Raw genomic sequence first — 143,045 nt, forward strand, 5'->3', positions numbered from 1 at the left:
AACGATGTTACGCTGTGTTCAGCTATGTTTTACGTTTATAAAATATATTTACATTATACTACGACATACAGCCTAACCCAGTGCGCTGAAAAGCTTACCCCAATGTGTGACAGCAAAGGCGGAGGGTTTAAAACCGCAAGTATTAGCTAGGTGGAAATCATGATACGGAGACCCCTGTCTTACAATAATCATAACAACATTTTGCCTAACTTGGCAAACTATATCCCAGACCACAGCTTAATTTAAGCAAAGGGTAAAATCGCCCAGTCCATCTATATTCCATTTGCCAAGCAGTCGAACAAGACGCATTTAAATGGATTTGAGGCAGAACAAACACTCCCGTGTAACAAGCTCAGGCATATCCACGTACGTATTTTAGCGCTTAAAGCAGCGGCACACGCACGGGGAGGGCTGAGGACCTCAGTGCTCACACTGCCGTTCTCCTCTGAAGGCAACGCAAAGTCCTTGCTCAGGCTTTGAGTGAACTGACTTGGATGATGACCTCGGGTGTGTAACTCCAAGTGCACTTTTCCCACCCCTCCTCTGCCCATGGGTAATTTACCCAACCCCAGGGAAAGCTTCCTGCCGTTGCTCCAAAAGTCTTTTAAAAGCTGCCCAGGTTTTTCACCCAAAATGTTCTTGATAAAATTTGAATTTTTGCTCTAGGAGTTACCTCGATCTGCCTGCTCCTCCCTTTGCTCCAACAAACCATACCCAGCCCAGTCCTGGCACTTGCCAGCTGCCATCATCATGGCAGGCCTCAGGGCCGAGAGGCAGGGTAGGATGATGATGAGGAGGAGATGACCAGCATCGGATGAGGATCAAGTCAGGGATCTCAAGGGAACTCAGCCCGTAGTTGTCCATGGGACCTGACGGGCTGCATCCAAGGCTGCCCACGGCACTGGCTGCTGCTCTTGTAAGGACACTCTGTCACCTTTGAAGGGTCTTGGGGAGCAGGTGAGGTCCCCAAGAACTGGAAGAAGGCAAATCTTGCATCTGTTTTCAGAAAAGGCCAGAAGCATCACCTGGAGAACACAAATCACTTAGCCTAATTTTGGTCCCTGGAAAAATCATGGAGTGAGTCCTCCAGGAACACTTTTCTTCAATGGATAATACTTACTTCAACTTTAGCAAGGCTTTTGACACTGTCTCCTGAAATATTCTTGCATCCAAGTGAGGACGTTATGGTCTGGATGGATGGACAACTGGTGTATAAAAACTGCTTGGGTGGTTGGCCCCAGAGGGCAGCAGTAAATGGACCATCCTCTGCCTGGAGGCCAGTGGCAAGTGGAGTATGGCTCTGCTGAGATGGACCTGGGAATGTTGGTGGACACAAGCCGGGCATGAGTCAGCAGCGCACTCTGGCAGCAAAGGTGGCCAAGAGCCACCAGGAGTGTGGCCAGGAGATCAAGGGAGTAACTAAACCCCTTTACTCAGCAGTAGTGAGATGACGTCCACAATCCTGTGTCCAGTTTTGCCCCTCTCAAACAGAAGAGGGTGATGAGTTGGGGTGCATTCAGCAGAGGGTCCCCTGGCTGGCTGGGGTCTGGAGCACATCCCTGTGAGGACAAGCTGAGGAAACTGGACTTGTCCAGCCTGGAGAAGAGATGGCTTTGGAGGCACCTGACAGCAGCCCCTCAGCATCTACAGGGAGGTCATCGAGGATGCAGGTCTTCACTGATGGAGATGTGTGGTAGGAGAATGAGCGACAACAGATGATGAAACAAGAGAAAGGTTCAGACAGGATGTATGGAAAAAGGGTTTCCTCAGGAACACAATCAGACAGTGGGACAGCTGCCCTGAGAGGCTGTGCAGTCACCATCCCTGGGGGGTTTCAAGGAACAACTCTATAAAGTCCTGAGAAGCCTGGTCTGACCTCAGAGCTGGCCCTGCTCTGAGCAGAGGTTGGACTAGAAAGCTCCTGAGGTTTCTTCCCACCTGAATCATCCTGTGATCACACGAGTCTGTGGTAACGGAGCCTTGTTTATAGACTCCATAAACAAGGAGCCTGGTTGTAGGCAGTGTCACTGAGAATAAGAAATGCGACTTTGATTATTATTTTTTTTTTTTGCCTTCCCTATATTTAAATTCTCATTAAAAATGATGGATTATTTCAGGGTTGGTGGTTTCTTTTTGTGGGTTTTTTTTTTTTGTTGGTTTGTTTTTTTTTTTACACCACCCAGATCTATTCATACACGCTCACCTCCGTATATATAGAAACAAGAGAGCGTCTCTGCGTTTCCCTCTGTCTGTTTATCCACTAACTGCATGTTTTTCTAATCCTCAGTGTTTTGCTAGGCTACAGGGTAATCTGCGGCATTCGGTAGTTACTCTTTTGCTCGGGAAACGCACAAGAGTCACAGGCGCTCCGCGGCTCGGTTGCTGGGTAAACTGTAGCTCATTTGTATTCAGGACCCTGCCTAAAAGTGATAAGGAGCCAAATACTCCTAGGAAACAGCACAAATGAAATACAGCACGCAGGAGGCGAAGTATTTATAGAAACAAAATATCAGCATTTTCCACACATTTACACAAAGCAATTTCAGTCTTTTCATAGGAAAAAAAAAAAAAAAAAGAACATCTCTGGCACTCATTTACTCATTTCCCTGCAGTCATATATTTTGGCCAAAAAGCACTGACTACATAGAAAACCTTCAGGTCACAGCAAATTAAAGATCAATGACAACCTAAAATAGATGCTGTCATATTTTCACTCCTAACATGTCTTTGTAATAAGAGCATTGTTTTAGTAAGTAAATAACGTGACATTTCTGCTTGAATGGGATTTTAGCCTCGCGGCTGAACCCTGCCCGCAGATCCCCAGCCTGCTGTGAGAGAAAGAATTAACGCCTGCCTTTAACTCCTTGGGCCCTCTGGGTTGATTAGCTGAAGCTCGTTAAGTGCAAGGCAGAGGCTTGATGAGCAGAGAAGCAGCTGACCACATCTTCCTTTGTGTGTGCGTATCAGGATGGTGAAGCCTTGCTGCCTTCAGGTGAGATGGCCACCCGCAACCCTGGGGACAAGTCCCCTGCCCTGCTAACAGCCACCAGACCTGCCCCAGCCAAAGGTGCTCCAGGGCAATTTGGCCCAAATCCTAGAACCATAGAACGGTTAGAGTTGGAAGGGACCTTAAAGATCATGGAGTTCCAACCCCCCTGCCATGGGCAGGGACACCTCCCACCAGACCAGGTTGCTCAAAGCCCCATCCAGCCTGGCCTTGAACCCCTCCAGGGATGGGGCAGCCACAGCTTCTCTGGGCAACCTGTTCCAGTGTTTCACTACCCTCACAGGAAAGAATTTCTTCCTGATATCTCATCTAAATCTCCCCTCTTTCAGTTTAAAACTGTTACCTCTCGTCCTATCAGGACTACATCCTTCAACCTTGCCCAAGGCAAGCGAGGAGAGGACTGTGACAGCTTTTTAAAGGACGAAACCTTTGCATACCGCTGACGTCAAACACCGGCGGAGGGAGAAGAAGGTCAGGCCAAGCCCCATCACCTGCCCATCTCGCACTCGCCCACCCGTCCCCTCCCCGTGGGTGCCAGGGCCACCGGGCACAGCAGCCGAGCCACTGCCCTGGTCACCCGGCTGAGGGAGCAGCCTGCCCTCTGTCTTTGGAGGAACAGGCAGGAAGAGAGAACTGCTTTTAAAATGTAGGTGGTTGATTTTTATGTCCAAGAGCGTACATTTTTAGACTCTGATTTCGTTATGTGTACTCAGCCCTCCTTGCGCGTGTGGCTCATATAGCCTTATGAGTAGCATTAAGCCTATGCAATAACACTAATAATCTATGGACTAGAGCAAAAATTCATCATTCCACAGTAAAGTAATAGAATATAGAACAATTTTTGCAGGAAGCTCAGAAAATAAGCACCTATTCTGCTAATTCCAAATATTATTCCCATTTGGTTCTCGATGTGAGTAACGGTTGGGTGACACCATCAGCTGTACCTTCTGCTGTGATCCCTTGGCTGGAACAATTGTTTCCTATTTGTGGATTTTGGGGGCAGGGATTTGGGAATGCGTGAAAAATACATGATAAAATCCCCAGCTAAAGTGTGAATTTATCTTCTACTGCTGGAGTTTTTATTAGGAACGCTGAGAAACACAGGAAAAACAAGAGACAATGTTGGAACCATCTAATACCAATTAAAGAAATAAAAGAAAGCATCTGAGCTGGGAAACAGCAGAAAGACATAAAAATGTCTTTTTTTTTGCTGCCATAGCCTACGCCGAGTCGAAAATATTTTAGACAGAAATTGTCTTATCTATTAGTAGAAACGACATTAAATTTAATGGCACTATGTAGTCTTTTGCACACCTCTATTTTAACCTTCGTTCTCTTCAATCTCTGTCAAGGTTAAATAAGTGACTGAACACGCAGTCACGTAAATCACGAGCCAGTGATTTACAAACAGCACAAAAAAAAGGGCTGGGGCAGCACTGGCGACCCTGCAGTGGGAGCCACGAGGTGTTCTTGGTTGTAGGTAGTTCCATGAGGTTGTTTTCTTGAACCCGTTTTCTGTCTGTGTCTACATACACTGTGTGTGCGGGTAAAGCAGAGACATTTTAAAAAAAAACATCGTTATTCCAGCAGCACAGGTTTCTTGCTCAACAGGACGGCAACCTGCAAAGCTGCAAATCTGTTCCCCTGGCAGAGGAGTGACGACGTGTACCAAGCCTGATAAAATGGAATAAACTGGACGGGGGAGTGGAAAAAAAAAAAAAAAATAGATGCAGTTGTAAAATATTTAAAAACCTGATCCTAAAGCAGCTGCAAAACAGCAAATCCAAGACTCTTTCTGGCCAAAAAAGCGGAGGCCAGAGGAGGCCGTGCAAGTTACTCTGCTCAGGAGAAATTGATGCAATGCTGTTTCTTCCAAAATTTCTGAGCCCTGTTCCTTCGGGCATTGGGGGGATTAAGCAAACAAAGACAGTTTCTGTGCTTCTGCTGAGTCTCCTCCAGACAGCCTGTTCCAAACCTGCCTCTCTGGGCTTTTTCTTGGGGTCACGCTTATTTCAGGTAAATCTGACTTTCTGCTTGATCCTGTGTTTTTCTCTTCCCTTGCACGTGTAGTCGAGGATCAGAAAAGTCCCTCTTCCCAGATGATTCTGTTTCTTCAGTGAATTTACATGTATCTTTTACCGTGCCTGGTGCTGATGCTAAGTGAAAGATGGTTGCTTCACCAGCTTCCATAACACAGCTAGATTAGTATAAAACCTATGAGAGACAAAGATGCATATTCAAGCTCAGGACATCTGTTGCACCCTTCAAGACACTTACTGATTTACCGAGGTCTTTAAAATTAATGCAGACGCTCCATTATGTTTTGGATCATATGGTTAAACCTGATCCGGTTTCTCCAGAGCCGTAACGAGGAGGTCAGTGTTTCCAATTTGTGTACCGGAACGGCTTCTCTTTTCCTCATATCAGATTTCTGTTTCCCTTGCTAGGATCCCTGACTACATTTCAACATTCATAAATCATACCGACGACGACAAAATGATTTCTTTTGTGGTGAAGTCTCTTACGGGGTCGGCAAGATCTTATCTAGAGCAACGCACACGTGTTAGAAGCTGCACTTTAGGGGTTGGACCTCTCAGTTAAAGAAAAAAAAGGCTGGGAAGGTAAGTGAGTAGCTCTCTGTACAAGGTCTGGGCGCAGAACACTTGAAACCTCAGCAAAGTATCAGATGGACCTTGAAGGCCACATGAGGGAGGGCACAAGACTCTTCCCTCCCTCAGGCAGGAGGATGGATCAGTAACAACAGCTAACTCGGGGTAGGCTGGAAGGAAAAAAAAAGAAAGCCTGATGTAGAGGTGCTCGATGAAATGATTGAGGCATCCCTTCTCATGGCTTGACCTTTCAGAGAAGAATGACAACGTCTGAAGTCAAGCAAGCTGCACAGTTGGGGAATTTGAGGATCACCTACAGAACATGGGTTTCAGTAGTGAGGTGGCCACCTCTCGAACAGCTTGGTTGTTGCCTAACTCTTGTGGGTCCCAAATTCAAAAGGCATCCGTGCCCAAAACTGCCTAAGATTTAAGGGTCCCGATCAGGCATACTTAAATTCAAAGAAGATGCAGAAATGGGACACTTCTTTGTCTCTGTCCCCACAAAACGGTTGAGCCACCACGTTTTCTTAAAGCATCTTAACACACTGTAGGATCAAGGCCTTCATGAAATGCAGTTCCAGCCACCACTTTTCAAATATCATTATAAGCACCATCTTCCACCTTCCATCAACAGATTTCTGATCATCATTCGTCAAGAAAATGACAAATCTATTCTCAGTCTTGCCCCAGGGGATTCTCCAAGCCGAGAGGGAAGAGTCTTAGCCTGAGGCTTAGAGCCTCCTCTGGAGGAGGAGGAAGGATGAACTTCATCCTTCCAGGGGTGCCAAGGAGGGGAAAAAAATCCCCTTAGCATTCATTACAGTGAGCAGAAGGAACAAAAACCTGTGGCCTCATGACCCAGGAAGGAAGGGACAGTGCTCTGAGGATGCCACCACTCTTCAAGTGAGTGGTGTAGATGCCCAGGCTGAGGCCCACCTGGGGAGATCTTGTGGCTGCCCGCACCTCCGAGTGAGGCCCTCTGGTCCTTCAGACATGTCCTAGGGCTCAGAGTGTCTATATTTTTTAGGTAAAAAGGTCAAAAAAGGCAGCTTCTTTATAAACACTCTGGGAGCTGTGGATGCCATCAAAGGGGTTAGGGAGTGCAGCATCGCGTTTGAGGAACCCGTGTCTTTGTTTCTGACCACTAGGAAATGAGCCTCTGGGGAGGCAGTCTCTGACCAAAAGTGTCCTGGCCTGGATGTACCCTCTAGCAGGAATCAAGAGGGAGCTGAGGGATGTGGACTGACCATACTGTACTGCAGGGGCACCGGAGATGGCAGCTTTCCTCCTCTTATAGGTTGTGCCCCACTCCAGACCCGGGCTCGCAGACACAACCCCAAAGTCCTCAGTGTTGAATCTATTGCTTTTTATAGACACCGCTGGAAAAGAGAGGCTCAGCAAAGCCACTACAAAGGCAAAGAGGTACCCTGAGTACCAGCTACAGAAGGAGGTATGTGGCTCTCCAGGGTGGAGGCTTGGCTCACACAGCGCCCCTCTGGCCCAGTGGCCACCGGCACGTCTCCGCTCCTGTGCAGGACTCAAGATAATGTAACCTGCAACGCTGAATAGCCACGAGCCTGGTTCTCCCCATCAACGCCAGTGTAAGGCCATGGCTGCATCAGGAGAATCGGTATGTGGCAGCTCAATATATAACCAGACGGTCACTGAAAACAGAAAACACCTATCAGTTTGAATCCTGAATCAATGAGCTTAAAGAACATCCCTGCTTAAGACAGAAGACTGAAGTCACCAGAACTACTCTATACCATCCAACCACCTTCGCTTTATATTTATACGACCTTTTCCTTTCTTTAAGTTTTTCCCTTTTGCTTTCAAAAGCAGAAGTTTAAAAAAAGTTGTTTTAAAGATGAGTTTGAGCGAAAACAATTTATTTGTTTTGGAGCAATGTTAAGACCCATTTCCATAAAAAATGGAAAAATAGAGTCAGGATCAAAGAACTTTGAACAAAGACAAAGGTAAGCTCTTTGGGAGAGCAGCCAAAGCTCTGGGTGGGGGAATCACATTCCCAGAAGCTCCTGTTTGACAGTTGGCTGCAACCAGCTGGAGCACGGGGAAAACCCAAAGACCAGCCCGCGAGAGCAACTAAAGGTCATAGCAGCAAAGAAGGAATAGGAAAAGAGGAGATTAATCTGCTGGGAATTGCGTATTTATCAAGAACGGGCTTTGAGGAAGATCTGCCAGGAAGATGAGCCAAGCAGGAGAACTTGCTTGAGGAACAAACGGGAAGAACCTTGTATTGAATTTGGAAATAGTTAGCACCACCTATTGGCGACCATTCTAGATGGGAAAATGCTGGCATATTCCCAAGGACGCTTACACAGATGAAAAAGAAAAGTCATTGCTAATATGATGTTTGTTTTTATAACAGACACTTAAAATATTTATAAAGATGAGATTCTTAGTTGTGCTTCTCGTGACATACTTCAGGTTGATTCTCCATGTTGCCCCAAGTACTTGGAAAATATATACGTTTGAGCTTAACAAGATATGATTAGGCCAGCATTATATCTGACCTCATTTCAATTAAAATAAGAGAAAATCCACCGAAAAGCCCTTCCCATGTCTCTCTCACTTATTAGTATTTAAAAATACATGCAAAAAAACTCCACATGCACTAACAAGCAGCAGGGTGGAAAAGACTACAAGATAAATATCTGTAATAAAGAACTTGGTGCCTTCTCTCCAAAGCCCGTCTAATCAATCAAAATGTATTTTGCTCTGCACATTTGCCTATTATATTTGCTGACCTGTGTGAGCAAAGCTTACAAATATTGGCAGTCTTGTGCTTTTCGGGAAAGGGGATTTCAAGTAAGGCGCCATCCATCATCGCATCGGCGCTCTTAGGAGTTGTTTAGAAATAAGCCAGGACCTCTTGGGTTGTTCTGGGGGCTTTTAGTCAGCGCTTGTCATTGTTAGAGGAATAGTTACTGAGCGGTTACCGACACAGAAGGAGTTTCTATAACGGCACACGTAGCTTGGATACAGAGCAATAGAGTTGCTGCCCTAGAAAGCCTAGAGTTTAAAGGCATTAATTTGTCTATTCCCTACACCCATCTTCCTTTAATTGCCTTTTTTTGGTTGGTTGGTTGGTTTTTCCTTTTATATATTTATTTTCTTTTATTTATTTATTTTTTATTTTTTCTAGCCTGTTCTCCAGAAACCTCCGCTCGGAGGAATCAGGCCGGTCTGCAGTTCAGGCAGGTTGAACATTAGTGGGAAAAGCCTAAGTGGGGAGAGACTTGATGAAGGTCCACCAGGAGCTGTTGGTCGTTGCCCAGCCCCAGGGAGAGCCTCAGCTTTCCCTGAAAGTTCATTTGCTGGTTTGTCAACAGCCGGTAGGCTCAGGCCCTGTTCCTGCCAGCCCTATTAACATCTAATTGGATTTGTTCAAAGCCCTTCCCAAACAGCAGTGTTTTATCTCCTGCCTGGGTTATCTTCCTTGCATTTAGCAGTCGGTTAAATAAAGGGCACGGGCAAGAGCGATCAATCCTGCTGAGACCTGCCCATGCTTGGCCCAGCCCGTGGTAGCGATCAATAGCCCTCCGATGGTCCAGCCCCAGCCTCTTGGTGCCGATCGATAGCGATCAATAACCCACCGATGGTCCAGCCCTCGCACAAACGCAACCTGGCCTGAAACCCAGACCCTGCACAGCTGACGTCTCTCTCTACCGCACGTGTTTATCACTTAATTCCTGAATGCCTGACACGTCTGAAGGCAGTTGTTATTTCCATTAGCTATTAAAAATATCAGGATTTCACAAAAAAAAACCCAAAACCTTGGGAAGGTGTTTGGGTACCGAGAGCATTAGTATAAAATGTGAAATCTTAAGGGAAATTTTGTGTAGGTATGGGTTAAGTGTGGCTTACGTGATCAGGATTTACAGCACCGATTTTTTACTAAGAGAACAGTTTAAATTCAACCCGAACCATGCTATGATTCTATGATAAATTAAACTATGAGGACTTTTTAAAAACCTGTCTCAGAAATGACTGGGTTTGTTAATTTTTGCCTTTAATTTTAGGTATTTTTGCATGTCTTCTGCTTATTTTATTGTTGAGGCTTTGCAGGAAAATTGAAACCAGAGCTCGGCAACGCCCTAAATTTGGATGGAAATTATAACCCCATCGGAAAACAACCCCAGTCTCTGTGTATAGATGCAGCATGGGCTGCTGCTGTTCTGCTCGCTCTCTCTGTTAAAAATCAAAGGAGTGGGCTGATCAGAGCCACCGGCCTGGAAAACGGGAGCTGCTGATTTTACCCCCCGGTATCCGCCGTAACGTGGTGTTTGGTCTCGTGAATCCTACAGCAAACCGCACTCAGGCAAAAATGTATTTATCCTTGCCTAAGTAGAAAACAGTTAAAAATGGAAGAGCTGAAGCAATCTGCACCTTAAAGAGAGAGATGCGAGGACAGAGACAGCCTTCTAGTACCTAAAGGGGGCTACAGGAGAGATGGGGAGGGACTCTTGATCAGGGAGTGGAGCCATAGGATGAGGGGTAACAGTATTAAACTGAAAGAGAGGAGAGATTTAGATGAGATATCAGGAAGAAATTCTTTCCTGTGAGGGTGGTGAGACACTGGAACAGGTTGCCCAGAGAAGCTGTGGCTGCCCCATCCCTGGAGGTGCTCAAGGCCAGGCTGGATGGGGCTTTGAGCAACCTGGTCTGGTGGGAGGTGTCCCTGCCCATGGCAGGGGGGTTGGAACTAGATGATCTTTTAAGGTCCCTTCCAACTCTAACCATTCTGTGATTCTATGTCTCCTGAGATACCTCGGGCATCAGGCTTTTACCTGCTACTTTGGGCTCTCTGAGATGGAACCAAAGGGCAGGACCAGCACCGACCAGCACGGCTACACCAAAGGCAACTGGCACTGGGAGGCAATCCCTCCGTCTTTACTTTCTTACTGATAAAACGGGAAGGATCCTTATTTGGCTCCATCTCACAGAATGACGGAGAAATCCCTGCTTTCCATTTCAGGCTTTGCAGACCCCAGGCAAAATTAAAAAAAACACATGCAAGTGTTGTACAACCAATATCATAAAATAAAGTATGAAATTGATTTTTTTTTTTTAAATTAAAAGATTTAGGGGGCTTTTGTTTTTTTTTTTAAACATGTAAAGGTTTCTTTGAGATCAGCTTTTCCCTGTTTAATGCAAGCTGCTGGTTTCTACCGGTCTTTTTGGAAGGCCTTGAAGCAAGTCCCTCATGACGTACCTGCTCGTAGTCCGGACCAGTGACACGATCCATCTTCTGAGACACCGTCATCCCCTGCACTTTCATGACACAATGCTGACACTGCCGTTATTTTACTGGGGAAACGGGGTCACCCGAGGCTCGCAGGCTCCTAAACACAAAAGTCTGTTGCTGTAGAGCAAGGCGGAAAAACAGGAGCGACCTCAGCCCCAGCGTGACTGGAGAGCAGAGCAGCCTCGACAGCCCCGTCACGCTGGACGTACCGCTGGGATGCACTTGTGCACGGAGCCACGGAGCAAGTCCCGTAGCACAGGGTTTCTGCCAAGGATCTCTACATCCAACACAGGGGTGAGGAAGAGAGAGAAGAGCTTCAGGACCGCCCCGTAAATGCAAATAATATCAGCACTGCTGTGGTGGAGCAACAAAACTGGAGCAAAGAGTGGGGAGGGAGAAGCTGGAGCCACCTTATCATCTAATAAATTCAAACCTGATCAATAAAGATGCAAAAGCAAAAATAAACCCCCCGGAGTCCTCCCTGCGCGAAGGACTTGGGTAAGGCTTGAATCAGGCCTAGCCCCTTTGGAGAAACTCTGGAGTTACAGCTCCACGCTTAATTTCAGACCCATTTAGGCCTTTTCCGAGCAATTCCGATGACCATTCCGATGAGACACCAGCTGTGGCACTGCCTGAGAGGCAGCACCCCCTGCGTCTCCTCCATGGATGAGCCCCACCTCAACCAAAGGCGGGATGCAGCAGAGGGTGGGATGCAGCAGAGGGTGGGATGCAGCAGAGGGTGGGATGCAGCCACAGAAACACAAAGCAGCAGCACACAGAAAACCAACCCCCTGAGGAAAAAGGCAGGAGGAGAACACCCAGCCATCATAAGGAAAAAAAAAAGGCAGGGGGTGACAGCAACCTGGTAAACTAACAAAGGAGGAAGGAGGGACGGTTAAGCAGGGCAAGATTTATCATTAAAAAAACCACCCTGCTCGTCCCGACGTGTTTATTTTGGGAAGATGCTCACTGTGCCCAGGCAGCTTATCTCTGTGGCTCAGAGAAGAGTATAGATCAGCTCTCCGCTGTCACCGCCGCTGACAGACAGCCGCTGCGGCAGCAGAGTGACAGCTGAAAAGCCACGCCATTGATTCCCATCCCCGTCTTGCTCCACTGCAGCTAACGAGAGGCCCGCGTTCATTCCGCTTTTATGGAAGTGATTTCTTCTAATTGCCTATTTAACGCCTTAAAAAATGCTGGGAGATACAGGTCAGCGCTCCGGTAAGCTGATGTTTGGGCAATGGTTCCCAGGCACAAATGAAGATTTGCTTACGCTCAACACAAAGGCTGGAGAGGAGAAAAAAAAAAAAAAAAAAAAAAAGGGAAAAAAAAAAAAGAATTAATGATCTTATCAGGTAAAGCAGGTGTTGTGGTCACACCACCAAGGTCACCAGCATTAACAAAACCACTCTGAAAACAGAACCATGGCATGTTCCCAGCAAGGTGCTGGAGGGTTGTAGAGATAATGTGCTCAGCCTCCAGGGGAGGAAAAAAAAAAAACGTAAATAAATATGATGCGCGCTAACACTCACCAACAGCTGTTAATGGCAGAGTGTTGTTGTTGTTGGGGGGGGGGGAAGGATGTTTGACCTGTCAGTCCTTTGGAGGAAGATGCAAACAACTGGCTGGATTCCCCCGCTGCCTTGCCCCTGCTACGGCTTTCCCTGCTGGTGCCAAAGCAAACGCAGCCTTGGTATGCCAAACGCTGCCACACCAAAAGAGCCGAGCCCCACCACCCCTCGCCCGGGTGTCAAAACCCACAGGAAAGAAAGCGCGAGGCAGGGGAAGGTCAGGGGGAAGGGGGGCTTACGCAAGAGCGAAGTGAACGGAGGCTCAGAAATGCAGTTATACAGCGACTAAATGAAAACAGCATCTTTTTAACGCCGCTAAATGGCGCCCCGGGAGCCTCGTGAGTCACAGCTACTTGCTTCCATGACAAAAATACATGGTTATTGCCTCTTCTTCCCGAGCCATTGCATCCAGAGGAGAGAAAACACAACTCCCTTCTGGACCAGAGGGCCAAAGGACCCCAGGCCAGAGAGGATGGTGCTGGTCTCTTCACACAGGTAACTAATGACAGAACAAGAGGGAACGGCTTCAAGCTCCAGCAGGGTAGGTTTAGACTGAACATTAGGAAAGAATTTTTCACAGAAAGAGTGGTTGGGCATTGGAATAGGCTGCCCAGGGAGGTGGTGGAATCACCGTCCCTGGATGTGTTTAAGAGCCGTTTAGATGTGGTGTTGGGGGATATGGTGTAGGGGAGAACTTTGTAGTGTAGGGTAGATGGTTGGACTCGATGATCCCAAGGGTCTCTTCCAACCTGGATGATTCTATGATTCTATGGTTCACTCCTGGCCAGCTTACACCCTCCTGAGGGCCACCACAGCCCCTGCCTCGCATTTACCAATTATAAACCCTTCGAAAGGCAGCGGCACGTGCTCTGGCACCGGCTGCCTCCGCGTGGTCCAGCTGACTTCTTGCACTGAGGTTCTGCATTGGTGGGGACGGCCACGCATCGGCAGGCGTCCTTTTCCCCTCCCCGTCCTTTGCCTGAGGTACTCGTACGGCAGAGCCCGCTAAAAAAAAAAAAAAACAAACCCCAGCCAAAATTACCCAGCGGGGCGAGGGTAGAACAAAGCGCTAGAAATTAATACTGCGAGAGGGCAGGCGAGCTGTATTTTGCCAGTATTCTCTGGTGCAGCAGGTCAAGGCTTCATTACGCATGCTCGGGTCTCGCTGGAGACCTCCTCGGCTGCACAGCCTCTCAGGCTATTTCTATTTTTATAAAATTCCCTGGCGCTTTCCTCACCTTTCCTTTAAAAATGTATCTTTAACCGTATCCCAAGCCCCTCCGCCTACAAAGCTATTTGCAATTCCTCTACCCCCATTGAAATAGATGGGGTATAATATCGGGAGCCAGAACCTGCATCATCGCTGCCTTACAGAGAGGACCTGACAGACCAAACTAAGCCCTCTTTCCACCTGCAGTGCCTCCAGGAAGACTAGTTATAGGATTAACTAACTGCTCAACAGCACTTGTGTCTGCAAACTAGCTCTGCTCGTCACATCTGCTTGTGACAAGCATGACACCGAAGCAGGAACGCCTTCCCCTCCTGGGGCAGGGAATTCTCCTCCTGGAGCAGCACATCCCGGGACTTTGGTGTCACTGCACCAAATCCAGTCCAGAAACGGTTCAGGTAAGGAATGAGAATGGCTGCAAACATTTTTTTTCAAGAGTTTACATAGCGATATGTACCACAAAAAAAGACACTGAGGTGCTGGAGCGGGTCCAGAGAAGGGCAACGGAGCTGGTGAGGGGTCTGGAGAACAAGTCTTGTGAGGAGAGGCTGAGGGAGCTGGGGGTGTTCAGCCTGGAGAAAAGGAGGCTGAATGGAGACCTTATTGCTCTCTAAAACTCCCTGAAAGGAGGGTGTAGAGGGAGGGGTGTCAATCTCTTCTCCCAAGTTACAGGCGATAGGACAAGAGGAAATGGCCTCAAGTTGCGCCAGGGGAGGTTCAGATTGGATATTAGGAAAAATTTCCACGCTGAAAGGGTTATCAAGCATTGGAATGGGCTGCCCAGGGAAGTGGTTGAGGCACCACACCTGGAGGTATTTAAAAGACAGGTAGACGTGGTGCTTAGAGACATGGTTTATTGATGGTTTTTTTTTTTTATCAGAGTTAGGTTGATGGTTGGACTAGATGATCTTAAAGGTCCCTTCCAACATGGGTGATTCTATGATTCTAATATGAGCTTTATACATAGGGAAAAGCCAAATGCATATAACCAATCCACAAACCTTTCAAGATGTTGGGCCACCTCGTTCTTTCTCCATGTGCTCCTCTGGCACCCTTCCATCACAGGAAATGCACCCGAGAAATGGCTTTTGGAGAGAACGGATCAGTAGAAACACTTCATGCTTGCCTTGAATTCCCAGTGAAGTGGCATATTCCTACTTGAGATGTCTCGAGAAAGATTAGTAATGCACACACCTCCATTGCTGTCATGTTATTTGTATAGAATCATAGAATTGCTTGGGTTAGAAGGGACCTTTCAGATCATCGAGTCCAACCATCCACCTAACACTGACAAAAACCACCACTAAACCTTATCTCTAAGCTCCACGTCTGCCCAGCTTTTGAATACCTCCAGGGATGGTGCCTCAAACACTTCCCTGGGCAGCCCACCATTCCAATGCTTGATAACCCTTTCAGTGTAAAAATTTTTCCTAATATCCAATCTGTACCTCCCCTGGCCCAGCTCGTACAAGACCCAATTCCACCAACCAGCAGTAAGACGGCAGCTTCATGTTTGCAGCTCTTTGAGAACCAGTAATAGCCAAGGTAACACCCAGCCAAAACCACTGTATTTTTTACTATTTGCTTTCGGTTAAAATAAAGCAGTTGTAATTTTGCTACAGCTGACTCAGCCTGCATGCGCATCCGGCGTCTAACGGCAAATTAAATTTCACCATCCACGTTAAGAAAGAGATGCAGCTTTTGAACGGGATCGGCTTTGATACCACACTAAAGAATGCAGCTGAAATGCGGTATGATGTAAGACTCCAGTTCAGCAGCAGATATAATTATCACACCGAGTTTAATTAGATCATGAACTTGACTTTAGGATCCCCCAAAGGAGTATTGAAAGCTCGGTCCGGTTACACTGAACTCGGTCCAGAAGACTGAAGCTTATCCATCAAGATAAATACATTACTAGGTTCTTTGATATGACAGTGACAAAGCGAATGCCTTTTTAACTGTGATTTTTAAAAAGAATTATTAAACTGCACTAAATTCTATGCTGTTATCTTTGAGGGAGGAAAAAAAAGCATAATACATGAAAAACAATTATTACAGAGCACACAGAGAACAATTTTTCAAGCGCTGTTTTCAGAATTAAAAGCATTTGAACAAAGGTTCTCTTTGTGGAGAGTCACTTTGTAACCAATTCAAGCCTTTAAATAGCTATTGTTTAAAAAAATTGTCAGCTACAGAAATTGTTTTTCCTTCAGATTCCAAATCTTGTCAGGCCAGGTTGATTAAAATGTTGCATTAAAAAAAAAAAAAAAAGGGGGAAAAAAAGGCAATCTAATCACCCCTTATAAAAGTGAAAAGAGCAACTCAATTTTTAAAGCCTCATGAACAAAAGGCTGTAGCCCATCTATCATTCACATATGGATTCATGTAATGATTCTTCAATTAGAATTATTATCTATACAGCAGCTGAAGACGGAGAACTGCTGATACACTGCAGATGAGAACATTTGCTAGTCTCTGGGCTCCAGCCTTTCTTAAAAAATGATGATGGCACAATATAGATTGCTGGGTTTATACGTGTATTAAGCTGCAATGCCAGCATTTACATTTGCAACATCACAGTTTTGCTTTTCTTAGGCTCCAGAGAATTCGCTGCATCTGGTAGATTTTATTTGCTTTGTATCTTTTAGGCAATCGTTAGGAACAAAGTGTGAATAGCCAGCGTTATTGCTCAAACAGTCCTTCGTTTTGTTTATTATCCCGGATACTACAAAAGAAGTAAACCCAGAGTGGGTTTGCTGTGAGATGGGTCATTTGGAGTCAGTTCACTCGCGCTGTACTACCCCACTGCTATTTTTATAAGGCACATCCATCTGCTCCTTCATTTCTTTCACCTATATAGATCCAGACAGCTTAAGATGTAACATCAGAGGGGAAGAAAAGCACCTTGCAGAACAGTTACAGGCACCGTAAGGGAGGAAAGTCGCTTTGGTGACTCAGACCGCAGCAATCTGAGGGGTCCCTGCCTTCCTATGCATCCCACTCTGTTGCCAGAGGTTTCCGTCGTTGGGAAGCAAGTATCCCTAGAATATACATTCTGCAGAAGCAGAGTGGGCAATGTGCTGGATCTACAGCCTCTGCTTCTCATCCCTGCAATGCTCAAACAACCCCCTGGCTCAGTGTTTGTTAATGAACTGTGGTAGTGGCCAAGCAGACACTGATCACTTCACCACCTCTGCTACCGGGCAGTCACCTGGAGCAGCAGAGCAGGCAGCGACAAGGGGAACATAAACTTCTCTGCCTCAATCCTCAGCTCTTCTGGAGTATTTCAAGTGCTTGCCCGTTCCTATTTCATGGCTGGTACCCACACGCTGTGCCCTAGAAGACGATGGTGATAGGTAGCTACATAAATGGTAGCTGAGAGAGAGGCTCAATAAATGGGCATCTGTTCTTGCTCTTTCTACTAAGGTTTCTTGCTGTTTGAGCCCCAGGTGCATTCTGAAGCCCAGGCAGCCTTCCTACATGTCCCACCAGTAACGTGGATGCTGGAGGTGGCTCTTCCAGGTTTTTGAAGTACACAGAAGCCTTTAGTGACATCTGCTTCTGTAGAGAATAGGAAAAGGGCTGCACAGTTAATTAAATTAAGAAGCTTCTTACTTACTTAGAAACATAGAATTGCCCAGATTGGAAGGGACCTTTCAGATGATCGAGTCCAACCATCAACCTAACACTGACAAAAACCATCACCAAACCATACCTCCCATAGAAGCCAAACACTGTTAATACATTTGTTTTACTCTGCACAGTTTGACAAACCCATGCCCATGCTATTACCATCTTTCACAGTATTACTGTTACTGGGTGAGACCTGCCACAGCCATGAAATCTCTCCGTATCTGTCATACAAAGGAAATGAAAACTCTGATCATGGGTGTATGTTCCAATATTATTTCACTACTTTATTACAGACGTTAGTGAATAGACAATAAGTGATTTATACTCTTTCTTGAAAAATATTTTTTATCTACTGAATCTCCTAAATAACCAAATATTCTCCATTTACTTGAAATTATATTGCCTTTCGAATTACTTAAAATTTCATTTTATTTATAGTGACATTATAGAATGCTTTCATCTCTAAAAATTTAATATTAACTGAAGACATTTAAGGGGACAAAATGAGCAAACAAAATGGAAAACTGGTACAGCAGCTTACCAAAGTAACATAACACAAACATTTCGTTCAAAAGTTTATACATCATGACAGGACAGATTTCTCAAAATAGTTTTAATTTCCTGACTTCGGGTGGCGTCACTGAGATTTGCAAAGAGATGTAACGACACATGAATTAAAAATGTGAGGTTTTTTTTCCAATTAAAGCCATCATCTCAAACTGTTTAAAAAAAAGTTTAAAAGGTCAAAAATCAAACCAAACTTGTTTATAGAGATTTGTTGAAATTTCCAGCTTTCACTTCAAATGGGAAGCATTTCGAAGACAGCAAAAACACTACCTGAGAAAGCAGTTCAATTTATAGTAGAAGTGAGTGAATTAGTTGCAGCAGACAATTTGTTAGGAGAACATAAAAGGTAGAGGTTTCTTCCTCTCAGAGAATGCAACCGCTGTTTTCCTTATTCAGTTTCAGGGTGTTATTCATCAAATGCTTATTTTAGCTGCCACCACGCACCTCCCTAAACTCTCGTGACAATAGCTCTAATGTCTGCATTCTGTGACTTAGTCATCTAAATCAATAATTTATACTCGTCCAGGCACAGCACAGCAGGATCGAGAACCAGGAAGAAAGGTATCACTAAGGCATTGTGGTTTTCACCGGCTCCTCCAATATACTGAATTCTGGGGCAGAGTTTTGACTCCCAACCTTGTGGAGGAGATTTATTGACTGGAAAAACTGAGGCACAGCATGTTCTCAATTAAAAAAAAATAAATCTCCTTATAGCCACAATGACTCAGTGGTCAAATTATATTACATTTCTCCTCGGATGTGTTTGTACAAGTATTTCCTGACATTTAGAACTCATTAATTGTGGCACCCCAAGAATGACTACATTACAAACAGACAAAGAACTTGTCTTTGAGCATTAAGCTCACTTTGAACAGCAAATGACATAAAAACTACATACAACGTAGTCACTGCATTTAAGAATAATTAACTGGAAGTTTTGCAACCTACAGCACTGTCATTCTGGCGATATGGAAGCTTTGTTTCAGGAATGGACTCTGAATCTCCCGGTTGCTTAATGAATTCAAATCAGCAACAGCCACAGGAGCAAAAGCGCCAATGGCAGGAGACGCTTCAGAAAGGCAAGTCTATGAATTTTAAAAAACAATGGACTAAAAATGCTAAAGTACCCTCAGGTCTCACTGGCTCTTGAAACCGCTGCATTAATCCCACAAGGCGTTCCTTCTTTTCAGTGGCACTCTGACCTGATCACCCGATCAAAGAAAAGATGAAACAGAAAAAAGAAAGAAAGAAAGAAGAAAAAAAAGACAACTGTACCTCTCCGCTCCACAACCCCTTGCTCTCATCATTAAAATAAATTCCTTCGGGTTGCTGAACTACGCGAATGTTTCCAAGAGCTGACAGGACATGAGGTATTCTAGGTTTTCCTTTGCCACTGAGGGCGGCTTTGTTCTAGAGAGTCCTTGAGAGGTGAGAACACCTGCAAACACTAGTGTTCCAACTCTACCATTTTCTTATGCAGCTTTAACACTGTATTTAGTAAGGCCTACCCCAACACTTACATAAATCTTTGAAAATTAAATGAAAATTGGCAAGCATGCTGATGAGAAACAGATATTTTGATAGCAGTGAACCATTTCTTGCTGGATGGCCTATAGCTGGGAAGGAATTCAATCACTGCCACAGAAAATCTTGTTAATCAAGAATATGTGAATAAGCATTCTGTGATTTGCTGAACACCAGGTTCCAAATAAGTCACCCACAGACTGAAAGGCCAGCTCAAGGTCTTTATGAATGCAGAGCTTTACTTTGGCAGATATTAAGTGCATTTATGCACTGCAATAAAATTGCGCCTGGCCCTCTGTCTTGGAGGGAATATCACCTACTTTCTTTAAAGCTGAATTTCACCCAAGTATTTTTTGGTATTTTCACCCAAGTATTTTTTCAGATCAGGAATAGATTTTCTCCGCTGCAGATTCACAGTGCTAACCCGATACAAACCTGACACACGTCGAACAAAAGCGCATCTTCCCATGTTACTAAATCTGTATCTTCTGGTCTTCAAGTTGTTCTGTGCCCGCATTAGAATTACTTATTTCATTTACACCTTTTTCTTTCTTTGATTCTTTTCTAGAAGCCTTCAAACACTTGTCGAGTCTTTTTAGGAACACATCTACATCTTGCTTTTTAATTCCGATTGCTGAGGCAGCATTGAGGTAAGCGCAGGGATAGTCATTTGTGTGTGACATAAAGCCTTTAAAAGTGTAGTTATTCACTGTTTGTACAGCCCCACAGGGAACAACCCTGAAATAAACAAGAGCACGATTCAGTTAAAGATGCCTTGGATATTTTATGTGTTTCACTATGATGAACACATTTACATTTACACAACTGTTCCCACACAGTGTAATATCTGCTAACTCTAAATGAAGGACTGTAAGCAGGCTGAGATCAGGCATCCTCCGAAGTAGTGCCCAACCATCACTACGAGTGCCAGTAGTAGCAGATCCTGAATTAGCTCGACTCTGTGTACATATGCCTATGTCCCTTCCCCTCTTCAGATAAATTACTAGGGTCTTCATTAAGGGTATTTATGAGCTCCCCAGTGTGAGGGGAAAAAGACATCTGCAGCAAACTTTCCTATCCCATAACAAGCCCGAATTATCTGACCTGCTCTGTCTCTGATCTGGGTCTGTTCACCCCTCCTTGGGGAATGTGGTGACCCTGAGTCCTGCAGGGATCCCCTTACTGATGGCAGCCTTAGAACAGATGTGCGTGGCACAGCGTACTGTAGACCAAAAACGTCTGGGTTCCAGTGATTCAGGGGGCTCAGGATCCCAACTTCCTCTTATCCATTCCTCTCTGTTGCACCTCCCTTCCCCCCCATCCTGTGATATTAACCCCTATTCATTCCCTCCTTGTAGTGGACACTTTTTGCTACCGCTTTTACCTCTTCCTAATACTAAGAACCTCTACCTATTACACCCTATTTCTCAGCACTTTCAGTAGATATCCATTCCCCGATAAATCAAGACCCTAATCCACATCCTTACTTGTTAAAGAAACAACTTGCCTTGTGGCCACAGTTAAAACCTTCACAAGCTGTTAACACCAATCAATTGATAAGAATTTACTGCCTCTATAGAGACGTTCCCCGCAGTTCGGAAAAGAAACTGCATTCAGACAAATGCCACCGGGATTAGGAGATCTTTCCTTCCTCTCTGCAAGCGTGCAAGACCACAGGTTATGCAAAAGCCTGTGTTCTCGTGAAGTAGGGAGTTGCTATTCCTACCGCCGACACTCAGCACAAGCATAACATTTCAAATTCGCTGAAATGCCAGGTCAAACAGTGTATATACTACAAAAGAATTACTTAACGCAAAAACAGGAAAAAACCTGAAACCTTTGCATCAGGCAAAGAATTGGAGAGTTTTAACTTCAAAAATTGAACCTCTTGAATCATTTTCAGCCAAAGATGGCTGAAATTGCTGGACAAGCCAAGGTTAGGACAGGCAAATTAAAAAGAGCATCTAACTACAGTACATATAGATTTACTGTCACTCATCGGTGCAGGAAGGGGAATAATCCAAGCTAATGAAGCATACCTTCTGATGTGAAAACACTCAGCTCTGCTACAAAAAAAATGACATTAAGTCTATGGCAGAAGTTAGCATGGCAGCAGTAATATTCAGATTAAGGAATCCTGCCAAAACAAATTTTAAATCATTCTGCTCTTCTAAAAGGTTTAAATCAAAATCATTAAAAATTATTTGGCTTGCATTTCCATTTACCAATGTCTGTAAGAATAAATTTAGCTCAGACTGGTTCAGGTTGTAGATCTACAAAAAAAAAAAATTAATTTTTTTTTAAGCACAATTAGTTCCAGAAAGCAGGATTTTCTTCCATATGACAAAAAGCTATATAGGGTATTAAATCTTATTCCCCTGACATCCAGCACAACCATATTTGTGCTGCAATAAACAAAACTAAGATCTTCCCTAAGTAGCTTACAACTTAACTATAAGATCAGGCAACAGCTGGAAACTGCATGAAACCAAGGGGTACTAGGGAATAATGACACTAAATTAAATGGGCATAGATTATCTATTTAGCCTAACAAAGGGGGCCTAACTCAGGCAGGTAGATGTTATTAGTAGATAACTGATAAAGAAGGGTGTATTACTCTCTGACTCACTCTTGTCAGACTGCAATCATGAGACAACTGGTACAACACAAATACGATAGGATTTCATAAAATACATGCTAATGGAACACCCCAAATTTTTCAAAAATCATAGCATCCTCACCTTGCTCCAGAAACTTGTCTTGTGAAAAGCATAGATCCAAGCTGGGTAACAGCAACATCATTATTTTCATCTAGGTTCTTCAGTGACATTGCTGAAGTAACAAAAGGTCAGGTTAAAACTACTACAAAGCTGCTTTTTCTCCAGAGAAGGACCACAGAGGACAAGCTGTTTCCCAACAATAAATGTTTAGCCAAATATTTGTGTTCAGATATAAAGAAAAAAATAAATCCAAATACTACATTTCATAATTTTTAATTTTCCCACAAGCTATCATAGATTACTTCTTTGGTTAGACACTATGTAAGGCAGATTTGCACAGGTAGGCAACATTACTTTGGTGTTCTTTCTACCAACTTGACCTCTTTCTACGACCATGTGACCCGCCTTCTCGATGCAGGGAAGGCTGTGGACGTTGTCTACCTGGACTTTGGTAAGGCCTTTGACACCGTCCCCCACAGCGTTCTCCTGGAGAAGCTGGCGAATCATGGCATAGACAAGTATACTCCTCACCGGGTAAAAAACTGGCTGGATGGCCATGCCCAGAGAGTTGTAATTAATGGGGTAAAATCCAGTTGGCGGCAGGTCACCAGTGGTGTCCCTCAGGGCTCAGTTTTGGGGCCGGTCTTGTTTAATATCTTTATTGATGATCTGGATAAGGGGATTGAGTGCACCCTCAGTAAGTTTGCAGATGACACCAAACTAGGTGGGAGCGTTGATCTGCTTGAGGGTCAGCAGACTCTACAGAGGGACCTGGACAGGTTGGATCAATGGGCCAAGGCCAATGAGATGAGGTTTAATAAGGCCAAGTGCCAGGTCCTGCATTTCGCTCACAACAACCCCAGGCAACGCTACAGGCTTGGGGCAGAGTGGCTGGAAAGCTGCCCAGCAGAAAAGGACCTGGGGGTATTGGTGGACAGCTGGCTTAACATGAGCCAGCAGTGTGCCCAGGTGGCCAAGAAAGCCAACAGCATCCTGGCCTGTATCAGGAATAGCGTGGCCAGCAGGAGCAGGGCAGTGATGGTGCCTCTGTACTCGGCACTGGTGAGGCCTCACCTCGAGTGCTGTGTTCAGCTCTGGGCCCCTCACTACAGGAAGGACACTGAGCTGCTGGAGCGTGTCCAGAGGAGAGCCACCAAGCTGGTGAGGGGTCTGGAGAACAAGTCATATGAGGAGAGGCTGAGGGAACTGGGCATGTTTAGTTTGGAGAAGAGGAGGCTGAGGGGGGACCTCATTGCCCTCTACAACTACCTGAAAGGAGGGTGTAGAGAGGTGGGTGTTGGCCTCTTCTCCCAAGGGAATAATGGCAGGACCAGAGGAAATGGTCTGAAGTTGCGGCAGGGGAGGTTTAGATTAGATATCAGGAAGAATTACTTTACTGAGAGGGTGGTCAGGCACTGGAACAGCCTGCCCAGGGAGGTGGTGGAGTCGCCATCCCTGGAGGTATTTAAGAAGCGTGTAGGCATGGCACTTCAGGGCATGCTCTAGTGGCCGAGATTGTTGGTTTGTGTCTGTTTGTGGGTGGGGTGGGGTGAGGTTGTGGGCATTTGTTTTGGTTTGGTTTTGGTGTTCTGGGATTTTTTGGTTTTGGTTTTTTTTTTTTTGTTGTTGGTTGGACTCGATCTCAAAGGTCCCACCCAACCAAAAATATTCTGTCATTCTGTGATTCAGCAGAATTTTTGGTTAGAACAAATATCTTGAGTAGGAATTCCATAATCTCTTTTACGGCACTGTAAGATGATGGGTAAAATAATTATACTCTAATTTTTTTTTAAATCTACTTATTTATAAATGTATTACTACATGCTAACATGCCTGCCTTGATTATAATAAATGAGTACGTTGAACAAGAGCAATTTTGTAAAAAAAATAAAGGGCCCAAGTCACTACTCTGCTTTTATAGTAGGTTACTTCAAAGTTTTCGTATCAGCCTAAGAACTATTTAGTGGAGGGCAGTGAACAATATTTAATATATAGGAACTGTATGTGAAAGAGCATTATGAATGCACAGTATACTAGAATTTTTTTAAAAAAAGAAAAAAGGTAAAAAAACAACGGTTACCTAAGGAAATAGGATTATGTGGTGTGTCTAACAGTCTCTCATTGTGGCTATCTGCCAGCTTCTTCAGCTCACTTGAAAGATAGGAAAACATCTCCTGGAAAAAAAGGATGCAATATTTTCGTTATTAGCTGTCAAACCGAGAAAACAGTACCTATTTCATGAAATTGTTAAGTCTCCATTATATCCCACAGGTGTCCAGCTGATCCTCTTTTCATGTGTATCAAGTAAGTGGATGAGACAATTCTCTGAAATCATTCTATAAAGGAACAAACTCCGTTTCCTGAACCCTCTCCTTCCCCCTCAAGCTGGTACAAGGCTCTCTGTCTTGTCTAATATATGTGCTTGGGATGTCAGTCCTTCTCTCCCTGGGCCTAAAAGCAAGGGAGGTAAAAATCTTGAAGAGACTCCCATTGCACAGCAGGCCTTACCCCACCCCACTCCGGCAACAGCTTGCCCCCACAGTAGCCCCCCGAGCCATAGAGAAGGAACCGCCACCACCACAGATGGCCATGTTACAGCAAATCGCTCCTTAATTTGTTTTCTCTCTATTAATACGTTTCAGACTAAAAGTAGTGCATTTTGTTACTCTGTTCACAGTATCACAATTACCACTGGTGCACAGACTTCTTTTTTCTGCATGGAAACAGCAAGACAGTCTCTCAAGAAGGCTATGAACACACATCTGAATGTATTTTGTTTCACATGATATATACTCTCCTGAAACCTCAGCTCTATCCTCTAGCCAGTCCTCTTCCTGGAACCAACCCCTCCTGAAGAACAAAGATACCTCAATTTCTGCACCTTTATTGTAAAGCGTCATCAAACTGAGATTCATAAACGTTTTGGCTCAGGTACAAGTCACGCTGCACACAGAAGTCTGCTTCTCTTACTTCATCCCTTTTTTATTTCCTTCCTCTTCCCTGGCAGAAATCTATGATAATTGCTCATGGTCTTCCTTAGTTTAATATCTTCCTCTTCACACATCAGCTCAAAACACGGACAGAGTGAGAATAAACACCATTCTTTTTATTGTATTCTTTGGCTTCTTTTCCATCCTTTTTAATGCATAGTCTCTCATAAAAACTAGCAAAATGGTACAGATGCTGCGTAGTCTTTTTAAAAGACACTAAACACCAGATTTTTCCTCTTTCTGGCCATAAAGATCGTGCTCCTCGTCTGCTTCAACGTGACTGCCTGTTTCAGCATCCTCATCAATGTCTGAGCCTGACAAGTGATTTTTCATTCTTTAAATAGAGCCGCCTCTCCTGTTTGTAGACCAGTATCCCGTTCTGACCTGTGCACTCGGACAGATACAAATTACAGCTCGTGAGCAAAATTATGTTTTTGAGCAGAACCTCCCGAAGGCCTTAGGAAACCAAACGAGCTTTGTGGGAGCTGAGTTAAAAGAATTGTTACGGCTGCTTTTCTTGAGCCGCTGCAGCGGACCCAGTCTCATGACCAATGAGTGACCAAAGTAACACAGCTCCTGACTGGCTCGTCCCAACACCATGGAACGCATCCTGCCAGAGAGGGAAAAGTACCGCGTTACTGTCTAAATGAATTTAAGATGATCGATTCAGCTATCAACAAGAGCATAAAAGCTTCTGGAACGCTTGGAACAACAACAAAACTTATGGGAGGCAGCTATGGTTAATTATCAGAACCTGAAATTTGTGAATAATCACTCTTGTTTTTCAGAGGTATTTGCAAATCAAGTGATTTTATGGTTTCCATTCATCAATTTATTTATAGTTCACTTGCCTAAGTTGAAAAACATTCATGTTGCAAGTGTTCAGGCACTTCTGCCTTCCTTCTGGTCCCTCACTGAGTATAAACACATGTCTCATTTATTTGCTTTCCACACTAAACATCACCAAAGTGTTAGCCATTTTATTAATATTTTTCTTGAATCCGAATCATAAATTAATTTGTGCTCCCTCTGCTGGCTATTTACTTCTACAGCTGAAGCAAAGTATTACAGAAATATACATAAATTGCGTCTACTATGGAGATATCATTGGTAAAATTAGTACTGAGAAAAACCTGTGCTGGAACAGGAACAAATTCCCAAGTAATTAATTTTTGAATCTTGTATCTCAGGAATTCTCTGTTGTATTTCTTACAGCATTTACTACTGAAAGGACTGCAAGCTGGTATAACCAGTATAAATGTATTATATTACACTATATAAATGTATTATATCACACTGTATAAATGTATTAAATTAAATTAAGGTTAAATACCTAGGTTACTAGATGAGCCTTTACATACACAGGAATTTGTTAAAACAAGGGAGAATGGAAAGATGGCCAAAAAATTAAATAAATCCAAGCATGTATTTTCATCAGTTTGACCAAAAAAACCTGAACACAAATTTAAAACTTTTTATTTTTATGAGTGACACTATTTTGCATCTTTCCATTGGAAGCCCTCTAGGTACTTTAGTTTCAGAAGTTAAGCAGTTTGTTGCAAAACAGATTAACAGCCTTCCCAAAAAAAAAAAGGAAAAAGCAATATTTTTGTGAGGTCAAATCTATAACCAACCTCTATTATAAAATATTTCTATTTCGTGGAAGATTTATAAGCACCCAAAGCAATTATATACAAATGAGCTCTCACATAATTGATTTTCTGTGGTAGGCACTCAAGTTCTCTCCAATGAAGTTAAATATTATGCTAAAGTTGCATTGAACAACTCAAGCACTAAATGTCAGTTAAGTTTCATTATTTAATTCACTCTTTCCCCTTAGAAACTTACCCCGAGCCTCACCAGGCTAGCGAAATGAATGTTAAACTATGTGAAAATGTCTTGCTCTTATTCTGATCTTTCTAGCACCTAAAACAATAAAATACCTTAAAAAAAATACAAAAAACCAAGTCAACAATGGTGTATGCATCAAATGTGCCAACTGACTCAATTATTTGGACAAAACGGCCTACTTCCACATATGTATACAAAAATATTTTCATGAGTTTTTGTAATAATAATTAAAAATATTTGAATCATACTGTATTTACATTATAAACCTATTTTTTTTAATAGAACCTACACTAACATGGGTGACTCCATTTGTTGCTCCATTGTGACAGGTACTGTTCTTCTTCCAAATGAAAATAACTAGAGGGAAAGAAGTAAGGAAAAAGGTAGTAACTCCAGAGAAAAAGCAGAAGATGGTGTTACTAAATACGCCATTAGTCCCAATCAGGGACTGACAGGCTGAGAGAGCTGGGGTTGTTCAGCCTGGAGAAGGGAAGGCTCTGGGGAGACCTCATAACAGCCTTCCAATATCTGAAGGGAGCCTACAGGAGAGCCGGAGAGGGACTCTTTGTCAGGAGATGTAGTGACAGGACAAGGGGTAATGGTTTTAAATTGGAAGAGGGGAGATTTAGATGAGATATTAGGAGGAAATTCTTTACTGTGAGGGTGGTGAAGCACTGGAACAGGTTGCCCAGAGAAGCTGTGGCTGCCCCATCCCTGGAGGTATTTAAGGCCAGGCTGGATGGGGCTTTGAGCAACCTGCTCTAGTGGGAGGTGTCCCTGCCCATGGCAGGGGGGTTGGAACTCGATGATCTTTAAGGTTCCTTCCAACTCTAACCATTCTATGATTCTATGATAGGTGACAGGGGGACAACTGCTGAAGGCCAGAAAACTTTTTGTGTGTGGTTGAAGCTATCCCAGCTGGTTCCAAGCACCCAGCTTATTCAGACTCCCAATCTGCCTTCCTCCCTCTTTCATCTGAAAAGATAAGTTGTCCTCAACCAACAGCCACGTAGCAGTTTGTGGAAAGTTTTAAAAATACGAAATTAATTACAGAACCTTTTAAATCTGCATAGCATATAAAAGTAATCTAACAGGAACTGCCCAGAAGCCTTGCCCATCTGACATGGTAAGACTAATGCTGTCAATCACCATATTTGTTTTTTTTTTTTTTTTTTTTTTTAAAAGGTCTCTTTCTCAACAACATGGATCAACACATTTTCTCTTCAGCACTTCCAAAACTTTGAGGTCAGGCTCCTCGTGGGCCACACCTGTCCAATACATGACTGGAGTACGTAAGCCTCTTAAAAGCTTCCATTCATACTCGGCATCTGTTTAACTACACAATAACGATTACATTCAGTAAATTACCTTGCCTCCAGCCACTCTAAAATGTGAATATGGTTCCACATATTTCACATGAGGAAAATCCTGCAATATTCCCACACGTTTGACAAACTACAGAGTAGCAAACTGACTAGACAAAAAAAAAAAACAACCAACAACCAAGAGAGTAACAAATGTCTGTCTTTTTGTAAGAATATTTGGTTTTTTACATTTTTAATATCCAGCATTAAATGGCTTTTCTCTTAAATTCAATCATAACTAGGGCAGCAATATAAACTCATGCTGAACTGTACAAATAATTTATTCCTATCGGAATAATTACATCAATGATAAACCACGAAATGTAAGCCCAGTATTTTACTGAATTGTAAAAACCAAGTAATTTCCTCCCATTCAGTGTGTTTTTAAATATTTTAGATACATACTCCCTAAGGACATACAAATTACTCCAGTTAATCACTCTTAGAAAGTACACGGACAGATGGATACAGATATAAAAATCTCCATCGTGTCCAAGTAACACAGAAATACTTTTAAGAAAATCAGAATTATCTCGAATGTTGGACTGTTAAGGAAAGTCTAATGAGGAAATCTATAACTGCTGACAACAAAATGAAGCCATCACCCCTTCAATAATACCAATGCAATAATTAGTTAAATGGATTATATGGGCTACATTGGAAAATAGTTAATAGATATTAAACCTGATATGTAGGGTCCTGAATGTAAACCCTGAACGTAGGGTCCCCGCTCTCCAGTAGTTCTGAGGTGACAACTGAAATCTACTGTTTATGTCATTTGCTATATTTGCTGCACGTGGCCTGGTTCAGACACACAAAAACATACATGAAAATAGAGAGTTTTAAGACCTGGCAATACAGAATATCAGACACAACATAACCTGTGCTGAGGAAATCAAAGGAGTTGCTGCGAAACCATAACCTTTACGTAATGTTATGAGTTCTTTAAAAGCAAGGATGTTAACAAATTTGATTATGGATCAGGTGTCGTTACCTGCACTACAAAGTGACCTAGAAGCCCCTACTGGTATCAGAAAACCATTGTTCTAAACACCACATAACCATATAAAACGGAACACTGAAAAACTGGAATAAGTGAGAAGACATTACTGTTGATAGCCTTCTTCCATCCTTTCTCTGGAGACATCTAGGCTAAATACAACTGTTGAAAACATTCCTTATTAAGCTTTCCTATATGGCCACCTTTATCCAGACACTTGGACAACATGCGTGTGCTACTCCCTTGGCTCCTCTGTCCTCAGACCCATTGCACCATTTTACCCCCTCATATCATAACAATCTCATACCCTCGCACCACTGCACGCTCCAGGACTGCCAGCTTGTCCAAAAATCCCACTCCACGTACACGCTCCTCTGCCTCATTTAATCTCTTCCCTTCCTATATTAAATGGCTCATCCGTGTTAAAAAAAAACAAAAAAAACCAAAAAAAACAACTGGGCAGCCTATTCTTCTCCTTGGTTGTGGGAGATTAATCTCCCCTCAGTAATATTCTGGTCTTTCTGGCTTGAGCTCAAATAACCTGAAGTAACACCCATGTGAATAAGGATAAGGTAAAAAGAGAAAGGAAAAAAAAAAAAAGAATACTTGAAAGTTTTTTATAGCTCATTTTTTGTGTGAGTAGGTGTAGCTGCACCGATATAGAAAGGAGTACTCAATGTCAAGCTATAAATAGCTCCTGCTGGGAGCCTAATAGCTCTGCCTCTGCTTTCACACAGCACAGGCAATAAACTAGCACTATTACATTTTTACAATTCAGGAACAAACAGATTTAAGGAAAAAAAAAAGGTTTCTATTTCTACAGCAAATCCAATAAAAGAAACATATTTATGCCATATATAAGGCTGCGTTTATAGAGTATACTCACATTTGAAATAAAAAGACCTGAAGTTGTAAAAATATAATGCTTTATTCACTGGAGAACTCTTACTTCCAAGAAAGTGGCATGATTCAAAATATACAGCTATTCATTAAGAAATTTTATTTATGAAAGGATTATTATTTACGACTTGGAGAATATTTATACTGCCCATTATGTATCTGCTACCAGTGTAAATCTGACATCAAAATCAGCTTTGCAGAAGACACGATAAATTCACTTGAGATCCTTTTAGAGACGAGAGTGAAGGGGGGGGGGGGGGGGAAATACAATTTGCTTTTAATGGAGACACAAACCACACACGGTAACAGTCCAAAATAAAATGTTAGAAACTGTATTGCAACAGCAGCAATAGTGGTAACCGCTTTCAGTGTTTCATAAGCCACGTTTTCACTTTAGTTGCACAGATCGCTCCTTAGTTGTGGTAAGGCCACTGAGCTGGTTTGGTTTTCTAACTATTCCTAGGGGAACTCAAATGCAGTGCAGAATTTCTGGATGCCTCTAGAAGTAGGTAGAAACAAGTCACAGCACCCGGCATTATTGCCCTGCCAGAGCCATCAGAAAGCTGTCAGCAGGAAATGTTTGGAGCATAGTTTCTAAATAAAATAGTGGAACAGATCATGCATGATTTAAAACTATTAACAGCACTTAATTCACAGCATTTCCTTATCTAAAACCCTCTACAAAGAGAACCCTCTGTGTTAATATACAGATACCAAATCAGGCCTGTATTATGTCCAGAATTAAGGACAACTCAAGATGTACAGGTTCCAACCTCAGACCACTCAAATGTTTGTGCAATGGAGTTACACCCAACATAAAACATATAGTCTGTGAGCAGCAGAGAAGACACCTAGCTCTGGATCTAGGTGAATACCTTAAATGGCAGCATTCTTCTCTTTTCGTGGCCATGCACAGTATTTATAACCTAACCAGAAGCCACGATTCTCCAGAGAATGCTGTACACAAACATTTAATTAAACATTATCATAGCACAAAGGCACAATAGGGCCAAACAAAGAAGAACAGAAACCCCTGGGTTACCTCTGGTGGTCTCATCTTACTCTTTAGTCGTGGAAGCAGTGTGACCATGATAACACAACACAGTGCTTCTCAGATTAAGCTTTTGTGGGCAAAATTCTACTGTATTGGTCACACTTTAGAACAACAAACAGGAATACTGCACAAGATAGTCCAGGATCTCCACTTAGCTTTCTGGTTTGGAAAACAACACGGAAATCGTGCTCACTCTAGAGCATCACTAAGCCAAGAAATAATCATATCATATTGCTTTTCCAGATTCAGAGCTGGGAGCTCAGAAGTTCGATGGCTTTCTAGACAGAAACTGGATTTACTACACAAAGCAGTTTTGCAACAAGACTTTGTTAACAGCTGACTTAAGAAAGTGCTGCTTGCCAAAAAGCTTACCTTTCTCTCTTTCAGTAACTGTTTGTAGCCACTGGCACCTAGAGACAGAAGCGTAATGAGGACATCCAAGGAAGGAGACGCAGATGCTCTTCCTGAAAAAAACCCCAACATACAGACAAAATTGGCAAAAATAAATTTAATGTGAAAGAAAGCTGATAATCAAGTTTTCTACAGTTATTTTGTATGGATTAAATCAGTCTGTGAATTACTTACCTGGATACATTTTGCTGATCTCCTGAATGAAGGACTCATTGAAGCCAGCAATGATAGCACCACCTACTGGAACCATAAAATTTTTGTCCAAGCTCTGAACAAAGGCATCTATTCTGCCTACTCGAGCACCCTTTATCAAAAAGGAAAACAAAAAAATCATAATCCACAGCATATATTAGGAAAAAGGAAACATCATAATTACACAGCAATGTAACCGAAATAAATATAATTTCTGAAACTCTCTCAGATATTCTTTGTGATGAAAAATTAAAAATATTAATATGACCCTTTCTTAGCATTGTCCAGTATTATTACTACTGTCTGCTTACACATTACCTTACAAATTCCTATTTTGCTATGATTTAAAACACTGATTTTAGTTCCTGCAAGTCTAAGTGTAGCTTATTTTCAACAACAGCCAAAAAGAAAACCCTGGGAATTTAATGGGAATTACACAGTTAAAATTGTCCAACCCAAAACATTTCCCAGATTCTCACAGTAAAGGGCTACAGGTAAATGCTTCATTGGCAAAGAAGATTGTTCTTGACACATGTATAAATTTGCATTGAAACGAGTCGATTTATAATGCTGCTTGCAAAATTAAGATCCAGGTAACTTCCTGTAGCAGATTTCCCCACTTCCCGGAAAGCAAACCTGGCTGCTCAGATATTCTTAAAGGAAAAAATGTAGGCTCTGCATTACATCTTCAATTTGAGTAATATGCTACTGTGAACTGTACAATTAAAAAGTATGCAGCATAACAGAACCTAAAGAACATACATATTAAAGCATATTCAAATACATACACAAAGCACTACATACTAAAACCAAGAAATAGAAACAAAGTTAATAGCTATGGCAAAAATAGTGAAAAAAAGCAGATCCAACTAAACCACAGTTATTATTTCTGTATTTTAATAGCTTAGTGCATGGGAGATGGGAAGAAGCACTCTGAGTTTGTCAGCTCTTTGATGGGAAGATGAATGCCAGCAGCCATCATTTGATTTAATTGACAGGAGACCACCAGAGGAGAAGCATGACAAATGAAATGGTCTCAAAAGCTCTTTACTGTGATAACTCTCGCAAGTTCTGTTCACACTGTGCCCAGCATGTACACATTCCTAAGTATTCAATAATAACTACTTCTCATAGGCAGGACATTTTCTAGCACAGGAAACACATTTTTGTAAATAAACGTAAAACAAATCAGAGCTTAAATGTATACATTTGCATAACCAAAGAACAAACAAACAAAAAAATCCCCCAAACAACCTATCCAGGAGCCAACACAGCAACAGCTCTATTTGTAGCTTTGTAGCCTGAAAAGATTATCATTAGATACATTTCAGGCAGTAAAACTCAGCAATTCCACAACCCCCTTCGTGTCAGAATTTCACTAAACTTGTGCAAGATAAATACAATAAATAAGTAACAAGTACATTACAAATAAAGCATTTTCTATTTCCCCTGTCACTTCCAAGTTTTGTCAGATTCCTTTGGTCTCTCAAGACTTAGAAATGCCAACAAGATGTTCCTGTCATAATTATACACCAAGTTGGCCTGTGCTCGGTTAATAACATAATGTCTTCTGGATTAGAAAAAAAAAAAAAAAAAAAAAAGGCCAGCATATTTTAAATTCGTAATAGTTCAGGATCCCCTGGATCCTGCTAAAAAAAATAAATCCTCCTAATATTTTGATACGGGCAACAGAGAAAAAAGAGAAACTGATAAAACAACACGTACATTGCAATGAGCAAAAATGCAAGAATTCTTAGTTTCACAGGTGATGTCAGATATTAAGCAACCTCCTTTTCAAACTAAACAGGAACAGAAATTAAACATTTTCAAACACAACGTGGAACCTAACCCAGTTTCCTCAGTCGTTCTGTCTGCCAACAGTATTTTAACAGCAACAACGCCTATAAAGTGTTGCTGTAGAATCTTGTACCTTCAACTGAAAACCTGTAATTTGCTTTCTGTTGAAGGCTTAATCCCTATTCAAGTGTGATCCATTATTTTAATTTTAGTTAATAAGTTTATGAAACATTTTAAGAAAGCTTACTAAGGACATTTTATGAAAAACACTTCAACATAAGCAAAATTCAAATAAATTGGGTTTTAATACATAAAAAGCACATAGCAATAACAAATGTATTAAATAATACAATATAACAATATATAACAACAAAATATAACAATACAAATATAACAATACAAAAAATAACAAATATTATTTTAAATTTCTATTTCCCTCTGCTGTGCTCTCTTAGAAAATTTTTCAAATATCAGACATGCAAAGCTGTGAAACACCCAATAAAATTTGCTACTGTTGTCTACAATCAGAGATTTACTTATATTTGTTAAAAGAATTAGTATTGGAAATACACAGCTCCTACCTGCTGGATGAGATGCATACATTTTGAAGACTGAACTCCATAGGCATTGTTGACAATATGAGGAATGTCATAATTAGCACAAATCACAGCCAGTTCCTCCAGCCTATGAGCATAAAATTGTAATTTAGAGAATCATTAATAACTGTAACTCGTGTTACAAATCAGACCATTAAAAGACTGAGAGGTCTGCAAGGAGGTCAGAATGAGAAAAGAAACTTTTTTGCTTAGTACCTCAAGATAGCACGTGTCACCTTAAGCTATAAAGGTTAAGAAGAAAATTCTGTTAGCTTTTATACACACTACAAATTGTTGACCTGGGCTGAAATTTTTCATGCTTCACTGAAAGTTTTGTTTGGAAACCGGTAAATGATTCCAAATCATTCCGCTTCACGTATAAGCATTTCTTTTATACTACTTTAACGATAACTATCAGAGCTTTAGTTATTCACACTTTTTTTTTTCCTTTTCTTCTAATATTCATCCTGAAAATGGCCTAATGGAAGTTCCACGGTGTGTCCTCGGAAACAAAAGCATCATATAACAGGAAGTTTTTACATCCTTCTGTTTATTTCAAAGAACTAATATTTCAATCCTTTGGCTGAAATCTCACTTGCGTATTTCATATAAACTGATTATCAGAAGAGAGATACTCTTCAAAGGAATGGAGAACCCTAAAAGAATTCAATGTGGAGATGAACAAATCAAAACTTTGTCCAACTGTTTACTCAGAAATAAAGACAACTCTTCCCTTGCCTTTAGAAATCCCTGAAATCACAGTGAGCTCTGCCTGGCTTGATTTCTCAGTCAAACTAAGAATTATGTGGGGGCGTAGGTCATTTTGGGTAAGGGTCTTCAGCCTTTTAAACATACATGTACTTAGTACACTTTTTCAAAGCACTCCAATCATGCTTGATTTTTTTAAAAAACCTCTTTATTTTCCCCAGACTTGCAAATATATTTTAGAAATAAAATCTATTTGAAAAAATAAATACGTAGTAATTTAAAGTGATGATAAAGGTAATATTTTAAAACCAATAAATCGGTGAACTCTAAATCTCCAATACATTTTCACTCTATCTCCTTCTGTACAGCTTCTCACTGTAATTTACTGACATTCATATAAAATGTGACGGAGTATGAAAACATTTTCCAAGAGGTGACATTCCCTTGCATTCTATTTCTATTACATTGCCTGGTGTTGTTTTGTAACGCAGAATTCAGCTGCAAACCTCAGATTAAATTTTCAGAACCCGAATCCTTAGGAAAACATCATCACTACCATTATTATTCTTAAAGAAATCACAAGGATTTCGTGATTGGGAAACACCAGTAGTATAATGTACGGATTGATCTTCCGCAGTCAAGATACTCGTCAGGAGTTGCATGTCCAATAATTTGTCACATTTATCAACATCCTGAATCCTGAACTATGCAACATTAACAGAATACTTCAGGAAACATAACACTACACCGGGCAAAGTTTTTGCCTTCTGATCTGCTGATCTTAATCAAACTCTTTCCTCACCTTCCACAGAGACTCAAAGGGAATCAGTTCCCCTCTTACACCCTTCTTTTCAAGTGCAGGTAGAGAATTTCACCAAACTGGAAACATAGAGGTTGTAGTGCTATGATTATTTTTCCTAAAAATACTCTATTGAACAATTAGATCCATATTACAATGCAGGATGAGAGTGCTACAGTTTGAAAAGCACATGTGATTATGCCAGGGAAGCAAACACTCAGCACTTGTCTGCTTCCAAGGCTTAAAATGAACTATTAAAAGTACTGTTAGTCATATCAGAAAAATAAAGCATTAATATAAGTTTGGCTACTACTCAAGTTCCTCAAAGTCACAAATAGGACTCTCAGAAATATTTTCCAATTTATTCTCTCTCTCCTGCTTGTGAAAGTTCATGAAAAGAAAGCTTTGCTCTTCCCTCTAATATTAAAGTAACATTAGTAACATGTTACTTAGTAACATAAAGTAAGATACAGAGTTCTTCTAAGTACATAACCCAGCTGAAAAATACAGGTTTTTTTCCTTTAGTTCTCTCTTAAGTACAGTAGTTTTTGAGACAACTCCCAGGAATAGCAGCTAAAAGACTGAGAACTGATGTCTCTCCAAGGAAGGCGGTTTATACACTGGTGAATGGTTCCCATAAAGTTAAATACCTCAAAAGAAAGCTATAGGTACACAGGTGTAAAACTCTTACCCTCACCTTTTACCAATCCTAAGCCACTTAGAATTTTAAACCGTCACCACCACAACTAAACAAAGCCTTAGAAATGCAAGATATTTAAAACCAGACATTTAAAATGGTACCCTCCAGAAACGCTGCACGGAATTTTCCTTCCTGTAGGAAGATGAACGTTATGGCCTTCAATAGTTGACAGTATCCTTTAAATAGAAAGCGCCTTCAAATCCTCCTGTATCTGTGGTATATCATAACACAGTGCCACTACCTAATAATTCATCTCTTAGTTGCAGAGAACAAAACAATCACATGTCAAAAAGTGGAGGCAGATAAGGAAAAGATTCATTTACCCAAGCTATAAAATAGACCATTCAATTCTGATAGCTGTGATTTAAGTTAGCCAATAAATCTGCAAGTCAACTTCAAGCAATGTTCATAGTATTCTGACAGAATTATACGGTTTTAACTTCTCTCTAGCAACTGGGTTAACATATGATAAATACTGGGTTTTTTTTAAAAGGTAGGAAAACAGAGTGAAACACATTTTTACTTGCCATGCTGCAGAGTCAATAATCTTTCTTTCCTACACTTGCAAATATTTAACTAAATTTCCCAGATAACAAAGTAATTAACAAAAAAGCATGCACTGCAGAGGAACTCTAAACACAAGTCTTTTCAATTTTGTGATAAATTAAAAACAGTTGAAGTGGAACAGCTGAGACACTACATTTAAAACCACATAAAAAAAAGACGTTACTAATATCTTATACTTCAATGTACTACATACAAAGCCATAAAAATATACCTGTTCAATTGTAAAAACTAAGGAATTTGCTTCTTGATACTTGTATGCATAAAAAAATAGAGAAAGCAGGTTTTGCGAGTAACACTGGTCTCAGTTTGGACAAATGACTCGATATATCAAGTATTTTAGGCAATTCTACTCCAACACGTGATTTTCAGATTGAGAAGTTTTTCAAGTATTTCCTAAGCAAGCTACATGTTGAAATAATGTCTCGGATACTCTATTTCCCATCCACAACCATAAAGTTCATCTCAGCTTCAGCTAATGCTTGAATGCCACCTTCATAGCAACTATGGAAGTTATGTATATGGACACATAATATTAGGAAATAATGCAACTTATTTTAAGCTTATTTTAATGGTGATTTAACAGCTGGAAATTACAAGCAGCAGCATCATGCAATCAGGCAGCAAATGTCCAAGCCAAGCTAAGTTACAGCAGGGCAAATCATATGTTATACTTCTTCAGCACATCTGCCCTAGATGCTTCCCAGAGTTTCCTTACATCAGTGTATCTTAATTAGCTCTATAAATGTCAGTATAATACAGGAAAGAGTAACTCAAGCAAAGATTTTAAATTTAGCTGTAACTTTTTTCTTTTTTTTTTTTTTTTTAAACTGTATTAACAGCTTAGGAAAATTCATCATTGGCTAGAGGAGAAGAGTAGAAAATGCAACGCTAACATTAAAATGTGGCATTAGCTATGTAACTACATTTCCGGGACTATGTTTCTATGAAAGTCTACTTTTACTACTTCCATGAAACGATAAGAAAACCACTGCCAAAATGACATTCATTCCACCACAAGAGATCATCATTAACCTCAGTTACACGACAGAAGGAAAACCTTCTGCATTATTCTCACTTTTTCAATATACTTTTCTGGAAGGGGAACATTGTTTCAGCCTGCCGTTTTCCTTAAGCAAGGGGATTAAAGTAGCTTTACTAATTGTTGGCAGTAATCGAGCAATTTTAGGAAGATGAACATTCAAAACATGGAGGGGTTTTTTGTTTGTTGTATTTTTTTGGTTTTTTTTAATAGTAACAAATCACACACTTCTTACAAAGACTACTTACCTATCAGGTACCCTTGGAGCAAAGCAAGACGTTGTGGAATGCACACAAAGAATATTTTCAGCGCCAAGAGCTTTGATTTTAGTCTCCACTGCTTCGATGTCTGTCCGTAGCTCATCGCCTTCTAATACGTTTTCTATCACCACAGGCTCAAAACCTGACCAAAAAAAGGCAATTAATGTTTATCATCAAATCTCTGACTAATTGTGGGGTTTTAGTTGCAGTATAAATGTGAAAGCTCTTCTTGCTTTTGTTGTTTTAACAAATTCTTTCAGATTTGGATTAAGAACACAGATACCTAAATTGGTTTATTGTACAATGTCAATATCACTAAAAACTACAATAATATTCTTGTTAAATACTGGACTCCAGATAAAAGCTTACCTTACGTTCTTTGCGTGCAACAACAACAGGCTTGAAGATTGTTTTAAAAACAGATTAACTTCTTCCTTCTCAATTAAAAAGAAAGTGTTTGAGTGGCATTCTTGAAAATATGGGCATTCTAAAACAGTCTCTCTACAAAAGGATGCCATTAGATGTAGCAATGCAATAATGATTATTATGAACAGGCTTTCATCATAAGCCTTTACCTTAGTCAATCTATAAACTTCCAAGTTACTTCTTAAAAGATAAAAATGTCTACATTTGACATTTTGAAAATGAACTTTGTCATATCAAAATCCAAGCTATTTCCCAAGTCTTTTATTTAATTTTTTTAGTTTCCAGTTTAAGCTTGAATTTAATTTCAGATGTACAACAGCTGAGCCTTGTAAGATCGTTTCTCAAGGACACATAGAAGAAACGTTTCAAAAAAAAAAAAAAAAAAAGAAGTTATCCCATTCTTCTAAATGCTGGAATGTTTCCAGTTGTGGAATGGGCTGCTTGGGAGGGATGTTGAAAAGCCAGAGAGGGTCCATCAGTGGGCTACCAAGACAGGTGCAGTAGAGCGCTCGCAGCTTAGAAAAAAAGGCTGTAAGAGCTAGACTTGTCACGCCTCAAGAGGCTCAGGAGAGTATCTTATAACAGCTCCCAATCACCTGAAAGGAAATTACAAAGACAAGAGAGCCAAACTTCTTACTTACAAAGGAACTTCTTTCCTTTGAGGGTGGCAGAGCCCTGGGACAGGCTGCCCAGAGAGGTGGTGGAGTCTCCATCTCTGGAGACATTCAAAACCCGCCTGGACACGTTCCTGTGCAACCTGCTCTGGGTGGACCTGCTCTGGCAGGGGGGTTGGACTAGATGATCTCCAGAGGTCCTTTCCAACCCCATATCATTCTGTGATTCTGTGAAACTCTCATTGGCAGGATATAAGAAGAGGCAACAGCAACAAATTTTGGCTTGAGAAGTTCAGAATAAACAGCGAGAAAAGCTTTTTTCATTCGGAGGATACCACAGCACTGGAAGTGATATCCAGAGAGATTGTGGAATCTCCATCCTCAAAAGATTTTCAAGATTCAGCTAGACAAAGGCACAGTTGACATAACCTAGTGCTTAAAGAGTTTTTCTTTCTTTCCACCTGTTGTGGTAATTGCTCAAATTTCTAGCTTCCAAATAAATAAATAAATCAGAAACAGAATAAAACACTGGAAACCATATATTCCCATCCTCAAGCAGGTGTGACATGGCAGCAACATGATGTGAGCTGAAGTGACTATTACTTTCTTTAAAAACACAGAGATGTTCAGTTTACTGAATGAAAGTAAAGGAGAAGGGGGAAAGAGTGATTTCCAAAGCAGTAACACGGCAGCAGCTATGTGAATTTTTCCTTCGTGGCTCAACACTGTGCCTTAACACTGACATGTGAAGCTCAAACTCTACGGAAGAACTTGGACTAGAATGATGTTATTGACATTGTTAGCCCCAGTCTGGTTTTCAATTAGTGATCTAGAAGACAGAAATTGCATTTAATAGATAATTGTTACATATCTGATACCTGTTTCTCTCTTATTTTTAGATGATAATTATTTCAATTAATTTTGTGATAGCTGTCCTATTAAAAAAACAGATCAATTTTATTTCCTCACAATAAATGTTTATTTCATCAATAAATGTAACTTCCTTAGCTTGATATTCTAAATTGGGCACAATACTCCAAAAACAGCCCCACTTTTCTTATATACATGTTTTATTTGTTGTGATCTGATTCCTTTTAAACACCTCTGCATCCTACCTGGACAGAATCCAGTCCCTGCTTCCAATTGTTTAGTCATTTTTATCTAATGATTCTTTTACGCAAAAAATGAATGTCCTAGGAACTAGGACCAGAATCTATGCCACCACCTGCAGGTATGTGCACTGAGCTGGAAAATTATGGTCTCCCTTACTTGCCCTTTCCTTGATCCCACGCATCTGTCTGCTGAAGGGGACAGCTTCAGTGCAGGGACAGACTTCTTCCCTTAGCTTACTGGTAAACAAGGAACTCGATTTGAGAGAAATTAAGGTTTGAACTATTAAAGGCACCAAACTCATTTCCTGAGTGAGCCGAGTGACATTGCAAGATTAAAAACAAATTGGGCAGCTAACACTTCCTATGCTCTAAAAGAAAAGAATGTGCAAATCAGACAGCTTGTCACCTGATCACAATTCCTAGGACACATATGCTTTTTGCATAAATCTAAGAGAGAGAATTTAACTACAAGCCTTAGTTTTAGATAATTATCAGGACAGCAAATTAGGTATCTCACTCTCAGAGTAAAGTGTAAGTTCCTTAGTGTTGTGTACTCTATTGACTACTGTATACACCTCTGTGCCTCAGTATACATCCACGTTTTACAAGGCATTAGGAAGAATGGTGTGATTGCACGTTACAAATCAGGAGCGTACAAATAAAACACTTAGAACTACCACGCATTAGACCTTTTCTGGATCTTACTGCCAAGCACATGAATTGATCACTCTGCTAGAAGATGTTTTGTATCTGGTAGAAGAACACACTGCATAATCAGTCAGCTGCTTCTTACCTGCAGTTATCATTGATTTAAAGCAAGATTTCTGGTCTATACGTGGCCAGATAATGTATTTTGCCTTTGGTCTCTTGTGCCGCAATGTTAAAAAACACAGAGTTAGACTCATGCCAGTTGCCATAGGAACCACAAAGCAATTGGTCACTGTCCGGACACCTGCACATAAGAAAACAAGTCAGAAATGAACATGAAGAGCCCATGACATGCCCTCACAAATAAAAGACATTTTCAGATTTATACCTACCAGCCAGCTTTATAATATCCAGAACTACTGAATTAGTAAGTTTGTTCAAAAGGCTAGACCCTGCAGCTTTAGGCTGGACTGCAGAAATATCACCTGACCTTCCAATTCCATGGATCAACCTAAACAACAAAAAAAGTTGAAAACATACATCAAGTTTGGTTTTTTTTTTTCACATCCCAAAGCAATACTTCTTGCTGACTGAAGAGAATTTAATTTGATAAACAGTTGTGGAAAATGCTGTATCCAGTGCAATATCAATATCTGCTACAGTGAGTTCCATTATAACAAACTACATACATTCGTATGAAACTGTCATTTTAATTTTTTTAACAGTAGATTAACAATGTTCCAGTATGCAAGTAAAAACTTGAGAAGACCCATGGTAGCAACACCTTTAACATCTGGCAGGCTTCCTTTTAAAGTGCACCTCAGCACTTCTCCATGTGTGTTGTATTAGCATGATAAACGCTGACGTGTTCAGACACAGAACTCCATGGAAAACAAAAATCAGTTGCCTGTAGAATAGCACACCATAGGCATAGTGGTCTTGTACAGATACTCCCCTGACAAATGCTTCATCTCCACAACGCAAAGAATAACATATACTGTGACAAAATATCCTGAAACATCGTTAATATATCACTTTGCCCATCTTTTTCTACATCGTCACTTCATCTACCTCATTCTACTATTCAATATTATCTATCAGGCAAAACCATCTCTCTCTGCATTCCCTTTATAAAATATGCTTATATACTGTGCTTATAACTGCTGGATATTATTTAGCACCTTTCAGGAGTGGAGGATCCTGAAATCGTGTATAAAATATAAGCTTACAGAACTTGCTTTACCCGTAGCTGAAATGCAGCGGCTGCTCAGGTAAGGTAGTAACACCTATTTATGGCTTTAATTCTGCTTTTCTCTTAGCAATAGAGTAAAATGCAGTCTGATGAGCGTATGGAGTTCAGAACTTCTTAGAGCATAATTTTACAACTTAATTTTTTCCCCATTTCAAGCTACACGTTGAAATCAACAATAACTTGATAATTAATTGAAACTTGCACATAATCCTCACTCCATCAAAAATATCTTCTCCCCTCCTTCCTGCTGCTATGTTCTTAACAGCTTTCTCCTACTACTACTTGTTCTTTTCTGCACGTATGTACTCCCTCCTAAGGAGCAATCCTCCCTAAGACTGTTTTCGTGTGCATATCAACTAATCTCATGATAAAGATACTAATGAGTACAACAAAATACAAATAGCTGTTCACTAGGAATGTTTGATACTTTAAAACTACAATATGCAGTAGCTTTTAATAACATATAGATACAATACTGAACAATATTAAAAAAGGCAAGTAATGAATGGATTATTTTAAAACAGGAAGATCTCTGTTTCCCTTGCATGCAGTCAACTCAACGACTTAAGTTGCAGCTATAAGCTTATACAGGACATAACCCTGACAAAAGAATTTCGTTTCATGCAAGACTTTCCAATGAGTTATTAACTAAAATTCAATACAAAAAGTTGTATCAACGCAATATCGCATTGTATTTTTTATCTCAAATGCTATCAAGGTCTCAGATAACAAGACACAATAAAATATGTCATTTGAAAGCAGTAGTAATAAATCTGAATAATTCAAATTGCCAATAATTTGTACCTGTAATGCCTTCGGGCAACGAGTCCTGATGCTACTCTTCCTTCTCTCTCACCCACACCACAGTTGCCCAGAAAGTTATTGCTATCCATTATAGCAAGTTCATGAAGAAACAGTTCAATGGTGCTTTCATCCCATCCATCTTCAGGACATTTTCCCTTTAATAACAATAATAATTATATAAAGGTAACTACCAAACTTGCAAATTAAAAATAAACACAACTTTTTGCAACTTGTTTGATTAATGTTACCCTTCTTTCCCACGCTGAACAGCAGTTTGTATTTTCATTATGCTGTTTTATATTATCTAGCATTATAAACCTGCATTCAAAGAAAAGTTAAATAATTATCTTCCTATATATTTTGCGCAATTACATTAGTATATCCTGATATTAAAACAGTCGGGATATTTTTCACTTTCAATTGTTCTTTAAGTTAGACACAAAATCACTGCAGCACATATATGCTAATTGCTCTATAGATTTATAAGACTGCTCTATAGATTTTATAAGACTATAGATTGATTATTTGATGTATTCTCTACACAAGAAACTACTGCTACAGGAATTCAACAGAGAGAACTGGATGAAAGGGAGTGAACTAGGTATTATAGAACTAAAAAATATTAATTATAAGCAGAAGGGAAACATAATTTCATCTGTAACACATCTTCCTACCTGCATAGTTTCCTTTCCATATTCTGTAAGGGGAATATAGAGCACAACGTGTCAAAATTTGCAGACACGCTCTTTTCTGTGTGGAGCATTAAGAACCGCGCTCATCTTTGCTAATTGCAGAAAAGATCCTCAGAGGAAAGGTACTCATAAACCCATGAAGCTTTACTACAGCGGCTCAACAGTCCAGGAGCTTTTTTTACATGTCCCAGTAACAGTAAAACCAATTCATTTCTGAAGTATGATATGAAATACCACGAATATGCCATACCATACCATACATGAAATATGCCTAGGCATGCTCTGGGCAATCCTGCTTCAGCAGGGGAGTTGGACTAGATGATCTCTATGGTCCCTTCCAACTCTAAAAATTCAGTGAAATTCAGTGAAAATTCAGTGAAAGTTAAGTTTGAAAGAGGGGATGATGTGACCAAAGACGTTCAAGAACTGAAACATTTGAGAACTCATTGCTTAATGATTTCTGTACATTGGAGACAAAGAGATACACCGTTTTGGCACCTTATAAGCATCGTTTTTTACCTCATTTAACAACATGTTAGCACCTTATTGCTTTGAAAAACGTCCTTAACTGTTTGCTGGGCCTTTCTCAGCAAACGCACAACCCAAGCCTATCGCTTTTGACTCCCAAACGCGGCCTTTCATGTTGGGGCTCCGTAAGGCCTCTGCCCTTACGGCAAGGCCAGCCGAGCTCTCCCGGACCGGCGTCGTGCCCCTGCCCGCCGGCACGGGGTTACAGGGGGAGGCAAACTCCCCCCCGGAGCAGCGGGGCGGAGCGGCCCGGCTCTCCGCGGAGCCCAGCCCGGCCTGCGCGCTCCGGGGCTCTGCGGGGCGCGCTCCGGCCGGGCCCGGCTCCCTGAGGGGCCCCACGCCCGCGGGGGAGGCTCAGCGCCGATTTCCCCCCGCTCCCCGGGTGCCGAGCGGGACCGGTCGCGGTTACCTGCTCCAGCAGGGCCCGCAGCCGCAGCTCGTGGGCCCGGCGGCCCTGCGCCCCCTGCCGCACATAGGCCGCCGTCACCAGCCGCTCGCTGGAACCGAAGTTCTCCGCGTTCATGGCCGGGGGTAAGGGGGGGTCCTGCCGCCGCTCAGCCCCTCAGCTACGGGGCCACCCCCGACTCCCGCAGCTCCACGCCGGAGAGGCGCGGAGGGCTCAGCGCAGGCGCCGCTGAGGAGCGCTAAGGCCCGCCTTCCTTCCTTCCCTCCCTCAGGGAGGCCGGGCCGCCCCGCCGCCGGCTGCCGCCCTGAGGGAACCCCCGCCCGCGGGGCCGCCTCCGTCCGGCCCAGGCAACAGGAGGGCTCGGCCTGCGGGCGGAGCGCTGGGCCGGCACCTACCAGAGGTACGGAGGCTGCGGGGGGCCGCGGCGGCCTGTGCCCGGAGCTGCCGGGGGAAGGGGGCGGGGGGGGTGTCTCCGTTTTCCGCGCTCGGGGTCGGCCCTCGCCAGGCAGCCGCGGCCGGCGGCGCCGCTCCGTGAGGGGGGGAGCCCACCAGGAACTGGACTTTGTGGCTGTGAAGAACGTGCTCGTGGGTGGGTTTTTTTCCCCTCCCAGAGAATCAGAGAATGGTGGGGGTTGGAAGGGACCTCTGGAGATCGTCTCGTCCAACCCCCCTGCCACAGCAGGTCCACCCAGAGCAGGTTGCACAGGAACGTGTCCAGGCGGGGTTTGAATGTCTCCAGAGATGGAGACTCCACCACCTCTCTGGGCAGCCTCTTCCAGGGCTCCATCACCCTCAAAGAAGTTTTTCTTCATGTTGAGGTGGAATTTCCCATGTTCCAGTTTGTGCCTGTTCCCTCTTGTCCTGTCACTGGGCTCCACTGAAAAGAGTCTGGCCCCATCTTCTTGATACCCACCCTTTAAGTATTTATAAGCATCGATAAGATCCCCTCTCAGTCTTCTCCAGGCCAAACAGACCCAGGTCTCTCAGCCTTTCATCATCAGAGAGGTGCTTCATTCCCTTGACCATCTCTGTAGCCCTCCACCGGACTCTCTCCAGTAGTTCCCTGTCCTTCTTGAACTGGGGGGCCCCAGAACTGGACCCAGCAGCCCAGTTATGCCAGCAGGAAATCTGACACAGGCATGGCACCTTTACCAGGAGCTGCCAGTGAAACCTCAGCAGATGGAAGCTTACCTGGAGCACAGGGGCTCCTGGGGGCACCGGAGCTCCTGGTTGCCTCCACTGTCCTTGGCAGCCATGGGGGGCTGGCAGGTGGCCCTTCACCTCCCTGAAACAGCCAGTAGCGAGTGTGCAAAGATAGAAGAAGTGCATTAAGTACACAGCGCGTTTGTTCCAATGTTTGGTTTCAACCAGCCTGTACCTGGTCAACTGAACTTGTCTATGAAGTCTTATCCGATTCTTCTGTTTCACAGTTTTAAGCTCAGGCGGTTAATTGACGTGTGAAAAGTACATAGTGACCGTCTTGCTTCTGTGAGTTTAATTAGCCTGATTAGGATCTTTCAGGTGTTCTGACAGAGTAATCTTACGCACCTGTTTGAACTGTTAGGCTCAGGCTATAATTAACATAGTTTCTTAGCCCTTTTGAACAGAAAAGAGCTTTGCAAGTTGAATTGTCACGCTCCTTAGTCCCCGTAGTCAAGAGGCACCTGGGTTGGTGAGATGTGTGTGGTGTTGCTGTAGAAATACCGAGCAGCTCTTCATCTTGTTCTTTATTTTAAACTATCACAAGAGGGCGCTCACCTAAAGCTAAAAGTCCACGGTTGTGCATCTTACTCTCTTTATTTTTTCCCGGGTTTTTTCCCACTGCAATGTTTCCACATAGTGCTCAGATATATGCTGTAAACAGATGACAAAGCGTGCTCCGTGGATTTGAAGGACAGAGACAAAAGTGTTAGCGTGATGAAAATGACCCAACTGATTTGCATGATTTAATTGTTAGCAATTTTAATCCAAGTGGCTAATTGAGAGTATTAGCTACCCAGATTTAAAATTAATAGTTTGTTAATAACTATGACGGTGATGTGTATTTTGTTTAATTATGAGCTGTCGTAGTGTTTGAGCTCTGCGCTGCCGAAGATTGAGGCAACGTAAAGACTTTGTTAGATCAGGACCTGTGAGCAAGTTAAAACATTCTCATTGCAGTAGAAGATCATAGAACCACAGAATGGTTTGGGTTGGAAGGGACCTTAAACATCATCGGGTTCCAACCCCCCTGCCATGAGCAGGGACACCTCCCACCAGACCAGGTTGCTCAAAGCCCCATCCAGCCTGGCCTTGAACCCCTGCAGGGATGGGGCAGCCACAGCTTCTCTGGGCAACCTGTTCCAGTGTCTCACCACCCTCACAGGAAAGAATTTCTTCCTAATATCTCATCTAAATCTCCCCTCTTTCAGTTTAATACTGTTACCCCTTGTCCTATGGCTCCCCTCCCTGATCAAGAGTCCCTCCCCATCTCTCCTGTAGCCCCCTTTAGGGACTGGAAGGGGCTCTAAGGTCTTCCCGGAGCCTTCTCTTCTCCAGGCTGAACAACCCCAACTCTCTCAGCCTGTCTTTATAGCAGAGGTGCTCCATCCCTCTGATCATTTTTGTGGCCCTTCTCTGGACCCATTCCAACAGATCCATGTTCTTCCTGTGTTGAGGACTTTAAAAAGTTAGATAAAAACTAACATTTAACTGTGTTTAGACATACACTAGCATGTGTAGATGAGTCCCTAAACCAGAATAAATAACTCATGGGTTTTTTTGCTTGTTTAGTTTATTCAAAAGAAAGAACTTAGGATCTTTTTAGAAACCCGTGGATGAACAGTTTGACAGAACGTTGTTTGAAACAGCCACAACTCACTCGTAACTAAAGTAACTAAGGGGAGATGCAGTCTTCCTTAAAGGTCTGCTGGGCAAAATTTGGATTTAAAATCTCCCAGTTGGGTCTGATCTTTTTGTTTGCTTCACACAGGAATTAACATCAGTATTATTTTCTCTACGGAAAAATGACATGCAGTTGCTGTAGCCTTCATATGCTTGTTTACTAGCCATAAAATGGCCATTCATCTGGACTCGCAGTTGACTAGATTACCTTTTAACAGAAAAGAATGGAAACACAGAAACGCGAGTGTGAACGGCTGTTCTCAAATGTTAGTGACATTAATAGTTACATAAATAAATGACACTCAACTTAGTTCCAAAGTCCAGTGGTGGGCAGGTAACCCGAGACAAAACAAACATGAGTCAAGCATTTCAGTAAGGTTTTATTTTGTCGGTAACTAAGCGTAGTGGTTTTCTTTCTGTGTCATCTAGGTAACGTACAGAGTGAGCCCTTATATCATGAATATATACCAGCAGAATATATATTATATATATTATATATATTATATATATAATATATATTATATATGAATATATTACCAGCAGAAGTAGGGAGGTGATTGTCCCCCTGTACTCAGCACTGGTGAGGCCACACCTCGAGTATTGTGTCCAGTTTTGGGCACCTCAATCCAAGAGAGATATCGAGGTGCTGGAGCGAGTGCAGAGGAGGGCAACGAAGCTGGTGAAGGGCCTGGAGAATAAATTGTACGAAGAACGATTGAGGGAGCTGGGACTGTTTGGTTTGAGGAAGAGGAGGCTGAGGGGAGACTTCATCACTCTCTACAACTACTTGAAAGGACATTGTGGAGAGGTTGGTGCTGGTCTCTTCTCACAAGCAAATAGCGATAGAACAAGAGGGAATGGCTTCAAGCTGCAACAGGGTAGGTTTAGACTGGACATTAGGAAGAAATTCTTCACAGTGAGAGTGATCAGACACTGGAACAGGCTGCCCGGGGAGGTGGTGGAGTCACCATCCTTGGATGAGTTTAAGAGTCGTTTAGATGTGGTGTTGGGGGATATGGTGTAGGGAAGAACTTCATAGAGTAGGGTAGATGGTTGGACTGGATGATCCCAAGGGTCTTTTCCAACCTGAATGATTCTATGATTCTATGAATAATTATGAGAATAATGAATAATAAATATGCGCAATTACTGTTTTAGCTGAGAGCTGATTTTCTCCCAGTATGAGGCAGAATCCCAGTTCTGTGTGAGCACTCCGTACGTCTATTTTTCTCCCGTATTTCACCAAAATCTTTAAGTACTGCCTCGATGAGAGCCCCTCGTCTGCGGGGCGGTGTGGGTGAAGGCATCCAGCCAAGGTCTGACGCAGAAGGGTGTCGGGGTTAGAGCTGCATTCCCTTTCTTCCCGTTAATAACGCAAAGATGGATGTGGAAATAACGACGATATATTCACGTTGGGTTTTGGCTTCCTTTTGGACATGACCGCCACGGTGTCTTTTAAAGCGCGGGGAGGGAGAGCAGCTGGCTTGTGGAAAGTGGTGGCCCGGGGACAACCCGGTTTCGGGCAGAGAAATAAAGCAAGTTTCAGGGAAGTTTTTGTGAGGTGACGGTTTTCGGGGATGGCTTTTGTTAGGTGACTCGCAGTGGGGTGTGGAGGGGGCCGGTAGCTGTGGTTTCCCGGAGCAGATCGGGCTGCTCTTAGGCTGCCTTAAACTCTCCGCAGGCTCTCACCAGCGGGCTGCGGCACCTGAGGCTGCCCCGGTACCGGCAGGAGTCCGTCTGTCCGTCCATCCGTCCATCTATCCATCCGTCTATCCGTCCAGCCGTCCCTCCCATACGACTCTCTTATACAATGGTCGTACTCGCCCCGTGGCTGGGAGCTGGCCCGGATAAAGCTCTGGAGCCCTCCTCAACCCCGCAACCGCAACCCCGATGTGGCTCACTGCCTGCCCGTCGGCGTGTCCCCGGTGTCGCTGCGTACGGGGACGGCGTCGCTCGGGGCTGCGGCCCCTTTAAGGCAGGTGGCGGGGGCGGGGCGCCGGCGCCGCGCGCATGCGCAGGGCCCTGCCGGGAGCCGGGGCCGCTGAGCTGGAGCTGCCGCTGGCCGCGGTCGCCATGGGCTGCGGCGGAGGGGCCTGAGCCTGCCCCCTCCCACCGCGCCCGGCTTCCCCATCCATGGCGGAGCCGGCTGCTGAGGGGCCCGATGAGCGGCTGCTGCTCCTGGCGGAACCGGCGCCTCAGGGAGGGCCGCCATGGCGGGGCCCGCCAGGGGTGAAAGCCGCCCCCGGCGGGGCCGTGAGGCTGTGTGGGGAGCTGGGGCTCCAGGAGGAGGAGGAGGACTCGGGTGAGGAGGACTCGGGGCCCGAGGGGGATGGAGAGGACGAGCCTCTCCTGCGGGCGTCGGGCGCAGGCCGCGGCCGCCGAGCGGGCGCCGCCTGGGAGAAGGAGCCCCGCGCCGCCGCAGGTACGGCCCGAGGCCGCCGCCTCCCTCCGGGGGAGAGCCGGGGGTGGGGGGTGTTTCCTGGGTGTCTCCGGGGGGGAGAGGTATCCCCTGTCCTGTCTTGTCCTGCCATGCCAGCGAGGCTAGAAAAATAGCTATGGGGACTGAAGTACGGTCGACGTGCCGTGGCTGAGGGGACGGGGGCTCCCTGGGGTGTCCCCGTCTCACGGAGAGCTTATTACGAGCTTTTGCGGGAAGGCATAGTGGCGGCGAGGGGCAGAGGTGGCCGGCATGTGGGCTCGCTGACTAATAGTCTTGGAAGGGAAAGTGGCGTGAATGGCTTGAAATTCAAATGCTTTGCCCTTATGTGCAGGGCGGCACGAACTCATTTACATCTTCATGAGTGTCTCTTCTGTTACTTCTCCTTGTTCTCTGTCTTCTGTTTTGTTGGACTTTGTTTGTTTCTGTCACTTTTTTTTTTTTTTTAAACTTCGGGCTTTGCATGTTTTACAGACTTGTGTTCTGTGGTGGGACTGGCTGCTGCTTCCTGAACACTTGGCAAACTCTGTCAAGTTTCCTATTTGTCTCGCTTATTCCAGCGATTACTTGTGACCCTCAGCTTTTCATCCTGTAAAAAAAAAATAATAAATTTTACTCTGTTTCTGTTCTTTGCTCCAGTCATCGGTTTGCTGCTTTGTACCATCACGAGTATGGAGAGTTTTAGACGTGGGCTCTTCTATCATATTTTTGGTTTTCATAAAAATTTATCTGCTTTCCATATTTCGAAATCCAGTCTTGAAGAGAGAAAGAACTGTGATGTGAAAATTCAGAAGTGCGAGAACTTAGTTATGAGTTTGAAGAGAAGCCTAAGCCGTTATCTAATTCTAAACATATGAGCAAGATGATAAACTAGACAATACTTACTGCTTGCTTTTTTTCTTTAGACTTCCAAGCTTTCCGATTCTGTACGACTTTGTAAATGGATATACATCTGTACATTGCTGACAGAAATCTGTGGACTTCTATTGCTTAGAATAGCGTTTGCTGTTGTAATTACACCATAGGATTTCTTGCCAGAGACTGGTAAAAATTGTTCCTTTTGCAACAAGAGTGTATTAAAAAAAATCCAAACAAAACCCCCATCAATTTGAGCAAAATGAGTTATGCTAGTAACTTTTTTTAGTAGCCATAGAGAGCTTTTGCTAGTGTACTGTGGTTACTCATAAGAAAAAAAAAAAAAAATTTCATCTTTTAATTGGTGGTCCCAAGAGTCGACCAGACCTGTAATGTGAACATGCTGTTAAAATGTTAGAGTTTTCCTGCCTTGTTCCCACAAGATGTAAGATGTGTTAATGAGACAGTGCTTTTAGCAAAGCTTAGTATTTATGCTTCGGAGTGGTGACTAGAGCTGTTGGTCTTGCAGTGCTGGGGCAATGAAGACGGTGAATGCAGAGTACTTCTTGGGATCTACCCCAAGAGCGTGAAAGAAAATCTCAGAACTGCGATTGACCGCGGCATCTCATCTCTTGCTCTTTGTTTCCTCGTCCTTACCTTTTCTGTATGCCTAACACCTGAAGGAACAGGATTGTTTCACCTGTCACGTGGAACAAACACGCACCAGATGTTATTCAGGCATGTTGTTGCAACATGCAGAGTGTTTTCATAATGGAATTACAGTGGGAATATGAAACTCTAGAAAAAGATGGAATTGGTTGAAGGGACTACCTTTAATTATGTTAATGTTAAAATAGTATAAAGCTAGTTTAGTTTTGAAGGAGTTCATACATGTTGCTATTGCAAAGTGTATTAGTTTAGCTTATGTCATGTTAACTTGACGGAAGAACAGGTTAAAGTGTCTACACACGTTCGTGTCTTCTTTGGCTCGTCCTCATTAAAGCATAGCAACTTCACAGCCTTAGGCCTTGTCCAAATTATTTTGAGAAAAGTTATTAAGCTTGTTAGTTAGACTCTGTGTGTGAGTGTGAGCCCTGGTCCTCTCAGTGAGAGTTTAATGAGAAGAGTAGTTTTCAAGAGCGGTTGCAAGAAAAAAACCCCTTGGTTAGTTACACATGTAAGTTTAGAGACTGTACTGGAATTAAGTTGTGACCAAAACGTGCTTTCACGGTGGAAAACTTGATTCAAATAATTTTTGAAGAAGAAACCAACTCAGAAAACCTTGCCACGTTCAGCAACTGCTAGCTTCAATTAAAATGGCTTATTTTCATTTGGAGAATGTTGATAAACCGAATAGAAGCTTCTTAAAATCGCCTGTTTCCTTGTTTTCAACCTATATGTTTTTGTATGGCCACATCACTGTGGTAGCAGAGGGTAGCAATATTGAACAAATCATAAGTTTCAACAATTTTTTTTTTTCCTCTTCTTCCTTGAGCATATGGCATAATAGGTTTTGTTTGTTTGTTTTTAACTAGATTTTTAATGGAATATATTTTTCCCGCAGTTATCTTTTATGTTAGAAAAGACCTGGTTGAAGAACTTCCTCAAGACAGTGAGACTTATTATGGTTTTAGATTCTGGCATGAATGCACAGAAATTAAAAACTGACCTCTGAGAAAGTTGTCTTCTGCATAGACGACTTCAGTCCCTGTGATAAAAAGTTCAGCTGGAGGTCTTCATCTGGAAGACTAATGTGGGGAGTCCAACTTAATATGGATGTTGCGTTTCATTTGGTAGCAGTTCAGTGCACAACCCTAATATTACTTTCACTGACAAAAATATGTAGCAGTCGCAGCTCAGCTGCATGATGTGATGTTTCTCACTTAGAGATAGTTGAGGCTTGAATATGGAGTAAAACCCACTGATTTAAAGTGATATTTTCCATAAAAATAAGTGTATTGTAGTTTTTGAGGTTTATTTCCCTACCTCACTTAAGTACTTTGGCAGGGAAATCTTAGAACTCTTTCCCTTTCTCTTGGTGGCTGAGTCTATGAAATGCAATTTATTGATTGTATCTGACAATAAAATGTATCTTAAAAAGAAACTATAGTTTAGAGCAGAAGTATTGGCCGAGTATTCTTAACAGATCCTGATCCATGGGTTGTAGATGTTGATCCTTAAGAATGAACTGTTATTAGTTTTAAGGTTTCTCTTTCTGTTTCCAACTTAGTCTAAGGTTTCCCTATGTTTTATGCTTTTTAGTTGTTTTCGTTTGGAAGCCATGCTATTATTTGTGAAGGTGGTTCATGCAAGCAAGTGGTAACGTTCTAGAAAACTTCAGAGAATGTACTGTGCTGCAAAAAAGTGTTCCAAAAAATCAAGAATGGTTTTTTATTTATTTTTTATTTGGCTATCCACAAACTGTTTAGGAGTATTTTTTCTGAATGGATTCTGTGTCAGTTGTCATTCCAGAGGAATGTATGTATTTATTTTGTCTTATATTTCTTCTGAAATGGGAACAAGGTGACTTTATCTGTAAATGTTTAATTTAGAATAATGTAGCTGTTTCTTAATGGAGAAATGAGCCCTAATGCACAGACTCATTAAAATGTGCTCAGTAAGAATGTGGAATAATCCTAGCCTTAAAAGATACAAAAATCTACAGTTTCAGAACTTGCAAAGGAATAGTTTGAAAAAGTTTAAAGAGCCATAGAATTACTAAATCCTGGCAACTTCTAATTATCTTTCTAAATGTTTGCATGGAGTCATAGAGTTTGCATAAATGCCTGCGTAGAGCTGATCTTTTGGTTGGCAGGTAAAGAAATTCTCCAAGCAGTTGATGGTGTTTTAATGTTGGAATGGTGAAGGTATGCAGTACTTCCCTGGGATATCGGTGACACTCGTCAGTGCTACGTGTCAGGGATTTTTCTGTGAATAACATCACCGTGTCTTAGCAGATAACGAACATGTTAGCCAAGCTGTTAAAGGAACGGTATGATATCATTCTCACAGTGGGTAATGGACAGTTTACTCTCAGGTAGCTTTTTCTACTGCAGGACACAAAAATCTTAATAAAAATGGTATGTAAAATCTTTAGCGCTTCTTTTACAGGTATGATTTTGAAGGGATTTTTTTTCTTATAGGCTCCCTTATGTGTATAAAAATATCCTTGAAAAGTATAAACACTCTGCAGTGCTAGTCTCAAATTAATTGTTGCAGATTCAGCTGATTTACTTTAAACAAAAGGTTGATTAGACCTGGGTAAGTCAGCGGGAGAACTTGCAGTGATTTAATGGACCGGATTTTTCAGTCTGTTATTGAATGGGCGTTAGCAGGGAAGGCTGGTAGCTTTTTAATGTGTTTATTTATGTTGTTGTTAATTCCTAGTACAAATTACACTTAGGCTTGCTTGTTTTCTTATTTTTCAGGGCATACAGGACATACTGCTGATATGAATATATTTTTAGATGATCCAGAATTTGCAGAAATTATTCTGAGAGCAGAACAAGCTATAGAGTGTGGAGTTTTCCCGGAAAGAATTTCTCAAGGATCCAGTGGGAGTTACTTTGCCAAGGATCCAAAAGGGGTGAGCATGCTACTGGCAAGTCAGAGACAATATCAGCAATGAGTTTAAAAGGGAAAGTTTAAAATTCTATTTGAATGGAAATTCATTTAAATAAGTTTCTTAATAATTTATGGTATGCCAAAATCTACGTTGGAAAAATCAATGCAAGTAATATTTAGATAGCTTATGCTGCAAGACATAATTAGAAAAGCCAAAATAACTATTATACCTCTGTTGCAGTTTTACCATGTTTTCAATGATCTGCACCAAAGAAATAAGGAGAAAATAAAAGGCCCTCTTTAACATCGGAAAACAATTCGGGGATTCCTTTGTGCAGAATCTGACATTTTGTTCTCTGTATGTTTTAATTGATTTTTGACAACAACTGAGCTTCTGGCTTGTATGCTGTTTAGGTTTCTGTTGCCAAGCCTCCTGTATTTTTACATCTTTTCAGATAAGTCTTTTATTTAGGTCATGTCTCCTTCCTCCTGTACGATTGGTAGATGGGCAAGAAGAGTGATATGAACACGCCTACCTTTTTACTTGTACTTGGCTGCTGAATCTTGCAAGGATTTGGTTTCCCCTCCCTTAGTGGTAAATGGTACCTTCAATAGTGATCATCCAAGAGGCCTCCCAAGGTTACTTTGCAACAGAGAAGTAACAGTTAACCTGAATATCTTACTTGAAAAGTAGCATTTGGTTAGTGTTACTAGGAGAAAATGATGTTTCAAACATACTTTTACATTGTTTTCTTTAAATTGGAAATACTTTTTCTGCTTACCGACCTCTTCCAAAAAAGAAGGCTTCCAGGCCCCACACATTTGTTAACTTGTCATGTCTGGTTTTATTTTAAGCGTAATCAGCGGTCTTCTGGTCTTGGGTAAATGTGGGTGTTCATTAATCCTGAGGATCCCAGTCATGTTAGGCGTGGTAGTTGTAACGCTTTAAGTGCCTAGGTTTTCAGAACACATTCAAGATTGTTTTTCTTCCTTGCATCCCCAAAAAGGTCGTTTCCCATTCATTTAGGAAGTATATATGTGTGTGGTTTGGTTTTTTTTTTTTTTTGGCTTTAATTGATATTATTGGTCATTACAGAATATATTCCTCTTTTGCCATTTAATTTTCATAGGTGTTTGGTTTAATGCCACTTTTCTGGTGATAGTTTTTACCCTTTATTGATGTGCAGATGCGCAAATCTGTTTGAAGCCTCTCTAGACTGATTTTGCAGTTTTTTTGGTGACTAGCAAATACCTGAGAGACTCATTGTGCCCTGGGGCTAATGCGAGAGAGTACTCACTTATCGTTTTTGTAACTGTAGTATTTTGGATGGAGCACCTTATTTCTTATGTGGTGATTTTCTTGTTGGTTTTACTTCTATTTTGCAGTGAAGAGTTGTTTTTTGTTCCTAGTTAAGTTCCTAGTTGTGACTTGCCCTCCTCCTTCATGTAGGTCATGGATTTGAATAAGGCTTCATTTCTCCTAAATACTAAACACCACCAATTTATTTTTTTTTTTATGTGGGCCAGAAGAAATTTATTGCAAAATATGAAACTATTTGCCAACATGGGACTGTGAGAATAATGATACCGAGTTCTTAGCTGACTTTCAGTTTTGCTCTTATTCTTTGCACTAAATTTAGACCTTGTCTGAATTTGTTATCCATATTAAAGGTCTGATAAAACCTCATGTTGTCAATAGTGCGACTCCCGTTTGCAGAATGGGTTTCATATCCTGTTTGACAGAGTATTGCATCATTCTGCTTCAGACCAGTTTTGTGACTTGCTTTCTCCTATTCTTCTTGAGTAACCTCCTCTTCCTTATGCTGGGAAAGAGCTTATTAAAGACGTGCTAAGCCTTCTTACCTGTCCGCTTCTGAAGTGTTTGCCCACACTAATACCAAGTTACAGGTAAAATAACCTGTTTTCATTAGGTCACCTTGTTCACTGGTTTGGGTCTATCAGAAAGATAAATTTAATCAGGCAACTTTAGTTTTATTAACTTTTCGTATTAGTTGTTTGCTGGTGTGGAGTAGTTCAGTACTTAAGCTGAAGCGTTGAATATTTCTGCTTTTATTGTTCATTGTGTAACCAATAAAGTAAAAGACATTGGGTCTGTTACAGACTGTTTGCAACATGTTTTTAAGAGTTTAGCTATTGGCTGTTTGGTAATGCCAATGGAGTCAGTCTAGAAATTAATTTTGACTTGCAAAATTAAGACTGGCCCTTGGGAGGTTGTCTACATACTGAGCTTTCTGTTTCTACACTGGTCCTCAACAGCAGAGGCTCTGCAGAATTTAGCAAGGGTCTAACTTCAGTGAAATGCTGAAAACCATATCTATTTTTGATAGTATAGCACAGTAGGGTCCAGGTAAGTCATGGAATGAGCAAAGCTGGTTTTTTAAAGCATGCAGTTTGTAGGAAGTATTATCCAAAGAGTCATAAGATCATAGAATTGTCTAGGTTGGAAGAGACTTTTCAGATCCTTTAGTCCAACCATCAACCTAACTCTGATTAAAAAAAAAAAAAAAAACCACATCACTAAACCGTGTCACGAAGCACTATGTCTGCCTGTCTTTTGAATACCTCCAGGGATGGTGCCTCAACCATTTCCCTGGGCAGTCCATTCCAATGCTTAATAACTCTTTCAGTGAAAAATTTTTTCCTAATATCCAATCTGAACCTCCCCTGGCGCAACTTGAGGCCATTTCCTCTTGTCCTATCGCCTGTGACTTGGGAGAAGAGACCGACCCCCCCTGGCTACACCCTCCTTTCAGGGAGTTGTAGAGAGCGAGAAGGTCTCCCATCAGCCTCCTTTTCAGATTGAGAGTGATTCAGAAAAGAGATAATTAATGATTTAGCATATGCTGCCAAATACATCACTCTGTTTCTGGGAAATGAAAAGCTGCTGGCTTTGTTCTGAGCAGGTAGATATCTGTGTTTCAACAGGGAAAAAATTAAATAACTTCCTAACAATTCTAAACCTAACAGAATTTTGGCTAAACCAGTATACCAAGTAAATTCAGTTTCCAAAGTGTTATGACTTAAAAAAATATTCAGAGACCATCCTGGCCTTTCAAGTTGCATAGAATATTTATTCGAAGTGTAACCTTTTGCGCGGGTCTAAATTGAATTGTGTCCGTGCGGTTGCACAGAACTGATGATTTGAAATGTAATCATAGACTCACAGATAACAGCACGCTGAAAACAAGAGAATTTTTGTCAATTTGTTTCCTGCACCTGTTGACAAGAAAATTTTATAGGATGAATGCAAATAGTGATATTTAATAATTTCTCCTGGTAGTTGATGGGAATAAATTGAAATAAGTGGACAATACAGGTGATGGTTGCTAATGCCTGGTGTCTTGTGGAATCTGTTTACAAACTGAATGAAATAAGTTCCCTGTAGTGTGTCTTGGACAATCCTTGGACTTGTTAGATTTTCTCGGACAAAGTGGGTGAAAATTCTCTAGAAGCTGGAACAAGGGGTCAGGTCCTCTTCCTCATCGAGTAGTATCAGCAGGTGCTGAAGCAAAATGCTGTTTTTTGACTGCCAGCAAATACTTTTATGACTTAACACTCATAGCTGATTTACACTATTGGTACAACGACAGTGTTTAGCTTACTGAGATATTAACTTTTTTTAATAAGGATTCAAGAAAGTACTAATATGTGAAAATACTTCTTAACCAGTTGTTCTTAAGTATGGTCCTGTGAGAAGGAATGAAGATACAGCATTTCTACAGCGTTTCACTTGAGCTTCAGAAGAGTCATTACGTGAACTTTATGCACCAGGCTAAAGTTTATCACAGACAATTGGAAGGTTATATGTTTTAGTGTGGTGATAATCTCGTGGTTTGAGGTTAACAAAGAGAATCGCGTGTAGGAGGCTCCTTGAGAAGTCACCTATCGATGCCCGTGTTGTGGAGCAGGATTGTCTTAACGTGATTCCTGACGAATGTCTAACTAACTTGTTGTTAGTGACATCCTGTTTTGGAGACTCCACAACCTGGAAGTCTGGTCTAGTCTTGAGCTACTCTTAAGGTTCAAAAGGCTTTTTTTTCTTTGCAATTTATCTGCTGGGATTTAAGCCTATCATTTCTTGGCTTGTTAACAGTAAATGTGTTTGTTCCTTTTTTCTCTATAGCAACCTATTACATAGTTCATTGTGCCCCATTTTCTCTTAGGCTAAACAATCCCTCTTCATACAGTTTTTTATTATTCACTTTTTTTGGGCTTATTCTCATTGTTTTTTCAGCTTTCTTTGGTTTGTTAGCAGATTTCTTGAAGCATAGCATGCAAAATCTTACGCAGTACCAGTAATTTTAAGCTTTATTACATGTCTCCAAGGCGGCTGATAGCGTGAACTGTTTTCAGGTTTGAGTTGAGGCATCTACAGCAGTGGTAAACGACACCACTCTTTAGAATTGCAAAGTGCAGAACGTTTTGATCCATTCTAACTGAAAGCAATAAACAGATATGAAAGAGAAAAGGTAACGTTTGATTATTAGCACTCTGTATGTTTGTCACTTTCCTGGAACCATTACATCTCTGTCTGAAATATCTTGTCAATGAGTTAATTGGTGGGCTGCAAATTATTTTTAAAACTACTTTTCAAACTTCCTTTTTTAAAATCTTAGAATACATAAAGATATATATATTCTAAAATGTGGTCCTCTGATTTTGAAAAACTAGTGAATGTTAGCTGGTTTTGATTTTCTCTTAAGAAGAGCTTATTTTGAATTTGTACTCTTTCTAGGCAAGCATTTGATGATAGATTTATTTGGAATACCATTTTGTTAGTTTTATTATTTCATCATTTAAAAGGAACAACTGTAAAATGCAATGTATAGTATCTAAAATTATTTTGAAAAATTTGGAAGTATTGGTTAATCTTTTGCAACTCAAAGCATTTGTACTTTGATTTTATATTATTTATCCTAGAAAATTATTGGAGTGTTCAAACCAAAATCTGAAGAGCCTTATGGACATCTAAATCCCAAATGGACCAAATATTTTCACAAAGTTTGTTGTCCTTGCTGCTTTGGCAGAGGCTGCCTCGTTCCAAATCAGGGATACCTCTCTGAAGCTGGTGCCTATCTTGTGGATGACAAGCTGGGGCTAGGAGTTGTACCTAAAACTAAGGTAAAAATTAAAAATACATGTATTATTGAATGCAAAGAATACATAGTGACTGATTTGTCAGTCTCTGGACTGTAGGTGTGGAGATGTGCTTGTACATCGTGCATTATCTCTAAGTTGTTTATAAACTATTTCAAGTCCAAAGGTGCAGTGGCTTGGTGTAGATATAGTGACTGTGATTTTTGTTTGAAAGGAGAAGTTTGTGATCTGAATTGAATCTCTCCTTTGTAACCACTTCAGTTTCTAGCATTTTCTGGCACTTCTGTACCTCATGTTTTGGGGAGATGCATCAGAACTGCATAAAGCAGCACATGAAGATTCCCTTTTATAAGTCTTTTACCACATTTTTGAGAGATGTAAAATAGCAAATATTCAATTTTTCATATAAAATTTGTCTGTTGGAAATGCCTGATGCTTACTTTTTTTGCCTTTTTGACAACCAAGCGTAAAAGTTATTGTAAATTCATAATTGAAATAATAGGGAATTCTGAGCTGTGGTTTTAACTTTCATATTTTCAGGTTGTCTGGCTTGTCAGCGAGACCTTTAATTACAGTGCAATAGATCGTGCGAAGTCAAGAGGAAAGAAATATGCTTTAGAGAAAGTGCCAAAAGTTGCTAAAAAATTTAATCGAATTGGACTACCTCCTAAGGTAAGATGGAAAATGATTTTTTTGTTTGTTTGTTTTCCTGATTCTTATACAAAACTTTGAATTAAAAAAAAAAAAAAAGAATAAAAGAATATGTGTAGGTAACTTCAGTAGTAGCAGAAAAACCTTATTGTTTGTTGAAAACTATTTCTGCATGACTGGTTTGATAAATATGACTCTTTCTATGCAAAAATCTATCCACTCTGTTATGTCATTCCTTCATTTGAACTACTTTAATAATCTTGCCAGTTCTTGTATCAGTCTGCGGTCTAGCTTTCTGCTGGAGGAGTAACATATTAAAATGTTGTACATCTCCCACTGGGTTTTTTTCTTTTTCTTGACTGCTTAGTACATTTCATTTCAGTATCATGTTTTTATATTGTCTAATTTTTTTCTCCCCTGCAATTTATTTATTCTTTTGTTTTTCCTAAATCTTTTTTTTTCTTCTTTTCTTTGTTTTATTCTTGTAGGTGTCCTATTGTTGTGTTCATCCTACCTTCCTTTCGTCTTGTGTGCAGTACTCTGCTGACTAAAACCTCACATCTTTCTTGCCTAATGAGCCTTAGTGTATTCCCAAAATATCACCACAGTGTTCTACTCCTAAAATTTTAAAACACAGGTTACGTACAGCTTGCGTAATCCACTTGTCAGTTCCCAGCAGTTTGGATCCATGTGACATACGTTGCGCAAGCTTTTATCAGGGTGGTTATTCCACGTGCTGTCTGTTTATCCGCGTCTCTGCACGTGTGCATCTACTTGTGTTTTACCTCTCGAATATCAGTTTTCTTTTCAATTTTAACCTTGAGCACCTTTCCTGTTGCCCACACACGTGGGGCCTGTGCCATCTGTAGACTTTTTTTTTTTCTTGGAGTTTTTTGGGAAATGTATTTCGGCTGTTTTCATGCAAAAAGTGTTTGTCTTGAAAAAATGGTTAATGCTGCTGTTCCCATCAATGAAACTTAGAAGTTTTTCAGAGAGGAAGATTTTTCTCATGTAATTTTTGGTGAGTTTCTTATGAGCTATTGAACCAAGTGTTTCCAATGAAAAAAGACAATAGATAGCTCTTCTTCCTCTTTGTCTCAAATATTGTGGCTCACCCAAGTGCATTTTCCATAAGCAGTTTCTTACTGTTCCAGGTTGGCTCCTTCCAGCTGTTTGTTGAAGGATATAAGGAAGCTGACTACTGGCTCAGGAAGTTCGAAACTGATCCTTTACCTGAGAACACAAGGAAAGAGTTTCAGTCACAGTTTGAAAGATTGGTTATCTTGGATTATGTCATCAGAAATACAGGTATTTGTTAGTGTCTCTTGGTGTCTATGTAGTTTTGTGAAGCAGAAGTGGTAAGCAGTGCTGGCTGAAAGCTGTTGAGGAAGGCTTTTAATGGATTTCAGATGGTTTTCTCACAATTGAAGGTCAGAATGCTGCATTTTAAACTTGAGAAAATTTACTTTGGATTCAAACATTAAATATTGCAATATGACAAAATCCAAACAACGCTTTTTGGCGTGTTTTTGACGTGTTACTTTTAAGCAACGTAAGAATTCAAGAACAAATACTTTCATTATGCTTTAATTCTGTCAGCAGGCTATTAACTGTCTGTTTCTGCTGATTAGGATAAGGGATGGTGGGGTTTCAGGAACCGTAGGAATAAGTCATGACAACCATCCCTTTTATGCTGAGCTGGAGCCCAAAACAGCACAGTTTGGCATCATTGCAAAACAGCTCATATTCATTGTGACCAGGCACTGAAGTACAGCTGGGATGTATCTCTCTGTTCTCCTGCATTCTTGTTTCCTTCACTGAGAAGCTGAGATTGCTCTCTTGACTGTAGGTGATGTAGGTGATTTATTTCCTCAAGAATCCAAAGGCAGTTTTATATTTAAAATACTTCCTTTGCTGCTCTGTCAGAGGCGGGCAGCTTTCCACTTCTTCAGAAATACCAGCTCTAGTTCATTTTCCTTCTCTTGAATTAATTTATTAGAAGGGAATCCAGTTGAAAACGAGTCACTCCAACGTGGCTTTTTAGAAGCAAACTAAAAGAAGAAAGTTTCATAAGAATGTAATATTTTCTAGATGCTGCTGTGGTCTGTCAGCTTTATCAAGTAAATCCGAGTGTTTCCTGACAATTACTGTGTCCTGTCACTTAAAATTGTAAGAAAAATACTTAAAATGCAAAACCTCATTACGTGGATGGTTTTACCTTCATCTAATATATGTAATCATGATACACCATGAAAAATTTGTGATGGATGTTTTAACTGAACTTGAGGGAGCGCCTTAAGATGACAGAAAGGACCTACAAATCCATGTAATCATCCTCTGTCTGAAAGACCTTGTCAAAGCCTTCAATGTCTCACTTTTCTCTGAATGGTTCAGACATTTTTAGCTTCTGAAAGACCCCTCGGTTGCTCCCCCTCTATCTTTGAACGGTATGTTTTCTCCATGTAGTCAAACATCAAACTAATTTTGGGGGGCCTTTCCCTGGCAGCATTAAAACAAGCTTAAAAAATAAGTCATAGTGGTTGCTGCTGCTGACAGTCTTTTTCCCAGGAAAATCTACTACAGCCAATCTTTCTGCATAAGATGGATGAAAACAGTTTCTCTTTGCTTTCTTGACAGTTTGCTGATTTTTGCTGATATTTCAGCCAGTTGGGGAAACTAAAGCAGTAATACATGCCTAAGAACACTTGTTAAATTTTTGGTCTTTCCAGTAAATCAGTTGCCTCAAACATTTCAGTAAAGCTAAACCCCAAGTATTGTAATGGGGGAAAATAAACTTTTTGAACAGTTTTGCCTGACTCCTTTGGTAAATTCTCTATTTACAACATCAGTCATGGTGTATCACTTTAGATGATGATGTCTTTATAAATGACATACATTTTCCTGTTTAAAGACAGAGGTAACGATAACTGGCTAGTCAGGTACGAAAAACAAGATGATGGACTTGATCTGTCAGATAAGGTAAGAAAATTGTACTCTGCAACTTATGTTCTTTAAATTGTTTAGTTTTAGAACTTGGTCTCACAGGGGATTAAGCTCGTGGCTTTAATCCTGGTGCATGGTCTCAAGAAATACGATAACTGCAAATTATTTTAGGTGAAAAGATTAAAAAGATATTTGGATTAGACTAGTCTGGATAGAACAGCGCTGGAAGTTATTTTTATTGTTCTTTATTTTTTCTTTAGCTTGGGCTATAATAATAATAAAAAACCCCTGCCCGCTGTTGCTCCAGCACGTTTCTTCAGCTATTTATGTGCTCTGCTCATCTTGTATTTAGGGGAAGAGCTCCTTTTTAATGGTGGTAGAGTAAGAATTATATGTGCTGGAGTTTGTTTGGATACTCCTTTATATTGTTGAAGTTGACTTTAAGCAGTGAAGCTAAAACGTATATTATTTAGTATTTTTAATGTTTTTCGCTATTTTTGTAAGCACTTAGGTATCACTTATTTTTGAAATATTCCTTCCGTAGGATAGCCAATGGACTATAACTAAAGAATCTACTATTAAAATTGCTGCAATTGACAATGGTTTAGCATTTCCTTTTAAGCATCCTGATGAGTGGAGGGCATGTAAGTATTGCATTTGTCAATCATCTTCCTTTTGGGAGAGAACTTCTAAATAAGTATTTTTTTATATGGGTTATTGGAGTAAGAAACTAAGTCGTCATCATTGTAGTTATATATTGAATTTTTAAATAACGTGCTCTTCTTCAGAAAGTTAGTAACAAATGCCATTTTTGTAATGGCACATGTGATTTAGTCCTTGTTAATTTTTTTCCTTACCGTTATACCTTTAAACAATATTAAACATAGATATTCATAAACACACTAGTGTATGTGAACTGGCTGGTGGTGGAACTGCAAAAACTCGGTGAAGTGTTTGTCAAGTGTGTTTTCTTGAAAAACATGGTAGACAATTATTTGAGTGCAAGGATATGCAAGTTGTCTCTCCAGTGGCCAAATTTCTCTCTTTCAATACAAAAGGTACTGTTGTGGGTGAAGAAGTAGACAAGTTACATGTTGTTTTTCACTTGTTCTCAGCTTTAGCTTACTTTGTAGAAGTAAATTTTTGAACAGACTGATATTACTGTTAAAGCTAGATTGCTTCTGACAAATCTCTGTTTATAGCTCAGAGGGAAGTGCCCAATGGGGTTTACAATTATTTCTGTTGACTATTAGCCAATCAGGTAATTATAGCAGTCAAGTGTGGGCTAGTTTTGAGGTCAAAAGGCTAGTTAATTACCCCTCTGTATATCTTGGTACTCAGTATTACTGTCCTACATATCTCTTGGCTACAGTCACTCCCGCAGCTGTTCTAGAGACATGGCAATTACTGCTTATTTTATACCATCTTTTACTTCAGCATCCAAAGTAATAAACTTGGATGGTGCTTTAGAGTTCTTTTGCCGTTGGACAGTTCTGTAAAGGGAAATTTGTAGCATAACGTTGTTTAAAATTGCAGACTCTTGAGGGGTAAGAGGATGTTTTCTTGATGACTAGACCTGGTCGATCGTCAAGGACAACCTCCTCAAAGCCAGAGAACAGCCTGTCCAGAAGGCAGGGAGTTGGTCCAGCATAGATGAATGGGGAACTCCTGACTGAGCTGGGACATTAAAAATTAAGTAAATTTAAAAAAAACCCAAAAAACAGATGTAGAGACTCCCCTGGAAAAATAAGAGACTTTGTCCAATAGTGCAAGAATGGAGTCTGGAAAGTCAAAGCTCAGCTGGAGCAAAGCTAGCAGAGGACGTGAAGGGCAACATGAAAGGCTTAAGTAAATTAGAAGTGAGAGTGAGACTGAAGAAAAGTGCAGCAAGGACCTAAAGACAAAAGGCATACGAAAGAGCAAGTTACTCAGTGCTGACTTTGCCTCAGTGTTCACTTGTGAGATTGGCTCTTAGGTCTCGGAGCTCATAAGCAGAGCCTCTGCGAATGAATTGTTACCCAGTGCAATATCTCTTGAAAAAGCTGTTTAATAGCAATTACGTGAAAAGAATGTTTTTCACAGTGTGTTTAGAAGAAGGCATTTTAATAAACTAAATATTTTATTAAAAAACAGTAGCTGCTTTTTTTGTCAGTTCTTCAGCAGGAGTCAAAAATCTTTCAGATGTTTGATTGCAGCCATTATTTTGCTCCAAAGGAAACTGCATTACTAAACTAGGAGAAAGCTTTTATTGTTGCTTACGCCATTTAATTTCTATACTTTTTTATGTAGTGCCTCAACTAAATATTTATTACTTCAAATATATTTTTGCTGTTTGGAAAAAAGTCTAAGTCACTATAAAGCTGCTTTTGTAACTGTAGCCAAAGGGGTATGTGGGGTAATAACGTCGTGAAAAATGATGTGTTGCTGAGAAGTTCCAGTAGGCAGCAGAGTCCTGTGTCAGTGGTAAGCACCTGAATATTTAATTTTTGCCTGTTGTTAATCCATAAACGCACTGTTTTTCCTCATTAGATCCCTTCCACTGGGCTTGGCTGTCTCAAGCAAAAGTTCCTTTCTCTCAGGAGACCAGAGACTTAGTTCTTCCTCGCATTTCTGATATGAACTTCGTACAGGATCTTTGTGAAGATCTTTATGAACTATTTAAGGTGAATCGAGTGCTTCTTTGGATAGAGTATTACTGAAATGGTTAATACCTGTAATGGAATGATTAGAACGTTTTTCTTTTTATGACATACAGAAGTTAAATTCATAATACTGTGCTATTTTAGCTTTAACACTGCCATGGTAGAAAGGGTTTATATAAGTAAGAGGAAACTGTGTCACTAATGTGGTTAATTGATAATAATCAGCTCATCTGAAAACAAAATTGTCTTCTATATATCTGTTTCGAATAATGACTTAAAGCTAGTTAACTTCTATAGCACAAATCTCCATTTAACATACCTGTGCGGTGTATATACACTTAAGATAAACTGTGGCAACTTGAGGCAGTCATGTATTTAATGTAACTTAAAGTAACTACACACCTCTCATATAGTTAATCTTACATACATATATTGTGTGAAATTGATGCTGGAATCTTGAATGTGTAAGTCAAACTTATTTTAAAGATACTGGGAACTGGGCTACAATATTGACGTGTGAAGGAGTCTCGCTGAAACATTCCATAACCAATTGTGCCAGATGTTCAAGTGAAATAACCCAAATAATCAGGATGGAAAGAAATGGAAATTTTAAACTTTCCATGAAAATGCAGCTGTAATGTCAAAAACAGATCTTGAAACACATCTGCAATGTTTGTGTCTTTGTACTCGGTTGTATTCAAAGTGGCTCTGGGTTGTCTGTTAGACCCACTAGAAGTTGAAGTATTAATTAAATCTGAAGGAGTGATAAATAGACCTTTTTGTTGGTCATACTATGACTATTTGAAGCTTCAAAAAATTATTAAAATATTGCTAAATATGACTATGCATATTATGAAATTGATTAATTTACGTGCTAAATACATTAGCTAAAAAGAAATGGGTCATTTCCTATAATAACTGTTTGTTTTCTTTAATAAAGACTGACAAAGGATTTGACAAGGCTACTTTTGAGAACCAAATGTCTGTTATGAGGGGGCAGGTAAGACTGATTATTTTTTTATGTTTTTATTTACGTATTTAATTTGTCATCACTTTTCAGTTGTTTTTTTAAAGCTACAAAAACTGACTCTGAATTGAAACACATGTGAAGGTATTTTCATCTGAGAAGACTAAATTTGTTTCTAGAGTTTGCTCTTATTTGCATATAGAGGAGACAGCAGAAAATGTAGACTGATTATTATTTTTTATTTTTATAGAAGACAATTTTCTTAAATAATGTAATTAGTTTTTATTGTTTTTGTGGGGACCAGGGGAGGACATAATACCTATATATTCCTAGGATGTATTTTAAAAATGAAACACTGGAGAAGACTCATAAACTTTTATGGAAAATTTGGTGGGTAATTTTGTTACGTTATTAAAATTAACGTGAGTGTAACTTAATAGTTGAAATACCTCCCACAAGAAAGCAATGTTAGGTAATAACATTTCTTAGTCCTAGCAAATGTCAGAACCATACTTGGAACCAATCCAGCCATTTTCAGATCAGAAATTTGATGATAATTAAGTGTGGTTTGGTTGTGTGTTTTTTTTAACACTGAAACAATAGAGGAGAAGGATTTCTCCATCTTCCTGTTTTAAAATTGAAGACTGGTGTGATATACTGGAAAACAAGCTTTAGCGAAGAGTAAAGTATTTAGTTTGTTGTAGGCATAAAACAGTGATTTGGGAAAATGTAAGGGAATTGGACTAGATAAATTAATAGTCCCATTTGTCCTGAATTTATTGAAAGTGACTTCTGTGTTCATAAATTCAGTGTGGATAGTTTAAAGCCAGACACAGTTCCTAGAGAGGCTTAATCCCACCTCTCTCTGTAGAGTTTCCTCTGTCAAGAAGTACCTTGCCCAAGGCTGCAGCTCTGCTCAGTCAAACATAACCCCAGTTAACACTAGTGATGTGTGGTGGCTAACAGACAGCAAACCTTACTTTGTTCAGAAATAACTCCTATAATTCAATGTATTGAATTCTTGTTTTATGGGAAGTTTGTGCAGTCAATGGAAGGTCACTTCTGAAGTATTCACTGTGTTTAAAACGCCAAGCTGTGTGGCGCGGTCGACACGCTGGAGGGAAGGGATGCCACCCAGAGGGATCTGGACAGGCTTGAGAGGTGGGCCCGTGCCAACCTCATGAAGTTCAACCAAGCCAAGTGCAGGTTCCTGCACCTGGGACATGGCAATCCCAGGCACAAATACAGGTTGGGCGGAGAATGGCTGGAGAGCAGCCCTGAGGAGAAGGACTTGGGAGTGTTGGTTGATAAGAAGCTCGACATGAGCCGGCAATGTGCGCTGGCAGCCCAGAAAGCCAACCAAATCCTGGGCTGCATCAAGAGAAGTGTGGCCAGCAGGTCGAGGGAGGTGATTGTGCCCCTCTGTTCTTGTGAGACCCCACCTGGAGTACTGTGTCCAGCTCTGGAGTCTTCAGCACAGGAGAAGGACATGGACCTGTTGGAACAGGTCCAGAGGAGGGGCACAAAGATGCTGAGAGGGCTGGAGCACCTCTGCTGTGAGGACAAGCTGAGAGAGTTGGGGGTGTTCAGCCTGGAGAAGAGAAGGCTCTCAGGAGACCTTGTAACGGCCTTCCAGTGCCTGATGGGGGCTACAGGAGAGATGAGGAGGGACTCTTGATCAGGGAGTGGAATGATAGGATGAGGGGTAATGGTTTTATATTGAAAAAAGAGAGATTTAGATTAGATACCAGAAAGAGATTCTTTCCTGTGAGGGTGGTGAGACACTGGAACAGGTTGCCCAGGGAAGCTGTGGCTGCCCCATCCCTGGAGGTGTTCAAGGCCAGGCTGGATGGGGCTTTGATCAACCTGGTCTGGTGGGAGGTGTCCCTGCCCATGGCAGGGGGGTTGGAACTCGAGGATCTTTAAGGTCCCTTCCAACCCAAACCATTCTATGATTCCAAGTAGCTTTTCTGATGGGCTACAGAGATTACGTTGTGTAACAAAAAGCTTAAGGAAGACACTAGATCTATATAATTGAGAGAGATACCTAGCTAAGATTGTCTAAATTAATTTCCCACCATAAAGGCTGCATCTGGAACCTTTCTTTGTAACCTTTTCCTGTGGTGGATTTCAGCAGAGATTTGGTTTTTTTTGGTTTTGTGGGGTTTTTTTTTAGATCTCTCTCCAGCTGTAGAAGAATGCGTTTCACTGTGGGAGATGTCAGGTGTTCAGGCATGGATTTAGCAAAGAAATGCAGATAATGAGTTATTCTTGGATGTGATTAGAAATACATCAAAAGGCAAATGATGCCTTTTCTCACTCATTTTAGACTTGCTTTTGGAGTAAAACTAAGGGTATTACAAAAGAGTTGGATATCTAGATGCCCTGATAATGGATTCATTCAGTTAAGATGAATTTGCAGGATAGCCAAAATATCTGTAAATAGAATCTAGCTGATAAAGAGGCTGAAGAGAAATACATCTTGCATGTAGGAACACGGAAATAAGTGATGACTTAATGAGTGCTGAAGTTTTGGAAGGAAGGTAACAGACTCCTGGTAGTTGAGGGCTGGACTTGGATCATAGCACTGTGTTAATAATACGGCTTCATGTCTTCTGCTGTGAAAACAACTTGTAGCTGAACTCCTGCTAGATCCAATGTTAAATATATGTTGATTGCTTTCTTGTAGGCTTGTCTTTTTTTCATTAAAGGTGCAATGCTCTTAAGAGATGTGCTAAATTTAAAATGCTCTTAAATTTTTGTCTCTGATATTTTCCAAAAATTCGGAGAGGATTACATGACTATGCAAGAAAAGATGTCATAATGTTACCAAATATTTCTACTTGCAATAGGGTATTTCTTAAAAATAATTTATTTAACAGTGCAGTCCTCTACAGAGTTGATTTAAGAGTGGCATCTAAATTTATCAGGTTTATTTCACAGAATCACAGAATCATGATATGGGGTTGGAAGGGACCTCTGGAGATCATCTAGTCCAACTCCCCTGCCAGAGCAGGTCCACCCAGAGCAGGTTGCACAGGAACGTGTCCAGGCAGGTTTGGAATGTCTCCAGAGAAGGAGACTCCACCACCTCTCTGGGCAGCCTGTCCCAGGGCTCTGCCACCCTCCAAGGAAAGAAGTTCCTCCCCATGTTTAGATGGAACTTCCCATGTTCAAGTTTGTGCCCGTTCCCTCTTGTCCTGTCACTGGGCACCACTGAAAAAAGACTGGCCCCATCCTCCTGACACCCACCCTTTAAGTATTTATAGGTGTTGATCAGATCCCCCCTCAGTCTTCTCTTCTCCAGACTAAAAAGACCAAAGTCCCTCAGTCTCTCCTCGTAAGAGAGATGCTCCAGGCCCCTCATCATCTTCTTAGCCCTCTGCTGTACCCTCTCCAGCAGTTCCCTGTCCTTCTGGAACTGGGAAGCCCAGTAGTTGTGTGCCCTCACCTTACCTGCTTTTACTCTTTCAGATACTAAACCTTACTCAGGCGTTGAAGGATGAAAAAAGTCCCCTCCAGCTGGTTCAGATGCCGCGGGTGATCGTGGAGCGAAGCAGCACTGGAAGCCAGGGCCGGATCGTTCACCTGAGTAATGCCTTCACACAGACCTTCCATAGCAGGAAGCCTTTCTTTTCCTCCTGGTAGCAACAAAAAAAAACCAAAACGTGGGAAAAGTAAACTTCTCTTAACTTTCGAAAGCTACTTCTGTGTAAAGGCTCCGCAATAACGTCCTTCTGCTGTACGCCAAGAGCTCTGACTGCCGACACCTCAGAACTTAAATCCTAAAGACTTAAGAAATGTATTTTGAATGTAATAAGTTTACAATATTTTTTTTTTGTCTCAAAATTGTGAATTCTTATGTCAGGGAATGAGAAGAACTTGTCCATATTGTATTTTTCTAGGCTAAATTAATGTATTCTGAATAAGGGAAGATACACAGTTTGCATACGCTGAGAAACTACTTTTGAATACAAGAGGAATTCTTTTTCTTTAATATAAATGTGAGAAGCTCTACACTACCCATTTCTTTTTATATGGGCTTTAAAGAAAAGAAAGTGCAGAGAATGTTCTCTTTGATTGTGAAAATTCTTTTCCTTGGAATTTCTTCCTGATATTTTAAGCTGTTTATAGATTTTTTTCATAGGCTACTTACTTGAAAAGTCATGCACTAAAAAAAAAAAAAAAAAAAAAAAAAAAATCAATCTGTCCTTGACAGACAAGTGAAAGAAAAGGAGAAGGGAAAAAAAATGCTCCAAGTAGGGGTTTGGGTTTTTTTTGCACGTGGGGGACCAAAAATAGTTAAATTGCAGCAAACTCCAACCCGAGCAAGTACACACGGTTCTTACTGTGACAAAATAAACTGGGTGTACAGTTCCAGGGGTTGAAATTTCACCTGTAGCTTTTAGAAGTGGTGTTTTTAAGCCCAGGTATGGAGGATTTCTTTTACAGAGCCATCGCAAGGATGGAATTGCACCGTGCTGTTCCGGGTTTGTGTCCCGGGGTGTGGTTCCCCTCCGTTGGTGACGGAAGCACCCATGTGTTCGTCACAAAGCCAGCCTGCCTTCTGAATTTCTATCTAAACACACTGTTATTTTTTTGACTGGAGGAAAAAAAAAAAAAAAAGTAAAAAAAAAAATACTTTAATAGGTAGAGCTCAGAGACTTATTATCGTGCCCTCAGCCGGTTGCCATTTGCATTTTTTTGTTTAATTTACGTGGTTTAAGACTTGATGGTCATGTTTCTAGATCTGTGGCTTTAAGTAACACGGTAAATATTTTTTTTTTTTTTTGTTAATTTTCTGGACATCTAAGTCTGGGAATGGGAGGACAAATTGCTGCTTTTATGAAACTTTCAGTATTTCAGACGTTGCTGTATTTTGTAATTTGAAGCAATACTGTTGAACTCCAAAAAAAAATAATAATAAAATGCTTGTATTTTATATAATTTTGGGTGGATGTAAATATTAATGTAGCATGTCGGTAATTCACATGATTAATTAAAACTTTTAAGCCTTAAATGTAAAACTCCCTGTACGGTGGAGTTCAGAATATGACCACCTTTATAAACAGTTTATAAGTTTATTAAGAAACTGAAGACGGTGTTTATGTACCGGACATGCCTACTGCAAGGAAATAAATGTCGTAGTCTTAAAAAGCACGGGTTTGGGGCTCGGGTATCTTGTTTGCCATAAGCAGAGCCCGGTTTAGGTTTGTTCTACCCAAATACCTTACTCTCTCCCCCCCCCTCGGCCCTGGGGCCTCCGCGCCGCCAGGGGGCGCCGCAGCGCCGGCCCCTCTTCTCTTGCCTCACCCCGCTCCCGCCTCACCGCCCCGGGCGGTGGCGGGGGCTGCCGGGAAGGAGGCGGTGACATGGCGGACTGTGGGGTGGAGGAGACAGAGGGCTTGGGCGGGCTGGCCCTCCTCGGCCTGGCGCCCGGTGCTCCCAGTTGCCCGCACGGTGAGGGGGGCGGTGAGGAGGCTGCTCGGGCGGGAGGGGGGCGGCGGGCCCTGCTGAGGGGAAGAGCGGGGCCGGCTGGGGGGCTCTGGTGGGCCTGACTGAGGTGGCGGCAGTTCCCGGGGGTTTTGACACCTCCCTGAGCCTCTCTGTTCCACGTCTCCGGCTGCTTTGGCGGCTCCCCTGCGAGGGGGGTTGTGTTTTAGAGCAGCCTTTCTTAATGTTTTCTTCTGGAAGCCTGAGCCTTGCAGTGGAGGCGTTAAAACAGGTCTGTTGGTGTCCTGTGTGTCATCATGTGCGTTTGTCCTTTAGGTCCTGCTCTTCTGTTTGTAAAGACCAGCCAAGGAAAAGAGGAGGGAAGAAGATTTTATGCTTGTTCAGCTTGTAGGGATAGAAAAGATTGTAACTTTTTCCAGTGGGAAGATGAGAAGGTAAGAGAGTACTGCTTAAGGCTATGGTGAATATTGGGGATTTTTTCCTCTATTTAACAGAAAATTAAAAAAAATAAGTGTTTTTTGTTCTGGAAATCTTTGGCAATTACTGTTTTGTAAACTTTGTCTAATAGTTTGTATTTAGCAGAGCACTTATTTCTGTGAGGAGAACATGTTTCAGGTATAACTTTCAAGGAAGGCTGTGTACATTTTGAGCAAGGCTGGCACATGTTACTGTATCGCCAAAACCCTTAGGTATTCAAGTTATGAAGTTTGCTAATACCATGCAATATTGAAAAAATAGGATAGTTGTGATCCCAAGATGTCCTCATTTTCCATAATTAAGGCAGAGAAAATCTGGTGGATACAGGCAAACAATGGAATATACAAAATAGTGAGGGTCAGCGTGATGCTCAGTAGTCTCAGAATATTTGCAGCAATTCCTCTTTGTCTAAAGAACTTTGGTCAGATAATTGTAAGGTAACAAAATTGGGATTGATACGTATTCACACAGAACTTACTGCTGTGTTTGTCCGCTACATTTTGTGTTATTTTTTCTGTTTCCTAAATGAGTATCTTGTGTTGTGGTCATCGTCCTCAGCAGGTTGGCAGGCTAGGATTTAATCAGGTTTGTAAGCATTTCGTTGCTGTCCTGGTTACTACTGAAAAGTTGTATAAAGAGAAAATGATAGGGTTAATCGCTCTCTTGTGTAGATTTAAGTGGTATTCCTAATGAAATTTCATTTTGAATGTCGCTTGTATCGTGATGTCTGTTGTTCTATTGAATTTTACTGTCTCCCCCTTTAAACAAATCAGTTCCCTAAGTTTTACACAAATGTCTTGAAACTATCAACTGTGAAACCATTAAGTATGTTTTGTGGGAGCAAAGTAAAAAGACTCAGAGAAGAGCTGTCATGCTTTTAAAATAATGATACACAAAAGACTTGGGCAACGTTTCTACTGTGTCATCAGTTGTGCAGGATCAGATCGTAGTTCTTCAGAGGGAATTCGGCTGCTGGCCTGCGTTGATGGAGAATATACCTCTTTCTGTCTTCATCATAATCATGTTTTGAGTTTTTTCCTGAGTGTTACGTGTGGTAGAAGAACGAAATGCTTCTCTGTATTTTTTTGCACAGTTTACATTCACAGCGAGAGACTCGTGTTGTTATGCAGTGTCCCTCTGTGCTGTAGTCGTGCTTGTTCTTCTGAAACAGCAATCCAACGAATATGATAATTTTTCTATGCCAAGTAACTAACGCGTGAGGCCTGGGGTTTTTGGTTAATACTGAGGTTTAATATACAATACAGAGCGATATTTGTTTTGTTTTGTAACTTTTTATATATATAAATTTTACAGGTGTCAGAAACTAGGCTTGCAGCACGTGAGGAATATAACAGAAATCATCAGCCTTTTTTTACACACAGACAGAATGTGGAAAGGTATTGTTACGTATATTTTCTTGAGTGAAACGCGAGTAATGCAAGTTTAGGTACTCAGAATGTAGAGGTAATATTGCAGGATTCTATAAAATATGAAAACATGCCAGAGGGATTTGGAAAAATAAAACCTGGTTGACTGCAACAGGAAAATTGCATGAAACATCTAATTAGAGCGTGGAATTTTCAACCCAGAGTATTATATGCTCACTTTCAGGGAAGACTTTTTCCAAATGTCCTTTGAATATTTTTTCATATCTGCCACTTTGTTCATGTGTAGACAGTAGAGTTTTGCAAAAGCAGCTTAAAGTACATTACCTGTTTAAATTGAACTCTTATGAAATATGAAACCCCCTTCACACCTCCCCTTTGCATCTTTTATAGGGAGGCTTTTTCAAAGTTTGTTCCCTATTGCCTTTTGTATTTAAAGGTACAAGAATTTTGTTCTGTTGCCGTTATCAAAGAGGAGGTTTTGCCAGGAATGCCAGCAATTGCTATTGCCAGCTGAATGGGAAAAACACTCAGATCACCAGTTCCTGTGTGATATCTCCACTGCCCAGTTAAAAAGCCCCAGTCAACTTCTGTATCCACTGGAGAATAAAAAAACAAATGCACAGTATTTATTTGCAGACAGAAGTTGCCAGTTCCTGCTGGATCTCATTATTGAATTAGGATTCAGACGAGTGCTCTCTGTTGGAACGCCCAGGTATGTCAGTCAGAATTGTTACGCTTTCAAATAATATTTCTGTCTCAAAACCGTACAACTTATTAATATTTAAATAATCAGGGGTTCTCTGATAATAAGAGGTGCACTTTGCTTTAATTGGTTGGGATTATCTAGTGGGGCCTTGCTTTGAGCCCGTAAGATACAGGGGAAGTCTGTAGCTGCACTGCAAATGCACACACACAGACAACACTTTGAATGTCTGGCTTTGTTTCTTACAGAAGTAACAGTCAGTTTCTTTCCTTATGTTTGGGGTTTTTTTGTTCATGGAGATCCGGTAGGCTCCATTGACTTTTCATCTTTTAAGACTAACCTGTTTTTCTAACTTTGAATGTTAGCCAGATGGAATCATCTAAATTCAGATTACTCTGTTTTCTTTATCTGTTTGGTTTTAGGTTTAGTAAAGTACCAGGCATTCTTGTCTTGCAAGATAATTTCTGAAGCCAATGATTATGTGTTAAATTTCTTTGCTCCAATTATACTTCAGGCTTCATGAAATCATCCAGTCAAAAGCATCACAAGAAGAAGATTTCAGGGTTAGAAGCCTTCTGCTAGATATTGATTTCAGGTAAGTTTTGATAAACGTTATCTGTCTGAAGAGCAAATACAAAGATTTGTGTTCTTACTGCTTTAGAAGATAAATGGTGGTTGTTTTTCGTGTCTCTGCATCTCTGTTCCTGCATATGTACACAAATTACATCCAGTTTATGAGAAAAGTAATTATACTTAATAATTCCTAGTATTGGTACGTGTTCTTGGTAATCAGAACCCAAAGATGTTGTTTTTCTTAAGGCCTTGTTTTCACTGTAAATGCCCTTTAGGGCAGGCAAGAAGTTGTTTGTATTTTTCTACTACTTAAGACTTATTTTACAGGTATTCACAGTTTTACGCAGAAGATGAATTCTGCCACTACAACATGTTTAATCATTATTTTTTTGGTGGAGAGGTAAGGCCAAGTATTTCTTGAGTGCTTTCTAAAGAAGTACATGTTGTTGATGCAGAATTTTTTAAGAAAGTCACGACTAGCGTAGTAGAAAACAACTGTCACAAGATAAAAACGGTCGAGAGTAGTTGAAATCAAGGAATAACAGTGCCTCTTCAGTAATTCTCTCTCCCTCCATTCAAAGATAAAGTTGCCTATTAAGTTTATGTTGACTAATGTTACTTACACCCTTTAACTGCTGCTTTTATTAAAATGACCATTTGGTGTGAGTTGTTGCCTTATATTAGTATTCGTTATAGTGTAAGTATTCATTAGCCCTTTTCTTGTGTTGCTACAACAGAATTAATTGGTTTATTCCCAGCCTTTACAAGCTGAATGGATGCCATGGGACTTGTTCACTGGTACTTGAGGTGGGAGGGAAGAGGAGGTTTCCCTGCTTTATTCCAGGCAGGCAAGGTCAAAAGGTTAATCTTGTTGTTATAAAATGAGGTTGAATTAGTGTCATGGTTTAAAAAAAAATGCTGAATTTCTTGTTTCTTTTTAAATGTCACATTAGTGCATAAGTTTGATTTCATTAGGAAACCTGTGGCTTCAGTAGGATGTTTATTGTGGCTTTGTACGGGGAATCACAGCGTAATTCAATTCCAAACATTAATTTCAAACATTTATCCCAATAGTACACTCACTCACTCATTGCTCTTCCCCTGCCATTAATAGGAAGCCACCACTGATTTGCATAAACATGTCTATTGTTATACCTTTCACATGATGCAGATAGTTTTCAGATCTTTACTATTCTAAAGCCTAATTTTGAATGGGATCTTGAAAACAAAAAGAATTGTCTGGAATGAAATGAGAAGCTGGTCTGAAAGCTTTACCTTTGAATTTTTTTATCAATTGTTGTGTATTTTTCAATTAAAACAAAAGACTCTCTTCACTTACATGATAAACACTGAAGCATCCTTTTCAAGGTGTGAAAAGGTGACACCTGAGTGGCACTGTATTGCAGTGAATTCGAGGACTGAATTGCAGCACTTTTGAATGCGTATTAGTGTTACAAGCCTGGTTTTGGAATGCAATAGAGTCTAAGTAATAGATGAGAGAACAGTGTAAGATGGCAGTGGATATGTAACTTTTTACATTTCCTTTAATATGGAGTCCAAGTTGGATTGCTAAAATTTTAACACGATATATAGATTTTTATAATGAATGGATTGAATTTCAGTGGACTGATTTTTCCCCCATTATTTTGATAATGCTTTACAGAATAAAACTAAAGGTAAAGGGCATGAATTTTGCTTTCTTACTATGAATAACATCTTTTTTCCAGGTTAAATTTAGTACCTTTAGGAAAAAGACTATCTTAGGAAGCTTTGAACTGCATCTGCCCTTGATACGGTATCTCTGACTGAACAGGGCACCTTTTTTCAGTGCTTCAAATCTAGTTATGGGGTTTTTTTTTAAATCCTACGCGAGAGGAAATTCACCTCCACAAAAGGAATTAACTTCCGTGTTCAAAGTTGAAACTTCTAAAATTAATCATTTTATTGCCAAATACAATATTTTTACAGTTTTTGAATCTGTATTTCTGGAAATTAACCTCTCTTTCTTACAGGCTGCACGTGAAACTTGCAGGAAATTCTTGTGTCAAGACAATGGTGAAAGAGTCGTTATGGTAACTGATCCCCCATTTGGAGGACTAGTGGAAGCACTGGCTTCTAGTTTTAAAAAACTGATGGCCATGTGGAAGGAGACAGAAAGAGAAGGTAGGTATTAGAGCCAGATGGGTGGGTAACGTTACTGTAACATTACTGTAAAAAGCACCTGTTTAAAAGTCTGTGATTCTTCCTACTCAGATGAATGTGAACACAATCGTGTTAAAAGATGGGTCTAATATACTCTCCTCATGCTTTTAGTTTAATAATACCCAATTCTCTAGGTCTCTCTTAAAATTCTTTACGTTTAAAATGTAAAATGTTTAAAAATCTACTTTGCAATGAAAATGGACTTTAAAGGTAGAGAAGAATAAGTTATCAAACCACTACCATTTCTTACCAGCGTAGGCAGGTGACAAGAGTTGTTAGTTAAGTGGAGCTTCCATTCTGCATATATAAAATAGACCAAAAATTGCTGTCACTTGAAGGAACTAGTTGTCATGCTCAGCACGACATACATAAACATGTTTATGTATTTACGGTAAATTTTTCACACTTCACGTACCTTGTTTTTCTTTAGTGCACATCTGAGTCTTTCCATTACTAGGTCATAACAACCAAGAGATACCCATGTTCTGGATATTTCCCTACTTCTTTGAGTCTCGTATCCTGGAGTTTTTCCCCAGCTTCAGTATGATGGATTACCAGGTATAACTGAACCCAGTGAATCTGCTAAATTTCAGTCGTGTGCGGCGTGAACAGGAATGTGAATGAAAGCAGATATTCATACCTTTAACTCATCTGTGCATTACTCATTTCTTCTGCCCGCTTTTCGGTGTGACAAAATAGGTGTGTATATTGCAGAGGTGAGAGGGAACTTGAAGAAGAGTGTTTCATTTTTTCCCAGATGTTGAAATGTCAGTAGCTTGGTGGGTAATGCCCAGCCCTGGTCAATAAAAGTAATTAAGGTCTTTCATCCCCAAAACTGCTGGGATCGGAGTAGAATTACAGCAATAGAAATTTTTGGAATTACGACATAAATAGATAAATTTACATAAAAAAGTTGTCAGTGATAAAGCAATAAACTGACATCAGCTTCTCCAATATTGTGAGTTTTCGTGACAAGTCTTTGAAGGCAGCGCTGGAAAAAGCTGGATTTGCAACTTTGTAATTATTCTGAGATAGGTTAAGATGCTCCTCAACTCTTGCACTGTCAAACAGACCAAACAGTGTAGTTCACTTTTTTTTTTTTTTTTAATGGGTTGCTCTTTCGTAGAACAAGCAACTGCAGTGTTATCTCTGATATCCCATGGAAAAGAGCAAAAAGGGATAAATAAAACAGGATAATTCTAGTGTTGGGAAGTTATTTTCCTGAGTCTAGCCTGGTACTATGGTTGCACAAATTTAAAAATAAATGAGACAAAATGCTTGCTGTAGAATTTGTAATATAATTTGGGGTTAGAGTCTTTTATATAAAAAAGAAAATTTCATAGACACATATAAAGATAGTAATTACACAAATAATTCTGTCTGTGCTTAGCATTCAGTTTAAGACTCTTTCTATGGTTTTATTTTTCTAGGTAGACTATGATAATCATGCACTTTATAAACATGGCAAGACAGGTCGTAGACAGTCCCCTGTCCGTATCTTCACGAATCTCACCCCGAGTACGATTGTCCTTCCTGTGGAAGAGGGTTACAGGTAAGACGTGTTAACGCTCAAGTGACTGGAAGAGCATGCTCCTTCTTAATCAGGGTATAAAGTCTCAAAAGGACTTTGGGATGGTGCTGTTCAGTATGGTCATGCCTGACATTTGGATGCCAGGTTCCTGAAGAGCACGATTCTCTGACTCATCCTAAGGTTGCGTGTTCTATAAACAACGTGTAAGAGGTTTCTGTTTTCCAGTGTGGAGTGATAAGATTCCTCAGTTAGTCTATAGGAATCACGGGATTGTCAGAGTTGGAAGGGACCTCTAGAGATCTAGTCCAACTCCCCTGCTAAAGCAGGGTTCCCCAGAGCACATTACTCAGGATGGCATCCAGGCAGGTCTTGAAGATCTCCAGAGAAGGGGACTCCACGATCTCCCTGGGCATCCTGTTCCAGTGCTCTGTCATCCTCACCGTAAAGAAGTTTCTCCTCATATTTGAATGGAACTTCCTATGTTCAGCTTGCGCCTGTTGCCCCTCATCCTGTCACTGGGAACCACTGAGAAGAGTCCAGCTCCATCCTCCTTCAACCCACCCTTTAGATACTCATAAGCATTAATAAGGTCTCCCCTCAGCCTTCTCTTCTCCGGGCTAAAGAGTCCCAGCTCTTTGAGCCTTTCCTCGTAAGGGAGATGCTCCAATCCCTTAATCATCTTAGTTGCCCTACGCTGGACTCTCTCCAGTAGTTCCCTGTCTCTCTTGAACTGGGGAGCCCAGAACTGGACACAGTATTCCAGTTGTGGCCTCACCAGGGCAGAGCAGAGGGGGAGAATGACCTCCCTCGACCTACTGGCCACACTCTTCCCTACGCAGCCCAGGATTCCATTGGCCCTCTGGGCAACAAGGGCACATTGCTGGCTCATGGATAGTTTACTATCTACCAGGACCCCCAGATCCTTCTCCTCAGAACTGCTGAGGTCCACCCCTAACCTATACTGGTGCCTGGCATTCTTCCTCCCCAGGTGCAGGACCCTACACTTGCCCTTGTTGAACCTCATTAGGTTCTTCTCTGCCCAGCTTTCCAGCCTGTCCAGGTCACGCTGGATGGCGGCACAGCCCTCTGGAGTGTCAGCGAGCCCTCCCAGTTTGGTGTCAGCAGCGAACTTGAACTCTGTCCTCTCATCCAGGTCATTGATGAATATATTGAATAAGACTGGACCGAGTATTGACCTCTGGAGGACACCACTGGTTCCAGGGAAATGTTGTGTACACCTATGAGAGACAGAGATTTACAGCTGTCCCTGATAATCAGCTTGGGTGGGACAGCAGTTAATAAAGTGGACCCTAAGAGAAGCATCAAGGACAAAGGAACAGATTGGACTTGATTTACTGCTGACAGTGTTGCTAATTTGAATTCAAGCACCTGAGTTTTACTATTTGGATGTACTGTGTCTAAATGATTACGTGGCTCTGGGCCTAAGTGGTGATTTTATGCATCAAAACCATCATTAATTTATCAAAGTCACTTTGCAATCCTTATAATTATTGTTGAGCTTCTGTTAAATAGCTTGTATAAAATTGGTTTCTGTTGCTTCTTGAGCAAATAGTGGACCAATACATTTATAATTCTTTTTTCCCAGGTTTTGTGCCATATGTCAGCGGTATGTTAGTTCTGGTAACCAGCACTGTGAGATATGTAATTCATGTACGTCAAAAGTAAGTATTTTGATGACTTTTTGGATAGAAGTTTTAGCAATAGTCAAATAATTAATAACTTCTGTAATTTTTGCTCTAGTAAAAACCTATTCTGATATTGATTTCCTTGGGGAACCCCAGACAGTTCGGTTTTGTAGACTTACTATTACCTTCCTGGGACATAATTCATAGCCCACTGGGAATTAATTTCTGTTTCCCCAATTCCCTTGTGGTGGAAAGAGGACAGGAAAAGTTTGCTGGTTGCCACTTGCACCGTTCACCAGTGGTCTCTTGGCATTTCTTCTTACGTTTCAGAAGTCGTAGAACTTGCCGGCTTCAAAATGCAGCCATTTTGTTGTGGTTGTCACAGATTGTCAGGACTGTTGTTTTTCAGTTACAGTCGTTCCCACAGAGGACCCGTTTCTGTAAATAATGGGGGCTGTTCATCAGTAGTTTAGTTTTAAGATAGGATCAGTGTTTTTTTGTTTTTTAAACAAGCAAACAAACAATGCATTTATTCATCTTTTGTAGGATGGTAGACGATGGAAACATTGTGTCCTTTGCAAAAAATGTGTAAAACCCTGTAAGTACCGAAAAATAGTTTTCTTAATAAAAGTGCGCTTACTGTTTTATAGTCCAAAGAAACCCAGAAACCAAAAGAGAAAATATTCTGGAAAAGAAATAAAATTCAGAAGACAAAATAAGGGAAAAGTCTCAATTTCAAAACAGTTGCCATTTGATGACTTCAGGTATATGTGATTCATCAATGAATTCATCAATTAATATATTCATCAATGACCTGGATGAAGGGATGGAATGTACCCTCAGCAAGTTTGCTGATGATACAAAACTGGGAGGGGTGGCTGACACACCAGAAGGCTGTGCCACCATACAGCAAGACCTGGACAGGCTGGAGAGTTGGGCAGAGAGGAACCTGATGAAATTCAATAAAGGCAAGTGCAGGGTGCTGCACCTGGGGAGAAATAACCCCAGGCACCAATGCAGGCTGGGGGCTGACCTGCTGGAGAGCAGCTCTGAGGAAAAAGACCTCGGAGTCCTGGTGGACAACAGGATGACCATGAGCCGACAATGTGCCCTTGTGGCCAAGAAGGCCAGTGGCATCCTGGGGTGCATAAAGAAGATCCATCTGGCCAGCAGGTGGAGGGAGGTCATCCTCCCCCTCTACTCTGCCCTGGTGAGGCCCCATCTGGAGTCCTGTGTCCAGTTCTGGGCTCCCCGGTTCAAGAGTAACAGGGAACTGCTGGAGAGGGTACAGCAGAGGGCTACAAAGATGATTAGGGACCTGGAGCATCTCTCTTATGAGGAAAGGCTGAGGGACTTTGGTCTTTTTAGTCTGGAGAAGAGAAGACTGAGGGGGGATCTGATCAATACTTAAAGGGTGGGTGTCAAGGATGGGGCCGGTCTTTTTTCAGTGGTGCCCAGTGACAGGACAAGAGGTAATGGGCACAAACTTGAACATAGGAAGTTTCGTCTAAACGTGAGGAGGAACTTCTTTCCTTGGAGGGTGGCAGAGCCCTGGAAGAGGCTGCCCAGAGAGGTGGTGGAGTCTCTGTGTCTGGAGACATTCAAACCCCGCCTGGACACGTTCCTGTGTAACCTGCTCTGGGTGGACCTGCTCTGGCAGGGGGTTGGACTAGATGATCTGCAAGAGGTCCCTTCCAACCCCATAGCATTCTGTGATTCTGTGGAAGAGTTAGACGGTGTATCAGATGAAGAAGTACCTGGCTGCCTTATGAAATGTGATAAGGGAACAGAGTTTACACCCATCTCTGTAAAACTAAAACAAAATTAAAATCCTGGCAATGTAGCCTGTACTTAAAGCTTCTGAACGATCATTTTAAGCTTTTTTCAAGCTCATAAATCGCGTTACTTATCTTTGCAGCTTGGTTTCACTGCAGCAATTGCAACCGCTGCGCTCTTCAAAACCACGCTTGTGAGAGGACCGACGCCGGCTGTTTCGTCTGTGGTCGGGCAGGTCACAAACGCAGCGCCTGTCCCAGCCTCTCCCGCCCCGGGACAGCCTGCCAGTAAGTGGGATATCACAGTGATGTTATAAAAGAGAGCATTCAGATGAGGTCAGATCGTTTTCCATGGAAAGACCCCGGACCTGTTGGAGCAGATGGGGTTGATCAGAGGGGCTGGAACATCTCTCCTGTGAGGACAGGCTGAGGCAGAAAACAGCCCACTTGCTAGTTTTAATTAGGTCCTATATTATTTGCAGGAGTCTTTATAATATTGTTAAACCTGATGTACTTTCTCCTAAGCCTCTCCATTATATAGTCATACATTAAATATTGAGCACGACAGCCCGTATCTGCTTTTTTATGTACTTGGTGAGTGGCTTTCCTGAAATTTTCTACCTCTGTTTAATAGTAAATGCTGAGTAAGTACATACATGAAAAATAATTAATGGCAGTGAAGTGGACAGACAGTTTTAGGAAGATTAAATGTCCTAACATTGTAAGATGGAATGTCCCTTGTGCTTTTTGTGACAGTACTCCTGTAAGGTCCTGGTCCAGTTGGTCTGGGAGGGGTGATTCTGATTCTGACCCTCAATGATTCTGAGGGTCGTATACTTCATTGGCCAGATAGTTTAAATATTTAAAATACCAGCAAATGTGGAAGTACCTTCTCCATTTTATTCTAATCTGTGTGTTCCTTTTCTGCCTTACAGAGCTGGCAAAAAGCAAAGGCAGAAAACTCAAAAGAGGGTGAAGGTGGGGATCAGTAGAAGATCAGTTGTGAAGCGTGCCACGTTCTCCAGGAAGAAGATAAAGAATAAGAAAAAAAAGACGTGATTTTGCTTGCTGATGCTTAGTTATGTTGTTTTGTTTTGTTTTGTGGTTGTTTTTTTTATGGCCAGCCTTTGATTCCATTGTCTAAAAATCTTAATATTAACATCCAAAATAAAACTAATTGAGTTAAGAATAACCGTTCTTTTATTACACATCATTACTCACACACACACAAAAAAAAAAAAGCTTAAGTGAGGCACACCCCCTGTATTTGTGTAATATAACCATTTTTTGTGTGTAGGATCAGCGGTTTGCCTGAAGGGAAGGCCTTTCCTCGGGGCCAGCCCTCAGGGCCGCGGCCGCTCCCCTCAGGGCCGCGGCCGCTTCCCTCAGCCCGGCGCCGGCTGCGGGGGAGGGAGCCGTCCCCCGCCGGGGAGAGCCCTTTCCCACCCCGCTGAGGGGCACCGGGCGGGCGGGCAGGCAGGGCCCGGGCCCGCCGCCCCGTTTCCCGGGCCCGCCGAAGCCCGAGCCCCGCCGCGGCGGGAAGCGCCGCCCCCGGAAGCCGGGAACGGAGGGCGGGAGGCCGGCGGCGCGGTGGGGCCTAGGGGCGGCCGGCGGGAGGAAAGGGGAAGGGGCCCTGCAGCCGCTCGGAGCCCCACCGCCACCATGCCCGCCTTCCGGCAGGTGGGGGAGAAGCAGCTGCCCCAGGAGGTCGTCTTCATGGCCTGGTCCCCCAAGAGGGACCTCATCGCCCTGGCCAACAGAGCGGGCGAGGTGAGTGCGGGGGTCGGGGCCGCGCCGGGGGGTGGCGGGGGGAGTGGGGGGGTGGGGGGCGCGTTGGGGAGGGAAGGGCGGAATTCTATTAAAGTATTTTATTTTTTTTTCCCTGGAATTGCTGTCTGCCATCACGCATGGAGACAGAGGGCTGTACTTTCGGGCCAGGTTCGCTGGAGAAGCGTGGGTAACCCTTGCTGGTTACGGGCTTCTAGGCTGGCACAGTGCACAGCCTATTCCTCTGCCTTGCTGTGCCCTGAACAGTATGCCGTCCCCTAAAACGGCGTAGGAGTCCGTCATCTGCTAGAGGAGCAGGTGATACTTCAGATGTATATTTATTGAAGAACGGTAAAAGATTTAGGGTTTTTAAAGGAGGTATTTAAAAGACGGCTTGACATAGTGCTTAGTGACATGGTTTAGTGATGGTTTTTTTTATCAGAGTTAGGTTGATGGTTGGACTAGATGATCTTAAAGGTCCCTTCCAACCCAGGCAATTCTATGATTCTAAAGAATGGTGAAAAAAAGTGCATCTTGAACTGGTCTACACACCAGTATTAATGGGACAATGTGGTTTATTTTTCTGTCTTTGATGTGTTTGCTTTGTAGGTTTTACTCCATCGGCTCGCCAACTTTCAACGAGTGTGGAGTTTGCCTCCAAATGAAAATACAGGAAAGGAAGTGACTGCTCTTGCTTGGAGACCAGATGGCAAAAGTAATGACCAGTATATGGGGTGATATAGAATCATCATAGAATGGTTTGGGGTGGAAGGGACCTTAAAGATCATGGAGTTCCAACCCTCTGCTGTGGGCAGGGACACCTCCCACCAGACCAGGTTGCTCAAAGCCCCATCCAGCCTGGCCTTGAACCCCTCCAGGGATGGGGCAGCCACAGCTTCTCTGGGCAGCCTGTTCCAGTGTCTCACCACCCTCACAGGAAAGAATTTCTTCCTGATATCTCATCTAAATCTCCCCTCTTCCAGTTTAAAACCATTACCCCTCCTCCTATGGCTCCACTCCCTGATCAAGAGTCCCTCCCCATCTCTCCTGTAGGCCCCCTTCAGTGCAATAACGGTGCAATAAAATTCCCGTTGGAAATCAGTGAAATTTGTGGCGATGATGCCTCTTACTCCTGAAGGAAATTTTCAATTAAACTGTGTTTAAAGAGAAGGGGAACTTAATTTTACGTAGGTTTATTCAAAGTAATGGTGTTACGCTGTTGGAAGCAATTGCAAGAAAGATTTGCAAGGCGCATGTATGTCCAAATTACTGTTTATCAAGGTATAGCAAAATTTCCAGTTCCTAACTAAGCAGACTATTTTTATGTGAATGACAAAATTTATTATGTGTGTGAGTTGGAGAGAGGGTCTGGCTGATTCGTGGTGACTAAAGAGCTCAGTTTATTTAGCATAGACTGAACTTCAGAGGCTAAAATTGCTCTAATAATACACCAGAGAAGACAAAAAAGCCTTTTCCTTATCAACAGAAATAGTGTTGAAATTAGTAGATTAATAAACCTAAGATGGAAATTCGTTAATTTTTTGACTCGTTAGAAGCCAGAGAATGGGAACAATCTTCATCCAATGACATGGGTAAAAATACCTATATAGTTTTATGGTGGAGTTAGAGGAGTTTCTTAAACTTATTTTTAAGCTGGTTGCCAGTGATTACGAGGAAATGAGCATAGAAACTTTGCCTGCCGTGTGCTTTTGTGGGTTAATAAAGTTAAGAAGAAGGTGATGCAAAGGCTGCTCAGCAAGTCTTTTCAAATGACCCAAACTTTTCTAACTCGGCAGTCTTTATACATAAGTTGGCCTCAAATCTGCAAAAACTGAAACCTCTGCTTTATCCTAAGTGTTGTCAGAAGTGTTAGAAGCGTGTTCAGTTCAACATGTAGATAAATAATTGTGGGATCATTGCCTTTGGCTTAAATTTATCACCTGAAGTATGACAGGAGTTCAAACCTTCATTTTAATGAGTAGGTTTCAAACGAGACTTGGGAAGGACTGTTGTCCTGGTTTGAGCTGGGAAAGAGTTAATATCCTTTCTAGTTGTTGTGGTTTAGGTATATGTTGTGGTATGAAGGGAATGTTGATAATGCATTTTGGTTTAGTTGTTGCCAGGTGATGTTTGTATTTTTCAGGGTCTTTTTTCAGCTTCCCATAGAAGCTGGGAAGGAGCAGGGACAGAAGGATGGAATGGCCAGTGGAATATTCCGTACCAGAGATATCATGCTCTCTATATAAATGGGGGCTGGCTCGGGGGCAGGAATCTGTGATCACTGCTCAGGATGGGGCGGTGCGTGCTGGGTGGTGAGAGTGACTTGTGTCATTGTTATTATTGCCATTTTCCTTTCCTGTAATTGTTCCCAACTTCTTGTGGTGCCCCCACACCCCAGTCTGCTCCCTGGTGGGGTGGTGCGAGGAGCAGAAAAGGCCTTGACTGCTCAGCAACAACCAAAAACACCAGTGCGCTGTCAGCACCGCCTTCATCCCAAACCCAAAACACAGCACTTGTACCAGCTGCAAGTAAAGAAAGTTTGATCTGTCCCCACTGAAACCATGGTAAATGTACATAGACAAAGAGAAAAATCTGTCCAGTATTTTCTAATCCGCTCTAAAGTAACTACAAAGTTTTGCATGTTGGTTTTTACACGTTTTGCTCCTCTTTCTCTAGTTTTGGCTTTTGGCCTCTCTGATACCAAGCGGATTATTCTGTGTGATGTGGAAAAACCTGAAAGCTTGCACTCCTTCTCCGTGGACTCCTCTATTACTTACATGCACTGGATGGAAGTAACTGAGGAAAGTAGGTGAGTCCAAAAAACTCTAGAAGTAAATTGTGGGCTGTGTAGTGCCACCTTACTAATAATTTATGCTTAGTGTGTTACAAGCAGTCATATAAAATAATATAATATTACGTAGTTATGACTTTTTGTTACCACTTGGCTAAAATTTTCCTTTTGGTTAGAACAGACACTTTTCATATGCATATTTTTGGGGTTGATATCTTAACCAGTCTGTTGTGGTTCTTTATACACAAAAATTTCAGCATGGTCTTGAGTGCCCACCTCTTAAGAGCTGCTTAATCTAGTATTAGCTTGTACAGCCTGTCTCCCGATGCAGTTTACTTCAACACCAATTCATTTATTAAACTAATTACAACAGTGTTACTATGTTCATAAGTATTATATTTAAATCTTTCTTCACTTGTGTTTTCAAGATCTCCAGTTTGATGCTCACATCTTCTACAGTGTGTCTTTGGTGTTACATCCAGCCCCAGTGGCATTTCTGTTGGGGGTGTACATGCTTCAGCAAGTCAGTTTGCCCCAAGTGACCACGAGCTCCGTGGCATTAGGCAACTTTCAGCAGCATTTGTGAGCTGCAGGACATTGTGGGCCCTGTTTCTATGGTCCTATAAAAACCTCTGATATCATAGAATCATAGAATGGTTTGGGTTGGAAGGGACCTTAAAGATCATCGAGTTCCAACCCCCCTGCCATGGGCAGGGACACCTCCCACCAGACCAGGTTGCTCAAAGCCCCATCCAGCCTGGCCTTGAACACCTCCAGGGATGGGGCATCCACAGCTTCTCTGGGCAGCCAAGCACCAAGACAAGAATTAAATAAAACGTTTATTTAAAAAAGGGAGGTGGAGTGAGCCTGACTTGGGGATTTTCCCCCTCGGCCTCCACGAAACACCAATCTTAAAATAATAAGAAAATAACTGCATCTTACATCACTCTTGCATTTTTCTCCAGATGGGAATAGACTTACCTCTTTACGGAGAAACCTCATCCTTCTGGCCTGTCAAAGATGTGGTATTAAATATTGCACTTTAGTTTTCCTTCCGAGTGAAGCTTTATTGAGACGTAGGCAGGCTGGGCTGCACGGCTGTACAGGCTTCAAACAAAGAGCCTCAGTCAGTAACTGCGTTACAGATGATGAGGGCATCATCATCAGAACCAGCAGATACAAACTTTATCTTCTCCTTTGCTGGAGATAAAAAAACATTTTTCAGAGTTGTTTTATTAATTTGATCATTTGATAAATTATTAAAGGCCCCATAAGGGATCATCCTCTGGTATTTGTAACTCTTTAACATACATGACGTATTGGGTACATGCTGTAACTCTGAAGTTAGAAAGAAATCCTCTTCCCCCCCCAGTTTTTACAGCTTGGGTGGTAAAGACAGTCTTCTTTCTCTTTCAGCGTTCTCACTTCCTTTTACAACGCTGAGGATGAATCAAATCTCCTTTTGCCTAAATTACCGGCGCTACCAAAAAAGTAAGCATTGTGCTAGTAAGCTTGAAAAGAGATAATTTGTCCTTAATTGTCGTCGTTTTGGTTATTCATCTTAAGTGCTCTACAGATGCTTTGGGTTACGTGTCTGCTCACTGTTATTGAGAATGATTATTTTGTTTTCAGTTACAGTACCACTGCAAAAATTTTCAGGTAAGAAATTGTCATCTTCTTTCTCACTTTTGTGATTTTATTTTGTTTTCTGGTATTGAGACAAGCTATGTAAACTCCAATCGTATGTTTTGTGTTTCAGTGAAGAAAAGTCAGATGAGATTATGAAGCTTCTGGGTGATGTGAGGTAAATTCCACATGTGGGTTGTTGTGGGTTTGGTTTTTTTTTTTTCCTTTGGTTGGTTGATTTTTTTAACCTATAATGTAATGGATAAGTGGGGTTTATTTTTAAGTTATTCATAATCTGTTTTTAGGGATCCTGAAGAAGGGATATGGAATGACTCTTTTTTCATGTACAAAGATAAAGTTCAAATAATATATTAGAAAAAAAAGTCTCCATCAGTTTACACCTTTTCTCCTCAATTTAGGGGGGTTATAAGGTAACCCTTATCAGCAACTGCTGTTGGTGCCACATCTTCTTTTCCTTAGAAGAAGGTTTCTTGGGGTGCTTTTGAAGGCTCTGTTGTGTGTGTTACTTAAGCTGGTTGTGGAGACATTTGTGAACGCTTGTTACAGACGGGGAATTCCCGTGGGTTTGCACGAGTGCGCCAAAGCTAAACTTAACATTAGCTCTGAAATCAGCTGTATTAGGGTTACTTTAAGGTACAGGAAGCATCTCTTGATAGGAAACACATGAGGAGCAGCTGGAGGAAGCGTAGTTTAGCAGCCTGAGACTGGCATCGTGGAGTGCTTGTGGTGCATCTTAACCTCAGTGCCTTGTTTTTCCACTCGCTGTTCTTACAGTCTCACCACTGGGAATTGTTCTCCTTATTTCAAAATTTGCATCTCTGTCTACCACCGGTTATTTCTTTTTAAGACTCAATACCTCTTCTTACAGCAGGACTTACATGCTAGAAAGAGAGAGGTGGTGGCTGCTGGTGGTGTAGGAGCTTTCTGGATTCTGTGCTCCTTCGTCCATTCAATTAATCAAACCCAAAGCTTTTCAGATGCTGTTTTGTTAAGTTCTTGGTGTTAATGGAAATATTCTCCTTTAACTTATATTTAGGTGTGTAACAGGCAGGAGTTTCCGTTAATTTTCTTATATTTATAAGGTGACACGTTAAACAGTCTTACTTTTTATGTTGTGGAGCATTACTGCTCACTGCAATGTAAGCAGATACGCATAGTTGAAGATGTATGAATGTTTTTCAGTGGTGGTAAGAGGTAATGGGCACAAAATTGAACATAAGAAGTTCCATCTAAACATGAGGAGGGAGGAGCTTCTTTCCTTGGAGGGTGGCAGAGCCCTGGCAGAGGCTGCCCAGAGAGGTGGTGGAGTCTCCGTCTCTGGAGACATTCAAACCCCGCCTGGACACGTTCCTGTGCAACCTGCTCTGGGTGGACCTGCTCTGGCAGGGGGTTGGACTAGATGATCTCCAGAGGTCCCTTCCAACCCCATAGCATTCTGTGAATGACAGCAATGGGCAACCTCCCTGTCCAAAGTTTTAACCTTTTAAACATATACGGAGGGGTCATAGAGAAGCTTTTTCCCACGTCATTGCAGCAAATTGGTTTTAACAAGTGAGCAAATCAGATCTGTCTGTCCCAGACCCTCTTCTTTGAACAGGGTTTCTGTTTCCGGTTACTTGTGGCTGTTCTTTGCTGCTGCATCCATTCCAAGTATTTATTGCCTTTATGGTTGTTGTGGTTTCGGCCGAATTTACCAAAACCAGACCGACAGATGGCCCTTCCTCCCACTTCTCACCCCCCAAAAAGAGGAGAGAGGAGGAGAAAGAGATAAGGAGATTCAGAAGTTTAGAATGAACTAAACTACTTTAATGAAGAATTAATATTAAAATAAAAATAAAGAAGAAGATCATGAAATAGATACAATATACACAAAACCGTATCAAGCTCCCAGGATGACAGTCACGTCATCGGCAGGCACTGGGGAAGTCCCAGGCTGGACTCAGTGACGGATGGGAACTGGATTCCAGCTCTGGAATCAGGAACACACGGATCGGGATCAAAGGCAGATGAACAGACAGAGTCCTCTCTGGACGTCGGCCATCGCAGGAAGGGGGCTGACCCTTTGATCCCTCAGCCTTTATACTGAGCATGGGGCAGATGGGATGGAATATCCCAGTTGGCCAGGTTTGGGTCACCTCTCCTGTCCGCTCCTCCCCACTGATGTGACCTCTCTACGTTTTTTCCGTTTCCGACCCTCTAAGGGGGCAAATAACGAAATGGGCTGCCCTTGGTTGTTATAGCAATAAGGATAAACAAGGGCCTCTCTGCACACCGATCCTTGGCACGGAGCACAAACATTGGGCTGATCATTCTGAGAACGAGCAGTTTTCTCCACAATCTGCCGTTAATTTCAGAGAGTTAGAGGAGGCCTAGCTAGGATGTAAAGTTACAGAACAGAAAATTGGTTCGGTTTTACTTCAAACCGGGACAATGGTTTTTCTGGGGAGCACCACTGAGTGACTGCGACAAACTTACTCTGCGTGTAGTTAGGATAAACTCAGGGGAATAGAGAATTGGCTTTGTAAGAATGCTTTGCAGCTGTATTGGTCGGTGCTTTTGTCTTCTAGAAGGTATAAAGTTAGTAAAGAGGGACTTCTGTGTCTAAATTGTGTTGGTTTTTTTTTTCCCTATTCTCTCAGTTAATTCAGTAATTGATACTCTCTCTGTAAGTGTTAGAGGCGGGTCTTATCAATGAAATCCAAGCTAATAATTTTTGGTTCTTAAATTTCTTGGATCGCAGGCAGTAGTACAGTGTTTCTTTTTGTTCAGTGATTCCTTAGAAGGTCTTTAGTAAAGGGATGGAATTTAAGTACGAAGAATTATATTTGTGTGCATTAGAATTTGTTTCGGTACGCTCATCAACACACGTTCTTCTATTTTTATAGACTTAATGCTCTTGTCCTTGGTGGCAGCTCAGGATTTATTGAGATTTATGCTTATGGAATGTTTAAGATTGCTGCTGTAACTGGGGTACGTTCCATTTCTTTCCATGTTTTCTCTTCATAATATACCGAACTACAGCTGAATTGGATGAAAAAATACATATGCGTGCTTACGCTTAAGTGAAACTGGGTTGTTGAAGTTTAAAGAAAGAAATAATTGTTCCTCTCGCTGGGGTCGCGTGGTTTTGGCTGGAAAGACATTTTAACTCTGGCAATTTTAGCATCTCGTTTCAAATGAAACAAAGTTCAGCACTAATCACAGTAAAAGGAGTGCTTTTATTCCTGAACAGTAGCTGAAAATTCCACTTGGTTTTTACATGTCATTGAACGCAGCCTTCTGTGTACGTGAATGTGTTAGAGCAGTAAATACATCTGAGAGGAAATGCAATATTTCATGAACTTTTATACTGGAATCCTTCAGGTGGCAGGTTCTTGCCGTGGACTGTGTTTGTCTAGTGATTTGAAATCACTGTCAGTTATTACAGAGATACGAGACTCCTCAGACAGCGAAGCAGAGATAACGTATTTTCAGGCAAGTAATGCATTTTTAAAATATTCTTTAAAAGTGGAACTGCTTTTTAAATTACTTTCTGGTGGCTTTATTGCTTTCCCGTTATTTGCAGAAAAAAACATGAATTATTTCCTGCCTTTCTGAAATTCACCCCGATTTCGTTTTTGTATTTATCACATTAATGTGCAGTTTGACTGATGATGATGATCTGAGGCATTCTTTTAAAATATTACTTTAAATACGGCCTTAGAGTTATTCACATTTTCTTCATTCTGCACACAAAGACATAGAACCAATGCTGTTGATTATCCAGTCTATCCAGAACAGTCATCCTTAAGACTATTACAGTTAAAACTCCAAAACGAGGAACTTAATCAGGACTTTTTATAGGTGTATTAAAAATATTTATTGCCCCTTTGAGTTAAATGTATTTCCCTCTTAAAATCAACTTTAAGGAAATGGGGAATGAGTTTTTCTGTGGGTCTTTCCCCGCCTGGCTTTTCATTTCTGTAATACAAAGTTTCTTAAAAGACAAGTCGTCCGCTTACTGTTGTGTGTTCCATTTGTTACAGCTGGACACTAGTCTCTTATCAAGTTACTTACCCGAGGTGACTCGAATGGCTCGGAAGTTTACTCACATTTCAACTCTGTTACAGGTACAGTTGTGTTGCACCGTCCTTATATCATCAGGACTCTTACAGGCTTCAATATTCTCAATAATGCAAGTAAAATAAGTGTTTTCTAGTAGGAAGCTTAAGTTGGTTATAAGTAAACGTAGGGCTCTAACTTGGAATTTGGTTACAGATTTTATATAATAGCTACAGTATTTTAAGATTCTTGCATGTGTTTTGAAAGGGGGGGGGGGGGAAGGGAATAATGCCCGTGCCTGTATCTATTACAGTATATAAAGTTGTCACTGACGTGCATGTGTGAGGCGTGGGAAGAAATACTGATGCAGATGGACTCAAGACTGACAAAGTTTGTACAGGTACTGTGGTATTAACCATTCTTTTGGAAAAAAAAAAATGCAGTAGTCCTGTTGTTCATGTGAACATATTGCATATCTTAATGTCATTTAAGCATAAAATGCCTCCAGATAACGATCTCTAAGCTCAGAGGCAACCTGGAAGCTATTATGTGTCAAGTGCTCTGACGCTGAAGATATCCGAGTACAATCAAGTGCGATTGTATTGTGACACTTCTTTATTTTATTGAAGTTATTCAAAGGTGATAGTTTTCAGCTTGCGCAGCTATTTAAGGTTTTACTCTTTGTACTTTAGTCACTGATAAAGTGAATACTGTAAATGTTGAGTAACAGCCCACCAGCACTTACAGCCTAGTTCAACAGAGCATGTATAACAGCTACGGTAAAGATGCTCTTGGTTTTGCTTAAGTTTTGTGTTCATTGACCATGGCTAGAAGTTAATTGAATCAAATAAATTATTTATTTATTTAAAAATAGATTCTTGGTGTTGGGAAACTGCTTAGAATTTTTATTGGGTGATACAATTGAAAATAACTTAAAATACTAGAAAATTTCCCGTGATCAGTAGTCTGATTTCAGCATTCAAGGATATGAGTGGGTTTTCTGATATACTTTTAATTGAAGTGTTTGTGGGAATATTGGTAGCCTGGATTTAATCTTTTCACCGATCTATTTCAATCATTTTGACTGACAGGAAAAGAATACAACCACTTCTGTTCAGGATGAGTTTATGCAGCTGTTGTTATGGGGCAAAGCAAGGTAGTCACTGTTTTTTTATCTGAGTACGCATTTGCATTTGATACTGAAACACAAAATTAATTGATATTTGGTTCTCTCCCCCACCCCCTTCAGTTTGGAACTTCAGGCGTTACTAATGAACCAGCTGACGGTAAAGGTATGGTAATATTTTTATACATTAAAATAATCTATTTCAATATCTTTTAATCACTGTTCTGTTAAGTTAACAAGAGCATTTTTATGTGTTTGTATTCATTTTTTAACAGGGTTTAAAAAAACTTGGTCAGTCCATAGAGTCTTCCTATTCCAGTATACAGAAGCTGGTCATAAGTCACTTGCAGAGGTAAGTCACAGAAGGTCCAATGAATTATAGGTAAAATGACATAATTATATACTTTGCTAAAAGACAATATGCTGTATTGGTGGTTCTTTGTGTGTAGGTGTGCTGGTGGCACCTCAAGGCCAGGCTGGATGGGGCTTTGAGCAACCTGGTCTGGTGGGAGGTGTCCCTGCCCATGGCAGGGGGTTGGAACTCGATGATCTTTAAGGTCCCTTCCAACTCTAACCATTCTATGATTCTATGGTGCAGAGACTATGGTCATGGCAAAATGTACTATTTTACTTCTGGGTAATGGACAACTATTGAAGTATTTTGAACAATCCCCAAAGGGTGACTATAAAAATTATATTACTTTGCTCTTGCTTCCTAGTGGCTCTGAGGCACTTCTATACCACTTGAGTGAATTGAAAGGAATGGCTTTGTGGAAACAAAAATATGAGTCTCTGGGATTAGATGCATCTGGAATTGAAGGTACAGTAGTGCATGTGCTACTTACCCACTCTGATTTCTCTTTTGAAAGCTTAATAATAATGATGAGCTCTTTTTGCAGAGGCTATTACTGCTGTTGGTTCTTTCATCCTGAAAGCAAACGAGCTGCTTCAGTAAGTATAAAGTCTGGAGAGTTTAAAAAATGTGCCCTTTGAGTCTGGTATCTGAGGGGCAGCATGTGGCTGGGAACAGAGGAGGTTGGGAGAGCAAGGCTCCTCTGGTGGTAAGATTTATTTAATCTGGTCTCACTGCATCTCATGGGCTCATACTCCAAGAACAGTCTTACTTAGAAGGTTGCATTGAGCATTTTTAAAAAAAATTGATAGTGCTTGCAGGCCTTTCTTAAAGCTTGGGGGACTTAAGCTTGGAGAAGCTTGTGACATTTAGATCTTTAATTTCTTTTCTTGTTTCTTGCTCAGAGTTATCGACAGTAGTATGAAAAACTTCAAAGCGTTCTTTCGATGGCTGTATGTGGGTAAGCTAGAAAGCATTCCCTGTCTGTTTTGTATTGTAAGCATTGAAATGTCGGCAAGTAATTAAGCCAGTCTTAGTTATAACCGTCTATTTATTTCTGTCATAGAAAAATTCCGGACATCTAAAAGGTTACAGTTGATGAGGCCAGAAGAATTATGATATTAAACACATAGATCATAAATTTGATAGTTCTCAAATAAACTTACTGTGGGTACAGTGGGTATTGTGTATACTTACCCTGGAATGTTTACTCCAAACTATTGTCTGCTTCATGAGAAATTCGCTGGTCTTGACTTGGGGAAACTGAAGGGCTTTATTTAGTTTACACCAAATCTAAGTATAGTCTGACTGTCCTTTACTCTGTCACTTGCTGTTTTCTCCTGTGGACACCTACTTAGCTGTAAGGTTTTTATAGATATACATTTTACTACTCTTAGTATGTACGTAAATAAATTCTTATGAACCCGTTTTATGATAACCTTGTCTCACTCTTGGACAGGGTACAGTGCAGTTGGAAAAGATTAAGCATAAAAAATTGCCAAGATTTGTATTGTAAGCTTGTGGCACAAGTGAGACCTAATTTCAGTCTCAATTCATAATCCTTCATTCCAGACTCTTTTGCTTCTGACAAATTATTCTTTCCTGTTTTATCAGCAGTGTCTTATTACATAGCCATGGAAAATTAAGAATAATAAGAAAACATATTACTATTAATGCAGTAAGCATATAATTTTTCCCTCAGCCATGTTGAGGATGTCAGAAGATCACGTGCTTCCAGAACTGAACAAGGTAGTAGTAACATTTTCTAATAAGTAATGGTATACTCTATATTCTACTTGACTTGAGCGCGAGGTTAAAGTTTTATTTTTATTCCAGAACTTAATGGAAAATGTCTGTGTCATTTCTTTGAGAGAGTTGATGCCTGCAGATTCACACTAAAATGCTGTCTCGCATGAATTGAAATATTCATGAATACCTGCAAGGAAAGTGTAGAGAGGTGGGGGTTGGTCTCTTCTCCCAAGTCACAGGCGACAGGACAAGAGGAAACGGCCTCAAGTTGCACCAGGGGAGGTTTAGATTGGATATTAGGAAAAATTTTGGCGCTGAAATGGTTATTAAGCATTGGAATGGACTGCCCAACGGAAGTGGTTGAGGCACCATCCCTGGAGGTATTTAGCAGATGGGTAGATGTAGTCCTTAGAGATATGTTTTAGTGGTGGTGTTTGTCAGTGTTGGGTTGATGGTTGGACTCTGTGATCTGAAAGGTTCCTTCCAGCCTGGGCAATTCTATAAGACAGAGGTGAATAAACTGGAATGATTTCAGCAGAGAGCTCCCAAGCAGGTTGGAGGCTGGAGCACTTGCCCTCTGAGGGCAGGAGAGGGCGCCGCGCTTGTTCAGCCTACACAACATGTGTTCATTGAAATGTATTTCTTATCCTTTGCTTTTCGTGCCATTGGTTTTTTTGTTTTTTTCTTTTAGATGACTCAAAAAGATATCACGTTTGTTGCTGATTTTCTTACTGAACACTTCAATGAGGTAAGGCATATTGGTTTGCCAAATACAGCATCTGACTGCATTTTTGCTGCCAAGAAATGAATCTGAAAAATCTTATAATAAAATAATTAAGCCATCTTTTTGCACGCTACTTCTCATTAACTTTGGTTTTAAATAATGGTTTTGTTTTGCATTATTTTTTCAGGCCCCAGAACTTTACAATCGTAAAGGAAAATACTTCAACGTGGAGAGAGTTGGCCAGGTAAAGAACTAGGGAATAAACAGAAAAAGAATAAATGAGAAAATCCTTAGATGGAGAAGCTTTTAAAGCTGTGCCCACTTTTCTTCTCTGTCCCTTTTGCTCTGTGTTGCCTGATCCAGTAATGGTAAAGGGCAGTACTTTAATTATTTTCCACTATTATTAGGAAAAGGAGCGTTTAAAAACATATCTTACAGGTTTTCCCTTGCACATGCTGTATTTTTAGGAAAAAGGTCAAAATTCTTCTCAGCCAGCAACAGTAATGTAAAACTGAAATGTGTTTGTTGTCTTTATGCCATTGCTCACTGGATTTCAAAACACTTGTGCTCAAGCTTGATTTAAAAATCAGTTTCTTAAGGAGATATTGCTGTATTATCTTAGATTATAGTTGACATTTCTTACTGTTTCAAGAAGGGGTAGAATGTTTAGTTTTAAGAGTAGGGCGTGTTAAATTAAGAAGAACTGTTTAACAGACTTAGGAGGGGCAATATTGGAGGTGAATTCTAACGACCCTTATTCTTAAAATGCAATCTCACAAATGTCTGTTCCTTTTCTAGTACTTGAAAGATGAAGATGATGACCTTGTGTCACCACCTAATACAGAGGGAAACCAGTGGTTTAACTTCCTTAAAAATAGTACTCATCTTAAAGGTAACGTGTGCCTCGGTAAAAAGTAAAAGTGAATCAAAGGTCTATGTAGAATGTAACAAATGTAGAAGATTAATCTGTTTCTCCATGCTTGCGAGTTATTTCTGTAGTGTTAGTCATGGATCTTCATCCGAGTAGAATAATATCAATGGGCCTTGTTATTTTGCACAGTTTTTATGTAGCTGCTTACCCAGGTAATTACCGTTTCCTGGGTATTAGAAGTTTCCTACCTTTTATGTACCAGTCTCAGAAATGTCAGTTTGGAAGGAATCCCAGGAGGTGTCTGTTTTAAAAGGTCTTAATTCCAGTTCAAGGAAGTAATAATTGCACATAGGTCATACCTGGGGGAAGTGTCCTAACTTGTTCTCTTTGACTGGAGTCAGACTATTTTGTTAATTAGTGGTGAAAAAGAAGTAAGTAAGAGGCTATAACAGGCTCATGGTGAGAACGATTCTTGTTTAACTGTAGAAACCACAGACTGTAAAACTTCTACAGCATAAGCTGTCTTGTAATACAATTTGCTACAACTGCCTTTTTCTGCCTATTTAATTCAATAAAAAGCGGGGAATTGGTAGCATTTTTGTGTGGCAAAGTAATATTTAGAGAATGTATTTTTAAACATATTTTGAAAATACGTGTAACACTCTAAACGTGTAAACTACTTGACTGGTCATTTCTGTTACTACCTGAGATTTGTGATTGTTTGTAGAGATGGTTTGGAAGTGGTTTTGTTGGTATTAATTTGGCAAGTACTGAGATGTTTGTCTCTCTTTAGGAACTGTAAGATTTATAGGACAAGTAATGCTTCTGTCATTGACACTTTCTACCCTTTGGTGTTTTGTTGCTTGATGTAATTTTTATCATTTTTCCAGCTAAATCATGGATAAAGAAACAGGTTATGTACTTAAAATGTGAAATTTATCTCAAAAGCTAAATGTCTTCTTACAAAGTAGTTAATTTCATAATAATGAATCAATCCTATTGAAGGCAAATCACAACTCCTGTAAGCATGGAAATTGTCTTGCTTAAACAACATTTTTTTGACAACTGTGTTTCTAGCTTTTGGGTCAATGCAGTTCCATCTTTTTGCAGTTTTGAATGGGCTCTGAAGAAAAGCCAAAGGGGCAGGCAGGCAGCTGTTTTTCATTCGTCTTGTTTCATACTGTAATCCGTTTAGTTACTTGTGTTAGAGTTTACAATCGGGGAATAATTTAGGCAGTCACCTAATCCAACCAAAGCAGGGCTAATTTTGAAGCTAGGCTGGCTTACACGAACCTATTCCCCTCAGCTTCTCTTTGTAAAGCATGTGCTCTAGCCCTGTGACCGCTGGACTCATTCTACTTTGTCACTTTAGTATGTTTTTACAGAGGTGCAAGCATTTTTTAAAAATGAACTTTATCTCTTTACAGAAAGTCCACTTTTGTTTCCCTACTACCCTGAGAAATCACTGCATTTTGTCAAAAGGCAGATGGAAGGGGTCATCGATCAGTGTTTACAAAAACCAGCGGTAAGTTCAATTTCTATAAAAGATAACTTTCTTTCAGGGCGAGCAGTCAACTGCAGACAGTAGTCGTGCTTAGGAAGGCCTGAAGTTTTTAGTCTTTGCCTTCACGTGAATACAAGTTAAGTGGCAGCGTGTAGCCCAGCTTCACCACTGCTGGGATGTCTCAAGCCTTTGGCTAGGCAGAGCATAATGGGGGATATTTTTGTTTTGTATCTTCTGTTCCCACGTTATTGGGATCTATTTATTTTTAACGTTAATTAGCTTGGTGTATGTGCTATGTACTAGATAGCTGTGTTAGTTGGCAATACATTAGTCTATATATCATAAAGAAACATGAAACAAGTGTATCAAGTGACAGTAGTGTTTGCAATAGGGATGATTATTGCAGCAAAATATTGGTGTATTTTTCAGTCAGATCACAGAATCACAGGATGATATGGGGTTGGAAGGGAACTCTGGAGATCATCTAGTCCAACCCCCTGCCAGAGCAGTTCCACCCAGAGCAGGTTGCACAGGTGGGGTTTGGAATGTCTCCAGAGATGGAGACTCCACCACCTCTCTGGGCAGCCTGTTCCAGGGCTCTGCCACCCCCAAAGTAAAGAAGTTCCACCTTATGTTTAGACGGAATTTCCTATGTTCAAGTTTGTGCCTGTTCCCTCTTGTCCTGTCACTGGGCACCACTGAAAAAAAACTTGTCCCATCCTCCTGACACCCACGCTTTAAGTATTTATAGGCATTGATCAGATCCCCCCTCAGAGGCTTCTCTTCTCCAGACTAAAAAAACCCAAGTCCCTCAGCCTTTCCTTGTAAGAGAGATGTTCAAGGCCCCTAATCATCTTTGTAGCCCTAATGAAATGTACTCAAGGATTTTTGTTTGGTTGGGTTTTTTTTTGTTCTTAAAAAGTTGTTTAGTTATTAATAACTGCCTGCATTTTTGTCCTATTTTCATTATATTTGTTAGGATGTAATTGGAAAGTCAGTGCATCAAGCAGTCTGCATGTCTCTTTACAAAACTTCTGAAAGGTATTTCTTTACATTATTTCTAAAGCTCAGTTGCACAAAATTACAGTAGCATTTTATAAGCTGGTTTTTTTTTCTTTTCAGCGAAGATTCCACACCTCAGTTATTTAAACTACCATTTCTGTAAGTGTGCTGCTCTTCCTTGTTTTATGTCATTTACCAATTATTAAAACTTGCCCTAAATTTTCATTTCTTCCTTCCGCATTACAGGTGGAATGACAAAACATCCAATATACATTATGTTCTCTTCACCATATTAGAAAATTCGATTTCTAAAATATACATTTTGAGGAGACATACTGATACTTCCAGGTAAGACAGAAAGGGGTAAAAAGTGGTTTGTGAGCTTCGGCACATGGGTACAGAGACAATTGCAATCGGAATCTTTCTTTTGTAAAAAGAAGTAAATAGCAGCATGAATACAATCTTTCTTGGATGCTAGAGAAAATGAGGAGGGCTTTAGGAAGCGCAGTAGGAAACTGCAGGAGGAGTTTGTGTTGTATTTGATGCAGAAAATGTAATCACAAGACCCAAGATGGTTTTAGGCTTAGCAGAAAAATCAGGCTCCCTTGCCTTTGCTCCTCACAGGATTACTTGCTTGTGCAAACTTGTGAAAAATGGCAGGGAATCATGCTTTCAGTGATGCTTTGTCTTACTGTAAATGCTATCCTTTGATTCACCCCTTGCAGCCTGTAATTTAATACTCTTAAGAAAAAATGGGAGGGGGACTCATAGGTGCAACAAACAGAATACGTCTCTTTGGTGTGTAGTTTTGTGTGCCTTCAGGGGTTTCTGTGTCCAGGATGCAGTTTGTCACGGCCTGGTTGTGCCGATACAACCGTTTTAAGATGCATTCTGACAGTGGGATCATGGAAATAACCTGGGTTTAGAAAACCAAACCTCCCCCTCTCTGTAAAATACTGTTTTTTATAATCTGTTATTTAATTTGAGGAGATAACTGTGGTAGGGGTGGGAATTTTTAAAGCAGTTTTACTGCTGAAGAAAGCACGTGGTGGAACTATCTTTTGTGTTTACAGTTGAGAGCTGGTGATGACAAAATGATCCTATTTCCTCCCTCACTGATATCTAAAATAGTCTAAACTCGTTTTCTGTAGATTTGAGTAACAAGTAACTTAATGGACCTGAGACTAGGACAATTGAGCCAAGAGTTCAGCAAAGAACTGTCTCCCACAAGCCAGACGCCGTTTCCCTCTTGACTCCATTAGTCACGTTTTGCTGAGGGGTAGAAGAAAGCAAAAAGTTTCTATCCACCAGTTATATCATCTCGGGCTTTGGCCGTGTATCGTGCTAAGCTGAGACAGGCTTACACCGTCTCTTACCACAGCTGCCGTTAGAGATTTTGGATTCTCTATGAACGGAAAAGAAATTAATCACTGAGATAACCAACACTGTTCTTCTAGGTCTGTCAGCAATGGAATTCTTGCAGTAGAGTTTGGAAACTTCTTGAACAACAGTATAAATGAGAGCTCAGACTCCAGGTCAGTATATTTGATTTTTTTCCTTCCAGAATCGCGGACCACTAGATTGAAGACCATGTTTTCCTAGTGTTTATTTTACATTAAATTAACCTCTCAGGCATGACAGTTTGGCTTTTATCCTACAAGTTACTACTTCAGGCACTGGACCAGCTTGTAGTCCCTGAGTGAGTCGGGCTGTCAGAAATGGCACAGGTGCATGAAGCTGCAGGATTGAGGGAGTCTTATTTTGCGCTTCACCTTAAGGTCAAGGCAATTTTAGTTTTCTAGTTGAAAACTAGACCTTTGGCAGACGTACAAGAAACACACAACCTTCAGTTGTGTTTCTAAATTTTCTTTGGTGTTTGCGTTTACTGTTTCTTTCATTTCACCTGAGATGGGAAAAAATAAGATTGCTAGGAAGTTTTATTTGTGGGGGGGTTTTGTGGGGTTTTTTTTTCAGAATCATTTTTCCTGCTTAATACAGGAATCTGCCATGGTTGCGGCTGTCTTTTAGTCTTAGCTGCATGACTGACCTTTTTTATTGCTTACAGTAAAGCTCACCGTTAACTACTGAATGCTTTTTAACATGAATGCTGTGCAACCTCAGAATATTTTAGTTCTGTATTCACTTTTATTCCATGATGCTTTCTAATTTTTTTTCCTGTAGATGCTACAGTTGTTTAGATGCGCACTTCTACGATGATGAAACCGTCACTGTAGTTTTGAAGGAGAGCGTGGAACAAGAAGGCAAAGAGAGAGTCTTGGCTCAGCTGCCTTTATCTTCAGTATACACAGATGAGGATCAAGATAGGGAATTCATCTGGGATTCTACTAAAAGGTACTGAAAAACTTTAAGCGAGTCTGAAAATGCAGAAATGAAAAGCAGATTAAACAAATATTCTAATTGTGTACAGTTATTCATGCTTTTTGTGTGTGTGCATAAATATTTTAAAGACAAAAGCTCTTTTTATGCCAGGGAGAGTGGAGTGGGGAGGTGGAAGCTCCCTGAACAGTTTGTTTTGTGGTTTTTGTAGGGGTTGGGATTGGTTTTGGTTTTTTGGAGACTGAATGCTACCTGTGTACGTGGCTCTGGTGAAATGGGAGGACCAATTCAAGACATCCTGTCAAATCAGAAATCTTTTCTTTAGAGGATGCTAACTTTGCTGGTCAGAATACTTGAATTTGGGATGTTCTCAGCATATTTGCTCATACACCTTTGCCTTGTAATAAGGATACACAGATATTTCTTCATCTGTCCTCTTTTTTTTCCCCCTGTGCCTCTCTGGTGCATTGCTGAAGATATATTTTTAACTCAAAATAAAGAGCCATACTGAACTGTAAATATTTTTTTCTTGCCACAAAGAAATCGGGTGTTGAAGAACGAGCAGAAAATATTAAAAACAAGTTCAAAGTAATCCTGGCCACTGCAAGGGGCAGAGTTCCTTCATAAAATCCCCTGTGAGTGGGGGTGAATTGGAGTGATGGACCTTTGAAAGGCTGGAGCAGAGTTACGATGGTTTCAAATGCTTGTCTGCTTGTTGCATATGATATAATAAGACTGAGACGTAAAAAAACCTGGACTGACCGAGGTTTTCCTTAGTACTGGAATTGTTTCTTATGTACTAATACTGTGCTTCTCTTCTTGGCTGTGCACAGGCTGGATGAGCAAAGCGGTGAGATACCCACGCGTGCTGTCGTCTTGGAGAATCAGTGGAGGGTGCTGGAGAACATGAAAGCTCAGTACGTTGCTGTAAATGGCATTAGAAAAGTTTCCTGTGTGGTAAGTACAGCATCTGTGAACAAGCCTGTAGACTGTGATCTGTGTCAGGATACAGTCGTACCTCTCTCATTACACAACATGGAAAAACTAGCAGAAGTTTTTAGATCTACTTGCTTTACTTTTCAACCTGCAGAGTGGTAAAAAAAGCTGCTAATTTCCTTGATAACTCCATTTCAAAGATAAAGGCTATTTTCAAAGCTATTGGCCGACATTATAAATAGTATTGGTGCTTTTATTTACTTATTGACAGAAACTTCTTGATGTCTCTTTAGCTAAGTTCAAATCTCCGTCATGTGAGAGTATTTGAGATGGATGTAGAGGATGACGGGGAAGCTGAGGAAGAGGAAGAAGAAGAAACAACTCAGATCGCTGCTGGGGAGCCTGATGAGCTGAATCAGTCTGCAGATAACCAGGACAGTGTGTGTGATGCAGCTGCTGAAGAACTACCTGATGAAGCTGAAGAACAAGAATCAAGTCTGGAGCCTTGACGTAGGCTTTTATACTGGTGACGGGACGAGACTGTGATCTAACTTCAGGCTGCTGAGATGATGTGTCTTGTACCTCCTCAAGCTGCTGTAGGAGGATGTTGCATGTCAGAATTCCATATTGCTTCTCAGCTAAGACTGTCTGTGTTCTGGAGTACGTTTATTTTGACACTTTTTTGTCTGGCACATGGTTTGGTATGAACTAAATTTCCTTGAGAGCTTTTCCGTTTGCAATTTTTTATAGGTGCGGAGAAAAAGAAATGCCAACTGACTTTTTTTTTTGTAGTTAACCTGTTCAGCCCTGAATACTGTTATTACCATAAAATGAACTTGTTACGTGATGTGAAAACAACAAAACTCGGGACCATGTTCTTTTCTTCTCAGAGTTTGTGTTCTAGTAATGGGTACAGAACCTTCCTGTAGAGCCAAAATTTAAGAGTGTGTACGGCCAACAACGAGCTTGCAGGTCAGCATAAGGCTGTTAGACAACAAAATTTAGCAATTTAGTTATTTAAATACATACTTCTAAAAACTCTTCTGATAACATCTGTCCTCGAAAACACTGTATTTCCATCCATGCAGTATTTTAGTCCTCAGTGCAACATTTCTGTGTACGTTTTGTCAAAGGTTTGCATGTCTCAGCCTGTGGAGTTTCTGTGAGATTGTTCATCAGTCTCTCTTATCTGTCCGGTGTTTTTGTAATGAAAAGTTACAACAGAGAATATTTTTTTATTATTATTCTGATGTGGCGCTGTATGTCATGCCTAGGCTTCAGTGTAGTCATGTTCCTTGCTAATTTATATCTTGCTGTAGGGATGGTGTAGTGACAAGCAGTAGCAGCTAGAAACGATGTTTGGAAAGCTAAAATGCTTTCTTCTTCCCTACTAGCTGTCAGAGTCTTAAATGACTTAAAACTCGCTGCTGTAAAGCAGTTACTCTTGATGAGAAATTGCCTCTCTAACAGAACCCGCTCAGCTTAAGCCTGGCCTTGTGTTCTTCCAGGAAACTTTGGCTTCTGATCTAACTTGAAGAATTGTCACAGTAGAATGCTTGGAAACAATTGTTTTGCAGTGCTTTCTGCTGAGTCGTTTTAGTCTGTGGGCATACGGAAATCTGATCTGTCCTGCCCATAATTGTTTCTAAATTTGTGTTAATAGCAGGTGTGTCCCGTGCCACAGGGAAATCTCCTGAGGTTATTCTGTGCATCTTTCTCATCCAGTCTGGGATATACTTGAGTCAATGGGAGTTTTGTTTCTGGCTTAAATAAGTACCTCTACCTTCTGCATTTCAAGGTGACAGGATACGAATGCACCAGTTTAGGTCAGTGGTTCTGAATGGATTGCTCATTCCTTCTGCCAAACTTATTTTTACTTTGCTACTAGATTTCTGTAATAATAAATATGTCAGTAATGTGCTTGTGCATCTGTTTTCAAAAGGGTGGTAGGAAATACTTGATTTAGAAGTTTTTCAGGATTTTGGTGGTGTCTGGACACGATGATCTCACTTGCCGCTTTGATCTCTTCTTCGTCATCCTTTTTTAATGTTAACTGAAGGCTCATTCAACCTTTTTTCTACTATTCTTTTTTCATAGTTTTGTAGTCAAAAGAACTTTTATATTTTCAGCAAGTGTGCATACAGTCCACTCTTTGTAATACTAATCTTTACGTCCCTAAGAATCATTTACTGCTGTCTCTTTTTTTAATGTTCACCTGTTTTGTACGTGGCATTTCTAGTTTTTTGAAGGTCTTGGGCAGCTTTTATTTTCTGCTGTTCACCTTGTGTAATCCCTTTTCCAGACCTTTTGTCCGTGCCTTTCTGCCTGAGCTCCACGACTTTAAAACTCACCATATTGCAGAGTTCCTGCTTCAGCCTCTCACCAGTTGGTGCTGTTTTGCTTCCCAGCCTGGGCATGCCGTGGTACTGGTGCCTTCCACTTTCATGGATTTCATTGCACTCATAAACAACCACTTTAGCTGCTCAGAAAGACAGGAGATGGATGGAGAGAAATAGTGAGCAAAAGCTTGCTTTAATTGTTTCTTTTTGCAGAGGGGAGAGGGGATGAGTATTTCTGTAACGATACCAGTAGGTCCTAATGCTTGGATTTGAAAAACCTACTTAAAAAAAAAAACTTTAAGTCTGTATGTAAATCTTGACAGAATGGGAAAGCCATCTAGGTAAGTACTTAAGTTCTTTAGTAAGCTTCTGTGGCCTGTGTCAATATCTGTAGTCAGAGTTGGCTCCTGTCTTGGTACAGACTGCAGTAATACCTGAGAAGACCTCTCTTGCTACCTTAAACGAGCTGTTGCTCTTGGAGTTGTGACTCCACTCTTAATTTCTTGCTTCCCAAGCTGGTTTAGGGAAAGAGCTGGCTTAGCCTGTGCCATGGAGCAACGGCAGCAGTCCAAGAGGGACGTTCTGGAGAGGGGAAGGAGGACTTTCACCATGGATCGCTTCATAATAAGCAGTAAGGAGAATGCAGATGAATGAGGAGAGAGGATGAAAGGAATTGTCACAGGGTGAGTTTCAAGGAGAGAGATGCAAAATGGCATAGGAATCTCTATGGAGAATGCCACTGTGGAGAAATTCCAAGGAAGACAACCCCACACCACCTCTGGTAGTGGTGAATAAAATGCATTTAGCTATACCTTTAGGTTAAGTAATAGAGCCTGCTAGCAAATCAGTCTGGAGACCATTGGTGCCAACAAAGTCCAGGGTTGAAGTAAGTTATAATGTGATATAAATGAAGTGTGGGTGTTGCAGCGTTCTTCCCCCAGGGGGTATTATCCATCTGCTGCTCCTGGCTGGCAGTTTTACAGCTCTGCTGGCAGCTCCGTGCAAATCCTGTAATCACGCCTGCTCCTCTGAATCAGGGTGGTTTTATGCAGTTCTCGCACTTAACTTAGAGGATAAAGTAAAGAGTCCTATCAGGTTTAGTTCTTACAGTTCTCACCAGGAACATGACCTCCCAGAGTGAGCCTATTCTTTCTAAGAACCACTTAGGGCCTATTATAGGAAATAAAAGACTCTATTTTCAAATCCGTATTCTTACTGTCATACAAAAGGAATTCAGTCTCGTGTCAGTAGAGCTGCTGCATGTTGGATCTGGTGGTGGAGGTCTCTTACTACGTCATCGAATCTGTTCTGCTCTGAACAAACCAGTTACTTGTTTGCTTGACTGAAAAATGTCTGGGGATAAGGGTATGTGCTAGCCACCCCAGAAAGTAAGGTTCAAGGCCTTCTTCCAAAGTCACCAGAAAATAGGATTTGAAAAAAACTCCCTCTTTTTCTCATTCTAGTGATTCTTTTACAAGTTTAGAGGTGAAATAATTTTTCCCTGTACATTTTTTTTTTCTTGAATTAGTTATTAAAGTCTTTAGAGCTTGATTTCCCTTCTTGTAATTGACAAGTGAATTCCCATATAAATTCTGTAACAAAGATGAAGGCTTGTCCTCAGGTGCACTGAAAATCATCTCTTAAACAGCCAGTACGGATAAGATGCACAGGGGCGAAGGTAAGGAATTTCACCATCTTTTTGTCACGTGTTTATTTTAGACTGTCGGTGTAACCTACAGTTTCCATGAGAATAGCACAAAAGGCAAGTGCTTTCAAATGTTGCAAGCACCTGAAGAACAATAAACTTTTAACTTTCCATATGTTGAATTAACCGTATTCCCTTCGTAGTGGAATCCTACTAGATGAGAAGCGAGTGGATAATGCTTTTTGCTTTCTCTTTTAGAAATGTGTGGTATTTGTGATGTCCCCTGTCGTGCAGCTAATCTGTACTAAGCTCAATCCTCCAACTATTTAGCCCACGTTCAGAATATTGAAATGCAGGAGGAGGATGGAAGGCACCAGTGGGCCCTGGTTTCCAGATAGTCTGTATTAATTTTGCGGTGATGTCATTTTGATCAGTTGTATGAAAAACAACATACTACTTGCCCTTTTTTCAGTTATTTTATTTTTTAAAAAAGTATTGTTAAAGCAGGAAGATGAACTAGTGAGTAAAGCAGATGAGAGTTCTGGATGAGAGCTACAGATGTCGTCTTTCTAGACTTTTGTAAGGCCCATGACACCATTCCCCACAACATCCTCCTCTCTAAACTGGGGAGATGTGGATTTGATGGATGGACTGTTCGGTGGATGAGGAATTGGTTGGATGGTTGCATCCAGAGGGTAGCGGTCAATGGCTCAATGTCCAGATGGAGATTGGTGGCAAGTGGTGTCCCTCAGGGGTCCGTACTGGGGCCGGTACTGTTTAATATCCTCAATCAATAACATAGACAGTGGGATTGAGTGCACCCTCAGCAGGTTTGTGGATAACACCAAGCTGAATGGTGTGGTTGACACACCTGGGGGATGGTATGTCATCCAGAGGGACCTGGACAGGCTTGAGAAGTGGGCCCGTGTGAACTTCATGAGGTTCAACAAGGCCAAGGGCAGGGTCCTGCACCTGGGTCGGTGCAAACCCTGGTATCAATACAGGCTGGGGCGTGAAGGGATTGAGAGCAGCCCTAGGGAGAAGGACTTGGGGGTGTTGGTGGGTGAGAAGCTCAACATGAGCCGGCAATGTGTGCTCACAGCCCACAAAGCCAACTGTATCCTGGGCTGCATCTCAAGTAGTGTGGCCAGCAGCTCGAGGGAGATGATTCTGCCCCTGTACTCCACTCTAGTGAGACCCCACCTGGAGCACTGCATCCAGCTCTGGAGTCCTCCACACAAGAAGGACATGGACCTGTTGGAAGGGGTCTAGAGGAGGGCCACAAAGATTAGACGGCTGGAGCACCTCTCCTATGAAGACAGGCTGAGAGAGTTGGGGTTGTTCAGCCTGGAGAAGAGAAGGCTCCGGGAAGACCTTAGTGTGGCCTTCCAGTACCTAAAGGGGGCTACAAGAAAGGTGGGCACAGTTTTTAGCAGGGCCTGTTGCCATAGGACAAGGGGCAATGGTTTTAAGCTAAAAGAGGGTAGATTTAGACTAGGTATTAGGAAGACATTTTTTATGCTGAGGGTGATGAAACACTGGCTCAGGTTGCCCAGAGAGGTGGTAGATGCCCCATCCCTGGCAATGTTCAAGGTCAGGTTGGACGGGGCTCAGAGCAACCTGATCTAGTAGAAGATGTCCTCTCCCATGGCAAGGAGGTCGGACTAGGTGACCTTTAATGGTCCTCTCCAACACAAACTGTTCTGTGATTCCCTGATTTTTTTTGGTGGTACCTAGAATTAAACCTCTTCTATATTAGTTTATTTTCTAGAATGTTTTCCAATGTCTAGTAAACCCTTGAGAGAGATAACATGGAGTGGATGAGGTCTTCTTAGAAGACTATTAAAGAAACTAATATCAGAAGACAATTTGTTTATAACCTGTGGCCAAATTATTCTTGTCTTAAAATACTGTGCAGTTCTGCTGTGCTCTGAAACAGTTTCTCTGAAGAGGGTTGCAGAGGGTTGTAGTTTCTGTCGTTCTCTTCCACGGTTGGTGATCACTGAAATTTTGGAGAATTGTAGTAGACACATGAAGACCGGTGTGATCGGGAATGTCTGGGAGTCGAGGTACCAGGAGGAATAACAGCATCAGAAGGGCGATTAGATTGGCATGTGCTGAAGTCCCTTAGATTAGCAGGTCATCAAAATCCCAGTTTGTGTCTACGTGCAGGTGGTCAGGAGGCGAAGGACCTGAGCAAATCCTGGTGACTCCTAGAGGCAGGACAAGATGGACAGGCTGATTTCCAACAGTTCCTGAAACCAGCACGCGGTTGCCAGCCCAAGAAGATCCCAAAGTGGTAAGAATTCAGTAACTGGTGTCCCTTTTTCGCTCTGTGTTGTCACAAGGAGTCCTAGACAGACCTTCTGGATGCAGGAGTCTTGGCGCCTGAATTTTGCACGGACTACTTGGACACACGCATCCAGGTGCTTGTGGGTATGTAGGTATGAAGATGTGAGTGAGTGAAATCAAGTTTTGGGTTAAAATGAAATCAGTTTCCCTTCTTATGCTGCCTGGCCTTATGCTGTGCTGCGTCGCTGCTGCAGCGTTGATTTTGTAAGGAATAATGGCGAAGAGGAGGTGACTTTTAAAGATTTAAAGGATGGGCCCATTCTGAAGAGCCCGTGAAGGGAAAGCGGAGAGCAAGAATTGGATGCAAAGATTTTCAGCAATCTACCTGATGGAGATGATTTTGGAAGACTTAAAATAGCAGTCCGGAGTTTAGGGGTAGGTTGATTTCTCTGTGGCATCTATTAATCATCTTGATGTTTGAATGCAACTTAAAAGCAGATTGCTCTGGGCCAAATTCCACCTTTGATTATCTCTGTAAAAAGATCACTGGAGGCCCCTGGACACAATTAAAAGCAGAATTTTTTGTTAAATTCCTACTATGTTTATGGGAACAGTTAGATCAGACCTACTTTTTGGTCTGGTTTCTCACCAGAACTTATGCTAGAGAATGGACATACTGTGGTCATGGAGGGTCAATGATATCATGACTTACAATAAATGGATAAAGAGAGTTCTTCATATTTGCTCTCAATGTCCAGACTACAGTAAAAAAAAAAAAAAAAGCCAGCGGAGCTGAGTGCTCCATATGAATTTAAAAAGACTCTGATGTTCCTAAAATGGTGCCCGACAAGTTCCAAAAGGACATGGAGCTGTTGGAAGGGGTCCAGCGGAGGGCCACGAAGATGATCAGAGGGATGGAGCACCTCCCCTATGAAGACAGGCTGAGAGAGCTGGGGTTGTTCAGCCTGAAGAAGAGAAGGCTCCGGGGAGACCTCATAGCAGCCTTCCAATATCTGAAGGGAGCCTACAGGGGAGCCGGAGAGGGACCCTTTGTCAGGAAGTGTAGTGACAGGACAAGGGGTAATGGTTTTAAACTGGAAGAGGGGAGATTTAGATGAGATAGTAGGAAGAAATTCTTTCCTGTGACGGTAGGGAGGCACTGGAACGGGTTGCCCAGAGAAGCTGTGGCTGCCCCATCCCTGGAGGTGTTCAAGGCCAGGCTGGATGGGGCTTTGAGCAACCTGCTCTAGTGAGAGGTGTCCCTGCCCATGGCAGGGGGGTTGGAACTCTATGATCTTTAATGTCCCTTCCAACTCTAACCATTCTATGATTCTATGATTCTCTAAGTAGCACGTCTCCAAGGTTTTCCGTTTCCCAACTACGTGTTTCACTTCTGCCTGTGTTCTAAGGGGAAGCTCCCCGCTTGGTAGATAAGCGTCAGGGTTGATGCCTGCCTTCTAATAAAAGCAGCCACTAATCTGGTGTCCATCAAGTGACTCTGGGAATGGACTTTCACTTTTCAAGTTGCTTCATGCTCAGATGACTTTCTTCCTTATAAATTCTGAGTATTATTTCAACTGCAGGGATATCTACAGTCTTGGGTGTGCTGTGCTCCCGAATAATGGTTTGTGCCTGGGAATTTCATGTTCAAGGACTTTTGCTGGTGATCTGTAAATACGCGGCTAATTACAACATGTCTTGGTTTTCTCCCTTTTCCTATCTATTACATTTTAAAATACTTTTCATAATAGAATGAATATTTTTCTTGATGTGAAGAATCACTGTACTTGGCAGAAGTATTGAAATGATCACATGTGGAATAACGGATGTGATATCCTCTTATGACGATGCAGTCTGTATTTTGGAGAAGTTTGAAGTTACTGAGGGTTGAGAGAAAGCAGGATCTGGCTTAAGTCAAGGGATCTGATGGCTCACTCAGGAAGAATGACGCTCCAAGTTGGTTTGAGTTGGTTTTCAGGAAGGCAATAGATTGAGATGACCAAAATGTAAGGGATTTTAAACAAATCGCAGCTGGAGGAGAGTGAAGAGACACCCAGTGCCCTCTTTCCTGTCTCCCCAGCGTATTTTATCTTTGTAGATTACTGGTAATTGCTTGACCTGAAGCCTGATTGCTCAGTATTGAGTGAAGGAACAACCTTATCTGTCACAGTTGAGTATATTGACATTTTATTGGCATGATCTTGGCTCCAGCCAAAGTCCTGTGCCACCGTGTCCTTAACCCAGCAGAGCTGATCCAGGGTCAGCCTCTGGATCTGAAGTCCTGGTGGAAGGAGATCTCCCTACAAGATGAGGGTTCTCTCTTCCCTCCTACCGCAGTACTGAACAGCTATGAAAGCAAAGCTTAGAAGATGTCAGTGAACATCCTCATCTCATTCACTTTGTACCATTAACATCAGCAGAAATCTGCAAGTCTTTACAGTGAACGAGTTGAAGAGGAGTAAACAAACATAAGAAAAAACTTTACAATTTGTTGAAATAAAATGCATTTTAAAAAGCACCAGTTACACTATTTTGTAGAACAAAATCCATCAGAAACTCTGATTGCCAAAGCTGTCTCTTGCTGAAGTGAGTCTGTGCCAGAGTCACTGTAGGGATGTTGGAATTGTGTTGTGTCAAAGTGAACCAAGGCAGAACTTCAAAACAAGTTATAATTTGGGGAGGGGTCCTGAAGAAATGTAGGTGAAATTTAACACCTTCCACAATAGAATCATGGAATGGTTTGGGTTGCGACGGACCTTAAAGATCATCGAGTTCCAACCCCCCTGCCATGGGCAGGGACACCTCCCACCAGACCAGGTTGCTCAAAGCCCCATCCAGCCTGGCCTTGAACCCCTCCAGGGATGGGGCAGCCACAGCTTCTCTGGGCAACCTGTTCCAGTGTCTCACCACCCTCGCAGGAAAGAATTCTTCCTAATATCTAATATAATCTACCCTTTCCCAGTTTGAAGCCCTTACCCTTTGTCCTATCACTACATACAGTTGTAAAAAGTCCCTCTCCAGCTTTCTTGTAGGCCTCCTTCAGATAGTTCCTCATTTTATTCTTATCATATCCAAAAATGCAACCCAAAGCCTGTCTTCCCAAAGCAATGGGCTTCAGCTAAGGAATTTCTTGCTGTCTGAGCCAACGCTGCTTTAAGTCTGTGGCCCTGACTTTTTTTTTCTTTTTCTGTGTTACAACTAGAGACTTTCAGGTTTAAGGTTTTATAAGAGACCCAAATTCCTTTTTAGTTTTTCTGCTTGCACTAGGGATGGTATATACTTCTTATTCCATAAGATCCCGCAGACGTGTTAACGTGCATGTGCTTGTGACAGCCGTGCACGTGGCTCCGTTAAGGCTGTGTTAAATTTGTAGTCTGCGTTGAATGTGACTTCTTGGAGTGGGATTGTCCACTCTGTAGTGAGCGACCTTCGCTGAAACACCAGCAGGGTTAATTCAGCTTGGTGTGGTTGCGTCCCCTTTCTGCTACACAAAGTCTATACCGGGGGTCTTACTGTGTAGGGGAAAAGTAGCTTTTGATGGAGTCATCTTCCTGGAAGTGGCCTTGCTTGATTGCTAGGCCATATTATGTTCCGACTTGCACGAGGCGAAGCCTATTTTAAATGAAGAAGTACATCCTTGCGTTCTCCAGTTGGTGTTTCTCTTGTTCAGCTGTTGTTCACCATATAGAGTGTGGTCCTAAGCTCTGGTTCTGGGAGTCTGGTTTGCTTTTTGGAGACCGCTTCTACTGCGTCTGTCATAACTTTATTTAATCCTAATGCAAAACTTCATACTTACAGTAACCTACAGTTCCTAAATACCACACATCATTATTGTTAGATAACGGCTTTAGATCATGACCTGTGATTTTTTTTTTGTTTTGTTTGTTTGTTTGTCTGTTTTAGGGAAGGAAGACCTTCATCTAAAATCTCAGTATTCCTCCCATATACCTAGAAGCCCCCTGAAAACGTGGGGCAGACACAAGGGGCTGTAGCTCCGTGACAGGGGGAGGTCGGTTTGGGGATGTGAGGGAATAGGTGAGTCGCAGGTAACCAGCACAAATTTTAGGCACTGACTTTGAAAAAAAATATTCACAGGGTTGCAGACAGCTGTGTGAGCTGCGTAAAGCGACGCTCTTGTTTAAACTAGTTCTGCAGAAAACAGAGAAAATGTCTTATGGCAAAAATAAGTATAAACAGTATTTTTGGAATCTCATGGGTTCCTTAGGAAACTTAAACTTTTGGTTTCAGGTCAAACTCAGTTCTGGTTTTTTTCCTGGATACTCATGTTCTCAATTTTAACCCATGTAATAGTAAGGACACACTTAGATAACTTCATCCTTGACAAAACTCTTAATTTAATGCTTAATTTTAAACACTTGCAGTTCTCTAATAGATGATTTGGAAGGAGATGGTCATTAATATCATGGAGCCTGCATTTGTGTTTTCAAGGGACATCCTATTCGATCGAAATTGTGGGTTATTTTAAGTACAATTATTTCCAGGATCTTGTTCTCTCAGTTTATCAATGTTTTTTAAAAAAAACGGGAAATATTTGGTAGTGCCAGGTGGACTAAGCTGGGGAGGGGGGAAAAGATGTCTTTTTAATTCTAGTAGGCTGTCCAAGTGTTATTTTAAAACATTTTTATAGAGTTGAGAAATTCTTTAAAAATAGTTTTGTTTTGTCAAAGCAGGAAATAATTTGGAAGCGTTGAGAAGAACAGATAAGAAGACAACACCCGTGAGAAATGAAAGTGAGTAGTACAAAGTCTGTCTCTTCCTACGCGGACTTTATCTACATTATGGTGAAAGAGTTTTTGTTCCAAATGTTGCGATCCTCCCACCATCTTTCACTTCTCATTGCAGTGCCTGATTATGGGACTGCTTTTAGGCATTTACTGAAGTAAATATGTAAGGGAGGTACTATTTTCTGTTACTTATTGCTGGAAGTTGCTTCATTGTTTGGATGGAATTTACCTAACGTTTGCTCAGTAATGTAAACATCTGGACAAATATTAATAGTTTCAAATAACTCAAAATCATTTAGCTAATAGCAAAAAAACCCACGCCACTTTACCAGAAGAAGTTGATTCTTTCCCAGAACTTGCAGCAAGGAGTGTTGCAGATCCCTGGAATGCAGTATTTGAGTTGCATGATCTTCACTGCACTCTGACATTACTTGTGTTGCAGAGGCCTTCTGCAGAATGAAATTAGTAAATGAAGTCCTTTGTGTCCCCCTCCCCCTCTACTCTGCCTTGGTGAGGCCCCATCTGGAGTCCTGTGACCAGTTCTGGGCTTCCCAGTTTAAGAAGGACAGGGAACTGCTGGAGAGGGTACAGCAGAGGGCTAAGAAGATGATGAGGGGCCTGGAGCATCTCCCTTATGAGGAAAGGCTGAGGGACTTGGGTTTTTTTAGTCTGGAGAAGAGAAGCCTCTGAGGGGGGATCTGATCAACACCTATAAATACTTAAAGGGTGGGTGTCAGGAGGATGGGGCCAGTCTTTTCTCAGTGGTGCCCAGTGACAGGACAAGAGGTAACGGGCACAAACTTGAACATAGGAAGTTACATCTAAACATGAGGAGGAACTTCTTTCCTTGGAGGGTGGCAGAGCCCTGGAACAGGCTGCCCAGAGAGGTGGTGGAGTCTCTGTGTCTGGAGACATTCAAACCCCGCCTGGACACGTTCCTGTGCAACCTGCTCTGGGTGGACCTGCTCTGGCAGGGGGATTGGACTAGATGATCTCCAGAGGTCCCTTCCAACCCCATAGCATTCTGTGACTCTGTGTTCCCACGCTTTGGCTAGTAAGCTGTTTAGTCTAAGGAAGAGCAGTAAATGCATGTTCCTCTCTCATTATGTATTCAAATACATGTTTTTGAAGTTGTCATTTCATAAAATACAAAACACAGGCCATTATGAAGACAAGACAGAAAAACTGTTTTTCTAATGAGGAAAATTCCATTTGACTTGATCATCACAGACTGGTTCGACTTGGAAGGGACCATTGATCCCTTAAAGATCATTGAGTTCCAAGCCCCCTGCCATGGGCAGGGACACCTCCCACTAGACCAGGCTGCTCAAAGCCCCATCCAGCCTGGCCTTGGAATGTCTCTTGATATTGAGATAGGGAAGGGAAAAGAAAAAAATTGTTTATCAAATGTGTGCCAGATTCTTAGTTTTATTGAAAAACTACACCCAGCTTTGTCACTTGGGGAAAAAGAAAAGCAAAACAAGAACATTGTTTCTGTTCTTTCCTTTAGCTAACAAAATATTTATCTGTATTGTCTGTATGTTACCAAACATATATCAGACAAAGGGTCAGACACAAGCTACACTACGTATAATTTCATGTTTTCTGCATATCCCCATAATCTTTAACAGCGGAGTGTTTTTTTCTTCAAAGCAGGAGTTTTCTGGGTGCTCTTGATGGAGGGGAAAATATTTGGTAGATCCTGGCAGAGAGGTTGTTTCTACCAGCATGGGTGGGATGTAAGAAGGTCCACAGTTGGGAGTGGATAAAGAATCCAAACGAGTCAGTCATCAGTAATTTGGGCAGAGCCTGGAGTGGGAGGTGAGTGTGGGAGGAAATGGGAGAGACATAGGTGGAGACAATATTGGGCAAAGCTGATGACACGGGGCCTTGTGCCTCGAAAATGGGAGCCAGCGAAGACTTCACCTCTAGAGCTGCCCCAACTAGACAGAGGCAGATGGACATTTTGTGTCAGAGGAATTTGGGTCCGATATGGAGTGTATCCAGAGAGCTAGTTCTTTTTCTGCTTTATTTCCATGTAGAAAAATGACAATTAAAAAAAAAAAAAAAGAAAAAAAAGGTGGGGGGGAAGAAAATAAAAAAAAAACAAATTAAAGAAAAAAGTTAAGTAACTTTCTTTAGCAGACTTCCATCAAGTTGGAGGTCCAAACACATTGCTGTTCTTATCAACGTTGATACAATTTTGACAGCAATTCAGCAGAATTTATTTATCTAAAGGAATGTGTCAGCCCTTGCTAAGGTGCACCGTTTGCTATAGAGGAGTGGTAGGCATATTAAAGGAGTATAAAGTTGCCCTGCGTCTAAAAATAGAGGTTTCTGGCAGAAAACAAATGGAAATCTGCGTCATACATTTTTATTTGAAATAAATTAACTGTAAATCAGATCTGGACATAAGAGAGGATTTGTCTTAAAATTAACACACTGTTTCTATTTGAAGGAGTTTATCTGTAAATCATGTCTGAACATAATGAAAGGTTTGTTTTCAAAGTGTTGTAGGCAAATACTGATAATTCTAATGCAATGCCAAATATGTAATGCCTCTTTTTTAAAACCTATCTGAACTTTCTTACCTATCTGGAAAAATGTGAATTAAAAGAGAGCACAGCTTTTTGCTGTTTCCCAGTACCTGCCCAGTACTGTTTCTGCTTGCTAATAACGCTATCTGTTATTAGCTCAGCTCGGGGTAACTCAAGAGCTTTGCCGAGGCAGGCAAGGCTGTGCTTTAAAAAGTCCTGGGCTGCATCTCTTAGTGGAAAAAGAAGATCTAGACGGTTGTCCTTGTTGTGGTGTGTGCAGTGTCTTAACATAATTTTGCTTTGTGCCAATCTGTTAAATGCCTAAAATCCTTTAAAAATCATAGAATCATAGGATGGTTTGGGTTGGAAGGGACATTAAAGATCATCGAGTTCCAAGCCCCCTGCCATGGGCAGGGACACCTCCCACCAGACCAGGTTGCTCAAAGCCCCATCCAGCCTGGCCTTGAACACCTCCAGGGATGGGGCATCCACAGCTTCCCTGGGCAACCTGTTCCAGTGTCTCACCACCCTCACAGGAAAGAATTTCTTCCTAATATCTCATCTAAATCTCTCCCCTCTTTCAGTTTAATACTGTTACCCTTCGTCCTATGGCTCCACTCCCTGATCAGGAGTCCCTCCCCATCTTTTCTGTAGCCCCCTTTAGGTACTGGAAGGGACTATAAGGTCTCCCCAGAGCCTTCTCTTCTCTAAGCTGAACAACCCCAACTCTCTCAGCCTGTCTTCATAGGAGAGGTGCTCCAGCCCTCTGAGCATCTTTGTGGCCCTCCTCTGCGCCCGCTCCAACAGGTCCATGTCCTTCCTGTGCTGAGGACTCCAGTTCTGGACACAGTACTCCAGGTGGGGTCTCACCAGAGTGGAGCAGAGGGACAGAATCACCTCCCTCGCCCTGCTGGCCACGCTGCTTTTGATACAGCCCAGGATGCAGTTGGCTTTCTGGGCTGCCAGAGTACATCGTTGGCTCGTGTTGAGCTTCTCAACCACCAATCTGGAGCAGTGTGTGAGCGCTGGTGAGTGCCTACGCACACAGCTCTCCTTTGGTAGCACGTCTGAGGTAGGTACCACGCAGTAGCGGTGGAGGCACCATGCGATAAGGCCATGCTCAAGGGTAGTTCTTGTGAAATGCCGTAAATCCACACCCTGCCTTAGCTTACAGCAACTCATTTAGGTAGTCATATCTTCACATCTTTTTGTCAAGTAGAATTGTTTTTGGTAAAAGAATATCCTGAACCTTCTTTTTAATTTAATTCTAACGAGCACACAGAGAGTACGTGCAGGAAAAAAGCACTCATTTCAATCCGTTTCATTGGATGTTGTAAATCTGCACTGGTTCTAGTTATTTCTGAGTTCACCAGGACTAAAATCTTGTGCCTGTGAGAGGTTCTACACACTGGGCAGGTACCTCTGAAAATCTGGGCTTCAGTTGGGAACGTTTTCCTGGGAATGGGACTGAAGCATTTGGGCATGTGCTCCTGTTGTTACGAGCTCATATGTGAAGTATATGTGGATCTGACACATGCTCACAACAAATTGGTGTAGATTTTGGTGAAAGGTGTGATTTTTATTTTCACTGCCTCTGGATAAAAAAAATCACCAGCCTCCAACCTGACTGTGCACACATTGTAGGGTTGGTCTCTTTATGCAGAGTGGCCATTTATCGAGGATTCCTAGATACTCGATAGCCCCGTTGGAGCAGCGGTTACCCAGCACCCGGAAAATACCGAGAAATGGCCAAGCAAAATATCTAGAGGGGAAGAAGAGGGTCTGTGTGGGACGAAACCCTCAGAAGTTTGGTGGTACTACTCCCTGTCTGCTGGATAATTCACGTGTTTTAGTACATAAAGCACTACACTTATTTTAAAGGTCTGGGTGTTTGTCACATTCATTACTTTCTGAAAGGGAAGCTTTAACTCTGTACCCGGGGACAGAAGCCATGGAAGGCTTTTGAATCTTTTTTCCTTTATGTCATTTCTACTTCAGCTGAGGACCATATTTGTGACTTAAGATACCAGATTAAACCTGTACCTTTCCCGTTTCTGACTGTTTGTGATGTGATTCTGAGGGAATACTACCATGCCTTCTCGACTTCAGTTGTTAGACCCAACTGGGAACAGATCTGGGATGGTTAAGAGTGTGAGAGCCCAACTGAAGGAGAAAGACATCTTTGAGTACATGAAGCTTTTTAAGAAGAAACCATGAGATCCACCCTGTTGTATGAAACAGGAGGGGTGAGGGAAAAGGGAGGAATTATGTTGTGAAGTTCGATTTCAGAAAACTTCTTTGGGTTCGCTGTGCTACTGGGGAGACTGGGAGCAGGGGGAGCATGTGGCTGGGCTGAGTATGGGCCTTAAGAAGCCAGTTCTATGTATTACTTTTATCACTTGTGATGTTGTGAGTACGCAGAATTGCTTTTTCTCCCCCCGCCTCTGCTTGTTTAGGCTACGCTTGTCCAATCTGCCTTCGGTGTGTATATTTAGCACCCTAAGTTCAAAGCGATCTCTTTGTAGTAATTGCTTAACAGTCAGTTTCTAAAAATATTCCACCTAGTCAAATTGTTTGAAATAATAAGAATGGAGAGCAAATGCAGAAAAAGAGAACACAGATTAGGTGGATTTGTTTTTAAATTAGTTGAGTGGAAAATATTCACAGGATTCATTGTTCCCTGTTCCCTAACTGTAAAAGCGGCTATTGAATTCCTCTTTGCCTTCACCTTAACTAAACGTGTATTTCTGGGAGCCTCCAAGCAATGTTTTCCTCTGTATCAGATGCGCACTTCGAATGCCAGTGTCTTCTGCTTAATGACCTGCCGCAGGCTTCGTTACGCTTTCACTATTGACCTAATCGTCATGCCTGGGAATCTCCTGACACCAAGGTGTGTAAGTCAGCCAGCATCGATAACCTCGTCTTGTGCTTTGACCGTTTGGATTTCATAGAACCATAGAATGGTTAGAGTTAGAAGGGACCTTAAAGATCATCGAGTTCCAACCCCCCTGCCATGGGCAGGGACACCTCCCGCTAGACCAGGTTGCTCAAAGCCCCATCCAGCCTGGCCTTGAACACCTCCAGGGATGGGGCAGCCACAGCTTCATCATTATCCACAATTTCATCCTAAAAGGGCTTTTTGAGGAAATGTACTTTGCTTAGTAATAACTTTATTTGGCTTATTTAAATCTGTGCTCTCTGAAATGCTGGGGCTGTGTTATTGGCGCTTCAGAAATACAGGTTTAATCCTCCCTCACAGTTTCTCCTAAAATGACTCTTTAGTGTACAAACCTATCACAGTCAGTTGTTGTGGTTGTTTCGATACATCTGTGATGTTCTGAAAGGCAATATTTATAGCTAATATATTTTAACAGACCAGCAGATGTAGCTGGAGAAAAGCAGAGTCGTGTTAAGGAAGTTCTGCTTCAGTCTCTGAAAGTTTGTCTGTTACAGCGAATGGTTGGTTGAAAAAAACCCCAAAATACTACTTCTCTCTAAAAATTTGTTTGACTGGCCTTTTGAAAAAACTTAATGACCATCCCCTGAGGTCAATACAATCTGCTTCTTTGCTCAAATAGTTGCTGTGACTGGAAGAAGGGTTTGTCTGAGCTCACCGGATGAAGAGGGGAGAATGATTTTATCTCTGTGTGGATTCAGAGGAAATGGCAGAGTTGCTGTGAAATGTTTCATTAGCATCACGTGTCCCAAATTAGTGTCTGGTTTAGTTATCTGGTTGTTGTCTCAAGGTGTTTTTCAGAAGAGGCCTGAAAGAACTTGAGGAAAAGTGATACACAAAGTACCTAGCACAGATAAATCAGAGCAGATGGGCCGTGGGAGCCCTGAGATGAGAATAGAGACCCTACTTCTCCTTTCGGTTCTTGCACAGGGCTTTGCCTTCTGAGCCATGGCATGAGGTCTGCTCTTTTTTTTTCCAGGGCAATTGCCGTGTTTCCATAGTCTGTGAGCAATGGCACCTTGGAGATAAGCACTGATCAGGTGCAAAGAAGGAGGGACAAGCTCGTTTTCCTCTTGCAGAAATCCCACTAGGCTGCAGCTCTTTGTTTCTCCTCATCTCATTCACCTTATTTTGCTGGTGTAGCTGGAGGAATAAAGCACCCTCCAGCTTCATCTCTTTGCTGCCCCCCCCAAAAAAAGAAAGATTGGAAAAATAATGCTGGGCTCATTCTGCCATCCCTTCCCGCCAGGATTAGCAGATAGAGTGGACTGAAAGGTAGTTCGGACCAAAGCAAATGGGAAACTGGTAGCTAAATATGGGTTAGACAGCTCACGTGTTACTGGTACCAGGATACAACTGAGTTTTGGACTTAACAGGTAAACTCATCCAGTACGAATCTCTGACAACAGTGAAATGTGGTGTTTGGGGTGGATTATTGATTTGCTTTGTTAGAAATTCCTAAATTGAAAACACGAACATTCTTCCCATATCCATCAGGAAATACAAACTAATTGCGTTTCAAGGGGAAAGATTTGATTGCCCATCATCCTAATAGCTTTAGCTGTTTTAAATAAGTTTAAAATCTGTCTTAATTGCTTTCTAAACCTTTTAGGTTACTGTATTTATTCATTTAGTCATCTTGTATATAAATTCGTTTCAAAATAAGGTGATTAAAGAAGCTTTTTCTTCCTTTCCTGATAGAAACAACAGGGGACCTCAGCCTCCTTGTAGGACTTGTTTTGAAATCATCTAATGATTATAGGATGAATGAGGATTTGTATTGCTTATTTATGATGCCTCATTCTGGATTTCCCCGTGCCTGTGAAGCTTCATTTGGACCTAAATTAATTAGATGACTCCAATTAAAGGAAGGCCTTTGATTTGAGAGCAGGAAAGCACGTTCACATGAAGGCTACGCCCTCTTCTTTATCTGACAGCATGCGTGAGTGATAGCAGCATGTAATAATTAGGTGTGTCAAGTTATGAGTTGATTCATCTTCTTTAAGTGGTCCCAGAGGAAGAGGCGGAAGAGGACTGTTCTCCAGAGGAGGCTGCAGACAGTGAGATGCATGATGTTTCTTGAGTGAGTGTACAAAATTCCTGATACTTCCTTAGCATACGTAACTGCTAATATTTAAGTTCTTGAGCTCTGCAGCATCCCTGAAGTGCAGACACGGAGGAGGGAAATGCTGCTAAAGTGAAAGGTAGGAGTGTGAGCAGAAACACAGCATGTGCGTAAAAGTAGAATCATAGAATTGTCCAGGTTGGAAGGGACCTTTAAGATCACCTAGTCCAACCATCAACCTAACTCTGATTAAAAAAAACATCACTAAACCATGTCACTAAGCTCTATGTCAACCCGTCTCTTAAATACCTCCAGGGATGGTGCCTCAACCACTTCCCTGGGCTGCCCATTCCAAGGCTTGATAACCCTTTCAGTGTCAAAATTTTTCCCAATATCCAATCTGAACCTCCCCTGGAGCAACTTGAGGCCATTTCCTCTTGTCCTATCGCCTGTGACTTGGGAGAAGAGACCGACCCCCCCTCTCTACACCCTCCTTTCAGGGAGTTGCAGAGAGCAATAAGGTCCCCCCTCAGCCTCCTTTTCTCCAGGCTGAACACCCCCAGCTCCCTCAGCCTCTCCTCATGAGACTTATTCTCCAGTAAGTAATGTAGCTGTGCTGGGGAAGTAAACCAAAACGAGTTCATTTTTTTAGAGGTGAAGCTAAAATCTTCAGCACGCCAGTCAGCACAGCACTTGCGTCCCTTCCACCCGTTTTGTACGGTTTACTGTGTGTTTCGGCAAGCGTATACGCTTAGTGCCTCCTGTAACTGATAAAGGTAATCAGTGTCCTTTTGAATATGGAGCCCCAAACACCACCAGCTTCATGAATTATTTTTTCTAGGGGTGATTTTTCCAGAGTTGCTAAGCGCTGTTGATCCAGTGTTAAGTATATTGAAGATAACGGTGTTCTTTAGCTCCGATTTTGGATTCCAATCCACCTACACGTGGGTGCGAGTGCGTCCTGAAAATATTTTTCTATTCATTATGAAGCAGCCTTAAAATACTAAGTCATGTCCTTGGTTCCCTAGATCCTGTAATACCACCCAGAAGTGGCTAACCTTTCTTAGGATGTTTTAGCAGCTTTCTGACACACGTCAAACGGGCCTCCCAAGCACAAAACTTTGTTCAGATTCCTGTGTCTGGGCCAATGCTCCATGGTCTTCTCCTTACACCTGATGTGATTTCAGCAGCTCCGATACCAGAGGAAAAGTAGGGACTTCAAGTGTGTAAGGACCTACCTACAAGATAGAAGAGCTTTGTTTCTGAAGAAGAGGGTGCTGCAAATAAGAGGAGAATGAACAAATGAGAGTAGGTGGGGTTTTTTTCTATTTTCTAGCTCTTCTGGAGAGGAAGCCACTATGCGTTATCCCGTACTTTGAGGTCTCAGTCTGAAGGAACTTGACCGGAGTGAGGAGTGTCACAGGAAGAAAGCTGAATTAAGAATTTGTACTACTAACTTCTATTTATTTTACTTGCTGTTAGAGGGAATCCGCTGCTGGAAATACACATCCTAAGCCAGGTGTTTCCCTTGAAGGAATTTTTTTTTTTTTAATGTTTTATTATGAAAACTTTAACGATATTGTGATAAATAATTAAATATAAGTTTGAAAACTTCATCGCTGGAAGAAAATTGTTAAAGATGGAAAAATTCACAGGTAATTTTACTGATGTTTTCAAGCTGCAACTGCTGTGAGATGAACAAATGATGTAGGATGAAGCCACGTATCTAGGATATCAGAATTTTTGCCATTAAATGAGAAGATCAGACCCCAGAACAGAAGCGAAGTCACATAATATCTTCTACATGAGGTCAGAGTTCAGTCTTCAGATAGTTCAGCGTGATGATAAGGCGTAGGCATGAGTTAACAGTCATAAAGTAGAGATAGGGTGTCATCTAGGGAGTTTCTTCCTGCTCACAGAGCAAAACTAGCAACTTGCCTATTTTATTTTTAAGTTGTTAACCCCAAACACAGTAAGGGAACACTGAAGCTGAAGTAGGTTTAAGAGTCAAGAAGCTTTATCAATATGAAGGCCATTTATACTGAGAAGAAGGTGCTGAATGAGAACTGTAATTGTAAAGGTAATTGTAAAATTGATGGAGGGAGGGGCAGATGGGACCAAACCTTCCCTCCTCCTCTCACTTGCCTCAGAAAATTTCAGAACTCAGCCCACACCTGGCTGACACACTGGGGGCTGTAGAACTTGTGTTCCCAGCTCCAGCTAATGGGATACTACTGGGAACTCTCAGGCCAGGGAGGCAAAAGCATCTTGGAAGGTATCCAGCTAAGTATCAGCTGGGTTGTCTTCTACACTGGTGATACTTTTGTTTTCGGTCTCCCAGTCTCACCTGAAATCTTCCTAAATAAGCTTTTGTTTGTTTTGTCTTTAAGCCTAATCATTTGGCACCGAAGGGGACAAAGACTCTCGGGGTGATATCATCGAACTTTGGAGGCTGCAGATCCGGGGGAGGAAAAAAAGAAAAGAAGAAAACTATGTATTCATACACCCCTGTCAGAGGGCCATGGTCAGGTGAGCGTGGGGAACGCAAGACCTGAGGAGGTTTTAGATCATAGCATAAAGGACAACACCGGAGTAGACCAAAACCAAACAGACAGGAGAGTGACTCCCCATTGCTCTGGGGGAAACCTTAAACCACCACCTTGAGGGGCTTTGCACAAGGAAGGGCGTTCTAAATATTGGGGTAAGTAGCCGGGGGACAGGAGAGTCCGTGAAGATAAGCTAGGAGATACAACTTGCAATTTCACGGGGCATCCTGAAATAATGAACGCCGCCTTTGTGGGGAGTGCATGATCCTCATCTGGTTCTGGCATAAACATATCAGTGCAGGTTAGCGAGTAAATACGTTTTTTATGGTTGCTGCAGGTTTAGTTTGGTTTTGTCCTTCCTGAGCGATAACAATCTGGAGGTGCAGCTTTATCAAGCTGTTGCAAAGGCTACTTCAGGATGTACGTGTAAGCATACGCATAGCAAAAATAATTCAATTCCATCCAAAAAGATACATCGCTTTGTTGTCAGCACCGTTCCTATTTGCCTGCCGGATAGAAGTTATATATCTGTCCCGGTTTGAAGTAAAACCAAACCAATTTTGTGTTCTGTGGTTTTACATCCCAGCTAGGCCTCCTCTAACTCTCTGAAATTAACGGCAGATTGTGGAGAAAACTGCTCGTTCTCAGAATGATCAGCCCAATGTTTGTGCTCCATGCCAAGGATCGGTGTGCAGAGAGGCCCTTGCTTATCCTTATTGCTATAACAACCAAGGGCAGCCCATTTCGTTATTTGCCCCTTAGAGGGTCGGAAACAGAAAAAACGTAGAGGGGTCACATCGGTGGGGAGGAGCGGACAGGAGAGGTGACCCAAACCTGACCAACTGGGGTATTCCATCCCATCTGCCCCACGCTCAGTATAAAGGCTGAGGGATCAAAGGGTCAGGCCCCTTTCCTGCGATGGCCGACGTCCAGAGAGGACTCTGTCTGTTCATCTGCCTTTGATCCCGATCCGTGTGTTCCTGACTCCAGAGCTGGAATCCAGTTCCCATCTGTCGCTGAGTCCAGTCTGGGACTTCCCCAGTGCCTGCCGGTGACGTGACTGTCATCCTGGGAGCTTGATACGGTTTTGTATATATTGTATCTATTTCATTATTTTCTTCTTTATTTTTATTTTAATATTAATTCTTCATTAAAGTAGTTTAGTTCATTCTAAACTTCTGAATCTCCTTTATCTCTTTCTCCTCCTCTCTCCTCTTTTTGGGGGGGGGAGGAGGGGGGGGAAGGGCCATCTGTCGGTCCGGTTTTGGTAAATTCAGCCGAAACCATGACAATATCCCAAGAATAACAGAAAAACTGGGTCCTCAAGTTGTCATTGTGCGGCCTTAAAAACACTATTTTTATTTTTTTTTATTTTTTTTTTTTCCTAAAAGCCAGTGAAACGGTTTTATGTAATTCCCGCTCCCTCGAGTACCAATAAGAGTTATGGGAACTACGGCTGTAGTATCAACTCTATTATCAACTGTAGCATCAACTACGGCTGTAGTATCAACTACGGTTGATGTAGTCAGAGGGGTCAGTCTTCGCTGCTGGTGTAAACGGGTCTGTGAACAGGTTGTCACCCAGGTGCAGCCCCCCCCCCCCCCCCACCTCCTCCCCCTGCGTATTCCTCCCCGCTGGCTGCTGTGTTCTCACAGCAACGTTGATAAACGCTGCTTTAGAAGTGCTTTCCTACTTCGGTAACAGCATCCCTTACTAATTTCATTACTAATGAAATTAATAAACAGATTTAATTAATTACACTTTTCTGTAATTCTAATATATTTCGAAGATCAAAATAATAAGAAAAAAAAATGTTCCTCGCAGAAGTCAACTGTCTGGCGCTCTCTCTCATGACAAACCGACTCCCGAAAGACACTTAAGGAGCTTCCTTAACCAGAATTGATGAATCATTAGATAATGTTGATGGTTCTTGTTTACTGATTTTCAAGTTCTGTGCTCTCGCTTGCTATAATAAGCATTAGTGTAATAAACAGCATTATACTTAGGTTAAAAACCACCACCCAAACTCAAAGATCAGAAAAGGGGTGTAGAAATAACCTAGGGTTTCTTGTAACAGATCTGTGCTTCTGGGCTAGGTGGTGGTGAATACCACGACCTGAACTCCTGATTCCTGCAGGCACTGCCATTCAAAGCAAGGGTGCCGCTGTTCTAAATGGAAAGCCACGCTGTAGCTTGGACGCAGGGAAAGGCTGAAGAGGCTCCTCAGCGCTGGATTGCATCCCAGGGGCTGAAGAGAATTGTGAACTTGGTGGGACAGACTCAACCGCTCCTGTTCCCAAGCTGGTCACGTCTCTCCCTGTCCCTCCAATCTCAGCCTGACCTAGCCCTGTCCCTTATGCACCCTGGATGCTTTGTCACCTCCTCTGCTCTCTTTAGGTATCTTCTACCAGTCTCCTTCTTCAGCCAGTCCCAGATGTCCAGATGTCCCCCTGAGCTCAGTATGGAAATTGTCACCCAAGCTCTTTTAGTTTCCTACCTGCAAACCTCTCCCCCTCCCCAGACACCGCTCTCCTTTCTGTGGTGTCCTGGTCCTGTTCCCCATCACTGCCCTAATAGTTTTTTCCCCATTTTGCTTGTTTAGCTGGTTCCTGCTGCACCTAACTGCCCCTTTTCCAAATCTTTCCCTCCCTCTCAAGCATGATTTTTTTTCCCCAGTCTCCCCCTCCATTCAAATCTTTCCTGTTTCCTGGCTCTGTCTCACACTCTTTACCACCCTTACCAGTACTCCTCCTCAGATCTCTCTCCCTTCTTGCTCATCCTAGACAGCTCATTAATTTCTAAACCCTAATCTCCTTATCTAGCCAACCCCCATGACCAGCTATGACTGCAACTCCTCACTATTAGATAATCGATTCTTGCCAACGCTTTATCTGTTTCCTCTCCCAATCTGTCATTCCTACACACCTTTCTTCAGGTTAAATGGCACTCCCTGCCCTGGTGGTGGGCAGTGTCACCGAGGTCACCGCAGGTGTAGGGGACCAGGCTTGGAGTCCTCAGCACAGGAAGGACGTGGACCTGTTGGAACAAGTCCAGAGGAGGGCCACGAAGATGCTCAGAGGGCTGGAGCCCCTCTCCTGTGAGGACAGGCTGAGAGAGTTGGGGTTGTTCAGCCTGGAGAAGATAAGTCTCCGTGGAGACCTTAGAGCCCCTTCCAGTGCCTAAAGGGGCTACAGGAGAGATGGGGAGGGACCCTTTATCAGGGAGTGGAGCCATAGGATGAGGGGTAACAGTATTAAACTGGAAGAGGGGAGATTTAGATGAGATATCAGGAAGAAATTCTTTCCTGTGAGGGTGGTGAGACACTGGAACAGGTTGCCCAGAGAAGCTGTGGCTGCCCCATCCCTGGAGGTGTTCAAGGCCAGGCTGGATGGGGCTTTGAGCAACCTGGTCTGGTGGGAGGTGTCCCTGCCCATGGCAGGGGAGTTGGAACTCCATGATCTTTAAGGTCCCTTCCAACTCTAACCATTCTATGGTTCTATCATTGCCCACTCCTAGCTTCTGTTTTCCTTCTCCCTGCCATCGCTCCTGCTGCTTTGTGGCTATAATTTGTTTGCACTTGAGATTCTAGGAGGAATTTTTGAAGGTGAAGAGAAAGAAACCAAGGTCCAAGACCTGTAGGTTGCTAACAGAAAGTGGAGGAGGGTGGCAGAGGACTCGGGAAGCCAAACACCTTTTATCAGAAGCGTAAGAGGATTAAAAGGAAAAGCAGGAGGCTGGCAGTGGAGCAGAGGGAAGGCAACACGCTGGGCAGGAGAGCGCAAGCGCCTGAGTCAAAGGCAGGCGAGGATGTGGCACGGAGGCTGAGGTCATTGCAAACTTTGGCAAGACAAGTTTCATGGCGTTAAATATTGCATTATATCTGAATGTCTGCTGGCATGAGATCGGGTGTGGCCCGACACCTCTCCTTCGGTATAGACGTTAACAGCAACAAGTTTTGGGAAATCCTGTTTCTGGGGAAGCCAACCTTTCCCAAAGCCGGGGCTGCAGCACTGGCAGTGCGGGGTGCCCGTTACGACCCCTTTGCCTGCTCGTCCCTCACAGGGGTTAAAAGGGGACGGTGGCTCCTCTCTGTGCGCTCTGGGGACTTTTTGGTCTCTCTCCCACTGCAGTGTCTGGGGGTGCCCAGACCTTGGCAGGAGAGCCCATGTACCTGCCTCGGGCTGTGCTGGTGGGTGCAGAGCTGTGACACCCGTGGTTCTCCAGCCACACCACCCTCCCGCACAGGGGTAGGGGGGGGACCTCTCGCACCCTTTGTCTCTTCTGGGACATCTGTGCGTAAGCCGGCACTCGTTAACACAGAACTCCCTTTTGTTTTTAGTTATTTAAATGCTTTCTGTGAAGAACAAAGAATAAGAAAGTAAATGTAGTAACAAAAAAGGATGCTTGGTTGTCATCTGTGGATTCACAGAAATCTGTTGTTAGGCAGAGGGACTGCACTGTCTCCATGGCCACAATCATAGAATCATAGAATGGTCAGAATTGGAAGGGACCTTAAAGATCATCGAGTTCCAACCCCCCTGCCATGGGCAGGGACACCTCCCACCAGACCAGGTTGCTCAAAGCCCCATCCAGCCTGGCCTTGAACACCTCCAGGGATGGGGCATCCACAGCTTCCCTGGGCAACCTGTTCCAGTGCCTCCCTACCGTCACAGGAAAGAATTTCTTCCTAATATCTCATCTAAATCTCCCCTCTTTCAGTTTAAAACCATTACCTCTTGTCCTATGGCTCCACTCCCTGATCAAGAGTCCCTCCCCATCTCTCCTGTAGCCCTTTAGGGACTGGAAGGGGCTCTAAGGTCTCCCTGGAGCCTTTTCTTCTCCAGGCTGAACAACCCCAACTCTCTCAGCCTGTCCTCATAGGAGAGGGGCTCCAGCCCTCTGAGCATCTTTGTGGCCTCCTCTGGACTCTCTCCAACAGGTCCATGTCCTTCTTATGTTGGGGGCTCCCAAGCTGGTACTCCAGGTGGGATCTCAGGAGCGTGCAGCAGAGGAGCAGAATCACCTCCCTTGACCTCCCGGCCAGAACCATCCAAATGGTTGTTTTGATGCAGCCCAGGATGCCGTTGCCTTTCTGAGCTGCGAGCGCATATTGTCAGCTCACGTTCCTCTGCTGTCTCTGGTAGGACTAATGTGGTCTTCTGGTGTATCTCTGGTGACATTATAACTGAGGGATGGTGAGCAGAGCTGAATGAGAACAAGGTTTGTGTGGTCCAGCTGTTTGCTTGTTGGGAAATGAGTCTGTTGACCTTCAGGCAGCGTCGCTGGTGTGAGTTGGTCACAAGTGATGCTCTTTCAAATGTAAATACACAGTGGAGATGAATTAACATTTTACCAGCTACGGAAGAAGTGTGTTAATACACATACTGATTTTCAGCCACTGCTGTGTGCTGCGTGTAAATACGTGACCAAGATTAATTAAAATTTTACTTGACATAGAAAAGGTCTGGTAGTAGCAATGTGCAAGGTAAATAATGGAGGAGAAACCATAGAACAAAACAAACAGACATAGAAATTATTCATTAATTTTTGCAATGTTTTTTCTTCCATATGATAGCATAATTTATATTAATCTTATGTATGAATGTCTATTTACAATTTTAAACCCATTTAATTTTATATTCTAATTATAAACGTGCTAGGATGAATGCAGAAAATGGAAAATGGATTTGTGCATGAATTTGCCTATAGCATTCAGTTCTGCCCTTAAAATCCCCCCCCCCTTTTTTTTTTAACCCCTGTGTGCATTTTTCAGTTTAGCAGGTTGGCAGACACTATTTTAAGTATGCTCAAGCTAGAACTTGAATAGTATCAGATATTTCATTTCACTGCATCAAGAAAAAAATTCAAGATCTTAAGGAGGGACAGAGAGGGGCCTGGAATACAGTTCACATTTTCAACTCTGAGGATCATTTATCCTGGAAACAGTTAATTCAGGGACATATTGACTTTCTTATCATCCGGTTCTTTAAACCAATACTAAGTATTTTCCATAAGCTGGATGCTTCAACTCCACCTCAATTTGTGGATTTGATGCAAAGCCTTGGTCAAATTCAGAAACTGCAGTTGCACAAATCAGAGGGGATAATCAACAATCATCCCCTCTTATATCTGTACAAAATCTTTCCTCAGTTGTTGCTTTTATAGAACCCCTACACTTTCTCGAATGTATTTTTAGGATGTAGTGCACGTTCTCAGGTACCGAAACAATTAAAATCATCATCACAACTAAGCATCAGGGTATGGCAGCTGCGATCCCTGGCTTGGAGGAGGAAGCAGAAGGGAGAGCAGTCTCCAACCTATTGCCAAATTAATGCCAGTGTCATTGATTCTTCCTCTGCCTGAACCTGAACATGCTTTGCTTGTTCTCCCTCCCTGGAGTCATCAGGGAAGTCTTTCCTCTTTGTCTTTCTGGAGCCGGTCCAGGTCTGTAAGTGGAAAACACATCCATTAGATTCTGATATTTACGTCGAGAAAGCTTTTCTATAGGGCAGGTTATAGGCCCTACTATAGGCCTACTGCGGTGAGAAAGGTGCTGCTCGCCGTGAGTGAGGACGCGAGAATGCAGCCCTTGGCTTGCCCCTCTTCCCTGCGACGTGTGCTATCCAAACCAGTGCTCCCTGCTTTGGACTCTCTCAGCTTTCTCTGTTTTCCAAAAGAAGACCTGTTCCGAGGATGCAGGGCTAAATCAGCCAGCGTTGCAGATATCTGCCATTCTGGGTGTTACGCAGCTTCTCAACTTGGCATCTGTTTGTTACGGGGCTGTAAGTCGTCTCTCGCCAAGGCCGTTTTATCCAGAGCCATCTCTCTGGATATTGTTTTCTTTCTGGTGGCAAAGACAGAAGCTCCGGCTCTTCCCTGAGAAGTCCGTGGGTGGTGAAGCTGCCCTGCTGATGGGGAAACGCGCCTTTGATCGCCGGCCCGGGAACCAAGATCGTTGGGTCCTATTGTGTGCCAGCTTGTGCCCGCACACGTCTGATGGAGGCAGGGAACTCGCCGGCTTCACGGGGTGGGTTGTTATTCATTGACTTGGGCTTGCTCTTGTCCATAGTGCACAGTCTTGCTGGAACTAGGCTGGGGCTCTCCATTGTCTGACTTTCCTTTTGTTGCAGGAATGCGACTCTTCTTGTTTCGGTAATATTCAGAGGAGCACGTGGTTGGGGCTAAAAATAGCAAGGAATAATCACGACTACAATGCCAAAGAAAACGAGGAGAGAATCCAAGAACCCCAACTATGTAAGTCTTCAGGTTTGGCTGGTGCTTGTTTGGCCTTTTTGTTTGGATTTTTTTTTATTTGTAATCAAAAGAAACTTTTGATAGATAGGTTTGCAGCTAAGCTGACTTTATCTGAAAGGCTAACAAGCTTTTTAAACAAAACACTTTTTTTTTTTTTCTTTTTTTAATTGGATCATAAAGCTGTCTTCTGTTGATACTTCGCAGGAATGAAGCATTGTTTAGTGTTCAAGAGAGGCTTGGCCCACAGAATTTGACATTTTCACAGGCCAGAAAAAAGTAGGCTTCTCAGCTTCTTTGTCTGTCTTATCTGCGGTTCGTTGATATTTATGTTGAGAAAGCTTTTCTGTAGACCAGGTGATTTAAAAAGGCCTCCTGCGGTGAGAAAGGTGCTGCTCGCTGTGAGTGAGGACACAAAAATGCAGCCCTTCACTTGCCCCTCTTCCCTGCGACGTGTGTTACGCAAACCAGCGCTCCCTGCTTTGGACTCTCTCAACTTTCTCTATTTTCCAAAATAAGACCTACTCTTTAGACATCCCGAGCACGCAGATACTGCGAAACAGAGGAAAAGCAGGACTGATGTGAAAAAATACATTCTGGCAGACCTTTTTCATGTTCTTCTCCCACTCTGTGAAAATGGAGGAATCCGGTAACGTAACTTTTCTACTTATTGATTTGCCCCTGTATTTCAGCTCCGTCTGCTTTGTTGGCTACAAGGCTGTGAGCAGAGAGGATGAAATACAAGAGCGAAACAAGTAGCTCTTGGCAAAACCCTCCGAATATGAGGGTTATAAATGATGGAGTAAATTCATTGTCTGCGTTGGGTGAAAAGCTCAGCAAGGGAGTAGCAGGGCTGTAGGGCCACAGGAAAGGGGAGGGATGGTTCTTGCAGGGGTTTTGTGCTGAAGTGCAAGCAAATGCGTGGAGCCTAGATTTTAGTATTTAACACCACCAGTGCCTCAAGGGTCAGTGCTAATTGTGAGCATCCTCTACGTTGTCTCTGCAGAGCTGCAAAATGTGACTCTGGAGTCCTGCTGCCCACGGGACAGAGGTGTGGAGAGCTGTCCTTCACAGCCTGCAGCCCCATCCATGCCTCTCCTCTTACAAGGCTAGCTTCTATTTTTATTCTTTTTTTTTTAAAAATGAACTATTTTTATTATGCTGTATGTATATTATTGTTATATACCATTTCATTATATGTTTTTAATTCAGAGAGAGAAGTGAAGACTGTTGGTGATCAACCATACAAGCAGCTATGAGAATAAGGGGCACTGAAGAAGTACCCTGAAATGTGGGATGCTGAGGTTCCTCATGTGTGCCTGCAACTTGATTGTTTTGGCCAGAAGAAAGAGGAGCGTTTGTCAGTAAAATGAAGCCCTCGGTAACGTCAAAAACAATCTTATTAGATGTCTGTGGAATGTGGGCTTCTAATTCACAGAGGACAGGACAGGGCCAGCCACTGGAAGACGGCACAAGCAAGACCTGAAGTAGTGCCAATCCAAGCTCGTCTCTTCATAAACATTGCCTTTGCCCAGAACTGCATGCTTGGATCCAAAATCAAGGCGGTTGTGTTAGAGAATGCCGCACCCCATCACGTACGACCTGGTAGGGGAGAGACTGCTTCGCACCGGTGTGGTGGCACCACGTAATCCCCCTGAATTCTGCTCCCTCAGAGGTACCTGTGCTCTGTTTCAGCAGTTCATGGAGACCAAGGTAAGCAAGCAAGGAGCCTGGGACACACACTGATGTTCGACAAGATGTGCTCCTTGGCACTTTCACTGTGATCCCAAGAACCAATTTTTCTTATGGTCCTACTTACTTCAGATATAAGACTAGTTCTATGGAAGTCAGGGAGTCCACTTGAAAAGTCTGAGGAGGATGAAGCTTTTAGTGAATAAACTCGGATGAAAAAAGGAAGGGCTCTGTCATTAGTTACTATTAACATAGAAAACCACAGATAAATAACACTTGCCCATTTCCTTCTCGCTTTTGTGGATGCAAATGGGTCTTATGCTTGTATGGAATTTTGTGAAGTATCCATCAAATATGGCCCAGCACTTGCTCATCCAGAAGCTGTCAACACCCCTTCCCACTGGTGGGAAAGAGTTGTACGGTTTGTATCTGATTTTAGCAATTGGGTATAGTATAAATTCAGCGTAGTTATAAATGTAGCACAAGTCTAACAGAACTCAATAATTAGATTTTTGAATGTGAATAAATAGGCTAAAGACACACATTTGGGGTTGGGTGTCATATATTGCATGACTATACTTTTTTTAGAGGCTTACAGGTGGGGCAGCAAATTCTCATATTTAGGCCTACATATATTAGTATTTCTTAATCGGTACTATGGTGTACAAAGTTGGTAAAAGCATCTCCTTAAGTTCTTAATGTTACTTCTGGAATAACTGAAGCTGCTTTAGAATACATGTTGGATTTTAACAGGAGTTAAAATAAGTATAAAAGGAGTTTGCAACATACACATAGATCCAGAGGCATTGATTAGCTCCTCAGAGCACAAAGCTGATGCAGCCTCTTTCAGGTTCTTTTAGAAATAGCAGAAATACACTACAGAAAATCCAACTTGAAACTTGAGCTAATGGGAATGGTGAAGCTGGACTAGTCTTTATATTGCACAGGAGTCTGTTATGCTAGTCATCTGTTAAGCTTTTTGTTTGTTTGTTTGTTTGTTTTTTTAATAATCCAAAAAAGTTCCACTACTGTGGAAAGATGAAAACAGTGGAGTTAGACAAGACACGTACATTTTAGGGTGTCTTTATTTTAAACTCAGTCTTCCTCTCACTTGTTTGAAGTCAAGCAATGTTGCTTGGGTTTGGCTTTGTTTTGGATCTTCGCAGAGATGTAATCCCCCATATACTTAAAACGGAAAGAAGAGCTTCGTAACTACTTGTGCTGCACCACGTTTTATGGAGTCAGCCGTATGGCATCTCTTCATTGATAGGAGCCATCTAATTTATCCTTTCTTTTTATTTTTTTTTTTTTTTTTGGCTTGCAATGATAGAGCATTGGCTTGTAATCTCATACCTTGCATGATGTTTGTCAGCAGAGGCAAAGCTGAGGTTTCTGTAGCATGTACAATGAACAGTTGAGCAAGGGGGGATCTTTCCTTTGTCATGATTTGCATGCCGTTAGGTTTGGGGCATTGTTACTTGCTTCCTTCTTGTGGGCTGGACATAAATTAGAGCTCCTGAGTATTTAGTATGTTTAAATATCCCATGACATTTCTTTCCTGAACTGTGTAATTCAAAAGTCAACACCCAGTTCCTTCTCCACCCTGGTGATAACTGCTGGTGTTTGCAAAGCCCTGTGCATCCTCCCAGCCGAACTATCCAAGACAGGTGAGTGTGGCACCATGCTCTAACGTGGTCGCAGCGCAAGGGCACCTGAAGGGTATTGCTGCTGTGGGATGGCACTATCATAGAATCATGGAATAGTTTGGGTTGGAAGGGGTCTTATGTTCCAACCCTCTGCCCTGGGCAGGGACACCTCCCCCTAGACCAGGTTGCTCAAAGCCACATCCAACCCTGGCTTTGAACACCTCCAGGGAAGAGGCATCCACAACATCCCTGGGCAGCCTGTTCCAGTGTCTCACCACTGTCACAATAAAGAATTTTTTCCTAATATCTAATCTAAATCTCCCCTCTTTCAGTTTTAAACCGTCACCCCTTGTCCTATGACTCCACTCCCTGGTCAAGAGTCCCTCCCCATCTCTTCTGTAGCCTCCTTTAGGTACTGGCAGGGGCTCTAGGGTCTCCCTGGAGCCTCCTCTTCTCCAGGCTGAAGAACCCCAACTTTCTCAGCCTGTCTTCCTAGGAGAGAGGCTCCAGCCCTCTGAGGATCTTCGTGGCCCTTCTCTGGACCCCTTCCAACAGGTCCATGTCTTTCCTGTGCTGAGGACTCCAAAGCTGGACACAGTACTCCAGGTATCTCCAGACTAATTAACAGTGTCCTCTCTGCAGCACTGCTTAGGTGATGCTGTTACACTCTTTCAGTTCTGAAGCTGGTTTGGCAATGGGTCAACAAACATAAATACTGACTCCGTCAGGTGCGTAAATATGTCTCAGATCTCTGTAGAGGTCGTTGGTGGAGAGCAAGCTCAGACTGCTTTCCATCATAACTGGAAACATGGTGGGCTTTTCTCCCCTGCCATTTGCTTCTCCTTCTTGAGCGATCACCCCTTAATATTCATAGTGCTTTCCTTCTCCTGTGTTCTGGCCTCAACCCACTGCCTTTGCTCGGGACGCCCCACCTTCCCAAGGAGAAGACTCGCCGCTGCTATGTCTAAAGTCATCAAGTCCAAAGTCATCAAGCCCTTCAACCTAGTCCAGTGGACAGGGAAGATGGTTATCACTGCCTTCTGGGAGCTCAAGATACCCAGGTTATTCCCTTGATGTAACTCATCAGTCAGCAGGGGTCACAGCGTATTGATTTAGTTCAGAAAATTAGTTTAGGGAAAGAATTCAAATGAGGCAATGTTTGTAGGCTGCCTCTTCAATTAGCAGAAAAAAAAAAGCTGTTTTTGCAGGAGGACTGTGGTATGTTACTACCTTCTGAACACCTTCTGGAAGAGCAGGTCTTTCTCCATTGATTGTGATTGAGCGCAAACTAGCAAGAGTAAGCTCATGAGGCTACATCAAGCTGTCTCAGTGCCTCTCTTGGTTACCAGTTCTCAGGGTTTTGACATCATTTGTCTAATAATCATTTTAACACAAACATGCAGCCGCGTGCCCTTCTGCAATTCCCAGTTGCTTCTCTCTCCTTTCTGGATGACAGATATTCTTGCTGTGCCTTTCTGGCTGCTGCGTCTTCCAAATTACCCCCAAGACTTTCCGCAGTGAAGGTAGGTATTGTCAGAACAAACCCTATGTGATAAGAAACCCGTAATTCTTTTGGCCTGAGCACAGATCAGTAGATCTTACAACTAAACACAGGTCTTACAACAACATAGATCTTACCACTAAAATCCTGCTTTTAAACTCAACATGTGTTTCCATGTAAAAACAATGTCCTTTATTTCTGTTCTATGGAGTGGAAGCTTCTAAGGGGCAATTTTCAGTATTGAAAGGATGGGCTGACACCTTGCCCTTCTCCTCTCTTCAGCTCAACACGTTTCAAGTTTTCTAGAACTGATTTCACTTTGTCTCATTACCTAGCATTTGGATGAATACCGGATTTAGAAATAGCTTTTTCTTCTTCTTCTCCGCTGGGAATAAAGGATTTACAGGGAAGCTGCATTTTTCTAAACAGAGAAAGTTAAAATCAGCACTGGAAAGGTCATGTACTTTCTTGTTGGTCTATATCACTAGAAACGCCAGCTTTTCATAATGCCATTAAGCTCTACAGATCTCCGACTTCTTTGATGATACTCATCACATCCATAAGTACTTTTTACCTCTTCTTGGCAATTGCTTGTTATTATAAACAGTTACTGTTAGATCTAATCAGATTTAAACATCTGAATCATATGAACGTAAAAGCAGTAGTGTTGAGAAAAGGGAATTTTAACATGAGTTAATGTTCAAAGAAAGGTGGAATTATCTTACAGTTTGCTTATGTATCTGGGATATATGGCAAACAGCAGCATGGGGGAGGTGTTTCCATGGGAGCATCTCTTAAAAGTGTTGTCCTCAAATTACTCCTATGAGTCAGTAGAAGAGAGGTGTTTAAGGAAATGATCAAAATTGGAAACTCTGTTTTGTACATATGGGGTTTTTTTGTTTGTTTGTTGGGGTTTTTTAAAGCATATTAAGCTTTGTATTTAACTACATTCTTTACATGGTACTGTAATTATCGTCTATACCCATTATCTTTTTTCTCTCCTCCTTCGCTTCTAACTTTTAAACCTCCATTTTTTATGACCTTTATGTTTTGTTTGCCTGTAAATGATTTTTTTATTTTTTTTTTAATTTCCTGAGCTTTGCTGTGACTTGCTGTTATTAGGATGCAAAATTCCTTTCACACGTGGGCCACCAGTTCTTTTTGCATCTAGGAGTGAGACACACCTGGTACGGGCAACAATAAAAAGGCTATTGCTTACTGTGTTTTCTGACCACTAGGTGAATATAAGACATACATTTCTAATCTCACAATGTTTCCCTTGTAGTCTTACTCACCAAACAATTGGTACTTGGTATTAAACATACAAAATTTGACAGGCTGGTTGCTACTGAAAATTTTGATCACTTCTCGTTGTATGAAGGGCAACTGCTTTAGTTAACGAGGTGTATCTTCAGACCCCTGCGCGATGGCCACCTCTCCTCCAAAGCCAGATCTGCTGCTGTGTTGCTCAGGTTACCGATTCCTAATCTTTTCAAGTGAAAAAGAGCTTGAGTAGCTCTTGACCCCAGGAGTTGCTCTTCAAATGACCCTGTCCATAGGTGCTTGCGTGGAGTGGCTGTGGTTGGAAGAGGATGTACAGTCAAGCCTTACTGGCAGTTACTCATGAATTAAACTTTTTGGGCTCGCATCCCTCAAACCTTTCCTCTTGTTTGAACAACAGTCCAATTCCCAGTCCAAGAAACCTTTCCTTCAGCAGTTTTATTGTTAAAATATGTATGAATCACAAAGGGTTTTGACAAATCAGCATTCCCAAGACGTGGAAGGTCCCAAACACCTCCTCTCTGCAGTCCTTGCGGTTTTAGGCAATGCTTCAAAAAGGCAGCTTGAGTGATCTGGTCCCATTTCTCTTGAAGTGCTTGAATGACAAAAGCCTGAATATATGGCCAGTGAGACACCGGAGTACTATGTTGCTCCATCAAGCCATGATGAGTGGCTTGACAGATCTAATTTCCATTCCAAGTTCCTGATTACCTTTATGTACACTATTGTGCAGTACAAGCCCATGTTTACTGTGCTGGCCTTCCACAAAAGTAGTACATCATACAAACTGTTTTGAATCAAATATAAGAAACCCAAAGTTAATTGAAAGGGCTTAAAAGTGGAGGGTGATAGAGTGGCCTCCTTCTTCTCCAGGTTCTCCTACTAAGTGGTTTCTGTATTGGGCAAGGCTCACGCTGCGCCGACCAGCCTGACCAAGTTCTCAGGAAAGGTGAGAGAACTTTCCCGTGGGCTTTCCCAGCTTCTACTTTTGTACTCAAGGGCTATGGAGTGGTTTCCTCCTCCTCGGAGGCTTCCTCTGTCCTGGCTTTTTCATCTCAAGGTGGGTATAGGAGACCTACCACTCCAAGTTTAGTAGCCACCCTGAGTTGGCTCTGTTTGCTGGTGTCTTTGGCTGTGAGCAGTAGTTCTGAAGTCAGCAAGAACCCTTCAGAGGCACAAGCTGTGTGACTTGGCACCAGATGAAGGCTGCGCCAGATGAAGGCTATGCCAGCTGCTCTGCATGACACACTAAGTAAAATTTCTCTGCTGTCAGGTAGGAAAGTATTTACTGTAATGACTGAAAGCGTCCCCCAATTTTGTTTCTCGGGCGTTTTTGAGACACTGCTGGATTTGGTGAATAAGTTCCCATGCTGCACGTGCAATCCTAGATACAGTCTGCTCTTCTATGTTATTATTTGATGTAACAGCAGCTGAGGTGATGACACGCTCCATAAGGCAGTTCTCACCTCCAAGATCTACCTAAAAAAAAGATAACTTTAAAAAGTGATATTACATTCAAAAACCTAGAGCCTCAGAAGACTCACAAGTGTAAAACAGAACAAATCTTCCCTACAACCCTTTTCTGGCTGTGGAAATGATAGGTGTGTGCTTTGTCTTTAAATAGCAGATAATTTGTCTTCGTTTATACACCTACCACGGGGAGGATCTACTCCATGGTGGGCTTTAGGTCAGTGGATTTGTTAAATGTTGCTCAAATGGCTTCTTTCCTTTCTTTACCACTAAAAGAAATGTGGCTGTGTGGGTATATCTCTGTCTCCTGTTGATCACTGAGTCAACAGTGCATCTTAGAGGGGAAGAATATATGGGAATATATGGACCCTACCTGAAATGGCAGCAAGAGCTGCAGAGCCCTGGGGAGACTGGTTATGTGTAAGCCGAAATTCTGAAATAATGGGCAGAGGGAATTGTGGATCTGATGGCTTAAATGTCTGCCAGTCCAAGAGGGAGAGAACAGGGCCGGAAAAAGAGAGGGTAGCACGTTAGCCATGTAAGAAGGGAGAAAATGGTGATCAAACGGATACAGGTACGTTGTAACGTGGAAGGTCTCGGAACAGTTTTTAAGGTAAGAATCACAGAATGATTTGGGGTTGGAAGGGACCTCTGGAGATCATCTAGTCCAATCCCTTAAAACAGGTCCACCTAGAGCATGTTTCACAGAAACACGTCCAGAATTATTAACATATGGAGGCTGGTAAAACATAAAGTCAAGTGCAAGTAGATTGTGCTAACCCACAAATTATTTTAATAAAACCATTTATTTTCTAGGCCTGCTGAATTCCTTATCTGTGCTCCTGTGAAACTGTGAGTACATTCTCAAAGAGGAAGGAATATCTAAATCTGGAGGAGAAGTATTATTGTGGGAAGTGTGACATTGGTGAGGAGCCATCTGACAGATGTCTATCAGTCAGTCAGTATTGATAGGGTTCAGAGTATCATACCAAAGCCCCCTGAGGTTTTAGAAATCAGTCTAAACATATATTAAATACAAAATGGGTGTATGGCAAGAATATTAGCAGTCAACTGTTTTTTCCATTAGCTAGAGAGGTAATTCTAGGGAGAGTATCTTATCTAGCCAATTCTGGCTCCCTGTCCTCCCGTAGTCACCTTCCAAGACTAGAAACTCCACGGTAGCTCTAATGCCACATTTTAACTTCTTGAATCTTAAGCCCAGGCTAAAATTCCTTTAGTGAGACTTGTTCCACCTGCCAGAGTTAACACTACGGCAGAAATGGCCTTAGCATCCAGATTGTCCAAATTCAGAACAGAATAAAAATTAAAAAAAAAAAAAAAAAAAAAAAAGGTGGAGCTGTATCTTGCAAACATTTCTTGAAAACCTGCAATCCAAAGCCCACAAAAAAGGTATGCATTTTCTTATCAGTGAAGGGTTCTGCTGTATCACCAGGATCTGTGGACTAGACAAAGCATCAGCATGTTACGCCTTGAGCCTCCCAGGTCTGTGAACTTTCCTTATGGCCGGTTGTAAACTCTCGGGAGGAGGATGAGATCTGCACGTCTTGCCCTGTCTGTGTCAGAGCTGGCGAACATTTCTGCGTGGCAACTAATAACAGCCCAGCTGGGTTTGCTGGTGGCCCAAGGGTGAAGACCAGCTCGTGCATTAACAAGTGCGACCATGCAGAGAAGACCTCAGCCCTCATCTCCTCGTGGTGGGGGTGATGCTCTGCATTGATGGCAGCCTAGGGGGGTCCAGCTCAAAGCAGAGCATCCCAGCAAGGTTTTTCAGCTTTCTCCAATGTCCCTGTGCTTACTGGCATGGATAAAACTGCCACTAAACCACTTCTTTTAAGAAAGCACTTTCAAGTAAAGAAAGTTCTCAGAAAGGGTTGTTCAAAATGGGCCCCGTCCTCCCCTTCAAAGAGCAATTTTAAGCTCGGGGCCACCTGACATCTGGAAAGTTTAAAACAAAGATTGCAAAATAGAGACTTGTTGGTATTTCTTGGTATGGTATGGTATGGTATGGTATGGTATGGTATGGTATGGTATGGTATGGTATGGTATGGTACAGCATGATATGGTATGGTATGGTACGGTACGGTATGGTATGGTATCTATCTCCAGCAGCACTAACTTGTCCTTCACCAGGAATTGTTCTTAACAATTTGTATCTCTCAATCTTACATCTTCAACATGCTGTAACAGATTAATTCCCTTTAATGTGAAGTGTGCTATACAAATGTCAGATGTTGTTATTATTATACCATTATCAGACATAATTAGCCTTATGTATTTTGTTTACAGAATACATCGAAGGTGCTGGAAACTGTTATAAGTGCCTCCTGAACAGATCGCTCTGGCTTTGCATCTATATCATTTATGGTCTGTTTTAATCTTCAAAGTGCAAAACCAGGAGCTGAATCTGCCCGCATAGTAAATACCACACCAATCGGAAAGCGGTGGGACTAACACACCAAGAAGCGGCGACTTTCCAGAGGAAATATCAGTAAGTCAATAAAACAGACACGGGAATGTGCTGGATTACAAATAAATGGGTTGTAGGATGTTCCCAGCACCACTCGTCCCTGCAGGCTGTGGTTCCTGGCCAGGCTATCATCCTGAGCGCAGGGTGTCCTGCTGTCTTTAGTGTACCTGAACTGAAAAAAAGTCTTGGTGGTTCCTGATGGTATGTTTCAACGAAAAGAATAACTGCAAGCAAGAAACAGCTAAATCTGATAAAGGGCTTCTGTGTTTTGAAAAAAACCCATACATAGTAGTTAGTCTGAAATGTCTGTTTTGAAATACCTCTGAGTATCCCAAGATCTATATTTCACAGAATTGCCCCGGTTGGAAGGGACATCCAAGATCATTGAGTCCAACCATCAACCCAACACTGACAAAAACCATCGCTAAAACATGTCCCTCAGCACCACGTCTGCCCGGCTTTTACTTTTTCTGTGTTCTGCTTCCTGACTTCAGAGCTGGAATCCAGTTCCCATCCGTCACTGAGTCCAGTCTGGGACTTCCCCAGTGCCTGCCGGTGATGTGACTGTCATCCTGGGAGCTTGATACGGTTTTGTGTATATTGTATCTATTTCATTATTTTCTTCTTTATTTTTATTTTAATATTAATTCTTCATTAAAGTAGTTTAGTTCATTCTAAACTTCTGAATCTCCTTATCTCTTTCTCCTCCTCTCTCCTCTTTTTGTGGGGGGAAGAAGGGGGGGAAGGGCCATCTGTCAGTCCGGTTTTGGTAAATTCGGCCGAAACCACGACAAACACCTTCAGGGATGGTGATTCCACCACTGCCCTGGGCAGCCTGTTCCCATGTTTGACAACCCTTTTGGTGAAGAAATTTTCCCTAATATCTAACCTAAACCTCCCCTTGTGCAACCTTTACCATATTTTATTTCATTCAACTATATTTTGCAGATAAGGCAGCTCTTCGGACATTTTTCAAGCTCACGTGCTAACAAAACAAAAAGTGCTACCGTGGTATGTGGCACGTGAAAACCCCTGCCGGGACTAACAGGGGAGAAGGCTGATAAGTCAAATCTTATTTCCTGTAACCAGTAACA

At 41.9% G+C, this 143,045-nt stretch overlaps 4 protein-coding genes across 5 annotated transcripts; 3 read left to right on the plus strand and 1 right to left on the minus strand.

Annotated features, from left to right (window-relative positions):
• Positions 1 to 17,580: 17,580 nt before the first annotated feature.
• Positions 17,581 to 45,165, minus strand: SEPSECS (Sep (O-phosphoserine) tRNA:Sec (selenocysteine) tRNA synthase). The gene is made up of 11 exons (XM_074147775.1): positions 44,845 to 45,165; positions 43,216 to 43,370; positions 41,552 to 41,670; positions 41,305 to 41,463; positions 38,348 to 38,501; positions 34,272 to 34,374; positions 31,876 to 32,005; positions 31,663 to 31,754; positions 24,212 to 24,305; positions 22,153 to 22,243; positions 17,581 to 20,149 (listed from the first exon to the last, which is right to left on the minus strand). The coding sequence occupies exons 1-11, from the start codon at positions 44,956 to 44,958 to the stop codon at positions 19,885 to 19,887; spliced, it is 1,476 nt and encodes a 491-aa protein (XP_074003876.1). The 5' UTR covers positions 44,959 to 45,165; the 3' UTR covers positions 17,581 to 19,884.
• A 4,593-nt stretch (positions 45,166 to 49,758) lies between these two features.
• Positions 49,759 to 71,075, plus strand: PI4K2B (phosphatidylinositol 4-kinase type 2 beta). The gene is made up of 10 exons (XM_074147047.1): positions 49,759 to 50,146; positions 54,445 to 54,602; positions 59,522 to 59,722; positions 60,239 to 60,370; positions 61,504 to 61,657; positions 63,261 to 63,328; positions 63,837 to 63,936; positions 65,822 to 65,955; positions 66,875 to 66,934; positions 70,376 to 71,075. The coding sequence occupies exons 1-10, from the start codon at positions 49,858 to 49,860 to the stop codon at positions 70,547 to 70,549; spliced, it is 1,470 nt and encodes a 489-aa protein (XP_074003148.1). The 5' UTR covers positions 49,759 to 49,857; the 3' UTR covers positions 70,550 to 71,075.
• Positions 71,076 to 71,708: 633 nt separating this feature from the next.
• ZCCHC4 (zinc finger CCHC-type containing 4) lies at positions 71,709 to 83,834 on the plus strand. Its single transcript, XM_074147046.1, has 13 exons — positions 71,709 to 72,361; positions 72,671 to 72,789; positions 74,147 to 74,229; positions 74,657 to 74,932; positions 75,438 to 75,518; positions 75,824 to 75,896; positions 77,509 to 77,659; positions 78,156 to 78,256; positions 79,129 to 79,250; positions 80,836 to 80,911; positions 81,422 to 81,473; positions 82,794 to 82,938; positions 83,586 to 83,834. The coding sequence occupies exons 1-13, from the start codon at positions 72,274 to 72,276 to the stop codon at positions 83,707 to 83,709; spliced, it is 1,491 nt and encodes a 496-aa protein (XP_074003147.1). The 5' UTR covers positions 71,709 to 72,273; the 3' UTR covers positions 83,710 to 83,834.
• Positions 83,835 to 84,240: 406 nt separating this feature from the next.
• Positions 84,241 to 105,411, plus strand: ANAPC4 (anaphase promoting complex subunit 4). 2 transcript variants are annotated; one of them, XM_074147259.1, is made up of 28 exons: positions 84,241 to 84,420; positions 85,027 to 85,132; positions 87,094 to 87,226; positions 88,625 to 88,699; positions 88,841 to 88,867; positions 88,968 to 89,012; positions 91,741 to 91,825; positions 92,219 to 92,329; positions 92,881 to 92,964; positions 93,210 to 93,296; positions 93,988 to 94,052; positions 94,146 to 94,188; positions 94,298 to 94,374; positions 94,742 to 94,842; positions 94,922 to 94,973; positions 95,280 to 95,335; positions 96,077 to 96,123; positions 96,815 to 96,871; positions 97,035 to 97,091; positions 97,646 to 97,739; positions 99,146 to 99,243; positions 100,202 to 100,263; positions 100,345 to 100,383; positions 100,471 to 100,572; positions 101,682 to 101,759; positions 102,406 to 102,576; positions 103,395 to 103,518; positions 103,791 to 105,411. In XM_074147259.1, the coding sequence occupies exons 1-28, from the start codon at positions 84,313 to 84,315 to the stop codon at positions 104,004 to 104,006; spliced, it is 2,400 nt and encodes a 799-aa protein (XP_074003360.1). In that variant the 5' UTR covers positions 84,241 to 84,312; the 3' UTR covers positions 104,007 to 105,411. The 2 variants fall into 2 exon arrangements, with proteins under 2 accessions (XP_074003360.1, XP_074003359.1); XM_074147258.1 differs by having other exon boundaries at positions 84,313 to 84,420; positions 96,077 to 96,126; positions 103,791 to 104,348.
• The last annotated feature ends 37,634 nt before the right edge of the window (positions 105,412 to 143,045 follow it).

This window comes from Numenius arquata, chromosome 5, assembly GCF_964106895.1.
Source record: "Numenius arquata chromosome 5, bNumArq3.hap1.1, whole genome shotgun sequence".
Classification (NCBI taxonomy): Eukaryota; Metazoa; Chordata; class Aves; order Charadriiformes; family Scolopacidae; genus Numenius; species Numenius arquata.

Bases quoted from the DNA above. Each gene is read 5' to 3' on its own strand.
- SEPSECS (XM_074147775.1), bottom strand. From the start codon at position 44,958: ATGAACGCGGAGAACTTCGGTTCCAGCGAGCGGCTGGTGACGGCGGCC. The intron at 38,502-41,304 runs GTAAGAAGCAGC...TTTTTTGGTCAG, and splicing joins TAAATCAATGATAACTGCAG to GTTTTGAGCCTGTGGTGATA. The intron at 22,244-24,211 runs GTAACCGTTGTT...TTGTTACTTCAG, and splicing joins ACATAATCCTATTTCCTTAG to CAATGTCACTGAAGAACCTA.
- PI4K2B (XM_074147047.1), top strand. From the start codon at position 49,858: ATGGCGGAGCCGGCTGCTGAGGGGCCCGATGAGCGGCTGCTGCTCCTG. The intron at 50,147-54,444 runs GTACGGCCCGAG...CTTATTTTTCAG, and splicing joins GGAGCCCCGCGCCGCCGCAG to GGCATACAGGACATACTGCT. The intron at 61,658-63,260 runs GTATTTGTTAGT...TCCTGTTTAAAG, and splicing joins TTATGTCATCAGAAATACAG to ACAGAGGTAACGATAACTGG.
- ZCCHC4 (XM_074147046.1), top strand. From the start codon at position 72,274: ATGGCGGACTGTGGGGTGGAGGAGACAGAGGGCTTGGGCGGGCTGGCC. The intron at 72,790-74,146 runs GTAAGAGAGTAC...TAAATTTTACAG, and splicing joins TCCAGTGGGAAGATGAGAAG to GTGTCAGAAACTAGGCTTGC. The intron at 74,230-74,656 runs GTATTGTTACGT...TTGTATTTAAAG, and splicing joins CACAGACAGAATGTGGAAAG to GTACAAGAATTTTGTTCTGT.
- ANAPC4 (XM_074147258.1), top strand. From the start codon at position 84,313: ATGCCCGCCTTCCGGCAGGTGGGGGAGAAGCAGCTGCCCCAGGAGGTC. The intron at 93,297-93,987 runs GTACTGTGGTAT...TTTGACTGACAG, and splicing joins GACTGACAAAGTTTGTACAG to GAAAAGAATACAACCACTTC. The intron at 97,092-97,645 runs GTAAAGAACTAG...TTCCTTTTCTAG, and splicing joins ACGTGGAGAGAGTTGGCCAG to TACTTGAAAGATGAAGATGA.